At 38.0% G+C, this 144,179-nt stretch overlaps 1 protein-coding gene and 1 long non-coding RNA gene across 8 annotated transcripts in view; both read right to left on the reverse strand.

Annotated features, from left to right (window-relative positions):
* Positions 1-39,761: 39,761 nt before the first annotated feature.
* ephb3b (eph receptor B3b) lies at positions 39,762-106,769 on the reverse strand. Of its 7 annotated transcripts, none has more exons than XM_028027167.1 (16): positions 106,021-106,767; positions 73,953-74,017; positions 66,801-67,473; positions 62,724-62,879; positions 61,477-61,812; positions 59,370-59,494; positions 58,441-58,603; positions 58,234-58,342; positions 56,688-56,740; positions 56,280-56,498; positions 54,320-54,567; positions 52,913-53,128; positions 51,848-52,033; positions 50,138-50,337; positions 46,623-46,778; positions 39,762-43,890 (listed from the first exon to the last, which is right to left on the reverse strand). In XM_028027167.1, exons 1-16 carry the CDS (start codon positions 106,082-106,084, stop codon positions 43,782-43,784), a joined length of 3,078 nt encoding a protein of 1,025 aa, XP_027882968.1. In that variant the 5' UTR covers positions 106,085-106,767; the 3' UTR covers positions 39,762-43,781. The 7 variants fall into 7 exon arrangements, with proteins under 7 accessions (XP_027882968.1, XP_027882970.1, XP_027882969.1 ...); XM_028027169.1 differs by having other exon boundaries at positions 56,364-56,498; positions 106,021-106,766; XM_028027168.1 differs by having other exon boundaries at positions 51,848-51,997; positions 106,021-106,766.
* Positions 106,770-130,435: 23,666 nt separating this feature from the next.
* Positions 130,436-144,179, reverse strand: part of LOC114151304 (uncharacterized) — a 21,191-nt gene continuing 7,447 nt past the window's right edge. The window contains exons 2-4 of the long non-coding RNA XR_003596918.1: positions 140,384-140,388; positions 134,068-134,074; positions 130,436-130,447 (exon numbers count right to left, since the gene is read on the reverse strand). This is a non-coding gene — a long non-coding RNA (uncharacterized LOC114151304). The remainder of the gene's footprint in view (positions 130,448-134,067; positions 134,075-140,383; positions 140,389-144,179) is intronic.

Below are 144,179 nucleotides of genomic sequence, written 5' to 3' on the forward strand. Positions count from 1 at the left end.
TTTTGTGATGCAGTAAATTGTTAGGGTTAGGTAATGCTAAGGTTTTGTCATTTTGTGTTCAGTTACTGTCATCCTGGTGTTTCTTGTGTATTTGGCTAGGAATTCTCCCTCAGTACCTTAGGCTATGCTCTCACTCAGCTGCTCCAAATTATGTTAATTAGTCTCACGCGTTCCTTTAGCAAGTGATGATGTCCTGCTTCTGAACACATAAACTCCATTTTTTTCAGTCTTTCAGAAATGGGACTAAGTTTTTATTTTTTTAAAACTGTTTTACAACCAAGTTTAGAGTCAAGTCTCAAGTAAAGGCATGAAAGTCCCCAGTGGATTCCAAAGTGAAGGCATAAAGTCTAGAATTCATTCGAAGTCTTGAGCTTTTAGTTTCAAGTCTTAAATAAGTAATCTGACTGCAAGTGTAAAGTATCAATCGTTTTGGGATTTTTTTTTAGTTATTTTAAAAGTGTTTTGTGTGCCAAAGCGACTAACAGGAGGAAGTTAACTTCAAAACTGTCAACAATAAACAAGACGTACAGTACAATTAGATGGGAAACATGACCAAGATCATTCACAATAAAGAAATAACAGAATTTTCATAAAACATAAAAACAAATATCATGCTAACCACATTCAACAGTATAAACGTCCTTTTACAATTTTAGATAAATAACATCAAATGTTCTGCTTTGTGCCAGCTTGGATGCACTGACTGTTTATGGTTCAGGCTCAACACTCAAAGATGTTGTGTACACATTGATGTATGTGATTTTCTATGCTCCGTGACTAAATTAGCATGCAAAAAAAAAAAAAAAAAACCTTAAATGATAAGCTTCTCTTTCCAAGAAAAGATTTCTCAAACATGCATAAACGAATCAAAGCAACACTCCAGGTATGTCTTTATATTATAACACGATGGACAGTTCAAAAAAGTAGATTTTACTTGATACTGCCCCTTTTACAATAACTATGGACACTTTTTTTTTCATAAAATCTTAAGAGGAGAGAAAGAGGTAAGGCTCACCCAAATAAATTGAATGGGTTGATCACGGTGTCCACAATAAGGATTTGTAATTTATAGAACTGGAACACCTGCTGAGTTTTATTTTCCAGATGTAAAAAAGCATTTCCACCGTCTTTCAGGATGCTAATTTGTGTGTTCTTAACTGGCAGTGTAAACTCTGAACCCTTTTGAATTGGCAACTTCACCACCTGGTCTGTCCTCATGCTTGTAAATCACTGGGAAAAATGTTTGGAGCTCAAACACTTGCTGTTGTGTCCTGAGAAATATAAAGACAGCTTGTGCAATGCTGCACTTAAGGTTTAAAGAACAAAGCCTTTATCCCACAGTTCCTTATCAGTGGGTCATCTGGTTTTATTACTGAAAGGAGAACCCAGTCTTACAGTACATGCATTATTCTCCTGAAGCTATTTTGTGATTGTTTTCCTTTTTTCCCTATGGTAAAAGCTCCAGGGAGTATTATTGGCTGTGCAACCCATTTTTCTTTATCAGATTTTAGGAAATACTCCCTTTTTTAGTTGCTATGGCAAAAACAAGCTTTTCTTTAAAGAGTGATTATCAGTCACTTTAGGATACATAGTCCAGTTTAGGTAACAACAATGAAACAATACATGTAAATACATCCAGCAGCCAACAATAACATCTAAAAATATATGAATTAAGACATCAAAGCATAATGTGGCATGTAATGTGCAATATAAGTACTCATAAAGTAGTGTAGAGACTCCATACATTTCACCTTGCCATGCATCTTATTTTAAAAAATCTTACAATAAAAATTTGCTTTGTTGTCACAAAATTGCACTGTTGGTAGCACTGCTGTTTTACAACAAAAAGGTTCTTGGTTAAAATCCTGGCCTTGGGTCTTGCAACAGGGAGTTTGTAAGTTCATGTAGTCCAACTTCCAAAAACATGACTGTTAGGTTTATTGGTCTTTCTAAACTGTCACTTGGTGCAAGTGTGTGTGTATGGTTGTCTACTGTGTGTCTGTGTTGCCCTGCCCTATGTTGTGCAAGGTGTGCTCTGGCTTTGCCCACCCAATGACTGCTAGAGATAAGCCCTAGCATCCAAATTTTGTTGCCAGCAATTTAAGTACAAACGATGCTAAATCATCATACATAATGGTTGATGATCCTGTGACCAACCATACAGCCTGTTTCACAGTCATTTAAGAGCATTGACAGATTGCTCATGTTCAGACTGAATAAAATGGGGGACAGGATGCTATATTGTCTCACTCCAAGAGACCAGTGTTTGCCCATTTCATATATATTAACTGATTAGCAGACCAAAAAGCAGGATTCCTCACCATACATTTTGGAAAGCCCCTGTTAAACAACTTTTGAAACAAGGTTTCATGGTTTACATGAAACCTTACATCATCAAAGGCATTTGATGCATAAATAAAACACATAAAAAGGCAATGCTATGTCTGTTGTATAGAAATAAAAATTTCCCTTAAGGCAAAAATGCATGTGCCTGTTCCATGTTCATGTTTAAAACCAAAGCCAAAAAAAGCAGCAGGATGAATGAAACCAAGGTAGTATAGTCTACTTATTGCAATGGGGATTTATTCTTTCACTTAAGCATAACCAGTTTATAGTTAACATTTCTAAATTACATTTCAAACTTCTTTTAGACCTTCTTGAATATGAAACCCTGGAAAACTGAGATGTTTGGTTTGAGACAATAAAACATTTTCTTAAGCAATTTTTATATTTCAAGCTTACAAAGTAAAGCATTGCGATTAACCACAAGTCTAGATTGTGATTAATCTGATGAATACTTTAATGGATTGACAGCTCAATTCTAATAACATGTCTATTTTACATTTTATCATGTTACCCTTCCCTCCGTAAAAGAAAGGGAAGCGATAACAGCGATGGAACAAAGACTTTGTGGTTGAGAAAGATCAAGTGCAAGAGCCTGTTGGACTGTGCATAAATTTCTCTGACCAACGTAATGAAGATTCTTGTTTTTTGATGTGAATGACACATTTCTTCTTCTATTGCCACCTTCCTCCTCTAGCTAGTCACATAAAGACCAAGAGGATTTTTTAAAGTCTTGCATGTTTTTCTTCATACTAAGATGACATATTTGCACCTGTTTTAATATTTGGAGGTATCTGGATGTAGCTAGTCTCCTTAAATCTTCATCACGGCTTCCAGTGCAACGGATGCATGTTTGCTTGAAGTTAGCAAGCCTGCCTTCTGGCAACATGATTCCCTCATCATCTTCTTTGGCTGGCCACCATTCAAGAACATTTAAGCAGATCAAATGACATTCCTCTCACTGGAAATCCTGGTAAGGAGGATCAATGAAACATTAACTTGCTTACTTTTAGCATGCATGTCATCCTTCTTCAGTCTTAATCCTATGTTTTAATTGATGTGTGCATTTAAAGAAAGGTACTTTTTGCAAATATTCTTCATTGAAATATGAACTCAGGTCAAATAAACTGACTTTTTTTTAAACAATATGCTTTTTCTTACCAAAACAGCTCTTTATTCCCCTTCACTTCAACCTTTGAAAAGGATACTGCGGATTTCTTGAAAGATATTCAACCTATATCATCTAACTTTTAACCACATTTAAAATTAATTCATTTTGCATATGTAATTCTGCTATTACAAGTTATGCAACATAGCATTTATGTCCAGTCGATATGTTTTTCAACATGCCTTTTATTCACAAAAGTAAAACTTCACATTTATTAGTCTAATATTTCAAGAATCAGTTAGCGCTACAATAAAGACAAACAAAAAACACCACAACAACCAACCTCATTTCTGTATTCTGGAAGGGTGCTTTTGTCTTTGATTTCTTCATCAGTGATTTGTGATACAGCCATGAGAATGTTCCCTCTCATGTCAATAAGCCATAATTTCAAAAACTACCTGGCCTACTTGTGAAAGTGTTTGTCAGTGTGACCTTTAGAAGTAAGCCCTTCATAGTTCAGTGTGTGAAATTGGATAAAGCCTCTATTCTAGAATGCTTCAGTTCAGCCTTAGATGTCTTATTTTATCTTCACCATCAACACAAGCTGCTGAAATCTCCTCTGATCTAGTCCTACAGCTATGCTGTAGATGCTTATTGACAGTTTTACAACTTTGAAACCTGTCTGGAAATTGCTAAGTGTTGAAAAAGAGATTGCAATTGATAGTTGTTCAACCTTTAGAATTTATGGTTGTTTTAATTAAATATATGTGACACCCTTTTTCATTATTCACTGTGAGAACAAAACAGAAATTGGGAACCCACCTTGTGTGCCGTTACACATGGTATTGATAAATTATGTAAAATTAAATGTTCAACAGCTAAAGGGGACCCTTTATTCAAAATTCACTTGCAACATATTTTTGTACTTTCATTTGGGTCTTAACCGTTTATAGGAACAGTTCAAGCGCTTAAAAAAATACCCAGCCATTTTCTGGCAATGAGTTAATGTTTTTTGGTGTGTGGAAACCAAACTGCTTGAAAACCCTCGTTTATTAAGTCACAGCTGGAGGATTTTGCAAAGTTCAAGGTGACCAACGGCTGTATTGGTCAATGGATAGGGGAAGTCCCCACCACTTGTCCAAATCTTCACCACTTTCTCAGAGGAAGGTTAACCATCAAAAGTACACAAAGATGTATTCAAACACATTGCAATACCAGTCAAAAACAAAACTACAGCAGTGGTGTAGCTGTTTTGTACAAGTCAGCCTTTAACTATTTCTGGAACACAGTTGTGCTGCATAGCCTCAGTCCCCTGAAGAAATCTAATTTACAAGTTAGAGCTTAATCCTTATAGGTTTGGTTCCTTTTAACAAACCAAAATTTTGTCATTAGGAAACACAGTTTAGCAATATTTTATTTCCTCTAAAGTTTGAACAAAACTTAAGAATTAAAGTTGAAAAATTTAAAAACAGCTACTTTTATTTCTTATTTGACTGACTTAGGTCAATTGCTCCTCTCAAGAGACAGAAAACAGGGAATGGTATGCCACAGTAAGAAAGATGTACTGCCTAAAGCAATACATCTCCCTGAAGATGCTTCTGCTGATGACAAGGCATAAAGATAGAAAACGACAAAAAAAGAGAAAGAGAAAGGGCATTGAAAAGGGGAGGCGAACACCTGGTACATGGAAATGAGTCGAATGTGTGCAACTCCTAGATTTCGGAAGACATAAAATCAGTCAAGGAGTCATCATTAGCTGCAGTGAAAATCACCAACATGCCCTTTTGTTCCAAGAAGCCACCCATTGTTTCACTGAACCATTTCCCTTTTAAAGGTTTTCAGTTAATTGAAAATTGAATGGAACATGTTTTCACTTTTGCTGTAAGATTATTTTAGGTGTTTAGATTTTCTTAAGTAATTCTGTGAAATGAATATGATGTTTTTGTTCAACATATAAATCTGGAAAAGTCACTTACTTAGCCAGATGGGCCAGAGAAGACCTATGTCCACTCATCCAAGGAGATTAGCAGTAAGAATATTCTTCTTATAGTTTTTCTAGATTTTTTTAATCAGGTAGTGGCTCTTGGGAAGACAAAACTATGATTAATTTGCTTCAATTCAACTTCAAAGAGAAAAAAATTAACTACTCAAAGGGCATAATGTACATTCCACCTTACAAGTGGAATGTACGTCAAATGCCTGTACCCATTTTATATACATTTGTCTACTTGTTTAATTTACTTTCTAAAGCTTTAAAAAAAAGTTACTAGCTATTAGCAACATGGAGAATGTTGATGAGGTTATTTTTGAAAACATGCCAATCGGCTGTTATTAATTTTGGGGGCCTTTAATTAGTTTGAGCACATCTTGGTGTCATTTAAATTTGCATATATGTATTTTGTAAAATTTCTATCCACTATTGACTACGGGGGACTCACTTAACTGTTTTCTTTATGTTTGTTTATTTTGTTCCAAAAAAGTTGTCTATTTAAAGCTCCCAATGTTGCTTATTTTCAGTGCCTTCTTTTTTTATGCAACAGCTGCTTTTAAACAACTCTTAAACCATTTATATGTATTTAATTCATACCACTTGTTACTTCCGAGCCTGGATAATGAAAACGATTTCAGTTCACAATCTGAGATTATGCAACAGATTTTCTGTGTGAACTCAATTAGCTTTTTGTCATAGTATGGAGATTGGGAATAACTTTTGGAAGCAACATGTTTCAAAACTAATCAACCTATCTTATCTAATTGCCCATTGTGCATCTCTTCAGTTTTTGAAACACCCTTGTGCTTACTTTTAACATCATTATGTGCATGAAAGTGTAGACAGTCTTATGAGACACATCTGTTTTCAGACATGTTGGTATGAACAGACATTTTTTTTTCCCTAGGGGGTTACTAAACTGCTAATGTAAGCAGTGAGGCTATTTCTTTCAGGCTCTAAAATGAAAAAAAAAGAAAAATAATAATGTAGACATGACATCAAAATCTTTTGAATCCCCTTTCTATTTGAAATATGAGCAAATCTACCAAAGTAAAATCCATTTTGTCATAAGACACACATTCCTACAAACTTGTCTTTCACTAAATGATATCTGTTTAATCAAATGTCCAGTGCTCAGAATGTTCCAGCTGTCTATTTTGTCAAACTGGCTTTCAGCTTGTCATCTACATGTCTGAAAACTTGTGTAAAGCTCCACAGTAAGACTTTTGTCTTCAATGTGTCATTATGAGCTTTGAAAGAGCAACAGCATCTGAGGAATGAAAGCAGCTGATTTGGTTTTCTCAGCACGTTGGGATCTGACAATTGCAGATTGACAATGACTGAGTGACTGCACCTCTGGGAGACTACCAAAGGGTGTCAACCAGTGAGTGCCGAAGTGCGCGAGTCTGAGCTTGTGTCTGTAGTGTCTGAGCTTGTGTCTGTAGTGTCTGAGCTTGTGTCTGTAGTGTCTGAGCTTGTGTCTGTAGTGACAAAAGCACAGATGTATGTCAAATTGACAGAGTATTCTTGTCAATCAAAACAGTCGATAATACATCGGCAAAAGTGTGTTAAGAGTTGACACACTCTTTTTGTACCAAATATTTTATTTGAATTTGCATCTGTGGTAAATTTACATGGTCAGACAACTCCCTACTCACTCATTCACTCTCTCTCTCTTTCTCTCTGATTCCCTCAATGATTTTGATCCATATCCACTGAATAGTACATGGAGTTGCTAGGTATTTGTCAGCTGCAGAGCCATGATTCAGTTCTATCAAATCCTAAATGTGCATTTTTCACTTGAAATCTGGAACCTAAAATTCTAATTCCTTTCCAAACATGCCCACAGGGTATGTTTGCCTCTGAATAACACTGACATCTTACAGTAGGAAGAGCAGAAAAAAAAAATTGAGAAAGCTGGTAACTGTAGTTCATAAAAATAATTTGGCATCAGCAAAAACTGGCATCAGTAGGTCAAAGCTCTTACATAAACAGAGATAAAAAAATAAAAAATAAAAATTCTGAAACATCTGAGTGCACCTTTAATGATGTTAGAAGCAATTTGTTTTGATAAATGTGATGGATTAGTTATAAAATTTTTACATGAGTTTGAAGCATGATAAAAAATACTTAGCAGTAGCTTATTTTGTTATGTTAGTGTCTGTTTTATTTAAAGCCAGGCCTGCAGGAGCTAAAGATTAACTTGAAGAGTTTTATTCATAACTACAAAATTTTGTTTTATCAAATGTTTGCTAAATTGATCATTTTTCAAACATTTTTGTAAAAAAAACTAAAAGAAAAATAGTAAAACTTACTTTGTCTCTTTGTGATTATCTTTTGAATAATGCAAGCATACATGCAATGTTTATTTGACTCCATTTTTAGCTCTGTCACAATACATGACTTACCAAACAGGTTAAAAAGTATTGCAGATTGATGAGAGACGCCCTCGGTTTTAATGCGGCTGCACCTTGAAATGTTTTTCCCCACAGGAAGCCGCAGCTGTGATGTTCGGCTTTGTTCTTGAGCCAAAATCACTCAAATAACTGTGCACACACTCATGCACAGACATAAACAAAGTGTAATGTTGCAGACAATGTTACCAAAACTGACACAAGACAAAACCACAACATAGATCAGTTGAGAGCTCCACACAAGCTCAGCAGCTCAGCGAATAAGTTTGATAGTCAAAAACAAGGAAGCAACTGTATCACAGCATGACTGTGCACTCACTGGGATATGTGAAACTGCACTACAATGTTGTCCCACTGCTTCTTATCTACCACAATAATGCACATAGTTGTTTGAAAGGAGCAAAATTTAAGGTTAACCACAGCTAATCAAAGTAGGCAGCTGGTGTCACTGGTTTGTTCTTTTTATGTCCTCTCAATGTAAAGCGCAGGAGCGGATCTAGGGGTGCACGTGTGCGTGTATTTGTGTGTAGTTTGTGCCAATTATACAGTAAACTTAAAATCTTGCTACAGCAAAATGAGGAGGAAGGGATTAAGACCAGAAAAAGCAGTGAGGGCAGCTGTAAAGTGGTGAGTTTGTGCCCAGTGGACCCTTTAAGTTTCTGCTTGCCCCGTTTGTCTGGGCATGTGCTGGCACAGACAAACCTAACTTCCTGTCAGGGAATTTCTTTGTTTCTATTATTGTTAAATATTTATGTGACACATTTATTTGATCATGTTTATTTGGACACTTTTTTCTATTTATTGAGGATTGATTTATAACATCTAAAGTTCTAGGCACTAGTAATCTTGATTGAAAATGGGTCTTTGCCCTGCTGTCTTGAGTTCAAGCAAAGCAATTTCTTAGGGAGCAAACTGCATAACGCCTGCTGCATTTTAAATACGCTCACATGCATGCATGAGGTAACCAGGGCATCACTTTTTCCACCATTCCTAATCACAAACTCTGCACAAGCAAGCACACACAGAGACACAGGCACGCCATCACCTACACAAACATATCTTTTATTTTTCCTTAAAGGCTATACATTGGACAGATGGTTAGTTCCACAGGTATGTTTGTGAACTCTCATGCTCGGTCAAATTAACTGTTTTACAGGGTGATGCAAAGGAGGGATAGATGGAGGCATAACTTGTGATGACGCACATAAAGGTAAAAGATAAGATATATCCACACTAGACTGTGTTGCTAATGTTTGTATTAAGCTTAAAATCTGAATGAGTTTGAGTCACTCTAGAGAAAAGGTCGCCTATCGCAGACAAGTGAGCTAAAATGTTTATTTTCTAAAAGAAATTAACACTTACAAACAAAAAGTAAAAGTTAAATATCAGTTTCTTTTAGTATGTCAATACTTTATATTATAATCATATTTCATTTATAATATTGCATACTATATTTGTATTCGATTTACATTTCAATAAACTGAATACGTTTGTATGTAGCTTTTCTAGTTTTTTCTAGGCCCACATTCACTCTAGTTTAGCATGAATATTTTTAGAAACCTGTTAATACATGTAAATATTTTATTCATGAACTCTGTAATAACCAGACATTGTTTCCATAAAATATCTACAAAAGGACATTACTGAATATGTGCACAAGAAAAAGCACAACTGAGATTCAAATAATTTTATGCAATCCTGTGTGATACCAAAAAACACGGAAGAAAATGTTTTCTTGACATTATTCTAATATTCTACTTTTACTAGAATATCCAAGTATGTACAAAACAAACAAACAAAGCCTTCTCCATAGGTCGAAAAACGTGCACACTATTTTGAGAATCGGATTTCCACAGAGCAGGCTCTCATTTATAAATGAACTGCAGAGGAACTGTTTTTTTTTTGTTTTTGTTTCACCAATCAGCTTTCAAATTTGCCTCACAGAGCCTGTTAGCAGGCTTACAATATTAGAAGTTTTCTTCCCACTGAGATGGATGGTCAGAGCATCCTTATTATAAATTAAGGATGAATATAATTTAGTGAAATAAATTGCCTTTCGATTCTAATTTATTAAATTTTTATGTGTATAAAAGACATTTTATATTTATCTCTACACAGGACGAAATGGCTGACTGATGGATCGGGTCTCGTGTTATTCTACTTTCTGGAGCACAGGTGTCAAACTGCAGTCCTGGAGGGCCAACGCCCTGCAACTTTTAGATGTGCCTCTGCTGCACCACAATTGAATAGAATAATTAGGTCATTGGCAAGGCTCTGGAGAACTTATCTACACAAGAAGGAGGTAATTAAGCCGTTTAATTACAGTGTTTTGCACCCGTGGCACATCTAAAAACTGCAGGACACCGGCCCTTGAGGACTGATGTTTGACACCCCTGTAGGATCAGGTCCTTTCAGAGCTCATCAACCCTCTGATCCGATGGAGCTGCTGCAGGAACACACTGATCCTCTAACGGGGATCCTCAGATCCAGGCATCGATGTCTGGTGTCCTGCAACATTTAGATGTATCCTGGTCCAACACACCTGAATTAAATGGCTGCTTAAGACAGCCAAGTTCTCCAGAGTTGTGCCAATGACCTCTGTGTTAAAGAAGAGACATCTAAAGGTTGGAGGACACTGACCCTTCTGAACTGGAGTTAAAGCCCTGCTGTACAATTTTCACTCAATTGTAATCATATGTACTTGCATACAGTGGAAACTTTACCTGTGTTGAGGTAGATGAGGAGTATTCATATGTCTTTACTTTAAAACCTTTTTGGTTTCCATTTGTTGAAAGTAAATTATAAACATTTAGCCATAGTTTGACCAATGCTTTATGACAGAAAAAAGTATGAAAGTTTGATGTTCCTGCTGGTCCAGGTCTACCTTCAATACTGCTGAAGCAACAAAATACGGTTTCAGTGACAAGCATTCATAACTGCCATAATCTCCTGAAGATGCTTGGCGACTTCGGCATCATAAAACTAGATCAACCTGGGTTAAAGTTAAGAAAAACTATCAAACTGTGCTGAGTGTGACACTAAAAATACACGGACTTAGCTGCGAACAGCTACAGAAACATTAGCTCTCGCTAACAGAAACATATGAGGAGGGCAGAGTATCAAAATACCAGACATATAAAACGTAATCTGAAATTATTTATAATTACTCCATGTCTCATTATAATCGGAGAGCAAAGCCTGCAGATTTAGCTTCTACTTAATTCAGAGGGCAGACCACTGGGAAGCACCATCTTGCTTCTTGGTTTGCCTGCCTATTTTTCCAGCCAGCGAACCATACCGCCACCCAGTGGTCGTTTTTCAGACCACTTAGTCTCCTGTATCGCTCAAAAATGCACAATATGTCTATAAATAATTTTGGGGCATTATAAGGAAGTGCTGAGATATCCCGTTTTCCACCGAACTAACATATTTTCCACTTCGGCACAAGCACAGTGAGAAATGTTTAGAGGATAAAAACACTAGACTCAGAGCAAAATTCAGATGACCCAGCTTTCTACTAGCATGTAAACACATCTACATACAAATCTGCGAGCTCCTGTAGCGTGAAATGAGTCTCAAAAATACTCGTCCACTCGTAACCGGATCTGTGCGTAAATGCAGTTTTGTGTGTGTGTGTGTACCAGGTGACTTGTGCGTACTTTTTCAACATTTGTAGGCGTAAGAGAAGGTTTATTTTATTTTTAAGGTTTACAAATTCAGTATTACACATGCAAATATATTTTTACACACGCACAAGTACTTTTACACATGCAGATATTTTGAGACTATTTTCATTCCATACATTTTAGGGCTTAGCTTAAACTTAAACAACCACAGTTTTTCCAGTGATAATTAAGGCTAAGCTAGAGGCTTATCAACATACTTTTTATAGTTGTCGGCTTCAGAAGTTGTGTTTTTTGGCAAATATAAGTAAAAAAAAGAAAATAAAGCCCTGAGGAGTTCATATATACTGTGTCTCATCATATGCAGGGAAGCAGAAAAAAAGGGAAAGGGTTGTGGGAGTCTGTGATGCAGATCAAAGTCTCGGTGTACCGAGGGAAGGAAAGATGGAAGAAAGGTGGAGAAACTCTCACATACAGACAGTGTTTGCGTGTGATGAGCCACAGCGAGTCCTGTGAAAAGAAAGACCAGTGATCAAAGGAAAGATGAGGTGATGGAGACAAGGGGGAAAGGCAAGAAAGAGTGGGAGGTACAGTCAGTAGCGCAAGACCACTGCATACAGCTGCTTTATTGTTTTCTGTCCATCTTTATAGGAATAATTGTTTCTTGTAATAGTCTTCCCTCTTTTTGCCTGGCAGATGCGTGCACCACCCCACCCACACGCAAACAAACTGTCACCACCTCTCCTTCCAGTTTTACATCTGCCAGGCAGGGGGATCTCCATGGCTATAAAACTAAGCTTCAAAGTTTTCTTTAGTTACAATGACCACAAAAAAAAAAAAAACAACACTGACTGAATGTTTCATACTCCATTCCATCTTTGCCATATTGCGTCTTAAAAGGGCTCACCTAGCTAATGAGTAAGACTTTTGGGGGCAAAGTAGCCTGGTAAAATCAAGCCCCTTGTACTACACTTTGCTTTGTATAAAGGGTCTGGGCTACTCATCTTTACATAAAGAACAGGGATTTCTTTGTTTCAATAGATAGCCTCTCATTGAAATGGACAGAAGTTACATGTGAGGTACCCTAAGGTTTAATCCTATGATCCCTTCAATTCAATATCTATATGCTCCCACTTGTTCAGGTTATAACAGGCTGCTGCTGTTGTATCAACCTTCCAGACCTCTCTGGATACAGGTCTTCTGGTTCTGGTCTGCTCTGAATCCCCAGAATCAGAACCAAACATGGAGAAGCAGACTTAAGCTTTTATGCACCACAAATCTGGAACAGACTTCCAGAAAACTGAACAACAACTGAAATGCCAAGATCCTTTAAATCTAGGCTAAAACCCCATCTGTTTAGAGTTGCTTTTGAGCCATAATAAATGCTCATTGCACAACATTTTGATGTGTAATAATCACACTTGGCAAAATGCAATGTTTGCTGTATTTCTCAATTGTTGACTGCTTGGTGTCTTCTGACTTTGTAGTTTTGTGTTTTTATGATTCAAAGTACTTTCAACTGCCTTGTTGCTGAAATATGTTGTACAAAAAAACTTTAACTTTACCAGCTCTTATTACAGATACTCTGAAGCCACATTCTGTGGTAAAAAGAGTAATTTTAAAAAGACTTTTTTTTACATTACCCTGTAAAAATAGACATGTACTCTAAAAATAGACCAATAAATGATGTGCTTTGTGCAAGATGATCCATCACTTTATAGTAAAATTCACCCCCAAATTACATTTTTTTTGCTGATAAACTGCTTAAGAATTTTTGACCCAAAAGGTCAAAAAGCTATTAAGAAGTTTAATTTTCATACTAGTTGCAGTGGTAGTTTGGTACAACTTTGTCACTTTAGGTATAAAAGCACAGTGTTCCCTCCCTTCTCACACCTTTCTAGTCATGGTCATGACGACTGGCGAGAATTGATTGATAGCGTTATTCAGCTTTATAAATTTGTTATTTATTTGAATGGGTCTGCTCTGCTCTGACTATTGGTGAAGGTATGTGTGGGACTGGCTGCACTGTTGAGGAAAAAGGAGAGGCTAATGACTGACCGCTCTCGCTGCTCGCTCAGGACTGACAGCCCGCCTGCCTGCAGACAACCTGCAGAGCGCTGTTGCCATAAAAGTTTCCAGCAACACAGAAAAAGAGTCACTAGATTTATCACTAGTTGTTTTGAAAAGGGAAGAGTATGAAAACAATGACTATATTGGATAAATTGACAACAGTGCTTCTTGTCCTGATTGCAGCCCTACTCACCCCCTCTGCTCAACCCCACACTTGGCTGTGTCTCTTGGCTCTGCCCACTTTGCGCGAGTTTTTAAAAATTTTTGCTTTCAGAGGGGAGTTAGTTACACTTTAAACTTGAACTGTTATGTCCCACTCCAGACTTATCTCTTGGCAGTCATATGCGCCTCATTCAAATTACACCATCAAACTGCAGCTGAACAAGCTCTTGATTTACATGCATTCAAGATACAATGTTACTCACAAAGGGCACTGAGGGTCCAACTGTGGCCCGGAGGTTAGGCGGCTCCAGAGTTGCTGTGCTTCTCTTTACACTCTGTATGAATGATGCATGAATGATGGCTGGCAAGAGTTTAGCAAGTAAGAGACAGCAGCCACAAAGGCAAATGAGCATTGATCAAGGTCGCTACAATTACACCGACCTCAGCTAGTTCCTTCCAGGAGGTGCCCCAAGGAATGGAGGTAATGCCCTTAGCTGGATGGGATGCAATATCTGTGTTAAAGTGGTATATTTTCAACTATTATAAGTGTTACAAAAGCATAATGTGGCAATACCTAAAATGGAGCTTCCAGAAGAAGAAATTGATAAGGTAGGATAAGGAGAAGATTAGTAACGAAAAGATAGAAGAGTGAGACAAAAGGGGATAATTATACAAAAGGGAGGAGAAGATGTGATATGCTGGGCAAGGGAGTCGACAGATTGATGGATTGCTTCACTGCAAAAAAGCAAAGCACCAACAGAGCTGGAATAACATTTACACATTATATTTCAGATATATCTCAGTGCATTAATGTACACATAAAAGTTGTAAAAGGAGACATGATACAGTTACAGTAGAAGAATACTGGCTAAGCATGTTTTTAAAACATGTTGCCTTAGTAAGTACCAAGATTGCACAATTCATACTTAAATATTCTACCAAGTAGATAAGTCAATAGAATGCTGTAATAATGAGTAACATTACCATGCAGCATAAATAAGGTTGAATAAAAACTCAACATCCGATGATTTTTGTATTATTTGTTTTTGATAGGACTTTGCCAGGGCAGTTCAGCACAAAGTTTCTGCCACCTGTTTTGCAGACAGTTACATGAAGATCAATCAAAATCACTTGATAATAATAACCTTTATTTAACCATGTCTACTTTCTTGATATCAAAAGATCTCTTTTACAAGAGAAATCTGCCCCAGACTGACAGCACACAGTTGAAAACTCTCAGCTATAATTGAAGGTGTGAAGAATTTGTGAAATACCAAATCCTGATGTGTCTTTAAGTAGGCGTGTTGCATTTAATGTACTTCCACAGTACTTCTGCGGAAGTACTGTGAGAAATGGTGTGAAATTTACAGTGTTCTACTACTACAGCATTGGGAATGTCACTTTTGTGTTGGTCATATGAGTATTAGCAGAAGTGATCAGAAAATGGATTGCACTGCCATCTTCTAAACACTTCAGTATTTTGAGGTGAGCTAATTTTTAATGCAGTCAAAGTTTCTGCATAGCATACCATACCAGATTGGAAGGCGTTGAAGGGATATGATGTTTCTCTGGATTCGATGTATGGTTTAGCTCGCCAGTCTGGTCCAGTTGGCTACAGACAATCAGAATCCTGGATCTGGGTCTGGAATGGGATCTGGATCTGAAAACAGGTAACTGGCCTTTGTAAAACAGGCCTGATAATCAAGCCTGAGTTTTGTCAATATCAAAAATCATACATGTACATGTTTTCTTCTTGTCACTATAGTGAATGAGTTTATATTATTACAATAATTGAACTCAGGTGAGTACTCATTCATTTCATTTTAGCATACAATAGAAATAGTGTTTTACTATTCAAAGTATGTTCAATTTAAATGCTTCATCAAGGTAACAAAACATACTAAGATCAGGTTAGTTTACGCTGACCGAGCCCAAACAGTAACCAGGAGGCTAGCGCAAGCATACTAGCTCCGAAACAAACTAACATTCACCAGTTCTCACTTGTCAAACAGGGTGATCAGTTGAAAGTTTTGATCTATAATCATGCATCTAAAAGTTGAGAGGCACATCAGTGAGAGATAGCACTATGAACATTTGCTAGAGGCTTACAAACGCCAGAATCCTACCTGTGGCAGCGACGGACAGCGTGTCCCACCTGGTCTTCTTCTTCTTCTTCTTCTGTTGCGTTTTATGGCAGTTTACAGACTTTGTGCGTTACCGCCATCAACTGGACGGAGATGTAACTTCAGAAATTATATTTTACTATACATCTTCAAATAATAATAAAAATAAATAAATAAATAATTACTAAATTATATTCATACTTATACACTCACACACCCATACATACTAAATCCTCTCAGCTAATTTTGTATCTTTTAAATATTTAATAAGTGCTTGAATTATGTAATGTTCCCACCGAGTCCGGTGAGCAGCAGCCATAAAAGCAACAACTGACGATTAAGACGCTGACGTATGGCTGGTCATGTGATACTAAACCACGCGAGAACAGGTGTTTGGTTATTTTATTTTATTTATTTTTTTTTTGCTTAAAAGAAATTAAGGAAAGGAGGATTTTGTTTTAAAATGAATCTTTAAATAAATAAAAGTGAATAACAGAAATGGAAAAAATTTACACTGGTTAAATTTTGCATAGATGAATGTCTTCATTGTCACAGTATGAGTTGCAATAAGCAGGCTGTGGAAAATATTAGACTCAAATTTCACATTCAAAATATTTGAATGTTTTTTCTAGATTTTCTTGTAAATTGATACACTAACTTGGAAATTTAAATTTGTTTTGGGTGAGTTTAGCTAAGTTCACAACAAAATAAAGAAATATGGAAAGTAAATGTGAGAAACTGAACTTATGTGGTATATTTATGCACAGACATGGATGTATGGTACATTGAACTACATTTAGCTTTCTTCAATTTAGTCTAACTGTGTAAGAAAGCCAAGATTATCTGTGTTTTAGTGCATAAATTTACACCTACATTTTTTCTGTGTACACAACGTACACACACTTTTTAGCTTTACGGCTTTGCCTTCATCATTGCTTTCATCATTTCTACAGCCACTGCACAATCACTTTGTTATACATAAAAATATCAGGGGAACCTAAGGCTACACTCCCTCAAAGTGATAAATAACAGCCCTTTAATTTTCACCTAAATACACAATATAAACGTAATTGCATGTGTGAACAAGCACCCAAGAGGCAGAGCAAACACCAAAAATCTATTACTGGTCAGGAGGAGCAACATAAAACATGTTTTATTCTTCTCTAATGAAGAGTGTAAGCATACATACACAAGTCTCAAGTAGTCATACATTTACAATGACTAATGCAAAACATACACACATAATTATTTAGAAAGCAATACACACCAATGACAGTGTGGATATGAACATTTGGTTTTCATCAAAAGGGCAAATCACTTGAACTCATGTTATTAATAGTGACGTTCTGGAGCTTTGGCAGAGCCTTACAGAACGTTGATGATTGATTTTACCATTAAACCTATTTTTACTATATATGACTGGATGACAGTCAGCAGAAGAAACTACACATGAGCTCCTGATGGTGACACATGACTGAAACTGTGGGTGGCTAATGTAACTTCACCACTCTGTGTAAATTTTTGCAAAGCTCCATTTATTTCCTATGCAAAAGGGACAAAAATATTGAATCCAACACAGCAGAGTCATTGAATACCAAGTAATGTTCACTATTCCATTAGAAATGATGACTTCAAGAGCATGCAGAATGACAAGGTTTAAATCACAAAGCTAAAAAAAAAGAAACACCTTAAGAAAAATCTATGTTTTGGGTTTATTAGTTGCTTCTACTCTTAAGTATAAAATGTCTGCTTCTTTCAGCAAAAGAATCTATGAGCAGTAATTCTGCAGTAATTTAGTTTTCTGTTATTAATCAAACACTATTTGCCACTAATTGGCTATTCTTCCCTTGACATATCACACTGTTAGTCAGAAAATAAATAGGAAAACTGTATTTTTTTTTCCTTTAGATACAATCTTCAGATAATTAAGACTGTTGAAGAGCTGTATAATTGAACAAACACTCAATATTTTTATTTCAACTTTGGACAAATAAGTAACTGGCCACAACAAAGTCAGAAACAAGCCTCCCTCAGGGCTTGTTGTGAGATATTAAAAGATTCTGAAAATGTGGATTCTAAACTTTCTAATTATGTCAAACATGAAAATAAAGAAAATGAAGATATGGACATTTGAATGTTAGTGTTCTGCAAACAAAATCAGTGAGAAAACAGGCCTCAAAGTTTCAGAAAAATTGTCCCCAAACCTTGGATAACACCTGGGAGTGTTAACAATGGCTGCTCATTTACATTACGTTGCTATAACCCCATTCTCCAGCATTGACTGTTAACATGTATGACTGGAAATGTGTGCAGTCAAAGGTGAGCTCTTGTCTAGCTTATATAATTAGAAATATATAGTTTGGGGAGTTTAGAAGTTTTGTCCCATTTTCCAACAAGATTTTGAACTCCTGTCTTATGAGCCTTTGTCATGGAGTCACCTGTGCACCTTAAACAGTAGGAAATAAACAAACCTGAAATACAATATGTTTGACAATCTTTTACTTCAGCCCAAAGTGTGCAAGACTTTGGGCTGAAGTATGCAGTTAGCCTCACCGGCTAACTGCTAGATGCAGTTAGCCGGTGAGGCATGTACAGCTGCTAACCCAAGATGTGTCTGTCACTGTCATAGTATGAATTATTCCAGCAACAATTTGTTCAACAGGAAGGCAGAGACAAAGAACAAATGATGTCATCATAGTCCAACACAGACAGAAATAAGCATTGCACAAGTTTTTTCTTGTTCTATAATATGCAACAGCTGATAGTGGCATGACCTACCTGTAATTTTGGAACCAGTTAAGTCTTATCCCAGTTCATTAAGAAATATAGAAAATAAAATGGGGTAAAAGTATAGTGCAGCAATCTTAGATAATTAAGGTGGAGGCGACATATTGCTTTCTGCAGTAACTCAATGGATTCTGCAAGATTCAAAAATGCAGACTTCAAACTTTATCACCACAGTGAATTAAAATCAATATAAAACCACATGCTAGCTCTAAAGTTCTATAGACTGCTTTTTGTGAAAAGTATATGTACTTGCAAAGAATTTACATTAAACAGGGTGATATTGGAATCTGAACACACCTGTGCATACACACACTTCTTTTTCTGTTTGTTTGATCGATTATCCAGCAAGCCTCTCAACACTTTAATGCCTCCTTATCTATCCTTTTCCCTCACACACACATATATGGACACAAAGCATATATGGGATTGAGGAGGCCCCACTCATGGCATATTAGCCACCTGTGGGCAAGCCAAGCACTTTGTAAATACCCGCAGGGGAGAAGGGATGAGCCTTGGCGCCCTGTCAGGCCTGATATCGGCGGACACCTAATCTCCACAATACCCCACAGAGCCTTCTCCATCACTTCCAGATGGACAGAAACAGTATCTGAAAGGACACCATGAGTGTAGTACTGTAAAGAATTCCAGCATATTGTCTAGCAGAAAAGTAAAGTTATGATTGGTAAGTTGTGTGTGAAATGAGCTGTGTTTTAATACATTTTCCAAGTAGAATTAAAATTAACTTTTAATGTCATGTTTGCATTAGAGAATTATGTAGGCGTTGCACTACATTCAGAAGTTAATAGTATTTCTATGTGTGGGTGTATCAATTCAAATCAAATACATCAGGAGAAACAGAACATTTATATATTTCAGGTAAAACTTATTGCAATTTTCAAAACGTAAAATGTGTTTAATCGCAACATTCACCGTTATCTTCTTAAAGCCTGAAAATCTTAAATGTCTTTCATCTTGTATGTTTTGTCACAAGGAAGTGACCTAGCAATTGTTTCCTGCCACAAGGCAAGTTTTCCCACAATTTCTACCTTTTTAATTGTTTATGCCTGAACTTGTATTTTATGTCCGTAACCTTGAAGCCATTCCAAACATCGATCACCTGCTGCTTTCATGAAAACAGGTGCTATTCTGTCTACAATGACATGAAGTAACTGAAGTAAATATAAAACTGAAAAATGAAATTCTACAGAAATAAACATGCTGTATGTGACTTGTTGCCACATTTTGCATGCTATGTGTTTCATGTTAAAAGAAAGTGTACATTTACAAAAAACAAAGAGACAGGGTAGACATGTCCCTACTTCTCTTGGTTTGAGGTGGAGGAGTGACCTTTGGTAGGAAACTTGGTATGTGTAGTGGAGTCTCACTGTCTCCTTATTGTTCTGTGTGCTGCTTGCCCCAGATTGACTTACATCAGTGAGGCAACAAGCTTCACAAAGATATCTTTTTACTTATTTGCTTTTTATCACTGGTAGTAGTAGTAGTAGTAGTAGTAGTAGTAGTAGTAGTAGTAGTAGTAGTAGTAGTAGTAGTAGTATTGACATTTCATCATGGGGTTTATCTATGTAAAAAAACCACACACACAAAAATCTAAACCAAAACTAACAACCAGCAAATGTGACTTTTAAATATCGATAATTCTTTTAAAATATGCATTTTTCTCACTTGTTTCTGTAATTAATATAAATGATGTATTATTGTTATTTACTTAATTTTTTTATTTTACTCAATGTTTGCTCTCTTCCTCTTGAAGTTGTACTATCATGAAACTTCGGCAAATCCAAAAAAAGTGAAAATATCATTTTTCACTGCTAAAATTGGTGAGATATTAGAGATTTAGTTGGATTTTGTTTGCTGACACAGAGACCTTATTACATTTAGTTCTTCTGAATCCTTGTGGAATCATGCCCTTAAACACTATGAATCAGGTTTAGTGTACAATGACAGATGTTTAATAATTCAGGCGAAGCTTCTGACAGACACCCAAACACCTTCATCTGATTTGAGCATCTGTGTGATTAACAAACCAGACATAATGAGTGGAGGGCTCAGGTTTTTGCTGGAACAAGCACTTTTGAGTGGAACTGCATCGGCACTGAACCTCCACACTAATACAGATACCCGCACCCAAATGTTCCAACTGTACTTCATATAGCTCTTGAAAGGTGAGTGGTATGGTGAGGGGGAAGAAAAAACAACAACCAATTTGCATTTTTCAAGCACTGCTCTGGCAGGTGGAGTACTAATGAACATTTCTATGATCCATTAATCGGGATCTCGTTTGCACATGGCCGCCATACCAAAGTGCCACTTGAGTTTGCGTGACTCCATCAGAAGGGCTAATGGAGACAATGCTGCTAATCAGTTCAAACTAAGCTCTCTAAATTCACAAGCTGCGATTCAGATAGGTAACAACAATAGACTGATGGGGGAGCTTGTTCTAATCTGTCACAGAGTATTATGAGTGGTATATAAATGTTCTTTTCTGCAATTCATATTATGCACAGAGGGACAGGAAGTACATAATTGGCTAAAGAATATATACATATTTCAATCAGACAAGCATAGGATGACATATAATTATTATTATTTTTTTAATAAAGCTTATATGACTGAAAATGTTCATATTCCTTTCACAAACATGTTCCAGATTTGTATTTCTCTGCACAAGCCAATCTGTGGTTGCAAATCTTCTGCAGTGTTTGCATCAATCAGGTATCACCCAATGCAGAAAAGTGACATGCAGACATGATAACCTAACCCTGACCTTGTTGGATAACCGCTCCTTGCGGGCCAGATGGTAATAGGTGACTTGTTATGTCTGACAGAAGAAAGATGTTGATAACACCTTCGTAGCTGGTATGTGGTTAACCAAAAGAAGTTGTCCTGCTTCATCCCTCTGTGCAACCAAGATCATAAAATCCACATCTAGGAAAGAAAGAAATACAGTGGGGGAAAAGTATTGAATATGTTAACATGTTCTCTAAAAATACAATTCTATCAAGACTGTCCTCATAAATTTTATGTCAAATTTCTGTAGCAACCAAAGTCATTCACATACGAAAAACATCCTTACAAATTTGTCTGTACATTATAATAAAGTGTAATAACACAGCAAGAATGGAACCTGTTTAATGCAATTCATTTTGTGCTTAGTAGAAAACTAATTTATTACATTTTCATATCTCCTGCTTGGAGAAACTACTCGAATGCATTGCTAGGGTGTAATGCTTTGTCTAGTCTTTCATGCAAATTCTCCAACTCTTGAAGTTAGAGGGCCTTTTGTACACATTTTGACATTTTTTCTAGAAATATTCTTTTGAATTCAAGTAAGTGCCCATGTTACCATCAAGACTTTTTGTTTTAATGCATAGTATCGCATTAGAAAAGGTTGATGGAAATGGCAAAATTTGAAAAAAAACTTCCTCAGTTTTGCAAATACGTTTTTACACTCACTTGAGGTGCTTTTTGGCTTTTCCAAAAGCAATTTATTTTGCAACAGGGGAGAATGCATTGCTACATTTACATGGAAGTACATTTGCTGAATAAGTTCCTATGTAGCAAACTTTCCCACCCACTGGTGGGTCAATGCATGAAACTTGGAAAAATGTCAAAGTCTAAACCTCCAGCACGGATGGGAGTGAGAAGTTCTCCTTGCTGGGGTGGGAGTGTTACTAACTGAACATTTTCTGTCTTTGTTTTTTTTTTGTTTTGTTTTTTTTATGTGATGGGAAAGTCTGAAGGCCATCCATCATTTTGATGGATTACAATTGACATACCTTACTATTTGGTGCAGATACACATCCAGTGAAGGAGTGCATTCTCTCTCACTTGGAGAGTCTTGCTGACTTCCGATTGCTTCAGTTTGAGAGATATTCCCTGATTTCAAAACATTGGGAGAGGTGCCGCTTGTAATTCCAGTCTCCAGGGTGGCTGCATGTATGTCAACCCCATACAGCCAAAAATATATTAATAGCAGTTCCGTGACATGAAAACGTGACAGAGGATATTGTTTAATGAGTGTGCATGGTGAGCTGTCACCTGTGCAGTCTTTAATAATTTATAGACAATGTGAAGATCCTAATGAGTCAATTCACTGATAAATATGGTTACTTATACAGATTTGAATCCTTTGTCATTTTTGTTGTTCTAATCTGTAACAATTTATACGTACATTGAAAGAAATTAAATTAGATATATTTAAGAAACAGTATGAATAAAAAATGAAAGGTCAATCGTCAAATCGGTCAGAAACTGCATGGTGGAGGGTAGAAAAAAACATTAATCTGTCTTTCCACAGTGGGATCTGATCAAATTTTCCCATTTGGGATTTTAAACGACATGAAGCCCTGTTTTACTATCCCTCTCCTGTGCTCTTTGATACATGCTTGAATATGGTCCCACTGTTGGAGATGTGTCTTTTCCGACTGATGCACAGTGATATGCAAAGTGGCACCAATCCGCTACTGAGGAGGCACAAAGGGAGACAAAGCGAATGTCAAATTCTGTTCCCCTGAACCAAGAGCTGAGGCCCCTGGATGGTAGTGCAAAGATGTGGGGGTGGCTGGGTGTGTGTGTGAGAGTGAGAGATTATGCTGGCAAGGCTTAAGTACAGAGGCAGATGTGCACTAGTCTGTTTATACATGCGTGTGTGCGAATGTTTGCATAAGCAATTAAAAGCTTCATCAGACACTATCTTGTCACTGTTATGTTTCCAATCCCAACACAAACCTCACAAGGCTGAACACTTAAAGCAAGGGGGGAAGGAGAGTGTCTGGCTTTACTGTGGGGCCCTAAGCTGGTTAATGACGCCGGGCACCAGAAGCCCCACAGATGGCTAATCTAACCATTGTCTTCCCTCCACAACCCTGTCAAAAACTCCTATGCCCCTGGACCCCCATGAAGCATGCTACTGTTTACCCCTATTTCAACTAATTCTAATCCTGTTTAGAAACATTCTCAAACGTCTAAAGGGCCTTTCCCTCCTAAACTCTTCTTTCGCCTTTTGTTTTTTCAGATGATAAAAAGGACAGCTGGGTTGAAGAAGGATCACTGTTATCCTCACTTGTGTGAAGGGAAAGATAGGGACACTAAGAAAAAGGGCAGAGATAGGGGGTTGGGCTGAAAGTAGAACAAGAGGGTGGGAAGACCTTGGAATGTTCATGGATTCATTCAAAGCTGGTTCATGCCCCAAGCTAATTAGTGATTATTCCTCATAGATTCTGGATTCACTTATACACAAGGATGATGGATATGGTGCTGACATTCGCAGGCTCTTCGTGGAGCTCCTGGAGACTCCCCCCTCTCTTTCCTCACTTCATCTGTCACTCCACATTGAGTGTGCCAATCCAGGCCCCAGTCTGACCCACTGATACTGCAAGAATGTCTTTCCTTATATCTAGTGAGACAATTTTGTGTGTGAGGTCAGATAACATGTGACCATATGTGAACACATGCATATACAGCATCCAATAACCTGTACTAGAGTTGGAGTGTGGCAAAGTAATATCGAGAGGTTCTGTAGATTGGGACAGTGTATTGACGATGTCCTTTCTTCAAGTCTTTGTTTTCACACGCCAAAGTTTTTTTTCAATTCTCTTGGTCAGCCTGCTAATATGACTCACTGCCGTTTATACTGATTTGAATAAGTGGATAAGGGATACAAAGGCCCACAGAGAATATGGAATGACTTCAAACTCTTTCATCGCCCACAGAAAGGGACATTGTTACCGTCCGACCTCACAGTTGAGCTCCAGAAGCATTTCAGCAGCTCGTAGGGATTACAGGCGACGAAAGAATCCACTTAGCACATTTTGTTTTGTATTTCAAGCTTTTCTTACCCTACTATTTGCTCAGAAGCAAATGAAAAGGAGGGTTTACACCAAAATGGGATTGGTGTCTATCTGTTGCATGTAGGTATTGGCACACTACAACTTCAAAGGCTTCACCGGTGCTTTGAAGTGCAGCATGAAGAGAGACATCTGCTTTTTTCCCCACGTTGTAATAATTGTTTGCCATGCTGATACTTAACACTGTACAAAATGACAAGCTCAGACTCTGTGAACATAACAGTTGTCCTGGGGTCAGAAGTCCCATTCACAGACAGGGGCCTGCAATAGGAAAGATCATAGAAGACACCAAATGATACCTTACTTTGGGGATGTTTAATGGGCTCCCACACCAAGCTGCCTCCAGTCAGATCAGAAACAAACATTTGTATAGCCTCCTGCAGGTTGCAGTGTTTTTTTCTTTAAAAATACATGTACAGGAGCTTCTACATATAGCACAGAAGCTTGATATACCTTGATATACCTTTGAGTTTTTCACATGTTGTCATGTAGTAATAATTAAGTGGAAGAAAATTAGCAAAATGTGATGTGTATTCCCCATTAACTCTAATATCCCTAAATAAAATCCGTTGCAAACAAATACCTTAAGAAGTCACCTAATTAGTGGTATCCTGTAGCCTGGTAAATACTGGCCCCTTCTTTTAAGCTTTGCTTCGAAAAGAGGACCTGGACCCACGATACTTTTGAGAAACAATTTCTTGTTGGAGATGATGACTGTGTTGAAGTTTTAGATTTTACACAGTCGTAAAATTCATGCAGTACAAATCTATGACAATTAAATCTTTGTTTATGTACTTATTCCTTAATGCTAAGCCATATTGTGGTTAAACAACCACAAGCTATGCTCTTACTTTCATAGTGTACGGAATCATTTTGTATAGTTTTGAAACTAGTAATGAATTTGTAATGGAGTTCAATTTGACACATTGCAGTCATTTTGAAAGTTCATGGAACATCACAACAAAGAGTTTTTTATGCTCAGAAAGAATGGCAGACCAATGGCATCAGGATCATTAATCAACAATGTGGTTTCCATGCAGAGCAAGTAGAGGATCCCAGAACAAAGACAAACTCTGTTCCCTCTCTGATGAGGCAGCAAAAACTGCCAGCTCCTCACTGAATCACTTCACCAGTAAATGTCCTTCACCATAAGCTTTTATGCAGCACAGCTCCCTCACGCAGACCTCAGGCACTGTAAACGACAAGCAGGGTCAGAGTAATTGAAATCATTAATCGTGTTTTATTCCACTTTGGGGCAAAGTAAGCTTGCATTTAAAAGAAGTAGGTAATGGCTTTGGATAATATGCCTGCCTTTGAAGGAAGTGGCTGAAACAATATTGCAATGCATGTGATACTGTGTTTCTGGATAAAATGATGCAGATCATGTATTATTATGCCACCATAATAAAACCATTGATATTCATCTATGGAATTAACTTCACACTGAGATGATTTACTGCCATATATTCAAGTCAATTGTAGTACAGTGACTGCAAAGACATGCTACACATTCAGATATATTTTATGTTCTGACCTATTTTACAAAAGGCAATATCTATGTTTTCTGTCCTGAAAGGATGTTTTATTTGTGGTATTCTTTTAGTGTTTGTTTGGTTTTTAGTCTTGATTCTGTTATAGATACATCAGAAAATTAAAATATGTCACATTTTCTTTGACCATTTCATTCTGAATAAAATATTCAGAATGAAATTAGGCAATCAACACAAAATATTGACTTACATTAACTATGGTGTAAAAAATATTTTTATGTGTGGACTTTAAAAGCTTCCCTCTAAAATTCTAATAGACTAGTTGCATAATTACTTTTACGTATCCGAGTAATGGATGCTTTTTTGGTCTATCCTCTGATTCTTAGTGACACACTATTCAAAAATTACCCAGCATATGAGAAGGTGCTGTAAACCAAAAAACTATATTAACCTGAGGTGTCTTTGTTCTGCTAACTTAATCAAACTGATGATGTGTTTACAGTGTGAGAGACTTTCGTTAATGCATAGGCTTGGGTGATATTATATTTTACCTCGGGCTTTACAATTTCAGACCAAGCTTGCTGATTTATTTGGAGCAGATCTGATAAGATCTTCCAGGAAGATGTGATCAGCACTTTTTGCTGCTTATCAGCTCTACTTTCAGCAACCTGGAGTTTAGAATTGGTTGCTGTTTCCTAGCACCAGAGGGATTTTCTGGAACTCAACAAAGTAGAAAGCAATTTGAGTTACTGTTAATCCTTAGTGGGGATGCTGTCTTCTCGCTGTGTCCTGATATGAGTCAGCAAGCTCACATAAAATATCAGTGGTTTTGAGGATTTTGGCATGTATCATGTGTGTTTCCCACTGATTGACAAAATGTCAAATGTTTACTGATACATGTTGATTATATCCTTGCTTTTCTTCTGAGGTTTTTATGACCGTGTCTTATTATCATTCTGAGAATAGAATGTCCTCTCTTTCTCCCCTCTCCAATACTAATTTAATTAAAAATGGTATTTGGCTCCCATTATAGGAGCAGGAATATTTTTTGTTTTGATCATTTAATTTTACAATCATATTACATTCTTGGCCCTATTAGAGAGGTATCAGAAGCAGGAGTCACTTGAAACCAACATTTGTAACATGCATTTGAAAAGATTTCCAGCAGCAAAGTTTGGACTCTGATACATTTGCAAAAATGTTTAATTGACTTATTAATGCCATGTGATGGCAGCGAACATTTCCTGAGCTCCAAAGAAAATGAACAATCTATAACAGAAGTGGTTTGTGTTTCATTTATTCTTTATTTGTTTTTTTCCTAAGTAGTTAATATTTTTAGTACTATTGTATAAGGGGCATCCAGTTTAAAAAACAGACAAAAAAACACCAGTACCATCATTGCAGCTCAAAAATCCATCACCTTCATTGTGACCTGTCCAAACTCAGACTTCATGCACTGCAGAACCATCTTTTATAGTCACTGGCTCCGCCCACAAGAAGATGCACAAAGAAACAAACAAAAAAACTTCTAATTCTAGTAAACTCTTATCAAAGTATACAAAGTAAATAAAATAACCATAACACTGAAAAAAAATTATCTTTAATTGAGTGCTTAGTTTAATTTTAATTTAATAGAAAACACTTAATTAATACGCCTTCATGACGTCATTGCGCATTCACGTGACTCCCTCCCATCCGGAAGTAGCTTTGTTTGAATTTCTTAACCGGGAAAATGTTTGACACTAAAAATCACAAACTAGGAAGGATAAGACAACTGAGGCAGGAACCACGCGTGTGCATCCACGACGAACCGCGCCAGTTTAAGTTGAAACCAAAACGTAAGTTATGTCGGGTGTGCGTGTGTGTGCATGCATGTCGACATGAACTTTACTGTAGGACTACGTCCCAAAATGACTGAAAAATATTAAGACGTGCAATTACCTATTGTATTACTTTAATCATTGTTTTTTAATTAATTAATTTTTTAATAGAAAACATTGTTGGGGAAAAGTGTTTCTTCTTAATTTATTTTGTACTCGTCTACTATTTTGTTTAAGATTTTTAAATACCAAACTTTGCACATTTTATATATTCTGTCTGTCTGAAGATATAATTTTAAAATATCAAATCAGTTACTCACTATTTTTCCTAATCGCTTTTAATATGTTTATGTCGTACTACTTTTACTTGCAAGTACAGATAGTGGATGGTTGGACGGAACTTGACCTGCAGTCTCTCTGAATAGAATAGAATAGAAGTACTTTATTCATCCCAGCAGGGAAATTACTTCGCAGTTACAGCATAGAGACAAGACACACAACAACCACCACCGAGTAGCAATTGTAGACAAAATAAAAAATAAAAATAAAATATAACATGCTGTCAATATAAAAAGCAACTTAAAGCAGTCCTTGCAAAGATTCAAAAAATGCAGATACAGCATGTATATGTAAATATATGTACAGCAAGTGTGCCACAGTGCAGTTGTGCAAAATTGGACTGATTAGTGCAGAACAATGATTTAGCTTTTATTGTACAGTGAGATGGCATGTGGCAGGAAGGATTTCCTGTATCTTTCCCTACGACAGCGGAGCTGGAGCAGCCTATGTGAGAAGGTATGTGAGAATGTTTTGATTGATTTTTTTTATTATTATTTTGCAAAGTTTCTTAAGGTAATGTGTTGTGAATAGGTGCTATGTACATAAACTAATTTGAATTAACAATATTGGGACAAAATATATGTTGCTGCCAGGAAAAGCAGATAGGAGAAAGTGCAGCATCCAAAACATTCCTAGTGAGAAATTTAAGTGCTACTCTGTCTAATGTCCACTGTATAATACTGATGAAATACAGTATTATTTTACTGCATACACAGTGTTGATTGTAATGAACTATTGGGCTGGGGCTCAATGTCCTCAAATGACTATTCATAAATTACTCATATGGAGGATTAAAAAACAAAATCCTGATTTGGATATTGCAACTGCAGATTAGCTTTTATTATTCTGACCAAACCAGTGAAACCAGTGTTGATTTATTTTTTTGTGCTTTACTTTTAGCAAATGATGTGAAAGCATTCATTCGAAAAGGAGGTCATACTGCAGTGATATAGTTGTTTGTCCAATATGCCTTTTGCAAAGGAAAAAAAGTCAGATAAAAGAAATAATCAGACTCAGGTTTATTGGCCAAAATTCTGTGCAGTAACCAGGAATTTGAATACATAAATGAAATGATGCAGAGATTTAGGCTGTGGTCGTGCAAAAATATCCTCACTTTGTTTCATAGCAGAGTAACTGCTATGACTCAGGGTCGAGTATTTTATTATATTACACGTGATACATAGAATTTGGTCATCTGAAGTGAATCTGACTTTATAAACATGACCTCTCTTTGAAACATAGAGCAGGGGGCAGATGGTCATGGGATTAATACCAATGCATCAGATGGGTGGAAAAAAGAGAAGGTAACAAAAGAGAAGAACAAGTTTAAATCTGAAGTTAGCTTTATTCTTGCTTCTTTTACTTTTTTCTCTTGCTATAAAAAAAGAAAGATTTGTTTCTATTCCACTTACATCAGATTGATTCCATTCACTGCTAAGAGAAAAATCGCTGTTATTGCATTTAAGGTGAATCATCTAAACTCTTGTAAGCAAAAGTACGTTTGTGAATGAGTGTTACATGTGGGTGTGTTTAAGAGAGATAGACAAAGCTGTTTGTAAGAATGTTCCCCGGCAGAGGAAATGCAGTCTGGCAATAATCAACAGTCCAGTAAATGGCAGTATGTCCTGAGGAAAAGAAAGTCAGCACAGGCAGTAACTAGGGCCACATTATCTCAACTACACAGCCAGCTAAGAATGAGGAAATTGAGCTTTTTACCATAGTTGGCAGTTGAAACCAGTTTAAAACCAGCTGGAAAATTAAGAAATAGAAAATACATTTTCAGCTTTCTATTTCAATAATCTGCCTAAGACCTAAGAAATTTAATAGCTTACAATATCTGAAGATTTGGAGTTAGCAGCAGAGTCAAAACAAGCCTAGCTCTTCATGGTTTTGAGACCAACTGATTTAATAGTAGTAAAATGTTATGACTAACTTCTGGACAGAGACTGCATGTCTTTTCACAAGCTGTGGCTTGCTTTGCATTAGAACAGCTTGAAAGTTTCAGTCTGCTTTATCATTCATCTAACATGAATAAGCGAGATCTGGAGATATTATTGAACAACTTTTCTAGTTTGGTAAAAGATACACAGCGTTTCTGATTGCAAGGCATACATTTTTTAAAACTCCCATCTCTATATATTATGTGTGATTTTATGATTCTTATTCATAACTAAACTAGCGAGGCGGCCAGTGTGTCAGATAAGATGAATTTTAAAAAACACATCTGAAGCAACCTAAGGCTATATGGAGTATTGGACAGAACCGGATGTAGTGTGGTGGCCCACTTACTCATAAGACCACCAATCAACCAGACACAAAAAAACCCCATTTCAATACAGACAAAGCAGAATCACAAAATAGAGGGTAAGGTTTATTGTTGATTACTCATAGAAACATTGGAAATGTGGCACTTATTTGTTGATATGTATTTGCAAACAGAATATTGTGTGTGAAAGGCAACCTCACAACAAAAACAGCAAAAAAGTTTAACTTTTAAGAAGTTTTTAAAATGTGACTTTAAGCTCAAGAAAGTCAGAAGCAATGTTATGTGTTCTCCTCTTTTGCTTGATAATTACTTACTTGAACACTGTATACAGATGACACAGTAATATTTTCAAAAGCAAAACACACACACAAACCCAGATTTGTATTTCTATCCACATTAAGACATTGTAATCATTTCCATTCATTTTCGTTTGTGAATTTATGCCTAACTCTGACATTTTCCGTAACTCTGACCATTAACAGTATATTCCTAACCTTAACCAAAACCTAAATCACACCTTATCTCTCAACCAAACCCCGAACTGATGTTCTTAATCCAGATAGTGGAACTTCTGAAAGTTATGAGAAAAGCTCTGCAAAGATATCCAAATCCCAAATTTTCTCACAGTTTTACTGTGAGAAAGCGTTGCAGTTAATTCCAAAAGGGGCTCTGATACAAAATATAGCATTTAGAAATATTTAGGCTTTGTTTAATATTTTGTCCTGAGTGACAGTTTGTGATTTTTCTTTTAATGCTTTCACTTAGTCGCACCTATATACAACCTGTGACCTGTGTGTGTGTAAGTGGTTACAGTTCATTTAGTTAGTATTTGCTTTGATGCTTTCACACTTAGTTGAAAGAGTTCAGTGCACTTCTTCAGAGCAGGCAGTTTTGTTGGATTGACATACAAGCGCTCTCCTTCCCTGTTGGGAGCAGAAAAGAGGATTAGTGGTAGGTTTGAAAAGGAAAAAAAAAACAGACATGCTTGACAACAACAATACAAACACGTCTTATACCGCACATTCTGAAATGGCCCCCGTGCGAAGTGACAAAAACTCTCATATGGGCTGAAAGGCATGGCAGGCAATTGTGAAACGTGTTCAGGCACGTCATAATCCAGTAAGTATCACCTCTCTTGGCACGCAACCCTGAACAACACAGAGATGAAAAGAACCTACACCTTACAAATCAGTTATATGAAAATAAATGCAGTCTTATTGTTACATCAACTAACTTTTTTCCATAGCAGAAAATAAGACCTTTTTTTCATTTATTTACTACAACCAGTTGTTTTCTTCCCATTAAAGTAAACATCATTTTTAGAATCAAACTGAATCAAACAAGCACTGGAAAACCACGGCTTGTATTTTCCAAAACAGAAGGTGGCCCATACAAGTACTTGCATTCTCAGACAGAACCTAAGTCTAAAAACATCATAGCAGCTCATCTAAAGATTTTCCTGTTTATTTTTTAATTTAATTTGGTTTTAAGATATATTCAAATTGTTAAATAAGTTAGTTGTAAATCTAGAAGAAATGTATACAAGGTTTTAAGCTTATGGTAACTGTATAATATATATTTTTAAAAAGCAACAGTATTAATCAACACAAACATTTCACCACGACATTCACAAATATTGGTGAAGTCTCATTACATATATTGTTCCTTATTTTTCTAAACTGAATCAAGTTAAATATAATTCTGTTGAACACATTTCTGTGTGTTTTAAAAAGTAAGCTGTGACTCCATTGTCACATCAAAACACAATCCTGTATGTATTTTTCTGCCACAAAAATATATGGATGTAGAACTCTATTTATGGAAAAGAAAAGAACATGCATCCAGTTTCCATCACTGAAATGCAAGCATGATAACCTATTTCTTTGTGTGTGTGTGTGTGTGTGTGTACTTGTTTGGCTATGCTATTTAGGACCATTTCTGGCATATTTACTAACCTTCTGAAGATTGATGGATCTTATGGGCGCCAAATGTCAGTCCTAATACAATGGAGCCCCTTGTGTGAGGTTTGGGTTAAAATTCTTGTGTACTCATCTTGTTGTAGTCACACAAGCATCATTGCGCTAGATAATATTGCTTCATCAAACAACGCTTTCTAATGTAGAGCTGTGTTTATAGACTACTTTTGATGCATGGAAGATACATTTTATTTCACATCTTCCATGTGGCTAATATGATGGCTCTAACGATCTAGAATATAATGGGATGTAATTGCCAAGAATAACTATGCTGGTATCAAAAGCCTTTGTTCTTTATTGGACACCATTTACACCCTCATACTGCACTCGGCTAAATTAGGCCTGATGCAAATCCTTGTTAATGAGCTATAAGTGAGTACTGTGTGTTTAGAATGGTCTCCATACGGCTATTAAACACAGCACTCGTTTTTGTGATGGCAACAGCTATCCTTGATGCCTGATCAGTTTATTTTTATTTAACGTCTGTCTAGTTCAGCAGCGATGGCTTCTCTGTTTACCAGCTGTCCCATTTTTTTTCCTTTGCAGAATTGCTGTTTATTAAAAAAAAGGTGGAACATTTCACCCAAGATGCATAGTAATCTGTCCTTTGTATGACCCTGTCAGCCATGAAGTGAGGGTCTTGTCACGGGTGGGGTAAAAGCTTAACCAATTTTTTTATCAAGTGGGATTCATGTTTTGAGTCTGAGTAGCTGTGACTGGTACCAAGACTTAGCCGTATCTAGGGTAGCATCATGCAATGTAGCTAGTAAATAATGTTAAAATAGCCAGTCTTAAAGAGTGAATTGGACAGTGTCCATCTTCCTACAACTGTTTCTTTTCCTCTCCTTTTGTTTTGTTAAGAATGGGAAAGATCTGCGCTGTTCAAAGGTCAATGGTGGTCCAGAGAGGTGAAGCAGACTTCCTAATGAGTTAACACTTGGTCCCTCAGAAAACCACATCCGTAGCCTTCAAAACTACACAGCTGCAAGAATGTTAGCACATTATCTGACACCCCCTATTGTCACACCTTTGTCTGGCTGCCACCTGATATTAGCTTGCTTCACATTTTCCTTGTTAAAGGTCATTAGCAGGGTCAAGGAGAATGACTGAACACCTGATGGTCATCAAGAATGACCACAGTTTTGCATGAACAAGAAATTAATTTAGCCACTTACTCTAATTTTCTACTTGTTCTCTTTTATGAGCAGATTTGTTACAGTTAAAACATTAGTTTAAAACATATTGTTAGTCAAAGTAAAAGTGAGTGGTGGAAAAATAGCGATATTAAACTGAAACTTTCTTATCAGTCATTAAAAAGGCTTTGACAATCACAACTCTACCATATTCCACCCTGTGTGGCCTCTTTTCTAGATGTCTCACTTTTTGTGCTGTAATTATTCCTACCTCCTGCTGGCCGTGTTAAGCCTTAGGATGTGTATTTAGGTTTTCTTTGAAACTGCAGAAATAGTTGGCTTGCAGAATTCTCATTAAAAAAAAACTGTCCATTCAACAACTTAAGCGAAACTTATGTCACTCAAAGTGATGACAGTAAACAGCATGAAATATAATATGCATGCCTCCATTGCTCTTTTGTTCAAGGCCTGTTCCACCGCTGCTGTGATCAGTGTTTCTAAGCTGCCCTTTATTTTCTCCTACATGATGGGGAAAGAATATATAATTTAATATATATAAATTGTTTGTCTATTAATTGACATCAGCCAAAAGTTTTTTTGTTTGTAGAACCTTTCATCATTTTGTCAAATATTACTATTTGGCTAGAATGTGGTTAATCTTGATTAATTTGTTACAAAGCCTGACTAATTTAATTTAAAAAATAATAATTATGTACCACCACCAGTTAAAAGTAATCTTTTAATTTCACCAGTGTGTTTTTTCTGAATAATGTATATATTTTGGGGTGGCCCAGCTACAGTCCCCAATTAAAATGTTTTGACAATTTGTTGAAGCTAATAAGAGAGATGGCAAATTCCCCTTTCAACCTTAAATTCTTTGAACCCATCATCAAAGAAGCTGGTCTGGTCAGCTAAAACCAGGATACCCAAAATAACACTAGACGCTGGAAGGAGAAACTGTCTTTGAACGACTACATATATATGCGTTCCACAATTTCAATTTACATCCATGCAGTACTTTGTGGTGGATTACAGAAAATATCAATGAAACACTGAGATGTTTGGTTACTAGGGATTGTTAGGTAAAATATTATATTATAGAAATGTACCGTTGGGTAAATATGGTATTTCTCAATCTATTCAAGAAATCTTTTCACTGCCAGCTTTTCAAAAGATACTTTCCTAGACCTTTATTTTTTCAACATAGACAGTTGGCACTTTGTTGAATGCCTGATGAAGCAAGTAGATTATTCCTTATTCCTAGATTTCTTGCTGAAATATTTAATCTTGTGCCGTTTCACCATTCCCAGAGATAAGGCAGAGCATGTGAATGTGCTCTTTTCTTTTCTGTCTGTTTCACACAGCTTTCAAAGTTCCTCAACCGTGCTAGAGTGTTTTTTCCTCAATAAATCAAGGACCGTTGGGAGGACGAGGTGTGATTGCTTTCACACACAGGAAGTAATCACACCGGACCTGTCACAGCTCTGATTAAGACTGATAAATATCGACGAGGAGTTAATGAGATGTCAGGATGGAACAAGGCCCTTCTCTTCATGCCTACCGATGACGAGGGGGAAAAAATGACCTTGACTTGGCAATGTCGTGACCGTCTTTCATAACTACAAAGCAATAGCAATTAATTATTTTTGGCTGGTGTGTGTAATTATCAATGACGCAACGTGATCATTCACATTCAAGAAAAAGAGCCCAGCAGATGCTTGTTGAGCTGTTATTGTTAGTAATTACAGCAGATAAACTGAAAATTATAGTTTTTTAAATTCTTATTTACCAGGTTGATTTTTCATGTAAAATCTTGAGACCAACATATATAAATAGCATCCTGCCCACAAGGAGATAAGCTAAACTTAGTTGAATGTGTCTCTTTACACACTGTGAATTTATTCCCATAATTAAATTTGAAGTGTAATATTTACCATATTAGATTGCAGATCATTAAACTCCCACAAAAGTTCACAAACAAAAGGCTTTTGAGTAGCTGTGAGAAAAGCCTCTCAATACATAACTTCACTAGACACAGAATATGTATGCCGTATGTGTGCTATTTATTTCTACAACTAGCACAAAGCATCATGTTAAGGATGTCTTGTGTTAAGCCGTGTGATTTATTCAACGCAGTACTTTGTGCTGTTTCCAGTAAATTAAGCCGCTATCTTCCTAACTATATAGCTGTGAAAACATGTTATTGTCTATTGCTGACATCTTGCTTTGCATGTTCAGTGGCCTTGCTGCACCTGAAGGCTGCCATATCTTCAAATGTGATAGATCCCCACTGACTGCCCAGCTTTTGACCGTGAACCCAACTCCCTTGGCACAGTCCTGTTAAATATTGTTTCCCTGGCAGACATGCTTAACCTGTCAGACAGAGAGACCATACAGTTGAACCTGAATGTCCAACAATAGGACACTTGTTTTAGTTTAAAAATAAATAAATAAAAATGTGTGGGGTCACCTGTTCTGGGGTTAGGGGCAATGTTGGTTTGTCAGCAAATGTTTTCAGGGATTTAAAAATAGGACTTTTCTTTGTGATGTATTTTTGTAAGAAGCTGATCACTTAAGCATATAAGTAGATTTTGACACCATTTAAAAACATATCTAGAATCATTTGTATGGTTCAAAAATGAGTAAAGTTTATTTTGCACATGCTATGGTTGTTTTAATATTCAAACACTAAACTAATTCTGTGAGGTTCTGCAGTTTTTTTTAAAGGCACATACCTGGTAGTAACATGCTGCTTGCATTCCTGTCAAAAGTTAATAATCAAGAAGTTGATCAAAGTTGGATACACCACCGAAGCTCACATTAAATATCTACAATTTTTATAAGAGAATGTTGTTCAGTTTGGGTTGGTTTTTTCAGTGGAAGAATTTCCATATTTTCTATGAAGCGTTTGTTGTTTGAGATTGCTGACTTCATCGATCACCTCAGCTGGTGATTCCTACAAACTCAAAGTGAAGTGTTATCTATCTACTGGATGTAAAGGACTATTTTCTCAACTTCCAAAGTTCTGTTTACTTAAAACTCTGCATCTATTGTAATAGTTAAAGTATTACAACTATCTATGTAGCTAAAAGCTTCAACTGGAAATAGCACTGGTGTTTAAAAAAAGAACAGTCAAGTTGGTGGGAGAGTATATAAAAAAAGTCTGAACTAGGCTAAACCAACCCAGCAAATCCAATTAGCGGACTGATGGCAGGATAACACTATGGCAACAACACATGTAATTAATACCACCATTTTTAAGGTGTTGACTTTTCATATGTGCTGCTGATTTTTTTTTGTGCATTTCATTTATTTCACAGGCTTGTTATTTCAAGTAAGAAAACGAAAGCACTGACAAACACGCACAGGGAGATACACATATTTCTTTGTCAGAAGTATTTGCCAATTAGCGAGTTGTGGGGCTGAAGTGGTAATTAGGCTTTCCAGTTGGTTGGTGTCTGTGTACAGCTTGCTTGAGACAGGTCTCAAGCTAAACGCCTTGCTATTTGTCCAGCAATTATGTTGGGTCCCCATGTCACCATACAGACGTGACCAATTAGTTGTTTCGAGCCAAAGTAAATGAGAGGGATTATGGCAGAGGAGATGAGAAACGATGAAGGAAAGGATGTGTGGGTGTTAGTGGGGAGCTCATGGGGGGAGGGAACAGACTATCGGGACTAAGACTGAATGAAAGGAGCCTAGCTTTGAAAATCAGGAGTCAGCAAGGACGTTGTAAGAAAGACTTTCTTTTTTTTTTTATGCTGTGTGATCATGTTTTTCATTGATCCTCCTCCTGACCGACATGTGGTTAAGGCATGTGAAGGTAACAATATTTATGCTAATGCTGCCTCACAGACCAACAGGGGATAAGAAATTAATCTTTATTGACTTCTTAATAATTTTCCCTTGCGTTATATGACATATTTTGATGAAATGGGCCTGCAGACAATCAATATTCTCCAGCTTGGAGTAATGTGACACTATGTCAATAGCTTAAGGAAAGTGTACAGTCCTCTTGTTCATCTTGGCATGTGTCCATATTTATCTCAAACTGACAGATTCTACTATGCATTGAGCGCTGAAGTAGTAGTCGCTGTGTGAGTTAGCCAAAATAAATTTGAAACCTATAATATAGTCTCTTTGTTCAGATCGGGATGTTTACAGTTATTTTCTTACATGGGATTTGTAAGTCCTCTCTGCCAAAGCAGTCCCACAATAGGTATATGGAGATTGATTTTGAAAACAAATTACTAGAAAGAGGGGCTGCACAGTGGCGCAGTTGGTAGCACTGTTGCCTTGCAGCAAGAAGGTCCTGGGTTCGATTCCCGGCCGGGGTCTTTCTGCATGGAGTTTGCATGTTCTCCCTGTGCATGCGTGGGTTCTCTCCGGGTACTCCGGCTTCCTCCCACAGTCCAAAAACATGACTGTTAGGTTAATTGGTCTCTCTAAATTCTCCCTAGGGGTGAGTGTATGTGTGAATGGTTGTTTGTCCTGTATGTCTTTGTGTTGCCCTGCGACAGACTGGCGACCTGTCCAGGGTGTACCCCGCCTCTCGCCTGCAACGTAGCTGGAGATGGGCACCAGCAACCCTCCCGACCCCATTAGGGACAAAGGGAGAACAGAAAATGGATGGATGGATGGATTACTAGAAAGAAGAGAGCTGTGTCCATGAAACTGATCTTTCAGTTATCTCTTCCAACAATAGTTTTTTTTTTTAACATGGCTTTATGAAAGTGCTAACATTTATTCTGACAAAAAAGTGAGATTATCTAACCTTTTTTCTGAGTCCCAAGAAGAGATATTTAAAAATATATGTTCTATCCAAAATTAATAATTTATAATAATAATAATAATTTAATAATTTATGATTATCTAATATCTTTAATCTTCAGCCACATGCTGCTTTCTCTTTTACAAGTGACAATTATATTTATGGTATTTTGTCTATTGACTGAGGGCATGGACTCACCTGACTGTCCTGTGTTTCCCCCTCTCTGTTTTCACATAATGGTATTATCCAATACCCTCACATGTGATTGGCCCCAAGGTTCTCATGTGAATCAAAGCAAAGATCTTCTGTGAGTAGAGCAGACTTCATTCAGCTGAGTTGCAGAAAGAGTGAGAGCTGAGCAGTTGAAAGAAAAAAAGTGGGAAGGTGTCTCTCTGTCTTTCTCTCTCCTACGGTGTGTGCACTGTGCTACCAGTGGTACTGGGAAAAACAAATTTAAGTCTGACTCTCAATATTCTACTGATTTCGTCTCACCTTTCTTTATTCTTTATTACCTTTCTTTACCACCTACTTGTGTTAAAAGAACCCCTGGCTCTAGGAACAGAATATTTTTGTATGCCAATAAATCTGTTAATGTAATCTCCTGAGAGTTTCTTGCATGTGGGTCAGAAAATGCCTTAAAAAAGTTACAGTTTGATGGTCTTTAGAGAAAGGCTTATCTTATTTTCAATCAGAAACAATCAAAAACAGTAAAAAAAAAAACAAAAAAAAAACTTTACCTGTACAATATTTAGCAAGTTTCTGGTCAGCTTTTTTCTATGATTGTGGTCTTTTGACTTTTATGAAATTTAGTTTTTTGTATTTTTAAAAGTGAAAGCTAGCCACTTTGACATTTCAAGACAACAGCTGCATTATGATGATGATGAAGCTACTAATTTTTGATTTCAATATGAGCAGCTGCAGCAAAGAACTAAAGATCATATTAGAAGTGATGAACTCTGGATAACTTCTCAAAAGATCAATATTTACTCTTCTGGTGTTTGCAGCTAAAGACATCCCATAAAAAGCACATTTGGAAAATCATTGTTACTCGGAATGACCTCAGGCTTTCCCACTGCAGGGGCAACAATGCAGCTGAAACCCATGTGGAACACAAACATTGAATCTGAAAGCTTTTGATGGAAAATGAGTAGTTCCGTATGAAAAAGTGCAGTTACGTTTTGTGATTTCAGATGCTCTCTGTCAGCCAAATGTTGGCTATATTGAATAAAAAATGAAATTCTAATAAATGCTGCATGACTAGTCCTGGTAATAATCATAAAAGCAAGAGAATGAAAACATATGTGGTGAGATTGAATGTGTTTGTCTTGGGCAATTACTTGACTGTGGAGCATGAGTGTGATTATAAACTGGCACGGTATCTAAAGGACAGAGAACACTTTAAGGACAGAGAACACTTTCCATGTGGAGGAATTATCAGTGCAAAGAAACAACACACAAAGAATCAGATGGGAGATAGGATCACATTTCTTAAATAATTTAATTGCAAAAAAGGGTCTTTTAAAAATATTTCTACAAGAATGCATCTTCTTTTAGTAATTTGTTGTGTATGTCTGCACCATTAAATACATCTCAATGCTTTCCAAAGAGGAAGTAACAATTGCATTTCAGTTTTCCAACCCCACTGTTCCTATTTTACTAATCATGTACAGTACTCTCTGAAAAATGTTGCTTATTATTTGGGAAAAAAAGTAAAAAGTAACATAAAAGTGACCAAAAGACAACAAGTCTGTGGACATGTTAGAGGACATAAAAATGACTGTATATTTATTTAAAACAGACACGTTTTAATGGAAACAAAGCTAGAGAGTGCTCAGTGTGTGTGGAGGGGTGACTGCTGTTCTTAGAAGAGACTTTAATCGGTGATAATCTGCAATATATGTAAAACGGATAAAATAAAGTTGAGGAATGTTTAGATAATTAGATTTCTATTGATGCACTGAATGATAACCATAGCTGACAGTCTATGCTCTGGTAATCAAACAGTTTCTTTATAAAATAGCATTTGTTTTATTCCCACACACATACACACACAAATGTAACAGTCCATCGTAACTTCAGCCACATGCAGCTTGATGGATGAACACAAAAACCAGGAGATATAATTCCTTTCCGTTTTGTGCACAGTAAGCAAATAAAACTTCCATGTTTGTCTGAAAAAAATACCTACAGATTATTTGTTAGTAGTTAAAGTGAATTAATCTTTTAAATATGTGAAATTGCTGCCAGTTGAGCACATCACTCATGGCCAGTTTGACTCTACTGAACACAGCTCCAGACCTCAAAGCACCATGTGCACTTCATCAATAGTTCACGCTTCAGGCTGTCACTTTTTCTTGAGCGTGCCTGTTTGCCATCTGATTGTGTTTAGCCCCTTTATCCTGCCCACTTTTCTGTATTTCAGTGCCCAGCATCTGATTCAGAGCCACAAACGAGTTAGAGCAGCAGCGAAGCTAAAGTGACTGAAAGATGGACGTGCCTGGAGAAGTTGAAAACAATATTGGGAAATTGTGGAAATCTCAGATTCTAATTGCCGTCACTTTACAAACATGTGCTATATCAATCTTTTCCAATAAACTGAGTCCTGGCATGAAAGAGGGCAGAGTATTTATGAGTAACAATAAAAACCTCCCAGTAAAACACTTTTTCAATTAATTCCTGTCATATTGCTATATTTTTTTAATGAATAATATAATTAATCTGAATTTATTAATTTGGGGATGACAAACTGAAAGTTCTTTATGGCACTGTATTAGTACAAAAACAGTCAAACTGCTATTGTGATCCTAAGTTTACACTAAAAGAGTTACAGGATAGGAAGCTCTACAAAGAGTTCAGCTACATTGGTAAAATTATCTGCACATGTAAAAGGGATTGTTACAAAATAGGGAAGGTGTGCTGTTTTGCATATGATTTTTCTTAAAAGATCTGGAAAGAACCACTGCACTGCCAAAAACATTGCAATATTATAAGGATTTGGATTCACGTGTTGCATTGATTAACTTCAATGAAAACAATATGGCGGCTATCTACGAGATCACAGCAGTGATACCGCCCCACTCCCTAATCCACCCGCACCAAACACCCTGTTGTGAGAAGCACAAATAGCATGGCCTCAGAGATGCAGCTGCTGTCAGTTAAGATGAAGCTGGCTCCAGATTTTGGCTGGCCTGTATCCCTCGTACTGTTGATCCAGCTCTGTGCTAATCATGCAGCACCCGGAGCTTGAGACAGGGTGATTGCAGGCCAGACAGCAAATGAATGAGAGATAATGATATGTCTGCCTGCCCTGTGTCTGCAAATGCCTGTGTGCTGCACATTCATATCCCTGCAATGCCTGATTGGCTGCTGCATTAATCGAGCTGACAGAAAAAGACCAATAGGTTTCTCCTGCCAGACAGCTCCGAATTCTCTAATGAGGATCCTGTTGGATGGAGAGGAAACTACAGGTCCTGTAATAGAGCTCCTCCTCCGAGGCCGACCGAAATAACACAAAGGTGAGGCAACTAGTTTGATGCAACACTATCCCTTGGCTTGTTCCCTTACAAACCTCTTGACAAGCTTATGTAAAATGGGTTGGACAACGGTTGAGTGGTTCACGGGAGATGAAAATTATGTGCCTGGAAGACAATTAGTAACAGCCCAGTGCTTCACAAATGCTCTTTATGTTGAAAACAAAAATAGGGCTGGGGTGGCTGAGTATCAGGTTCAAGAGGCACACATACACTCGTATATACCTACATAGTCAACACTGAGATAACAATGTATGCAAAACAAAAAAAAACCAGCATGTTATTCAGCGATTGAACATGCTTGTTTTCTCTCTCCTAACATCCGTTACTTCCTGATGAATTCACTCTGAGACAAACATTTTACAACAACTCTTTCTTTAGTCATTTATCTTACTTTTGTTACAAAACCTGTACAGGCTGTTTAGAACAACAACAAAAATACAAAATCCAATATATAAGCAATTACTTTATTAATTGTTATTTCATCAGGTGAATTCTCTTGGAGCTTCGTCTTCTCTCTGATTGTTTCACGTTCCCAAAACAGCCTAGTCCATCTTTATACTGATGAGGGATCACGGGTTGGTGGGTGAGGTACAAATAAATACACAGGGCAGGATGTCAAGAAACATAGAGACGATTTTTCTGATTATTTCTAAATCCAGATAATAGTAAAAACAAAAGCGTCAGTCATAATTGTGTGTGTGTGTATGTGCGTGTGATCAAAGTCTGTTTTTGGGATCCAATAAAGAAAGGTGAATGTTTAACAGCTGTCCACAGAATATAGCATAATTATTTCAGATATAGTGTCTGCTTATTACAGATCAGTTCATGCGTTAATTCTCCATGGTTTCAAATTATGGAAGCCATATTTTACAGTATATCCGTGTGCAACCTGGTGCACTCTAGCACATCCACTCATTATTCATACATACACACACTCATGCGCACACACACAAGTAGACACTCGCATTGAAAGAAAATGCACACAAAAGGCCAGGAGGTCTTTCAAACATTGTTGCCAGAGTCCTTGTTTTCCCCTTGTCACATACAGTGTCCAGTTGACAGGGTACTGGTTGGACCGGCCACAATTCTCCCAAAAAATGTGTGAGAGAGACAAGAAAACGTCAAAAGGAAACATCACATGTTGTTTTGTGGACATAGATCTCATATGTAAAAAACAAAACAACAACAAACCCCCCCCCAAAAAAACAGTTGATTAGTAGGTGTTCCCGAGAAGAGGAACAATCCTAAGTCACTTCAGGTTAGAGTGAAGAGGTCGCCGGTGACCCAACAGTCGAAGCAGGTGTCCAAAAAATGTGGCTCCCTTTCGTTTGACCTCCGTCAGCCTCTTAACCTTTGACTGCAGCACGATTACATTTTTTCCTTCACCACTCCATGCCTCTCCAAGCATCTGCCCTTTTAGGTAACACACCTTCAATATGAAGATGGAAAATAACACACATGCACAGTAAAACAGCATCTTTCGGGGAAATAATCGTCCTCCACCTCTTGTGGTCTGGCACAGGTATCTTTGATTACTTTCCTGTGAGGGAAGTTCATCCTTTAGCGTGTCTTATTACACTCAGAAGGTCAAGAAACGAGGGTCTTGCATGAGGATCAGAGCACAACTAAGGCCAACTTGACAAAAAAACATGCATGCAAACATCAACCCATTTTAGAGTTGGTGAGGCACACATGGGAATTAGGGGGAAGTCCTCTTCTTTCAAAAACATACTAATTCATTTTGGATGGAAGAAACAATGCAGGCAACAAAGAGTGGGGACAGGAAATGTAAGTGGTATTGAAATAAAGAAAAAAAAAATCTTAGGCACTGCAAGCCAGTTTCATAGTGTCTAGTTGGCAGATAGGTCAGGCAGCTAGGGTTTTCCAGTGGCCTTCTCTGGCACAGTTTCTCCCCTTTTCCTGTCTGGCTGTCCTTTGACTGCATCCGTCTTGTGTGTCCTGCTGCTCACACCTGGACAGGAAGTGTTTGGTTCATCTGTAGTCTCATGTCCTGAATGCTACCAAGAATTTTCTTCTGATGACCAGCCAACGTCACCCCTATCCGCAGCAAGTCCCTGTGGCGAAAACATTGAGAAATGAGAACAGGTGTCTGTCATAAAACAAGAGACTAAACATCGCAGGAGTAGGTTTCACTTTCCATCACAAGTGAACACTCATTGAACCAGGTCGATTAAGGCACCTGGACAGTCATCCATAAAATGGCTTCCAGAGAGGATCTTAGTAAAACTGGGTGGGACAGATTGGCAGTCTGAATTAAACATACCTCTGTTACCCAGAAGATGGGCAAGAGGAAACGTGTCAAAAGGCCATAACCATAGTTAATGATTGAATAACAAACTTAGCTACTGTTTGGCAGGTGGAGATACCGAGATACAGAAAATATACAAATTTCCAACAGTAACTGAATTGTAAACTGGATATCTGGAAATGTTTTAGTAGTTCTTCAGAAAGGTACTACAGGTTTGTTTTGCTTTATGTGTGCAGGAAAGTACCAAAGCTAAAACAGAATTAAATGACTAAACAGTATTTTAGAATCAACATTGAAAACGTCAGATAACAGACTGTGCTGAGGGACATGGAATTTCTGTTGTTTTTTTTTTTTAATATGTAAACTACAGAAATTTCAGATGCTGTTCATGTGCTTCAGATGGTATTGTTAGGCCTGACATTTCTTTTGTCCTCCAGTTGTTCACTTTCCTAATTTTTGGAAGTCTGTTGTGAAGCCTCAGATATTACTGATAAAAACTTACTTCACAAGAAAATAGGACTTTAGCAGACATAGCAAACAAAGAATGTCAGGTCTAATGCTTTTCTACATGGTGCAGATACTTTTAATAAATAGAGTATGTGGTAAAATTAAGCTTTTATCCAAACTGAAAAACATTTCAGAGGACTCCTGCGTTTTATGTCATTATTCAGATGGTGTAATTTAATAATAGCATCCGTTGCACTGTACAGCAACATCAAAGTACCCTCTCTCTTCCTCTCGCTCATTTGATGTCACCAGTCAATAGGTGGGAAGAGGGCAGATCTTGTCTCTTATTCTAATTCTAGATACAGACAGCCAATGACTTTGTGGCTGTGAGTATGAAGATATAAACTTACAGACTGGCAGGGACACATATTCACACTACATTCTCATTCTGTCACATCAAAGTGCATGGAACAAATAAATGGTGTATCTTTTTCCCTTCATATTTTGCCGTCCCCTTCACCACAGCAACAGTGGATGAAATGATAATAAATGGGAACCATTAGAGGAATTACTGGCCATTAAGGGCAACACAGAGCCACAGTACGCCACACCTGTCAACCCAGCCAAATTGAAACAAATTACCCCCACCTCCACTGGCTATTATGCAGTTAATGAGAACAATTTATTTATCATTATATTCCTAATTCACTTATTTGATCATCACCAACCTTTGATTTACATTGTTTCTGTGACATCATTTCCTGTTTGTAAACATGACAGATACTGGGTTAGCCATAAGCTAAAAATTATAATTAAACAGTGGCTACAAAAGCTTAATAAAGAGACATAATGCTCTTGTATATCGCTTACACTTTGTATTAGAGGTGCTTCTTTATAAGGTTCAGGATTATACTAAAACAGTTTGTTTCTATCAAACAGGTGTGGACCAGCAACCAGAATCAGAGAATATCACAGTTTTCAACAGTGACAGTTTATACATTTCTGAAGTTTTTCATCATACCTTTCTTATAGTTCAAATCTTTTTATTGAGATGCCAGTTAGTGACTGTAGAACAACACTGCACATCTCCACCTTTTGTCCTTGCTGACAAAAATTCTGTTGTGTGGATATATTTGTGGTTATGAAAAACAAGGATAGTAAGAATGACTAGTGCTCTGGGAGAGGTAACTCTGCCACACAGAGAACATAAACTAATTTTCCTACTCTCAACAGCAACAGTGGGTGCACACATATCACTTGGGGGTGCCAACTACCCACGGACAACTCATACATGAAAGCAATAGCAGACTTGCTGAGGGTGAAGTTCACAGATAAGTTTCTCTCTTCTAACAGCTGCCCTGGGCAGTTGCCTATGTAGCCCATGTCAAAAATGTATACCAAGCATAACCTTGTAGAAACTAAAGGAGCACCACAGATGACTGTTATAAAAGCACTACTGTTTTAAAGCCACAGTTGGTGAGCTATGAGTGACACACTATTTATCATGTCAAAAATGTATATAATTTTTGACATGCAGGTTGGCTTCCGGAGTAGGTAGCCAAGCTGATTAACCAGCTCTTATTATCTTGACATTCTTGTGTTACAATACACAGACAAAATGGCAAAAAAAGACATACTTTTTTTTTTTTAGAAATAAGCACTTGAAAACTACTATGTTTAGCAGATGTTTGTTTTATATATTTGCAATAATTTTAAAGTTAAGTACAATAATCAGTATGTTATTTTTGACATATTAAGAATAATTATTCATATTCAGTTTAAAACAAAAGAAATCTGATCATGTCATACACTCAATCTTTGTGTTAGAATTGTGAAATAATAGCATCTTTACTCAAATGTGTATTGTCCCTACTTCCAAATCATACAGCAGAAGAAAAAATCAAGCCCATGATTGCATAGGCTTGACATTGTAATTCCTTTGGTTCTTTTGCTGAAGGCCAACTGCTTCCACACCCTTTTTAATTTATCCAAGAGGTTATTTTTACTTCCTCAAGGTCAATTTTTATAACTCTAATTTGACTCTCAAACTCGACACAGTCAATCACTTTAGCCCTGATTAGCTCCACTCACTCTGCCGTCATCTGGGCCACCAGGTCAAAGGATGCAAATCCGGCGTTGACAAAGTTGTCACGGTAGCGGCTCATCTTGATGGCATCCAGCCAGTCCCCCACAGTGGTGAAAGTGGTATAGTCTGGCACACAGCGATCAAGCAAGGGCTGGGATACCCTATATCAGGGGAGGAGCAGGAAAGGAGGAGAGAGAAAGAGAGACAGAGAGAGGGTTAAGGTCACTGCTCTATTGCCTCGACCGGCCAACCTCACCCCCCAAGCGCCACCTCTCCATTTCTCTGCATCTCCTTCTCTTTTCTCCTCCTTTCTTCCCCTCTGCTCCTAACAGAATACAAGGAGTTTTGTGCAATGAGGCTATGTACTTTTATGGCTGTGGAGAGACTGGCTGGAGGCTTGGGTGGTGGATGTTGGCACTGCAGCTGGTGAGGCATGGTCATGTGGTAGTCATTAATGGATTTACTAGTATTTCTGTTAAAGTCATGTAAAATATCCAGAATCCTCAAAGAACCCTGGAAACATCTTTTCCTCCATTCATTGTGTCTTCTGTGACACAATGAAGTCACAGAAGACTTCATTGTCTTCTGACAATGAAGTCAGAAGACAAAGGAGAGTCCTTTTTTTTTTTTCTTTTTTTTTTTTTTGACGCAAGAAAATGTCAATGTGTACTTTTGGCACTGCCAACACAGAAAAAACACCTTAGAAATTTGGTTTCTGTTGTTGGACACATTCACATTCTTAAACCTTCTCACAAACATGATTTGAATCTAATCTGCAAAGAATTGATTTGATGTGGTTTTATTGGTCAGTTGAAATAAAATCTAGACCAGCTGTAAGAACTTGAGCCCAGCTCATATTTTATAAATGTTAGGCCTTTAGACACGCAATCATTGGATTTAAAGTACTTTCTGCAAGGGCTAGCACAAGCAAAGGATGAGTGGAACACAGTCACAAAGAGCTGGACAGACATTTACTTTTTGTAAAGCGAGAACTATCTTTGGAATGTAAACACAGATGTTGTTCACATGTACTTGTTGTAACTTGTGACTGATAAGTGATCCTATGGACCCTAAAAGTAGTTACTTTCAACTTTTTGATTTTCTGCAACACAGCTAACTATAAAAGACACTGTGTACATCGAAACTTCTGAAATTTCTCCTTTGGATTTGAAAATAAGCTTTATAGAGCAGTACTCTGGACATTTTTGCACACCTGTTGACAGCAAAAAGAAGCACTTCCAAAAAAAAAAAAATTAGCTCTGATCAACAATTACGATAAATGAGCCACCATGAGAGTTTAAATAAAATTGATCAACATCTCACAGTGAACGAGAGCCCATGAACAAGAGCTGAGGTGGAGGTGGAGAGGATGACAGGGAGGTGAGGGAAGGTAAATGAGGAGAAACAGTTGAGGGAGCTGGCCCAGAGAAAGAGCACCACTGTCTCTTCTTTTCTCTGCTCTGCTGATCTCTGTCATCCTTTTTGATGGTATTAAATTCATTAACAATTAAAAGAGGAATGGAGAGAGAGAGAAAGAGGGGAAAAAAGGCATAGAGGGGGGTGGAGGTAATAACAGAGATACAGAGGCTCCATTGAGTGGTGCAGATGGAGGGATTTTTAATAAGGCCTGTCCTCCGGAGCCCAAGGGCTAAGGCTGCAGTTAACGCCAGACTCTGGCTTCTCTTAATTGAGTATTGTTAGTCCTGCTTTTCTAAAGTTGGCTTAGGCTGGCCCCAGACTGTAGCTGGTTAAATGTAACCCAAAGATAGTGGCACAGCTGGAAAGGTGGCTAATCCTGTGAACTAGCTGCTAAAGACCAAACCTAAATTCGGAAGGGGCTGCAATGATCCCAACAGAGGTGTATCAGATTTTACAAACGGCTTATTTACTTCTTTATATTTTAATAAGTGTGTGGACTTGATATGTTGAGTTTGTGAAGTTTGAATGAGGCTTGGACTTTTACCAATATAAAGGGTATGGTTTCAAAATCATTAAATTCTTACCTCTTTACCATTCCTTTGGTCTAAAGTTTTTTTAATAAGATGCTAAGAAGCAGTAGTTTTCTAAGGCTCTATGGAGAATAGAGTGATGCAGAGAAAGCAGACAGGCAGTTTGGACCTGCCTGTCTGCTTTCTTAAAGATGTCTGCTACACTTATTCTGAATATTTCGGAATATTCACTGAATAGAAGCTAAAGGAGTTCCATTATCAATTAGAGGGACAGCGTTATAAGACTACAGTACGCAAGCTCTGAGAGACATGTCTGTTAGGCATCCAACTGCATTTTCTAGCAGGGAAGTTGTCCTGAGTAACCAGCTCATATCAGCCAGTTAAACTTGTTGTAAAACAGCAGAAGAAAAAGGGATAAAATTCTGTGCAATCAGCAAGTTTACCTAAAATCAAATAAGAACTTATGAAGCATCATTTCCACTTGTTGGAGATAATCTATAAAAAGAATAACTTTAAGAATAACTATAACTCTCATAATCTAGTGTATAAGAGCATTCATACAAATAAATTTAGGTTTTCTGTTTTGTATAAAAGCAAGTAAACAAAGATACATTTTTATTTAAAAATTTTAAAACTCAGGTAAATAAAACACAAAAGCAAAAGACATTGTGTCAGACAGTGTTTTTGAACCTGCAGTCTACCAGCTCTGCTATTCCACCTCTCACTCACTCCTCCCTTGTTAAGTTTGTCGGCAGGAGGCCACCCCTCCGCTGGCCCGTTTAAAATCTTGTTAGTGGCTAATTAGAAGGCGCTTGCATCTCTTTTTTGCATCGCCCTAATCGAGCTAATTAACCACAAGCCTAATCTTCTAAGAACGTCACTCCGATGGCCAACCGAGACCCTCTTCTCCCTTATGAGCCCAACCAAGGATTGTCTGACGCCTTCCCTCAAGACAGAAAGACCCCGATGCAGGGACAGAAAGGTAGGTCACCCCTTTACTATATCATCCAACTCCGCAGCCTTCTGAGCTGTGAACTATTTCTAAGAAACAGGTTTCAGATATAGATAAATCAGCTAAATGTAGATGCAATGCTATTGATTCAACTCCCAGTTGGTGGATGAACTGCATAAAAGGCAGTATTGAGCAGTGGTAATTTGGATGTGTTTTAAGAATAGCTCTCCATTCGTGAGTGGTAAAGATTTGAATACACACTGTCTATGGCCTTAACACACACCTACAGAGTCAGTTATGCATACTGTATCAAGAATCTTCACAAAACAGTTGCACTCAGGAGCAAATAGCTAGACCAAACCTAACAAGTCAAAAAGAGTTCCATAAGCTAAACTATTAGCAAATCAAATAAAGGTATTTGCTCTTGAAACAAATAACTTGATAAAACTAGAACAAAGTTTCAGCACAATTGGACACCTCAGTGAAACAAAAAGCATGTCCCATACTTTTTTTATTGCCATAGTATCGAAGACACAATGGATGAAGTGTTTACTTTGAAGCCCTTATAGTACTTATATGGTATTAATGAGAAATTAATACTACCCTATATAGGACTTACCCACTGGACTGTGTGCTGTTGGAGACCACTTTGAGACTTGCTGCATTGCGAATAAGTTTATCCAACGTGGCAACAATCTGGGTGAATTTCGGTCGCAGGTTCCTTTCTTTCACCCAACAGTCCAACATAAGCTGGTGTAGGGCTGTGGGGCAATCCATAGGTGGGGGCAGCCGATAGTCCTGCTCTACAGCATTTATCACCTTAGGAAGAACAACAGAAATAGTAGTCTTCTGTTTCTTATTACCAAACTGGAAATGATACAAAATTACAGCATGGCAGAGATGCAGATCTTAAACTTGTCAAAAACTAGTACATTTCATGTGATACATATGACTGTGAAGATAAATGTGTGATTTTATTACTTAATTTCAATTCCAGCAGTGGTTGCAATATTTATTGGCACCCAGATAAATGTACACAGAAAATGTTAAATTAAAATATGCTTTAAACGCTGGGATTTTAAAAGGTTCATAATCAAAGAACTAATATTCCAACATAATACTGAGAAACTCATCCATGTATTTAACTTTAGTCAAATTGATTACTTCAACAGTATCTTCAGAAGTTTGCCTAAAAAGTCAATCAGACCACTGCAGCTGATCCAGAATGATCCTGCTTGCGTTCTCACTAATACTAGGAAGATAGAGCACATCACTCTGGTTCTACAGTCCTTACACTGGCTCCCTGTAACTTAGAGAACAGACTTTACAATACACGTGTATTTACACATTACGGAATACCTTAGCAACAAAATATATCAAAGATTTGTTGCCTTTGTGTCAGCCTTCCAGACGACTCAGGTTGTCTGGTTCAAGTCTATGCTGCAGCCCCTGAATCAAAACTAAACCTGAAGAAGCAACATTCTGTTTGTATGCTCCTCTAATGTGGAAGAAACTTCCAGAAAACGAAATAACTACTGACACACCGAGTTCCTTTCAATCAAAGCTAAAACCAGTTTATTTAGAGTAAGAACTAGAACATAATAAATTGTTCCGTCAGCATTTTCTTAAACTTTGTAATGTAATGTTTTTGCTTGTTTGTCGTTTGTTCTTTTAAATCATGTTACAACAGTTGTGTACGAAAATGCTATGCCTTCCTAGTACCATTAAATATAGCAAGGTCTCCAAGGCCTTTAGAAAAGAAGCAGGCCCACAACATCATTGATCCTCATCTATACTGTACCTGTCACTTAATGTTCTTTCACATATTCATTCAAAGTCCTAAGACACTAGAAAACGTCATGTTTATATTTGTGATGACAGAAAAGAAAAGACTGTCTGTTGGCATGTACAGTTGAGGAAATAATTCACCCTCTTTGGAGATTTAGTTTTGGTTTTCATTCAATTCAGAAGCTTGTACTGGGTTGGAAATAACACACATGTTCCAAAGCATAACAAAGCCATTTTCATAGGGGTATTTCTCAGATGGAAATTGGGTACCTAGCAAGGCTACTGTAAAACAATAACTTCTAGTCTGTGGAAACATGAAGTTCAAAGTAAAACATTACTTTGAAATCTACATCAACCAGGCGTATGGCTGAGTTTGAACTTTACTGTGGATAGCATCTAACAGTTGGTATGAAGATTTGCTGACCATGAGATGTCACTTATTGTTGCAGGTCCCCAACAGTCAGCTTTAGAGACTAGAGCATCTAAATAACACGTAGAATGGCATATCTGAATAAAAAAAACCCTTATCAAGTTAACTTACATCTTGATTGCTCATGTCCCAATATGGCCTCTCACCATACGACATAACTTCCCACATGACTATGCCGTAGCTCCAGACATCACTGGCTGAGGTGAACTTCCTGTAGGCGATGGCTTCAGGCGCCGTCCAACGGATAGGGATTTTCCCTCCCTGTGGATATGCGAATGAGTATGTAAGCATGAAATACTGGAGGGATGGAGCACAGACAGAGAGGCAGAATCACACACACACACAAGAGGGAAAGAGAGAGGGTGAGAAACAAAACTCCAAAGGGAGGTGTTAATGCACAACACATGGGTGCATGCCGTAGAACTCAAACACCCAAAACACACAAGGTTAGTCAACATTTAGACGAAAATGAGTACAAACACATGAAGCTTTGAGGATATTTATTGTGCTGCAAAATCTTTATTTTTTTGCACTATGATTCAAAATCCTTCCATGAAAATTGATGACAAACTGAGTTGTTAGTGTGATGTCTGAGATCTGATACTTGCAGTGTTTCTCAAGGTAAAAAATATGTTTAAAATTTAATAATGCTGCGTCTTGAAAACAGAAGATGTGACATTACTTGTTTGTTTTTTTGCCACATAAAGCTCTAGGTGCACATACAGCTCTATTCCTTTTAGTTTGTTTTGTTTTACCGAACATGATATATATTCTTAAATGGATTTTTCAGTCAAGCTATTTCACAGCTCAATATCACAGGAAGACCAAAGGATTTTTATGTTTTATTATACAGTAAATGTGGAAATCTAAATTAATGTAGTTTGGTTGTGGGATGTCATTGTTACTTATAACTCAATTTTGATTGGAATGAAAAAATGTTTCCTAGAAATCAGGTGGGATGTTTTTTTTCTCTCTGTTACGGTGGATTGTACTGGCAAGAAAAGACAGAACAGTGAAGCAATGTGGGCATCTGTTAATTCATGTGTAAAAGTTGCTGAAATCAAAACAATTAACATACCGTTGTTAAAATTGTTACATGTAACAACTTTAAACATTGATTTCAAACACACATTCACCTTGAAAACACCCAAACACGTAATGTGTACAGTGACTCACCAGGGAACTGGTGTAGGTGGGATCTGTGGGGTCGTCTTCGAGAAATCGCGACAGTCCAAAATCGGACACTTTACACACCAGATTGCTGTTGACCAGAATGTTGCGGGCAGCTAGGTCCCTGTGCACGTAGTTCATGTCCGACAAATATTTCATGCCTGCTGCGATGCCACGCAACATGCCAACCAACTGGATTACTGTGAACTGCCCGTCATTCAGCTGGTGAAGGGAAACAGAATAACAAATTTTTAGTGGGATAGTGGATCAAAGCAATTCTTGGAATATTTCTCTTGTTTAACTTCTTATTTTGCTACATTTTTTTATTTTCAGTTTGTCCTTCTGCCTTCTTTGTTCATCTGCAATCATATCAGATTGTAATTGTTCTTTTTTTTCTGGCAACCTGTCCCTGACTCCCTTTGCTATATCTTTGTGTTTTGCTACTTTTTATCAGGCACTGCCTGATAGAATCATTGAAAAGTTATTTTGAGGCAGAGAATCATTGGGAATTTTTATCTTTGTAAAGGTCAGCAGCAACACTAAAGCCTGATTTTTCAAATATCTAATGGGGACAATGTGGCTGACTTTAAACAGACCTTGCAAGGCCCAAAAGAATGCAACATGACAATAAAATATTACTGAATGGTCTTGTTTGTTTAGGAGGGTTGGCAAGTGTTAAAATAAAACGTTTGTTTTTTAGAAAGGGAATGCGGAGTGAGGCAGTTGGATTACATCCACCAAGCAGCAAAAAGGTTAAGTGATATATCACTGGCTTAAAATCAAAGTAGAAATAAAAGAGTGGAAAGACATAGAATCCATGTTGTTTAAAGTCTACTGTGAAGTTGTCAGAGTCGATAAAGATTTGGGGTTTCCATGTCATCTGCTAGTGATGGTCCAATATGTTTTCTAAAGCTTGTAGTCAATGAAATCATCCAGGAAATTGTAGAACACTTAATACTTCTTGCTACTGACAAGCTGTACAGACACGCTAGTTTCATTTTCCTTCAGGACTTGTGATATGGCCACAATGCTAAAGGTGCCACACTGCCAAGAGTCCCACAATCTGGTAAAATTACCACTGTGCGACTGTGAGTGACTGACCGGCAAACTCACCTGACCTGAAACCAGTAGAGATCTACCGGGTATTGTCAAGAGGAAGATAACAGACAATAGACCAAACAATGCAAATCACGTGAAGACTGCATTCACTGATCATAAACAGGATTTTTTTTTTTTTTGACCAACTGGTCTGGGTTGATCAAGCCAAAGATCTGATTATGGCTGATAGACAAGTTCTCCGCAAATCTCAAAACAAGCCAATGATGTTGTATTTTTCTTGAAAAGAATAGCTACTATTAGAATGAGTTTATGGATGTTAAGCAGTGTGTTGGTTTGTGCTTTTTTTTTTCTTACCCTTAGAAAAGAGTCCAGGGCCCCATTTTCCATGAACTCGGTCACAATCATGACTGGCCGACTCTTGGTAACCACACCCTCCAGTCGGATAATGTTGGGGTGGTCAAACTGGCCCATTATGGATGCTTCAGACAGGAAGTCTCGCCTCTGGCGATCAGTGTAGCCCACTTTTAGAGTCTTGATGGCCACAATGATTTCTCGGCGCCCAGGCAGCTTTAATCGACCTCGGCACACCTCCCCAAACTCTCCTGTGGGAGTCCAGGTGAGCCAGAAAAACAGCAAAAGAGGAAGAGGAGAGATGCAAGAGAGGCATGATGGAAGAGTGGAGGAGAGTGGGGGAAAAGAGGGGAGAGGGAACAGTTAACTGGTTAGAACCAAGGAGCCAGGGAAGGGTAGGAGGAAGATTGAGGCATGGGCAACTGCAAGAGAAGCCAGCACTTAGGGCTAGTCTTTGAGGGATGGTGGTGGAATGGGAAATTTACTACAAATTTTACTGTTAGACTAAATAATAACAAAAACATGGTGAAAGACAGATTTGATGCTCACAAGTGGAAAGTTATAAAACATTAAAAACAAATTTGAAAATAAAATCAAACAGAGTGGATTAAGTTGGTAGGATAAGTAAGGCCAAGGGATGGTGGGAATTGTGGATCAGGAAGGAGGTGCTAAGCTTCAGTAGGGCTGGAAAGGCGGGAGCCGGACAAAGACATGGGTGGAGACAAAAGTTTTGGAGGTTTTGCGGTTGTGGACGATTTATGTTTAGATTCTACACCAAGCGTGTGCAAGAAAAATTAAATGAGAGTAATGTGTCAATGAGTGCAAAGGTGACACAGCAGACGAAGTCAAGGAAGTGACAGCAAGGGGATGGATGGATGGATGGAGGGGTGGATTAAGGGAAGAATAAAGGAGAGGAAGGGGACAGGGAAGACAGGGAATGAGGGTTTGTCACTTTAGAGGCGAATGCTGGAAAGCGATGGGTTTCAAGTAGTAGCCTCAGCAGTAGAAGAACTGTCGTAGTAGTAGTAGTAGCAGCAGTAGTATTGGTAGTAGTAGAAGCAGTAGTAGGGGATTCCCATCTCTGCCATCACAATGTCCTCCATATTTGCTCAGATACATATGTTAAAAAAATCAACCTCACACGGCATAGTCCTGCAGCTTTTAAGCAGAGATATTACTTTTAAATATGTCAAGTTCATAATTAATTCACTGTCTACAACATCAGGTAGGGAGTGAGGGCTTTTAAATTAAAGGAAAGACAACCACATAACGGAAAAGGTGGAAGTGGTAAAAACTAGAATCAAATACAGTGATTTAGTGGAACTTCATTTCTTTAATTAAGAAGTTCTCAATATCATAATAAGTGGAAAAGGATAAAGACAATCCTGGAAAAGAGACAATGCATTATATTGTCCCATGATAAGATTTATCCTTTGTTTTATCCTCTTATGGGAAAGGAAATTATTTTAATAAAACTGAAAATTCTCTTAAGTGTATTTTATGCTAATGTACCAAATAGTTCAAATTCAAATAATCTACCCTCAACTTATGCAACTGGTGTTTGTATCAGGCAAAATTCTTCTCTTCAGTAATCAATCATGTCTGCATGAGGCTTGACATGTCTTGACATTATCCAAAATCTTGTTCCAGAGGTTTCAAAAATATTTCATATTTTTGTTCTCATCATTGCTCTTGTTCCAGGATTGGTTCAATATCAGGAAAAGAGTAAAATGGTTATCCATTTTACAAAAGGTTTTCAGACGTCTATATATTTGCATGGCATGTAAAAGTGCAAGAACTGTGAGTCACACTAACTTAAGTCAGACAGAATTAATAATTACTTCATAGTAAGGGGCTTGGGTGCTGGAGATAATTCTAAGACTGGGAAAGGGATCCTAAAAGGTGACAAGTGTGGCAGGGGTGGGAGGAAGAAGAGGACTAACGATGAGTTGAGTGAAAGTACCGCTTGGTGTGAAGTCCTCTAACGGTATGGCCTGGAGGTGACTAGCAGTCTTCCCCCTGTAGCTCAGGAGCTTTGGTGGGTTACCTGCGCCAATGACCTCCTCGATCTTCACGCAGGACACGTCAATCTCCTTGGCAAACTCTCGCACTGCTTCATTGGGATCCTCATAGGTGAAGGGGTCAATGTAGACCTTCATTCCCGGCGTTACTATTGGGGATTCAGTAGCAAGAACAGGAAAGTGAATCTATGCTGCCAAATAAAGTTTGATCAACAAATATCAAAGTAAGCCAGTTTACTTTATGACAGTGTGAAACAACTAATGTCATGGGATGCTTTTGCAAGTTACGGAAACAGTTAGTCAACAGCAAGATGTACAAAAAGGAAGGGGATCTTAGCAAAGATACTTACTGTACTGCTGAAGTTTCTCTGTATACTCTGATTCTGAGCCATTTCTTTGTTTTCTGCAGAGAAAGATAACAACACAAACTAAGTCACATGCACTGACTGGAATTCAAGTAATGGGAACAAACAAAGGCAACAAGAGATAACAGATCCCGACTAATTTCTGATCTTGATATGAGATGTTGTCATACTATTGCATGCTTTGGTAAAAATGTTCAGATTCTTTGTCTGAGGGAAGGGATTCACCGATAAAGAATGTATCAGTGAAGTAGGAAAATGATTCATGTTTGGACACTCCAATGTAAGTCTGAAGAAAAGGATATCATACAATAAAGAAGGAAGTAAAAGCTATTTACACTGAGTTACACCAAAATGAGCAGCTAACACTAAAAAAACCCAAACAGCAAGCTCAGCTGTTTGCTCTACTCACCCTACAGACATCACACTTTTCCTCCCAATTTAATTTGATTCTACTTGTCTCTACATGGGCTCTTACCCTCTAGGAATTATTCTTTCTTTGTATGTTTTTATTAGTCTGGCATTTTTTTCCACGTATGTATTTTCCAGTTTGTATAACCTCACCTTCCTGCATAGAACCTGTTTGCATTGCAAAAGGGGTGGGAACTACAGATAGGGGAATGAGTTGTTGAAATTACATTTTAATGTGCTTCCTTTGTTGTCTAACCAGTAATCGGGGACAAAAATACCCAATGGTGATTTGCATCTCATTTCAATTTCTAATTTAGTTCTGTTATATGCAAGAGCTACGTGTTCCGTATTATTACTATTTTCTCCTTCTTCTTCTTCAGGGGCAGTCAGAGCTGTGGCTAAGCCAAGACCCTGAGAGAGACACAATGTGGTGGTGTTAAAATAGAAGAGAGCGAAGGCAGAATGAAAGAGGAGGGGAGGGGGGATCAGGGAGATTATTATTCAGTCTAGCATGACCGATGCCCACGCTTGTCAGCCGCTGCCTGAACTGGCTTGCAGAGGGAGCTCAGTGGGCGCCAGTCAGATATGGGTGCCAGTCGTTCACATGTACGCATTCACTCACGCATTGCATTTGCTACTTGACAAAGGAGTGGTGTGTGGGTAAATGAGTGCAGTTAGACCCAGATGATGCAGAATCAGATGTTTTGAAAGGTGTGACTAGCCATTCGCATCTTCCTAGTCAGTTGGGAGCATCTGGGTTTCTTGTGGTTAGGTATTTGCACAGTTGATTTTGAGTGCTGAGCTATGAGTGCAGGCCTATCAAGCTCAACAGCTGCTATCACAAGCAGCATTCAATAGGCACAGCAGCATTTTGGACAAAGCTGTTTACTATTCAGAGATACAGAGAGCTAATCTGGCATTCAGTAGCCTCACAGGTGGCCCAGCAATCCACTGAGACTGCTCTGCGGTTGTTTGGAGGACATGCCAACAAAGTTGACATTTGAAGCTGGTTTTCTTTTCTTACATTTGAAAAAAATGCACAACTGTTATTTTATATTTGAAGAAGTGTTTTATTCCATTATTTATTGATATCCTATTCAAGTTACTCTTTAAAGTAACTTACCTAAGACAGACAATGCCAATGACCACAACTGCAATGATGAAGACTAAGGCTGCTGTGATGGATCCAACGATGAGTGGCAGCTGTTCCTGCCACGACTTTGGTGGGTCGGCTATAGGTGTAAATTGGAACACTGTTAGCCCTCTTGGGTTGAACAGAAAGAAATCTGACACTAACAACAAACAAAAAAGATGTTTCTGTGTTACATACTTTGCAGATTGGTGCTGAAGTCCGCTGGGCTACTATAACGCCCATAACCAGCCACTGTTCTGGCCCGGACTTGAACCACATATGGTGTACCAGCCTTAAGACCCTCAATGCGGGCGTTGCTCCTTTGAGCAGTCATGGTGTGGGCAATGGCTTCACCTTGATCCTGTATAAACAAAGATAAGTGAAGAAAATTATGTACGACATTAAACCTATTCCTTTATTGTCCCCCTGTTGTTAAATAATGTTAATCTGGCAGGTGGGGAAGTAGAAAAGAACAAGGGACTAATATCAGGCAGTAATTTGACATAGTATTACAGGGCAACAAAATGCTCTGTGATAAGAGGATGTCACTAGTCTTTTAACAAATCAAAGCTAGTAAGAAATTTTTTTTTCATATATGATATCGAGCAATGGCCTGACTAATGGCCTGGGGAATGTTTCTGTGTTTAACACCAAAGTATAGCTCCAGCTACTGAAACAATGACCTTTGCTGGTCCAAAGCAAATTCCTTTTCAAGAAAAATCAAACTTAGGGATATTGGATATTGTACCTATGTCATCATTTCATAACTTTGTAGGTCAGTATTTTCAAAACCAACCTTCGCTAGATATGAAAATGGAGGTGTTAAATGTTATATGTTGAGCATCTGTCAGTTTATGTCAAACTTTTGAAAGTTCCATACCTGCTTTGAGAACCAATTATTAAAAGTTTTTTTGTTTGTTTTTTTTTCTGTTACTGTATGTCCTGTATGGGATGAGTTTTGTTTAACTTCATTCATATCAGTCAACTGACCCAAGAAAAGCTCTGAAGTCAAATGCATGGCCATATTCTGTCATTTAAAATTTATGGAAAATACTACACAATTAAATCAAACAAGATATCTCCATAACTAATTAAATTGTTAGAGATTCACTGACACTATTGCTTACCTTCTCGTGGTACTTGATCTCATAATCCAGAATGATCCCATTTGGTTTTTCTGGAGGAAGCCAGGAGAGACTCATTGTGCTTGCTGTGGCCGCCATTAAATGGACTGTGGGGACTGCAGAAGGTGCTACATTGGGGGAAACAGTACAGGGAAACCTGGTTTAATGATCATTTTCTGTTCATTCTTTCAAAATTCCAAGCCTTTTTTTGTCTCTCCATGTAGTCCAAATGCATCTAATGTGAGGTTTGTGAAATACTGCTGACACTAGTTTGCATACGGAACCCATTCCAGCTAAATGCTAAGATTTTATGTCTCACAGTGCTTGACTGATGCCAAAAGAATCAAACAGTAGAAATGTGCATACATTTCTCCAACATATTATAATAATTTTCTTTAATAAATCAGGCAAGGCCAGATTAGAAAAGCCAATCCAAATTCTGTACATATATAGATATTTCCTAATTACAAACACAAGCACGGTTTGATGGGTATATAGTCTGGGATATATGAAGAGAACTCCATAAACTACTTTATAAAACATACACTGGTACTAGTTTTTAAACACAATTCCAGAAAGCACAAAACACAGTGCCACTCCTCCCACTTGAGCTTTTTATACCTTTTCTGGATCTATCTATCAAAATCCAAGCACCATCTGCCTTCTCAGACTTTCTAAGTTCAGTCTTGTTCTGTAGCTCTGACTCACTTTCCTATTGCTACATTTGTCTCTTAGATTCCACTATCAATCTCTAGTGGCACCTTTCCTTCACAAGTAACTTGAGGCCTTTTTTCTTTGAGCACACAATCATTCTCACTATTTTGTTAACACTTCCTTAGATCCATCCAGTTTTCCCTCCCCACCCTCTATATTTTCAGTCCACCCTTGTGTTTTTGACCAAGGGAGTCTTCTGTTTCTCTCACTATCTTTCATCCCCAAAACACTAACGTTGCCTAAGCCCTTTCCTCTCTACCCAACCCAATTTATTTCTTCTCTTTATGTCTCTCTTTCTATAACAGAAGACAATACTTCCTAGGGAGGGCCCCTGGCTACTTTGGTGGAAGGATTAGAGGCCCTCCACTGGGGAAGCATGTTGCAGTAACCATGGAGGTAGCCTCTTAGGCTTATCACCACCCTTGGTATTTATTTTGGTTCTTAAAAGGGGAATCCACATGCCGGGATAGTCGTGGGACATCACAAATGGATAATCTTATCAAAGTTGATGCTCTCTTGCCTTGTTCTACTGCTCTGCACCTTATGCACTATGCAAGGACAGTCAACTCTGTCATCCTACTGCCAGACCTCCATATAAAACAATGAGGTCTCTCACATGGGGGTCTGCGAGACCTTCGGGTTCTACACTCACAAAAGCATTCCAAAAGCATCTTTTAGGGGCATGCACACAAGGTTAGAGGTGAGGAGGACATGGCCATGGATCGAAGAGAAAGGGGCTGAAGCAAAGCATAATCTGTGCTGTTGTCTGAGCCTAGCCAGAGCAAATTTAACATAGGGGCTAAACACATCCAAGCCACAACTTAAGAGCCCTGGGAGAGTCTCAACAAAGAGACTGCTCTTAAGAGCAAAGGTACTGAGTAAACTCAAGATCTCTGAATTTTATTGAGGTCATTTGAGGTACAATAAACCTTGAAAGAATTTTGAAAGAAAAAAAAGTTTATTCTTGATGACTAATAGCTAATATAAAGAACGTGCTGCAAGCTGATGCTGGCTTCTAAATCATCTATATGCAAAATTGCTTAATCTCAGCCAAAATTACTATGGTGGCCTATTTACTGTTGTTGCTGGAAGATGAAGAAGCAGTGGGTTGAAACAAGTGGGCAGTTAAAACACTAAAGGTTTAATACACTGCTGAGCTGCTTCTATTTGAAGCCATTTTAGAAGACGGCATGCTGTGGGTGTGTGAAAAGGGTCCCTTTCAATGCTCATTCAACAACGCCTTCCTTCTCAGCCTTTTTCTTTTTATTTAGCGAATATGTAACATACTCCCACGTGAATACAAGAATGATTTTTCCAGACCTTGAAAGTTCTGACTGCCTGCAAGATCAACATTGATCTCTGCCAGGTAAGAGCAAGGTTGGATATATGTACCCACCAGCCTGATTTGTGGTGATGTTCACTGCAGCAAACTGAGGCGTATAGGGGCTCTTGTTGGACACACCGTTGAGCGCCTGGATCTCAAAGCTGTACTGCGTGTGGGCTTGGAGGTTGCGAACTGTCACACGGCGTTGCGTCAAGCCAAGGTGGCGTGGAGAAATGTCTACATTGTCATCACATCGTGAACACATTCCTCGCTCAGGGAGGCACTTTTTGCAGATGACGCTATAGAAGACGTCCTCGCGGCCACCCATATCCCGAGGTTCACTCCATTCTAGCAGCAGCAATGTTTCGTTAACGCTCGAGATGACACTGCGTGGGGCCGATGGAACAGCTGTGAAAGCGAGGTAAATTCGTGGATGAGATGAGGAAAATTGCTTGGGAATAAGATCGAATTTAATCTCCATGCACAATAGGTGTAAAAAATTGTCTTGGTAACAGTACAGAGAAATCTTGACAATAGACAGTTATATTGTGGTACACAGAATACACATCATTACACATACATACATACACACATACACGTTTATTACTGCCAGCTGCTTTCAGCACAATTCATGACCCAATAATTTCCCTGGTGCTGTGCTATTAGTACATTTTTCATGAATTAACTACAGGATTTTTTTTTTCTTTTCAACTTGCAAGAGACTGTTCCAGCAGTTCTTCAGAAAAAAGGAGGACACAGGTTAAAATCTGAATTGCATGCTTATTTCCACTGTGTCTGAGCGTGTGTGTAAAGTGCTGCAGGGAAAGGGCAAGACAAACTATTGGCAGAGTCTTGGCAATTCTTATCCAATTAACAGAGCGTTATCTCACACTGCACTGTGGGAGAATCAGACCCCCACCCCTCAGCGGCAGGAGAAAAAAAAGAAATTTTCACTCTCCACTATTTGAATTTTCTCCCACATTTGCATGTTTGTGTTTAATGAAGATACAGCTATAGGAAAAAAACGCACCACTTTCTGCAGGTCGAGGGACAATAATACCACTTATTCATAGAGATTACAAGGAGATGGAAGAGGGAGAGCTAAGACGATAAAGGTCTGGTAATGTTGCAAAAGTAAGCAGTCTTGTTTGACATTTGAGGGACATGTTGGGAATGTTTTCTTCAGAGGTTTTATCAGCTACTGAAAACACAATTCAAACAGTGGGTGAACATTTACTATACCCCTGGCCCCCAAAAATATGTCCTATGATCAGAACCTCCCTCAGTATCTGGAACACTTGAAAAAAGGCTTTACTTACTGGTGCACGGGGAGTCTGGAGTATCTGTGTCAGAGCGATAATAACCATTTCGACAGGAACAAATGCTGGCTGCTCCAGAGGTTGCTCGACTGTTGGCTGGGCAGGGAAAACAGGGGCCATCCCCTTGTTTGGACTTGAAGGAGCCAGGGCCGCAAGCTGAAAGGAACAGATGAAAAAAAAATAGATAAGACGAAAAGTGTAAATAACAATGCACAGTATTTAATTCAGTTGCCCTTACGGGAGAAACTGTTTACTGTAAAAATGTATGGCATTTGGGATATATTGCACAGCAAGTGGCTAAGCATATGACAGAGTTGGGACAAAGTTGTTGCTTTGCAAGTCCCAAGTAAGCCTCAAGTCTTTCCACCTAAGTCACAAGTCAAGATCCAAGTAAACACATGAAAGTTCTGAGCCAAGTTGAAGTCTTAAACTTTTATTTTAGAGTATTAAACAAGCAATTTAACCCAAACCTGCAATAATTAGTAATTTTAATATTCCTGAAATGTGTTTGAAATGCGTATTCAAATTGCCCCAGAGCAGCAAGAGGAGCTAAAACTCAAAAACAGCAGAAAATCTATGCGGGTAATTATGACCCATAATTATACTGAAAAACCTCAGCAGATTTTTTTAATACATGAGTGCATGAGTAACATCAGATAATTAAAGTTACTAATCAAACTATATATTTAGTTGTGTAGAAACTACCTTTGACATCAAATTGATTTTTTTTAGACATGATCTTAGGGCTGCTGTCTGCCCACCTGGATGCCCAGAGACTTGCTGTGCACACATTATATTTAGAGAAAATCTTTCAATTGAATAAGGACAATGCAGGTAATGTTACCATGTAATTTCACTACTGCAAGCTTAGCACATTGCATCTGATTAAAAGACAATTTTATCTTTTTTGGGTTTACATTTGATTTAGAACCTTTTAAGCCTCCATAACTAAATTGGTGAGCAAGATCATTGTTAAGACAATTAACAATTAAGACAGCATTAACCATACGTTGGGATCTTTATTTTAAATTTAAATGTTTAAATGAAGTTAGATGTTATTGTCTCTACTGTAGTGTACAACTCGTATATGTTATTTTCACAGATTCATTCATTTTAATTCTAACTTCGTTCTTGTTCTTGAGTTAGTTGTGGGGTTATGAGAAGTTTCTATAAACTGTGAAGTAATTATTACAGCTAATGTCACCTAATTCTGTGACACTATGACATATTTAGAGGATCCTCTGTATTGTCATCGTTTAAGGAAAAAAAAAAACGTTTCCATTATGATTTCAGACTACTTTTGCAGCAAAAGTGGAATTAACACACAGTATGTATCAGGCAGTATGTCATAATTTTATATCTACTCAGTGTACATGGGCATTACCTTACCAGTTAAATGTTTGTGCTGCTTGTAAATAAAATGAAACTACACAATATTTATAACTCCACATTGTGAAAAAGTGCCACTGTCATGTATTAATGTCAACACAATTTTCTCAAAACAAGCATAATGCCTTTTTTATTTTTGGGAAACAACCTTTCACAGAGTTCTGATTGTTGATAAACTAATGTCTCATTAATCTGAAAACATCGTTATCCTTTGGAAAAATCCTATCTCCATTTATAGTGGCTGTTTGGAAGTTTATAACACTGCTGATAAGTAACATATGTGGAGTGTAACCATAACAGCGGCACTGCAATCCAGAATCCTTCGGTGGGCTTCATATCTTTCATAAACTGTCTTCATAAAAGATGAATGAGCTTGCCGCCATGCTTAATAAAAGAAGACAGAAGCAGGTAAGGCAAGAAGAGTTTACTAGGGCCTGTTGATTAGCTGACCCACTGGTGCGGTGGCTTGTCAATGTCAAGGACACACTGCAAAGTTTGTCCTTCTGGATGATGATTAGCATTTAGTTTCTGTGTTGTGAATGTATGTCTCCTGCTGAAAAAAAAGCCAGGGAGTCACTTCAACCCAAGACTAGCAAGGGTAGCAGAACGCTCCTGTTGTTCTTTTGTTTAAAAGCTTCAATATTGGCTAGAAACTGCCAGTTGGCTGCACTGTGTACACTATCACTAAGTGTATTTGTTCTTCTAGCATTAATCAGAGTCATCCACACTGCTGGCTACCAGGAAGTGCTGCTTGATAAACAGATAAGAAATGCCCACCAGTTACACCGGGTTGTAGAACAACCTCTTCGATTCGTATCATGACCTCTGTAAGTACATGTAGGTTCACCTAGCAAAACAGCAAACTACAAGAAATTTCCTAACAGTGGATGAAATATTAGTTCTTGAACACATTGGGTTTGACCAGATGTATTGAGTGAATTTCCATTAAAACAGGCTATTTTTCATTTTCATGAAAAAGGTTAAAAGTGCTGATCAATCACTAAGGGGTCATCCTCTTCCTTTCATCCATTTTTCCCTTAGAGGATCCATTAAAAAGAGAAGCAGAAAGACAGACAAGTAGTAGAGAAAAAGGAGGGGGATGGAGGCATAAAAATGCTAATCCTTTAACCCCCTATACCCCCATATCCTTTCTGCACTCCCCTGTGTCTTATCCTCTCATGCAGAACATAGAGCTTAAGGAACTGATTAGAATGTATGCTGAAATTGGAAAGTGTGAGGCATGAAGAAAGTAAAGAATATTGGGGAGTGAAAAATTTGCCACAAAAAAGGCTCATCGATTAATATTAATGCTGACATCCCGACTGTATCTCTGGTGGCTTATTAATGAGAGCAGCGGCCTTCAGATTAGGAGGGAATGGTTGAAGTAAGTACTTTCACAGGGAAAAGGATTCACCGCCTGTTGGAACAAGGACAGAAAAGCCAAAAAGGGTGTATGCACTGTAAAAATATGACGACAAATGAGCGTGAAGTCACAAAGTGGTAAAGGAGGAAAAATAAAGCACACTTTAGAAAAGGTGACATAAAAAAATTAAAGAGGGGGATGTACCCCTCCTGGTTTTCAGTGATTAAGAAATGCTACATCAGGGCCAGTCACTGGAGTTTAACCTTGAGCTGTCATGTGTAAACAACAATGCTATGTTTTGGATTTTTTTTTCTGCTCTCATTTTCTTGCACAGACACTTTCTCAGCTGAGAATGTAATTTCAGAACCTGTCAACATAAGGTCTTCAAGATTTCCATGCCTCATCATGAGCATGGGTACTGAAGAAATTATCTTCTTGGCCTCATCTGTCTCTTCTGAGAAGGATGAGCCTCTAAAACCAAGGGAGTCCAACCCCCACAAAGCGAACATGCAAAGACATTGTGCAATCAGCCTTAGGTGATCAATAACGCAGCTTGCCCCTGTCCCTCTTCTTCAGTATTTTTCTGCTTTCTCCATTTGACCTACTCACTCTGAGCCCAATTTTACGCCTCATAGCCATCAACACACGCAAACAGTTTCCATTTATCCTTTATTCTTCTCCTGCTGTCACCTGCACTCTGGTTCGGACGAGATCATGCTGTTAAAGTTCACCTCTAGCTCAACCTCTTTTTGAAAGTGTCATGTTTTCCACTCGACCAGAAACCATCAGGATCCGAGCTTCCACAAACAGACAGCATCAGCTGCATTACCATTCTGTCAGCACCCAGCTGCAAAGCAAAACCGAGGTCAGAGAAGTGGAAAGCCTCCAGCTGACAATGCCATAAAGTCTTTTATTCTGCCCAGTAATCGCTGTATTAAGGTGTCCAATATTGAGGCAGTTACCTCACTGACAATTATGTGGCAACTGGAAAATAAGTGATATCATTTAATCTACACTCACTACAATTCAGCCTCAGTCTTTTGAACATTAATTGCCTTGAGAAGTTATGCTTCCAGGAAGTTTATTTTGACCTGCTTAAAGCCAAATTACTTTTCTGTGGCTCCATTACTATCTTTGAAAAAGGTAAAAGCAAGAAAAAAATCACTGGCAGGTCATTATGTAGAGCTTAAACCACAGATTTCCTAATGAGGAATATTTAACCTCCAAATACACATCAAACAAAGAAAAGTTTTTAATCCACTACAATAAACAGTGGGTAACAGAATCCTCAACTGACCTGAGGTATTTGTAGTGAAAACACTCACCTTGACACTGGGTATCCTTCATGGCTGGTTCAAAACCAGCTGCACATGTGCATGCTCCTACAGGAACCATCCACTCTCCATCTCCGTTGCAGTAGAGCTTCAGTGGCACAGAAACCTCTAGGGCATTGGGAACACAAGTTCCTGGAGCAATAACCAATGAGGTTGCCTCAGCTCCCGTTGCTGTTTCTGGGAAAACTGCAAAGTTGGCAATTGTGGTGGAGCACTTTTTGTAAAACACCCTCACTGATATAAGTGACATGCAAGCACCAAGGTCCTGGAAGGCCAAGTAGAACCCAGCTTTGGAAAGTGGCCCAAAACTTCTGACCTTTGTGTTTACCCGTCCAGACTCAAGCATTGAGAAGCTCTCATCTGGGGCAATAGTGTCCACTTTCACATAAGGGTTCTCCATCCAGAAAGGGCTGGTGGCAGTGGCTGAGTCTGAGTCAGACTCGTAGTAGAAAAGGTTGAAGGTCTCTTTGCAGGAACCTGGTATGTTGGGAATGCTGTTACAGTCACGAACTGTGAATTTCATCTCTACGTATACACGCAGTACGTCTTTGCGTGGGATGAAGTCACTACGTAGCCAGTTATTCTGGTTGAGCTCTCGTACATTGCAGACTTGGTATGTCCGGATGGGATTCATGGCATCATCATAGCCACTCACCTCTTCCCACTAAACAAGAGAACAAAAAAAAAACATAAATAATTAACAAAGAGGCTTTACATGTTTCTTGACATGTCGGGCAGCTAATTAATTTAATTTGTGACACTATTTAGAGCTTTCATTCAACTTTGATGAGGTACACTAATGAATATTTTATAGAAGGCAAACAGTAGAAGTAATGTAGTAAAGTACAGAGCTTGTAGCTCGAATGTTTTCGTTCATATTTTAACTTCCACTCACTTCCTCTCAACATAATGTCCCTTTCATCTCTGATTAGTGTGGCAAGAAGCCAGGGACAAGAACTGCAAATTTATCACAATTACAGCAACCTGTCCCCTCCTCACCACAGAACCACCACAGCATGTTTACCTCATATCTGTTTGGAAGTAGCAGCAGCCACATTGCTTCACAACCAATTACGCTTCAATTATGGAGCAATGACTGCAACGTCCTCTAATAACGACTGGAAAAAAGGCATTACTTAACCTTCATGCTTTTTTTGTTTTCACAGACCTCTACAACTTTCAGCGCCACTACATTGCCCTGGAGAGTATTTATGGGAGATAAATTAGAATAAAAATTATAAACTTTGATTATCGGCTTTAATAGATGAATGAAAGCAATTTCTGTGACACTTAATAAGTCTAATGTATGTTTCACTCCTGAATGAAGCCACACACTTAAATCATTTCATTTCAAACAGCAGTTTCTGTGTGTATAATATCTGTGTGTCTACATGTGTGGTTGCTTTGGGCTATGTTACCCTACACTTCTCTATTACACAAAGAGTTGAGCACATTAATTTTCTTAGCTAAGCCTGGTAAGTTTATTTGCATGGCAAATTCAAAATGCAGTCCCACAGTGTTCCACACAACACACAAAAATATATCAAACAATTTGAGGAACAAACTAAAGCTATGTAAAGAGACAACAAAGAAAAAGTTCAGACTGGGCTTAAATTGAATGTAAATTTAATCTCTATTCATTCAAGACCTACACACGTTTACTTGCACAGTAGTGTAGATCTCCAAACATTCCAGATTTGATCATCCATCTGCCCTAAATGTCTTTCTCTGGCTTAACATGCTAAACATGCATTTGCCATAGCTTTAAGTTTAACCTTTTTTCCCACAGGGGCTGTCCACAAATCTCAAAAAAATTAATGTTATATTTGTCAAAGTTTTCTTTTATGTACTGTAAATGCTCCTTGAGGTAGCTTTGTAAGAATAACTTGTAGTATGTGTGTACCTTACGCCTCAGTCATTACAAGTAATGTCTATAAATACAGTTTGTTTATTCTCTCTCAGACAAAAGAATCTAGTAGAGAAAAAGTAAAATATATTTTTCATTGGCTGTCTAATGTGATGTACATCTAATGTTCCTCTGATTGGTTGAACAGATCCTTGAGATGGAAGTTTAACTTCCCAAAAGGAGAAATGAGAAAAACACAATTGAACTTTTCTTAGAACTTGAGGTTTTCTGCAACTCAAAACTTGCAAAAAGGCACCACTTTGTTGCCTAGAGCCTGATGTTTCACTTTGAACGGTGAGTATCTTAATTAGGGCTGTGATATGGATGTGGTGGAGACAAGGCTATTCATCCAGGACCCTGGTGGCCATGAGGCAGTGAGAGGGAGAATGGGTGTAGTTGGGTAGTGGCATTAAAACGATGGCTCAAGACGGAAGAAGCGACCAGAGGGAATCAATAATCACCACCTGGGTCAATGGGATGGCTAAAAGCATGAAGTGTCAATGGGTATTTAGTTCGGAGTAATAAATCACCCTTGCAAAAAACCAATGCAGCCAAGTGTTTGTGGGCGTGTGTATAAATTTGGCTGCATTTGTTTAAGGGGTTAGTGCGAGCCTGTCTCCCTGTTCTGTGTGGATGCTTGATTGTATACAAAGCTAGATGTGCACATTTAGATAGAGCGATCCCCTTCCCTAAGACATGCACCAGTGGACAAATGCTCTAAGTGCCTGCTTACCAAGCATGAATAAATTAGGCAGGTTCTGTGAAAAGGCCCAAGATTCTTGGCATTGACTCTCGTCAAGATGAATTGTGCAAAATTGGCAATCCACTGTATAGGTTTGTGTCCTTTCCAATCAAGGCTTTGAGTTTTACTTTCAGATGACACTGAACAACACGTAAGTAAAGTAGAATGCCAATTCTTGAAGCCATAATGGAGCTGGGGAATTATATTTTGGAATGTTTTGCAAAGACAAGCTGTTGATATGAATAGAATAGTGTTATGCATATACCTGTAAATACTCATGAAGATTTATTTTGTATTACTCAAAGGTGAGGATAGCAATATGTCTGGCGTGTTTCTAGTATGCTACAGCTTGCACGATGAAGGGACTAACTCTGTGTCATGAAAGGAAACCACTTCTGTTATGAGTTTTGTTTATCAAAAATATGCCGAAAGTCACTTACACAGCCCAATAAGCACGTCCGTGCAAAGGTAATTGAATTAATTGTAACTGCTACTTTTTTAAATAACCACTAGCTATGAAGTAGCAGTATTATGCACATCTCTTTTAAGATTCACAATATTAAATCCTTGAAACTCTACGGGAATGTAAAACCTTTTTTCTAATTGAAAACTATTCTAATTTTGCTTGTTTTATATTAACTCTCCTGGCTGAAAATTGTCACAATGATATAGTTGCTTTGACAACACCTGGCAACAACTGTTTTTTTATTACTGGAAAAAATCTGAAAGTATTAATAGTGAGCAAGATTGGACTGATCTGCAAAGAGGTGAGAAAGATGAGATTAGTGCTGTGACTGATTATGCAAAGAAATTGTAGTGTGGTGTTTTGTGTTAATGCAGTACGTACTTTAAAAATTGTCTGGTTCATTAATGAGTTTAGAACTCGACTGTATCTTTGTGATTGAGTTTTTTGAATGTTTTTCCTTTTTGATCCCATGATTATGCAAATTTTTTTTCTATGATGTTAATTCTATAAAAGTTGTTTTCATGGGATTTATGTACATTACCACAAAAAGCCTCAAGACACTCTCAATGTGCTTTGTGAAAAAAGCATTTACACATTCATAATTGATAATCAGTTATTACAAGCAGTGAGGAGCGAAGGGATTTATGGTTGTTTTGGACATAAGAGCTTAGTGTGACTCACAGATAATGACAATGTTCTGCAAGAGCGCACAGTTTAATGCACTTTGGATTTTATTGACTAAAGATTCTCTTTTACATGTTGACTGTTCCAGTAATATTTACTTAAATGGCTCCCCTTTTTTCTTTTATTAGATATTATAAATAATTTCACCTTTTCTCCAGCAACTGTAGAAGAAAGGAGCATTCTTCTTTTTCAGCTTAGTTACTATCTCTTCAAATGTAAAATGCACTCTAAAAGATTTTATGAAAGCTTTATAGCATGTTTTCATTAGGCATTGACCATTTTATAATATCAAGTTACACCAACATTTTGAGAAACTACAATTTTAAAAACGGCTAAAATTCTTTTTCATAAAGAAGGGGTATCTAAAGTGAGGGTAGTGGGCCTTTTCCAGCCCTTGGAAATGTTTCTGTGGCCCCCGAGTAAAGTTAAAATAAAAAAATAAAATAAAAATTTCTTCCATTTCAGTTTAATTTTAGTAAGACCACAATACTCCAAAAAGACTTAAGTTCACTTAATTATTAAACTAAACTAAATACAGTAATTATTTTCAGAGGAGTGATCCATAAGATGGTAAAATGGCTTTTTGGAAATAGTTCCAGTCACAAGAAAAACTATCAGTTGTGTTGTGGAGAGTAATCACAATCACTCTTATTGAAGTAATGGTGTTTTAAAGCAACATTTCCCAAGATTTAAGTTGCCCCTCTATGTAGCAACTGACAGCTGGGTTTTTCAAAGCAACCTAAGCAATCAGTAATAATTATAATATTATGCAAATTAAGGACTTGAAAACTATCACTTGATTTAAAAAGCATTCATTTGTTTATTTATTTATTTTTTACTTAATTTAATTGGTCAAAATCAAAATAATTGTAATTAATTGGCTGTCACAACATAATTTTAACTTCATACGGAGTGTAATTTGCTGCACTCCGTATGAATTGGATAATGTTAAAAATTACATGTTTGTCTCAAACTTTTGTTTTGCGAAAATATGATAATTTTCATTAATACCATATAGTGACAATCTCATACCTGCCTAAACAACCTTTGAGGGTCAGTTTATAGAGATGGTATAAAACCAACTCATCTGGCTAATATAGTAGCTATTGTAATTAACTGAAAGCCTCATGTTTACTGAAACTGATTTTGAGGATGTTGGATAAACTTTAAAATGTGCTCTTTGCATGCAGCCTCTTTGTGCAGTTTCTACCTTAAGAATAGTCATTACAATAAATTCACAAGCCCACTTGGAATGTTGGTTGCGAAAAAGCCCTGTGGATACTGCTTCAAATCTGACAACCTTGCGAAAATGGAAATCCCCCTTTATCTTCCATCTAGCTTTTGGACAAGCCTACACACAATAAAAGATGGCTGCAATGAATTGAAATTAACTAAGAAAATACACAAAGACAAAGAAGGGTCATGAAGAAGCAAACATTCTAAACAAAAGTGTATCACACACTATCACACAGCGGCAAAGCAGGGCAGATGGTGTGGCTGGAAAATACTAACTCTGAAGACAGGGACAGAAATGAAACAATTTGATAAGAATCATGCACAGTCTGTTCCTAGAAATGAGATATGTGAAGATGAGTAAAGCATGCTTCTTCTGTGGTTGTATTTTTTTGGCTTTATTTCTATGTTGTTTCCTGTCACTTGACGTAACACAGAGATGTTCTCCTTTAGTTTTCTTTTCTTTCTATCTTTTAAGTTTGATTTACTCCTCTCTGCCAATGTATTACTTTCTCTTACATGCTTGTCCCCCATCAGAAAGGTCATGTCTTTTGCATTGGAAATATTCAAAACGAAAATAAACAACAAAATACATGCAATCCATTGTACATTATTACAGATGGTTGGAAGGACAATTGAACTGATGCTTGATTTTTTTTTTTTAAATAGCAAACTAAAGAAAAGCAGAAAAAATAGACAGATAGTAGTAGTTCTGTCAGTTTCATGATCCTCCTCATGATCCCCCTCAATTGTCAAAGAAAACGTCAAAGGAGAATATTTCTTCTATCTTTTGGCTGAAGATTTGTGGTATAGGGGATACAAAATATGTCACTGAGTGCTTATCTGTTGAAAAGAATGAACTGTTGAAATTATATTGAAATAGAGGATTTATATCATGCCTGTCCTGTAGTGGTGGAACGATCTCTGCAGCATTTTAGCTTAAGGAGTAGAAGGATGTGGAAAGATGGAAGTAGGAGAAGTAGAAAAAAGGGGAAGTAGAAAGGTCATGACAGGTCGAGACAGGTCGGGATTTGGCCCCTGATTGCTTACAGCTGAGTTGGCTAATGTGTCTGCCTTCGTCAGCTGCTAGGTAGCAGAAAGACAAAAGGAGTGTGGACTGCTAAGAACAGCTAAGGAAGGCTCTCAGTGCCAGTATTGTTGGGGAGACAATAAAATAGATATTGGGTCCACCTTCAAAAACCCAAGCTGCAGAGGACTGCATAAAAGTAAGAGGAGGAGCACTGGCAACCTTTGAAGGATAGCTGAGGAGAGGTCAAGATTTTATGCTCCTATTTGGCTCTTTATGAACACCACATGGGAACGCAAGAATAGGCTGTCACTGGCATTTTGTGTGTGAGGTAAATGTTGAAGTGGGGATGTGCATCGGTTAAAACTAAACCTATTTCAGCATTCAAAGAATTACCTAACGGCCAACTTTTTAGGTGCCTTCAGAGAAATGATTGAGAAAAAAGAAACGTGAGACTGGGCAGCTAACATAAATTAGATTGAAGCAAATACTTTCCTAATCACTAAAAGCATATCCCAATGAAGATTATTAAGACAACGTTATGAGTCATTTTAAGTTGGTGTACAGCTGACCTAAGCATTTTCCAACTCATGGGCCCATTCGTTTCTTGGATGTCCTCTTGATTGCATAAAAATTTGATATCAAATGGGTTTTGAAATTAAGCTAAAAGTTTCCAATGAAAAACATCTTTTATTTTAAAAGTCATATATTTTCTTATGTCAGAAGCTACAAAATAGCCATTTACACTAAGCTCATGCTTAAAAAAACTGAAATAGTATTACAGCCTGACTATTTATTTTACTTTATTGTACTTTTACACAAAGGTTATACTTTGTTCTCATGAATTAGTACTTGATTTAAAAAAAAAAACATACAATTATAAACAAGACTTCTATAATAATTTATGTTAAGTACCTATAACATTTATCCTTAAAGACAATTAAAATTATATCTATATTTTATTTTTAAATACATACTTGTAAAAACATTGTGTTTGCCCAAGATTTGGCCCTTAACAATTGTCACTATCATGCCCACACCAGCCCCTGGTCCCGGGAATGAAGAGACTGATTATCCAAACTTACCCCGGTCTCAGGGTGTGCAGTCCACGCTAACTCTGTCGTGGCCCACTTTGTGTCCATCAGTGTCTCTGTAAATTGGAGGAAGAAAGAAGGGATTTAGGTCAGACAAAGAAGAAGAGAGTAGGTCTATTGAACTTTCAATGGTTTTACAACAACGTCATAAAAATTGTAAAAGAGTTTCAAGCAATAGATAAGAGGCTTTGACTGGCGCCGTTCACAGATAACTGCAAGAATAACTGAACAGTTGGATACATTTTCAGCACATTCAGTCCAATTAAACTAAACCAGCATATTGTGTGCTTGCGTGTACGTAACAGGAACGAAGATAAAGACCGAAATAGAAGTGTCTGATCAGCGAGGTATTGTGTAAAATGTTATTGTAGATTCTCATATGGATAATTAGTCTCAATTAGATGGTTGTTTTAAACTAGGCGGCAAAACTCAAAGAGAAGTTGTTTTTGTTTCCCACAGGGCGCTTAGATACACACACACACACACACACACACACACACACACACACACACACACACACGCACCCCTACAGTAAGCAGCATGTTGTAAAACTCCTGCAAGATATACAACCCAACAGAAGGCTTGAATGGAGCGAGAGGTAATAAAGTTTAGAGCCACAAAGAAGGAGATTGTGGGGGATACAGAGGTCAGAAAGCGTCAATCACATATCACTTTGTGTCAGTAACTGGGTGTGGACACACTTCAGGTTAAGCTCACTTTTTAACATCTATCTCTTAGCAAACTCAAATACACATACAAAGGAATAAACAAAATGGTGGACCTCTGAGGCAAATCCCTTCTTTTACTGCTGACTTTCCACTCTCTAATTTCTACCAGCAACGAGCTACCAGCTTTGTTAGAAAAAGGAAGGAAGGCTATAAATGTCGGTTCTTTTACTACCTGACGCTCTAGGCACAGTGTGCAGCCACAGTTATTATCTCAACCGCCACGCTGTTCTACATGATGGTAAAAGATGATGAAACAGAATGCAGAAAAAGTGCGATTGTGCTGTATCTGTTCATTAAAAAAATGTAAGGTTCATTTCACTAATGAGGTTTCAAGGAATAGACCTGAAGAAAGTTCTTTTAGCTGCTATCTTTCTCTTGATCTGGTTTTTCCTAATATTTTTACTTCACTTGGTGAGGTGATAGGAAATGAAACTCATGTTCAAAATCCAATTTCATGACTTTAAATGCTATGGTGACCAGAAAAGAATGACTTTACACTTGGCTGACTTGGATCAGTAATTGACCAGACAGAAACAAAACAAAAAAACTATCATTTTCCCCTGTGTGTCAATCTGAAAGGAACTACTCTTTAGTGTGTAAGTTATTACTGAGTGATGAAGACAGAGCTACTTTTAGTCTTATTGAAGTTTTCAAAAAAGTCAAACAATGCATAAAAATTGTGAGAGGCTGCCACAAAAGGAGAGATGAGCAAACTGAGTTGGTATAATATGAATGTCCCATTTAAGGTTTGCTTGCATTTACTCTTTTAGGAAAATATACACAGAAATTATTGTTTGTAGTTTGTAAAGGTACTTGTGTTAATTGCAGTACTTATGGTAAATGAGAAAATAAAATTCTAAAGACAGTTTAAACTGTGAACAATGTTGTTACTTTGTCATTATCTTAATGTAGTCTAAATAAAAATTGATCGATTCACAGACAGTCTGCTCGAGGCTCTTTCATAGTCTCAATAAATAAATTACTTTTTTTGTTCCAGTATTAAAGTAAGTTGGACACGTTATTTATTGTTAAATGGTCTTATGAACTCACTACAGAAAAGTCAAAGTGAATAATAGTCTCTCTTAAGTGAGATAAAAAAGGTAAGTCAGATAAACTGCAATTAATTTGAGATTGATTTTATTTATAGATGCTTTTGCTTCACAATGTGCAGTATGTCAGTGTCTTTGTAGATTGTAAGTCCTTCAGGGTAAACTCTGTAATCTTTGAATGTTTTTAAGAAAGCATTGGTTTGTTTTCTGGAAAACCTTTATTATTAAAACATGTATCAGCATGTCAAAGTTATGCAAATTTGGTAATCAGAAATTGGATTCAAAATCTATAACTGATGCATTTCTGATTATAACCCAAGTTTCTCCCATTTCACCATATATTTGCTATCACAATCGATGCACTTAGGAAGACTGGCTATGACAAATGCCGAGCTCCTGATGAATTATGGCTAACTCTTAAAATGGCATGTTCCTTAAGGGAAAGAATTCCTGTGCTTTTACCCCAGCACACTGAGTGACACTGTGTCTGACATGCACATTACACTGATAGAATATATCATCCTCATGTTCAAGATTGTTCTAGAGAAAGTAAAACATATTTGGTTGCAATCTCTTGTGATACTGACTTGTTCCCCTTGAGGAACATTGGTTGAGCGCTTGATTCTAAACCAGTTCAGGCTATTAGAGTTGGCAGTCAAAGAAATGCTTGAAGAACTGAACATTTCTTTTGATACTTTAAAATTGTAAGTGGACTAAATTTATAAAGCACCTCACACTGCTTTTGTGAGTGCCAAATGCACTCACAAAAGCAGACACATTCATACGCCCATATACAGATTGGTAGGTAACTTTGGGTTAAGGGCCTTGCCCAAGGGCGCATCGACAAGGCAGGAGGAAGCTGAGATCAAAACCACAACTTACAAGGTAACTAGTCTATCCACTGAAGCATGGTTGCCCAATTAAAATACGTAATGAAACTAATCTGCTGTTGCCTCCTCACCTAAATTACAGTTTACTAGTGTCTGTTTCTCAGAGACTGTCAGCAAATATTATGGCAAAACTTCCCCTGACTCATATTGTGACACTCTGTGATTTGAGGCTTATTACTGACAGATAAACAGGTATGCAAGCTGGTGTGGTGAAACTGATATACCTTCTCTGCCTGGTCTTTATTATTACAACTAGGTCGCATGTATGCAAGTCTGGATGTTACTCGAGCTGACCTTGCAGAAAAAAATGACAACACAGTGAAACCCAATGACTGACAGAGTTGCAACACTGGTGATGAGAATGAAAAAACAAGAACCGTGTGGCAGAAAGGCAGATTTGCAAAGCAAACAGATCTACTGCCCAGGCCTGTGGTCTGGGCAGTAGATCATTCTGGAGTGCAGGTGTTTTCTATAACCCCTCCTTTTTTGGTGCGTGTGCATTGTTTCACCAAAATGAGATTGAGTCTATGTGTGTGTGCCTGGCTGGCTTTCTGTGTGTCTGTGTCAGGAGGCAATTATGTGTGTGTCTATTGGGAGCAAAGCCCCACATTGTGGTCAAAGTGGAGCATCAATCCTGAGTCAATGGGCCACAGTAAAAGCACAGAATGACCCCAATCTAACCTGTCGACCCACACACCCCACACACACTCACACACCCTCACCCTCTGTCTATGCACATCTGCATTTCTCATTTACTTAGCTGAAGCTTGTTAGTTGGTTAGAAAATATCGGGCAACACATGTGTACTGCTATTATAAAAAGCATTGGCAAAAGGAACACACAACATACCAAAAACAAAAAAAATGCATTAAGCTCATGAACAAAGGAAGGGTTTTCAGCACCAAACTGACAGATTTATTCAATATAGAAGATGAAGCACAAGGATTCAGACTAAGAAAGATTAAAGAGGGAAAGGTGTCTTTCAAAGTAAACAATCTTTGAAAACCTCTAAGAACACGCTGGAAGGTTGCCCAATGGGCCTGGATGAGGAGAAGAGAAATAGACGGTAAAGAAAACCAGAAGGGCAAGTTGGAGAAGAGAAAAAAAAGCCTTGTGAAACTAAAGAGAATAAGAGACTCTTCGATATAAAGACATTTTTTTCTCTGTGTTTTATCTCTCTGTTTGAACTCTATTCTTCACAAGTATAAAACATGAGAAGGAGTGATTGTAGCTCAGGTTGTGGGTAATGGGGCAAAGAGAGTAAATCAAGTGAATGAACATGTAAACTTATCATGATAAATTACACACAGAAAAAAGAGTAAAACATGAGTGTCTTTAAAAAAGAATTTAGACCCTTTTTTACTGTATTTTCTGAAATATTGCACTGGGGTCTTGCAGTCAAACCAGAACTGGTAGATTAAAGTGAAAAAAAGCAAAGAGGCACAATGTATGTAATTTTTTACAATTAATATTAAAATTAGACTTCAATCCTGGTTAGTTCTTTCAGTAGCAGTGATACTAGGAAACTGAGCTAAAGTGGTAAGGTCTCACACCCCACCTTTCTTTTTGTCCTTTATTATGTCTAAAACTAATTTTATGTGTGGAACTTTTAATGGACCCCGCTGATTTTACCTCCATACCTCCTTAGCTATGCCAGCTGGAGTTTTGGAAGCTCACATGTGTGAGGTGTACTCCAAGATTAATTTGTGATTTATGAACGCCAGAGGCAGCTCAGAGAGGAGCCTGTCTTTGCAGGTTTATGACAGGATGGTTTTATGAAAGAGCCTATGAGGGTATTGAGGGGAGTACGTATGCCTTACACAAGACTGTTAAATATATTTAAGCCATATTCCCTTTTTGTCATCATTCCATGTAAAATATCAATCTAATTCATCGTTCTTTCATTCTTTCCTTCCATAATAATAATCTCATACTTCTACTTGGACCAAATTCATACCTTCCAGTCTGCTCAAGGATTGCCTTGACCATGAGGCCCGAGTGGCATAAATTTCACTATTTGGAGGTGCCTGTTTTTAGGAGACTCAGCAGACTTTGGGATGCAGGCCAGACTTTCATGACCAGGACTGTACATATTTATCCTCTCATTCAGGGGGTGGGGGACAGAAGGGAGCAAATATACAATCAAAACATGAGCAGAAGAAGAAAAACAATAATTATGCTCTCTTTTAAGAAATACAATCAAGGAGGCTGAGCAGTGGAGCATTTGGTAGAACTGACATTCAGCAAGAATGTCCTGAATTCAAAACCTCTGTTGGGTTCTTTCTTTCTTTCTTTCTTTTTATACATGTTTCTTCTGGTCTGCATGGTTTCTCTCTGAGTGCTCTAGCTTCCTCCTACAGTTAAAAAACATCACTGTTAAATTAATCTGTCGCTAAATTGTCCTGAGGTATAAGTGTGTATTTGTGTGTATCCAATTTTTGGATAATTTTACTCAGAAACAGACACAAAACTGCTTTAACATGCTGGGGAGAAATTACTTTATTCTTGGTTTCTAGTTCTTTCGTCGTCTTGTCAGTAGACAGTTTACAAGCCAGCCTATTATCACCTTCCATAATTACAGCAAGCAGATGTGTTTCAGCAATCCCTGACTGGTGTGTTTTTGTGGACACTAAGAAGTAAGTGGAGACCTGAGCTCAAATTTCTTGGCTTTATGCAACTTCTCCTCAATTCCCCTCTCTTTTTCTTGCAATCCTCTGTGTCATTGCTCATGTTTTTTTCACAACACATTGATGGATGTGACACACAGTGTATGGGGGACTGTTTTTTCAACCACCCATTGCTTACCAAGTCTTTTCAATTAGCAACTTACTGTTTGTGCAACCTGAGAACTGCTTTAGTAAAGTGTTATTTATAATAGAGGTCAAATGCACCTGGGATTACCTTAACAACTGGGGGGAAAATGGCAGAGACATTTGTTTTCTCAGCATGCTATGACTGTGTGAGAAAAATTGTAGTAGTACAAACAGGCTCGGGGAGATCATACACAAGCAAACAACTGCTTTCACGCACACACACACAAACATACACACACAAGCATGCAAAAACACAAACCCCTACAGACTAATCCCATAATGACAGGCCAGGCCTAATAACAGAGGAGGGCACTGAAGCATTCGTCCCTACGGCCGCATCCAACACACATACACACACCCACGTGAATGTGTGCGTGCGTGTACACACCCCCGCACACATCGCACAGAGTTACAAGCGCCTTAAAATATTTCTTTGTTCCAACAAGCAGGCTTTTTAAAAGGAAGAAAAAAAAGAGGGGCCAAAGGAGGAAAGGGGAAGAAAGGCTATTATTGAGAGACAGGCATGCATAGACTTTTTACAAGACCTCTGGTCTCAAGGAGCAGACAGGTGAGGGGTTAAGCTTAGATCTCACCATGACTGTTTGTGCTTTTTAGCATGCCAATTTTTGTTAGCGTGCTTCTGTCAGGTGACAGTTTAACGAAACCTTATGTTTCGACAACCAAAAGGCATGCGTCAAATGCTTTTGTAAACACGAAAATATTGCCTAAATACTTCAATACTATAAAGATCTGGGTGCAAAATAAATACAAAGCAAAAGCAGTATTTTGTGTGGAGCATTAAACTTCCTTCGAAAAATATAACTTGCAGAGTGCTAATGATTCCCTCCTTGAATCTCTTCCCCTGATGCTTTCCCCCAGTTAATTATAGTCTCTCCACCTTTTCCCGAACTTGCTATTGTTGTGTTCCTCTACAGTCAAACAAACCAAGCACATGGCAACCTGGCATGGGGTAGCCACTCCATTAAAATACTGTGCTGTCTAGTTTCCAAACACTCCAGCCTCTGTTTAGTCAGAGAAACAGTGAAATGTGTCAACACTGGGAGCGAGGACCCCACGCTCAACTTATTAGCACTATTAGCCTGATTGCTTTGTGGGCCATCTTTGTTGGCTCCACTTTTGTTACCCAAACTGAAGTGAAGCTCAGGCGGTGAAAAGAGGAAGACAGACACAGAAGAAAAGAGGGCAGGAGGAGAGATGCTATTCAAATTCAAATTGTCCAAGCAGTCTTTTTGCCTTTGTCCGAGACCAGAGGGCGATGATTAGGAGAAGTCCCTTCCATTTTAAGGAAAGGCCTCTACTTCAACCCCCACCAAACATACACACACATGCTTGCGCACGCGCACACGATAATTGGTGACTGCAACATGGACAAGCCAAGGAGTTGATTCCTCTGTGGAATTCCTGGGCAGACTTGCCTCCCATGACAATCCCTTCCTATGAGCACACACATATGTTGACACACACTTCCTCAAGCTACCACTCACTGTCAGTCATCTCACAATGGCTGTCACACAAGACGTTTATCCTCCATGTGTGTCTGTGTGCCAACAGTGTAACACCACAGATAATGGGTAAATAAGCTCCCATTCCATCTCTTCTTTTCTCCCACTTCCCCTTGATGAACCAGTGATGAAGTTTAATGAAATCAAGTTTTTGCCCTCTTCTATTTGTCACTGAGGGACATTACCGCTCTGGGTTTGCTTTTCCTCACTGCCAAAAGGTACATAAAGCTGAGTACTTTGCATGGATTTCAGACTGCATGGCTTTTTTGTGTTCCTGTTTAGCCCATCATGTCTCAAGAGGCAATTTCTGACAAACAGTTCTTACCCAGTGACTCTGCGACTTTGTGATAAATACACCAAACAAGTTTTTTTGTTTGTTTTTCTACAGATTATTAAGCTGAGCTAGACAGAACAGAGCAAAACTGTTTCAATACAAGGAGAAAGGGCATTGTTTACAGCACGAAGGAAATAAGCTATGAAACACGTTTCCATGCTTGTGTGCGCGTGTACATGTGTGTTTAGCTTCTGCATCTTTCAAAGGCAGATAATTTCTCTTTTAATTCCTGCTGTTGGAATGGGTCACTTAGTTTTTTTTTTTATTGTTTTTAACATTCCTTTCTTCTTCTTTCTGCCTGATTCTCTTTCTCTCATCTCTTTCTTTCTCTTTTCCCCTATCCTCCCATCCCTTCCACCCTCCTAATTACAACCCACAGAGGATCTGACAAACAGGTAGCCCTGAGGGCAGCTGTCTAAAGAACCAGGTGTGCGTCTGTGTGAGGGAGCCTAAGTGCGTCAGCATGTTTGTGCCTGAATTTGTCCATTCATCAGTAAATGTATCTTTTGTTTTAAATTTGATTCGTTCTCATCTGTATGATGTTAGAGATAAGCTAAGGTATAATTGAACATTAAAAAGAAAATCTGCATGTAAACTTAAAACAGTGTTTTGCCATTGCTTGTTAATATTCAATACTCCTAATGGGAGGTGTAAAAATTTTTTTTTTGGAAAAAATTCTGACTCTGTCTCTAGAGAATAGTTTTTGATAAGTTTTTTCTTAAGTCTGTCCTGGACTCACATTGAATACCAATAGATTTTGTTGTTTTTTAAATAGATATTTCTATCTTTGTTTTGAAAATAAATCATCTTTACTTTCTGAGACTGCAAAAAAAAATTGCTGTGAAACTTTAGCTACATTAAAATTCAAAAGAAGATAATCCTGAGCATGGATAAAGCAGTGCTAAGGTTCTTTTAAAAAATCGTCTGTCATTCACTTCTTCATCTTACATTAAGAAATGGGTTTATTAAAAACAGAGTAAAAACAGTGGTCTAGATGAAGGAATAAAATATAAAATTGTTTATAATGATGATCTTTTTAATTCAGAATGAACCTCAAGGTTTTCAATTTTGGAAATGTCTGGATATCCAGTCCACAAGTACACACCACAAATAAGAGTTTTTTTCAAATCAGCCAAATCCAACAACTTTAAAAAAAAAAAATCTTTTTTTACCAGAAACTCTGATTGTGTTTGGATGAGAAGTGCAAACAAAGAAAAACAATAGATCAAAATATGCAACATAATGTGGACCAGAGCCTCATCATTCAGGCGCAGAACCACCACAGCAGTTGCCACAGTGGAAAATAAGCATCAGTCTGTTTTCAACAATTGGTTCCTTGAAGAAAAATCCAGAGGTAGTAGTTTCCTCATCTAAAACTCAAATTACACATGTAAGTGTAAGTTCTAGGCATTTTTCAAGTTTATGTCCCACCTTGCAAAAATAAAATAAAATTAAAAAATACCACTATTGGTTAAATTCAGTCTTATTCATATGTTTACAAAGGCAGGCATGTGTCCAGACATGCTTTGGGAATGTGCAGAAAAATACAAACATGGGGATGCGCACAGACGACTGCAATCAACAAACACTCCTTTCTGAAAGGGCCTGCACAATGTTTACTTGTCAGCCAGATACCATTTTCTTTACAATTGTTCACCTGTAAGATAAAGACTTCACTTCTTCTCCTCAGCTAAAGATTTTTAAATGTTGCAACAGAAAGAGCCCTTTTCTTTTCAGTGCTGTGAAAGCTGCTCTTCACATGCAGTGCGAAGGGCCATCGATTTGTCTTTCCTATGATGTGTTTCACAACTGGGTGACAAGGACAGTCCACCTCTCTTCCCTCTTTCATTCATTTATCAATTTACCTTTTGTCAGACATGTCCCAGCGTGTGATTTACTGGGTTTTTAGTAATTCAAAAGTTCTGAGAAAAAAACCTGAGGATTAATGACTGTGAAATATTGTCAGTTTGCTCTTGTATGTAATTAGAACTATTTTCACGTAAGGTTTAACAAAGTTCGCCCTGAAAGAAAACTTTTTGATGGTTTTGATTGTTTTAAGCTGGCTGCAAAATAATTCTCAGATTTATAGACAAACGATACATCCAGCAAATGAAAAGGGATGAATATTACACAATGCTGGGTCCATGACAGGTTTTAAGTTTCAGCAATAATTATCAATTAACAAGAATCAAATTGCATTACTTGGTGTATTTTATTATCTAATTCTAATTTGGTCCTGCTATTAAAACCATTGCACAATTTTCTTTTTATGTTTTTGTAAATTTAAACATTTAAACTGTGTTTTAAAGAATATCTGTTCACAGTGCATTTGACCAATCACCTTTTTCACATTTTGTAACTAGAGATGCTCAAAGACAGTCCTTTAAAAATCAGTGAAAGTTTACAGGAGACAGGAAGCTTCAAAGCGGATGCCGATTATATTGCCTCTGGCGTGTAACAGTTAACCAATAACAACATTCTCACAGAGCTCATATGTTATTCATATGTCTGTCACTGTTTTTTTTTCTCTACCTAGAATACCCAATCCCGCCCGATAAAAAAAACCCAAAAAGTGGTGTAAGCAAACTGTTAATACAATAGAGCAACAACCCAACAATGTCTTCTTCATTTTTTTCTTCTAAATAAGAGTCTAAATAGTTTTGTCTCATAAGAGTCTAATAAAGTGAGTAAGTGGATGGATGGATGGATGGATGGATGGATGGATGGATGGCCAACAATAATAGCATACATGTATTTTTCCAGACATTGTCAGATGTGACAGTAATTAGAATTGCTTTGCGACGCAGACTTCGTTATTGCAAGAAACATTTAGGAATCATAATATTACAACACCCTTGTTGCATCAAAATTACAAAGTTCTCTGTTGAAATATCAAATGAATTTGCAATCTACAAAGTACTGGTTGTTTTGTATCTTCGGTTTGCAGACTTTCATAGCGGAAAGACATGGTCCTCATTTTGAAATGATTACTTTAAGGACATAAAGTCTGCCTGTGTTTAACCACCCCAGGAAATGGGCACCACACCAGATTTCTGTAGAAACATGGAATGTTTATATCACCCAACATGGAAAGTATTGCCTCAAACTTTTCCATAAATGAAACATTTTTAAGCACATTCATCCAGGAAAGCTTTTGCTCATTTCCCCTCAAAGTTTTACAACATTTTATAATTAAGTCCGAGTTTTCTCTTTTTCCAATAAAACAAAAACCTCAAATGCCAACAGAAAACATGATTTAAAGGAAATACAAGCTTATAAATTCAAAGCATACAAGCATGCACTATAGTCCGTGTCTGTGCACACCTTTGCGTGAGACGCTTAGATAGAATCGCCCAATTTCCTGACTGATGACTCAACTAGCCACGACTGAAAAATGCAAACAAGCAAGTGAGTAGCACCTTTGGTTTTACCTGAAAGACGTGCATATGGAAATACCGACCCCGTTTTCAAACTTTGTGTGTGTTTTATGAGTTTGAAGCAATTTGTCTGTTTCTATTTGTGTGTGGTAGAGCATTATGGAGGGGTTGCTTTCACCCTAGTAGTTGATTTGTCTCATCTATCCCTCTTTGAATCAGCATTACTACATGGACTATAGTAATGCTGTTGATGTTTAACTATGATGTTTACAACACACCATAGTTAAGACTTCACACCATAGTTAAGACTTCAACCACAGCAATTTCTGACCAATTTATAGCTGTGCCACACAGATGAAAGGAAATCAAATGCACCCACACTGATACATATCAATACACATGCAGCAGGTAATGATTTTAAGCTTTCAAAACCAGAGCTTTGGACACAAATAAAAGTAGCAAGCAGGCGAGAAAACTTTTGGGTTCCCTCTTCCCTTTTTAACATGCATTTTCAAAAAGTGTGTTACTTACGAACATGTTTCATCAAAGCATTCCTTTGTTTTTAGTAGTAAAAATAGGTTTGCTCAAAGGCAGTTTAGCAAAGGGCAAACAGAAAGAAAAAAGTGCAGCTTTGAATGGATGGATGGATGGATGACATATACTTAATAATCTATTTTCTTTTTCCATAAACATCCAGATGTACTCCAGATGTAGAAATAATTAAAATGCTTTTAAACAACCCAGTTAATAGAAAAAAAACATAATATCCACTGAATACCCAGACATTAGCACTAAACAGTGAATTAATGAACAAGCAGCTACTTATGCTACATAAATTTAAAAAAAAACAACACATATCTCTCCTGAATAAATATTTATTTATTCAAAGCTTGTTACTGGTGTTCGTCTGTGCCTCATTATATGTTCATCCATAAAAGAAACATAAAAGGGGCAACAGAGCCATTTACTCAGATAAAACAGTGTTGATATTCTTTGATATGCGGCCTGCTTCAATGGCTCCTCTGTGGAAAGCGTTAATGAACAAATGACACTCCAGAGCTCCCAATCTGATAAGAATAACGTAAGGCGGTACAGAGAAACCAAGCGCCTCAGAGGTCACAAAAAGAGAGAAAGATAGACTATTATTTAATTACTCTTGAAATAAGCATTTTACTTACATAACAGTCTTATTTAAAATAAAATTTAAAATCCTATGAAATTTCAATTAACTAGAGTTACTGCATGACATGCAAATATGAAAGGTCTAGGTAACACTTTATTTGACGTGAATAAGACTGTAATGACACCGTCATAAACATGACATAACACCTGTCATGAACATGAGTAAGTCTTCATGAATATTTATAACTGTTGTCATAAAGTGTCATTCGGCAAGTCATGACACTTTTTATACAAAGTTGACATTATTCAAAATCTCCTCGCTATGATAACTTGACATTAATCAAGACATCATGATCTGACATAAATTTGTTATAAAAGTATTACTGATTAAACTTTAGCTTTAACAACATAAAGCTACATAATTTTTAAAGTTTTTAAAAATAAAATAAAGTGTTACCAAGGTCTATTTATACAGTGCCTGTGTAGGTCTGCCTCCACACAAAAATTCACCTAACACCTCAGTTTAGTTTAGGTATTAGTGGTGCACCTAAAACTGACAGGTGAGTGTCATGACTTCTTCATAACACCTTCCAAGTCAAATTTAGAATATCATGTCAGTCGACGGTGGTTTTGTCAGGCCTCAATTTACCCTGACATCTCGGCTTAATCTCCTCCTACTCACACTGGTGCAGAATCCATGCCTGACTCTGAATGAAAACATTTCATTATCCTGATCGTCTAACCAATGATACTCCTACAAGGAGACCAAGAATAAAAAAATAAAACAGTGTTTTCTTAGTGATGACAAGTGATTCTGTGTCTGACACAAAAAGGATATGAAGAAAGAATGACTCATGCAAAAAAATACAGCATGGTTTTGTTTTATGGGCGTGTCATGATGCATCAAGATCAGGTGAGGAGATGTTAAGCAACATTTTTTGTGAAAAACTAAGTCCCCAATCCTGCTACCACAAATATTTCTTCAACTCATATATTTTTCCTCTGCATCTGAAAAGCTCTGTAATCTTAGCGTGAGTGATTCCAATGAAATATGCTGAAAAAGCTCCGCTTCGCTTGCAGGTGGCAGTAATATTGACATTAGCTGGATCTAATTTTACAGAGGATCCTGATCACAGATAAAGCAGTGCTAGACTAAGAATTTACACAAGAGTTATAGCTCGTGTTTTCTTTAGCAATGTTTATCCTTTCCTCTCAGGCATGATTTTGTTTTAAAATTTACATTTGAAGTTACATGGTAAGAACTAAGAGAGGCATACAGAATGTGGGATAACCATTCATATATCTATACTTTGGGACACTGGGTGGGTAAGTTAGTGGAGCAGGCACACCTTCTTCAGAGGCTGTAGTCCTCCATCCAGTTGGCCTAGGTAAATTTCTAGTCTCCCTCTTTTCTCTCCACACGGTTTCCTGTCAAATTATTGTTTAATAGGGGCCACTGGTGCCAAAAAAGGGAATTTTTTCCACTTTTGTTCTGGATTCTATCACAGAATGCCAGAGTGGGAGTGTACAAAATGAACCTCCATCTAACATGTTTTATATTATCTCCACATAAATAGGCCACAGAGTTTCCAAAAAAAAAAAAAGTATTCAAAAGGCTTTTAGGAAAAAAAAAATTCATTTCTGGACCCAGAAATGGTGGCTTCAGCTGTTTTTACAAGGCGGCCACAGGTTAAAACCAACTGAATAGTGCAATGAGATACAAACAAAAAACTATGGATTATCAATATTATGTAAATACAGGCCCAGCATTTCATTCTATCCCCAATGCTTTCAGCAAGACCCTCTCATTTCAACAAAGGAAATAACCTAATATTCTTGTTTTTCAAGATGCATAGGAAGTGGCATGAAAACAAGGGATAAACAAGAGATAAAACCAATTATTTCATTATTCTGAGCTTTGGGTGTGGCTACCACAGCTTTCTCAAAAACAACTGAAAAGAAACGCAAAGAAAAAAAGTGGAGGAGAAAAAGTAAAACAAAAATAAGAGACAAGTTAGAAATCGACTGTAAGATGGGACAAAAACCACTAAAAGAGAGCAGTGGAACAATTGACAGGTGAGTGAGGTAACAAAGGAGGGAGAAAAAAGGAGGAGAGAACACAGAGGAAAGAATAGGAGGATGGAGAGCCTATACACAGTGTCTTGTATTCCCACTTTTCCTGCACTCCTTTCCGTGCCACCGTGTTTCTGGCATCCTCACATGCATTAGACCTTCAGAGACATCCACAGTGTCCTCTGTGTGTTTATGTGTTTGCCTGCGGTGCGTGGACTCCACGTGAAGCCTGTTGGGAAGTGTTTTTGCTCATTGCTTTACTGCAGTCCAGGGAGCCATTGTCTACATCACCACTGTCCTTTCCTCAGTTCTTCCCAGCCATTCTCTCCTTTCCTCGCTTTTCTCTTTTTCCATCCTCTCCGGCGTTACCTTGCTCCACTGCATCCATTCATAACAGCTCAATTGCTTTGGTAAAAGACTATCTGGAAGAAAGAAGCACAGACTCCCGGGCCAAACTCGTACATGAGGCTGATAGCAGCAACCGTCCTAGGGGACTTCCGTATGAATTGCAGCGGAATCGTTTTATTGATGCTGAAAGCGGCGTTTGCATGTGTACGCGCAGATTCACCTGTGTGAATGAATATTTGCTTGTATGGTTGGAAGCTGCCGATTAGTGGGTCTCAAAAGTAAAAGGAAATATAAACATCCACTAAAATACACAGTAATGCACAGTTTTTGTTTGAGAAGCTCTGCGGTGTTGCCTGGGCAGCTGCATTGTGCGTGAACTGCTACAACTGCTTTAATAGCAGGTTTCAGACTATTTTGTCAGCAGTGGCTGACTCAACAATCAAAGCTTAAGCAAGCCTTTACAATATACTTACATAATGCAAAGGCACACACATTATACTTAATAGGTACAAATAAAAAGAAGACATGTTATTAATACACATACATATGCACGCACAGACACACACAAACATGCAAATCCTACTAGTTCACAGGGGGTATAGCCTAGAAAGAGCTAGAGAAATCCATTGAACAAAAGCTGTGGGTTTTTCAATGCCTGAGCACCACAAGAAAAGGGGCTTAGCACACAGCTTTGCCACTTTGTTTTCACAGACAGAGAGTCTCTCACAAACACATGGCTTTTAAATTTCTTTGACTCTCATGGTGTATTTGTGCCTCTGCATTCTCTGCTAACACAGCCATCTGCCAACGTATCAGCTCACCTTGCAATGCACTTCCAGGACAGTGTGTAATGATTGTGTTTAATCTAATAAAAGATGGTAACTTCCTGTTCAGCCCGGAACAGCTGCCCCTGTGACTGCAGCAAGGGGCAAAGCCCCAATGCGGTCCACATTTTCCACATGCCAGTGGCTTCCAATTACTTTAAAATAGTTTACAAAAAACACTGTGGCGGTAGAAACCAACAGTCTTTGAGGTTTGCTTGTTTAATTTCTCTTTCTCCTTGGAAACTTGAACAGACATTATAAACAAAATATCACATGTGGGAGAACGGGACTAGCGATTAGCATAGATTGCAACTAAATACACTAAAAGCTATCTTTTGGCTCATTGAGCAAGAACTAATGATTTATGAAGACACTGCAGGTTAATTATCAAGGAAGTTATCATCACCAGTTATTTTACTTTTCTGGTAAGCAGACTTTTGCCTGTGTGAAAAAAAACAATCTTTAAGAAATTTAAGTGGATGAGCTCCACCCTGTGATCAAATAAATATTATCACAGCCTCACTCTTTTGTGCTTTTTTTTTTTCTAAAGAGGGAATAAGAGAAGTAGATGACGGGCAAACCCCGGCTGGCTGGTGCCTCTTACATCAGCTTTTTATGCATACACAGGTATTGTCAGTCTTTACCTGCTTTCCGTGCCATTGGCTTTTCAGAAACCAAAAACAAAAGGGACTGTGGGACAGTTAAAGTAAAGAATGCAACCAGCCAGGTCAGTGTTAGTGAAGGTACACACCCTTACTGGAACTATGTCAGAGTGCCTTCTTTTTTGTCTTTACATGTGAAAAAATTGTGTTTCTAAGTAGAATAACAGAACAGGACCTGTTTTTAAGAAAGGAAGCAGTACATGCAAATGGAATGCAACAGGAAATGAGTTAATTATATTATTCTATTTTTCTCTGTTGTATTTGTTGCTTCCTCTTGGCCCTGACTCCCTTTAATCTCCCTTGAGATTTTTATGCTGGTAAAATAAAGGTTAAATAAAAACAAAAAAAATTACCAAGATGCACTTAAGCATTTCATTCTTTCAAGACCAAACATCTCCAAAGGTGGACTATGCATCATTGTTCACATGGTTCTATTCTTTCTTTTTCCCAAATTATTCCTTTCTTTCTCTTCGGTCTCTTTGTTCCTACATTTATGACCGGCTCTCCCTTTTATACATATGGCTACTGCTCCCATTTATCTTCATCCCTTCCTTCTTCCTTGATGTGGGTTTCTTAGCTTTAAATATCTAGCCACCCTTTAAACTTTTAACTGGAGTACTTAATGTTTCTGCCCTGCAAAAGCACCATACCGGAGCTTCTTTTTGCACACGTTGGCAGCACAACCTTTTTTTTTTCTTTACATGAGCAACATTTTATAGCCTATGATGATAAACAGCTGTATACTAAGATTTTACAAAAAATGTTGAGTTTTTTTGGTGTCTGACTTTACAACTCAGGTTAGTGGTGTGAAATTAGTGTTTATTTATTATTTGGAAACATTAATTTAAAGTAAAAGGTGAGAGAGAGACATGATAATTACTTTGAGTTCTTTTTTTAACACTACCTAACTGCTAATGGCTTGATGATATTAATCACACTGATCTGTTTTAGGTGGATGCTGTGTATCATGCTTTTTTTACCTTTCCTCTTCTCCTTGTTGGGCGTCTATCCTTAATCACTGTTGAGTTAATTAATCTTACACTTGGCTGCTGTAATGGCTTGTTAGATGTCCTCTGTGCAAATTGACTTTGTTTCTTTGGTAGATAAAATCACCTGTGAAGAACCAGTATGTAGAAAAGGATAGTAGAGAATGTAGCGAGAGAGTTCTATGTAGTATTAAAAAAATCAACAATTAGCGTATGTTTGTATTTTATATGTTTTCTGTAACATCTTCTCATAAGTGTAGTACTGGTTTGTTATGGAATACAACTTGGAATAAGGATGCAGAAATACTAAAACGCTAATAGCAATGGTACAACTGCAGGCAGCATTAATTTCAATGTTAACAACATAAAAGTTGTTAATATTGTCTTTAAACAAAGTCAGTGTTCTCAAGGTAGAAATTGTATTGCAAGTGTCTAAAACAAATAATGTTTTATTGTGACTTCTTTTTGGCCAAAGGTTGATGAGGTTTAAAAAAAAATCAAGTCAACAAAAACAACAGAAAAATAATAATAAAGAATGTCAACTTTGCTTTTCTTCTGCTCATTCCAAACCTAGATAAAGAGTTGCAACTGTAACATAAAAAAGAAGAATGGAGACAAGGACATTCATTTGTAGTTCCAAACAATTAAATACACATGTCCAAATATTTGGTTTAAATGGCATTGCCATCTAGAGACTTGTTGCAACTTTCAGGACAACCAAAAGGTGTTTACTAAGGAGCTGGAAACAATGGGCATTAGTAAAGCAATGCTAAGGCAACATTGACACAACTTTATCTTGTACTGTTCTGTTACACTGTTAACTTGTTCCTCTCAATCATATAACACAGCAAGCCAAACGGGGGGGGGGGGGGGGGGGGGGAGCATAAGACCAACCTATTGTTGCGGTTACTTGCACAGAAACTGGCAGTGGGTATGCACAAAAAAGTTAAATATGTACATTTTCATATACTGAAGTTTTAAAAAATATACCTGTTGTAAAGCATTTTCAAATGGATCTTTTTTTCTTACCAAAATTTCTGTTTGGGGACAAGAAGTGCTAATGCAAAATAAAGTCATAGTTTTTCCAAATAACATGGCTGTGGGATTAGTTATTGAGCAATTTGGGAGTTGAAAGGATAGGCAATTATTTTTTTTCATCTATTCAGTAAACATTTACCATGTCCATTTTACTAAATCCCCCAGATGATAACAGGCTTTTTGAATATTTCAACTTTAGAGAAACTCTTGTGCTTTATCTAGGCTTGGAATGAACAGAAATAAATATGAGATATTATTTTATCCAATTCATGTTTACATTAAAAAATTGCAAATAAATAACCAAACTGTTAAATTAAAAAGGAATGTAAATCACTATTAGCATACATTGACAGAAATTAGGGAATGACGACCAGACTATAACAGCCCTGACATCCTACAGTGTTTTTAGCTCAGCTCAGCATTATCTGGTCAATCTCATGGTCAGGGATTCGTCGGGTCCCAAACCTTATTACATATTAATGTATTTAACCTATGGAGAACCCCCTCAATAGATAGCCACAGCACAGAATCCTGGCTCTGGGCAATTAAAAGTAATTGACGGATGGACAGACAGAGATCCAAGGCTGCTGGGGTCCATATGGCAGGGGGCTTTCAGAGGCCCACTGCAATTACATAAAGACCTCTGTGCATTGGCATGACACACAGAGAGTCCCCGACAGCAACACAGGAGAGAGAAGGAATAAATCAGGCTGCAGTTAGTCTTTCTTGCAAAGACTGATAAGGACACACATAGCATATACACACTTACACATGTACAAGTGGCAGGGAGCTAAGTCCCAGAATGCAGAAAATTCACACACTGTGCATAAAATGGAACAGAGAGAGGACTTTTTTTTCCCTCTAACTGTAAAAACAAGAAACGGAAACACATGTCACCTATAATTGTCAACGATCCTCACGACAAGGAAGTCCAACAATCCCAAGGCCAAAAGATTATTCATTTCCTCCTCTGTCATCTAAATGTATCTTGATACACCGGTGTAGATCTCAAAGGAAGACACTGGCTTTGTCAAAACAAAGAAGACAATGACTAAAGTCTAAAATGAGTAAAGCTAAAACTTAATTGTTTGGGTGAGTAATCAATGATAATTTAGAGAAAAGATAGGTTTTTTTTTCAGTTTACAATTTTTCTATCTTTTCATTCTTTTCATTCATTACTTTGAGGTATGAAGGAGAGATGTAGGCTTCCACAGTTAATGTATTATTCACTCTTTATTGATGTGTAACTAAAACTAATAGTTTAAAGGGAGTGGGGTGTCACCAATTATCCAACACCACCACCACCTTCACTTTCACGTACAGTAGCTCTAGCCACAGGGCAGCCAGACATGCATTGATTAGCATGCTGACAGAAAATGCACATTTATGCATGCAGATGTTTCCCTGTATCTAAGCCATAAACGTCTGTCATACAGGTATCACTGAGTGTATTGAGAGACCTAAATTAGGCATGTTCATTAAAATGTTAGAATAATACTCCACTACAATGACACCAAACATCAAAAGTATGTCTATGCCCAATGGTTCTGTATAAAAGTGGGTGGGTAGGTGAAAATCTTTGTTAGAAAAACATAAAAGAAAATAGTACAGAATGAGCTAATATTTGTTTTCTTCTGTAAGAGGAGACTGGAAACAAGAAGCACCAAAAATAATATTTGGCTGTCTCTTAATGATAAGTATGTAGACTTGCAGAACCACTTGTTGGTTGAAGTGAAAGAGGCAGGGTAAGTAAAGCTCCTTTCACAGGGTGTGGATCGCCTTGACCCAATTAGTCACTTGAACCAGCCAGGAATACAACTGAATCCTTAGAGATTTTAGTCTGTGTATCTGACTCTGGACCACTGTTTATGGGCTTCCAAAACCACAACACACAAGGCCACACTGAATAAGGACAGTAGCCCAAAATGATGACTTTATCAGTAAATGAAACAAAAAAAATGCTTTTGAAGTATCTAGATTTGAGGTTGGCACAAGATACAGAATTATGCTACTGAAAAAGCTTTGCTTAATGTAAGTGAATCAATAAATACAATGATGACTATGTTTAAAAAGTCCCTTCTCACTCCCATGACAAATAAGTTGTCTTTCTTTAAATATGCTTTAGTATTCCATGGCTGTCATGGCTCAACACATCCAGGCTGCTCTGGTCTTAGCCTAATGAACAGGTGAAGAATTCCTGACAGATGGCAATGGATATAGATTTTTTTTTAAGTGTGGCCTCATTATCCCATGTGGGGGCACTTTATCCAGTACCACAGAAACACAACACCAGACAGCGTGAGTTGTGTAACGTCAAGGTCAAATTGGGTGTTACACTTTGGTGGTGCACATTGACAAAATAGGGTCTAAAAATTGTCTGGAAGCAGAGCCATTAGTGAGAGACTAATTGGGGGTGGGGGCAAGTGGTAGGGGTCGAAGCCAAGATTCATAAATAAGTAAGTGCAGGGGCAGCTTGGTCGCTTAATTAACAAAGCGTGAAAAAAGGGTGTGAATCCCATGAGACACCAGCCCAATCTGGTTTAAGGATGGGCGATAGGCAGCAATCCTGTCTGTCTTTGTGGGATTGATTGATAGCATGCTAAATTGAATTTCTAATCATCACCACCCTTTTAGTTTCCGGACCCTTGAGGATTTACAAAGGCCAGAAGTGTCAAAGGAGGCAATGCTTTTGTATACCTGTTTCTAACACTGTTGCCATAAACACTGCACAAAACACCCACACACATACACACACACCAAATCAACCTATGTTCGCCTGAGCATTCCCATCTGCCCAGGGGTTATTTGACCTCCGTGTGTGTTCTCGCTTGCACTTTCATGTGTTTGTCGATTGTGTTCACACTCTAAGTCATTTGCCTCACTATTTTAAACCAAGACATCCCCTTGCAACTCACACTTAGACACCCTCTTCCACCTAGAGCAACATCTTAAGTTACAGGCAACTGCGAAGCATCTGCTTATTTTTCTTTCTTTTCAGCCACTTCTTCAAAGCTAATCTTTCACATTGTCCAAGCTGACAGCTGGGGAATAATTTATTTTTTATTTTTTTCTAAAAGCCTAGGGCAACAATGACGTGTTAAAAGCGCACACCAAACCTGTCATGTAAGTGTTGGTCTTTGAACTTCGCTTTCTTTTGTTTTCCTTTCCTGTATATTAAGTGCCATTTGGCTTTTGTGAGATGAAGAATACAATTGCAGCCAGTAGAATGTGCGGAACTGATATGTATCCCATAGCTTTGAGCTGCTACCTTACCTCTCCAGACAAATAACAAGGAGAGGTATAATGACACTGAAGATCTAATTAAGTACTAGACAGTAACAATACCACCTGTCTCCTACCTGCTTACTGTCAGGGTTGGGATTTTAGCATAGATAAAGGTTGTGTAGATGAATCCAAACTGACAGACTGTAAAGCCATACTTTCAGAAAATGCTTATAAGATATCTCTTTAGTTTAACTAAATTACCCCAGATGTACCCCGGTGTTAAGTCCAAGAAAATCTATTACCAGTTGAGTAAAAAGTAAACTGACATCTTATACGAGCAAAGTTATGGTAACCAGTCATTCTAATGTCCAACAATGCTCAAACCTTCACAAACATTTAACAAAAGCTAAGGTAGTATTGAACTATGTGGCAAAAAGGAGGGCTTGCTTTCTTGCTCTTTTCACTTGTTCAATTCATATTTTTGCCTCATCTTCCTATCCCTTCTTATAGCTCACAGTCTATAACTATGATAGACTGGTGACCTGTGACAGCCACAGCCTCGTGCAACTCTGCAATGATTAAAGGGAAATAGAAAATGGATGGATGGCTGTAAAAGCCACCAATTGGTTCAGTTTATATTGAAACAAAGCCTGCATCTAGGATTTGTGAGCAGAAAGGTCATGCAAGTTAAAGACTGTGGGTAGGCATTAGTAAAAGGCATTGGTAAAGAACAGTAGGTCTTACATTTCAGGTCCAATTGTGAGGAAGGAAACTATGTTTTCCAAGCCAAGAGTTGGGTCTGTGTGTTGATAATATGCTGCACTGCAATTTCTTTCCTGAAACGGATCTCACAATAACAGCCTTCAAAATTATTTTTGACTTTATTTTTTTCTAGACCATCTACCAGCCCTTCATTCTTTCACCCATAAACTCAGTGGAAGGATGGAGTACTATAGGCATCATAGCAAAGATAAAACATAGATGAAACTTTGCATCTTGTGATCAGATATTGATGTAATCTACAAAGTTATGAAACATGTGACTTTAGCTATAGAGTTAGGAAAGCTTTAGAAGATGTATTTTCTGATCTTTTCTGTTTGCACCATTTCATGCATACTGTCACATAACTTCAAAATGCCACATTTCTGTGGCAGTCAGAAAATAAGGGGGTCTTTGGACTGCCTAGATGTTTCAAGCCCCTTCCCCTTCTCTCAATCCTCGAGCTTCCCTGCTGCTCTGGCAAGACAGGGAGGAAGATCGATTGGGTCTGACAGAAATAAAAAGAACAGAGCCAGCTGATTGATTCATTAGCTGAGCTGTGAATGACTGGTGATTTCGCTCTGACCCTAACAAGAGGTTGCAAGGGTGAAGATTTTTTGAGGGTCTGAATAAATGTGTAATGTTTGGAGGTAATTTGTGCATACATTTGTGTGGTTGAGCAATTAAGCAACTGTCATTATTCGTTTGAGTTAGACTTGTGTTCGAGATGGAAATGAGAGGTCAGGAGGGACTCCCATCGAGTGTGAAAGGGGAAAGAGAAGCTGTTTATAGTCTGACTTGGCACAAAGGGTGGGGGTAAATCAATATAGCCCAGCACTTTCATCTAGCTCAATGTGGTTCACATTATCTGAATAAAAAAGGAGCTAACAAGGACCATGTTCAACAAATATAGTAATACCCTGAGAAAACAAAGAATTATGAGTGGTTTTCATAATTGCAAATGAAAAATTGTGGCATGCATTTGTATACTGTACTCCTGAGTTAATACTTTAGAACCACCTTTTCCTGCAATTACAGCTTCCTGTCTTATGATGTATCTCTCTATCTACTTTGCACACTGACTGCATTTTTCCTCATTCTTCTTCACAATGTGCAAAGGTTATATCTCAGTTAGTTACTCTGAAGGGCATATTTGTACATTGGCTTTCAAGTCTTAGGTTGGATATGATTTTGACTAGGTCATTCTAACTTATATGTATATATACATTTCCCTAAATCATTCCATTGTAGCTCTGGTTGTATGGTTGGGCTGTAATCTTGCAAAAAGGTGAACCTCCACTCCAGTCTCCAGTCTCTTGCAGATCATAACAGGCATTCTTTAGAAACTGCTCTGTGCTTAGTTTGATTTATTTTTCTATCAACTCTAACCAGTTTCCTTGTTTCACTGTTTTGCGTGACCAAATTTGATCAATTTCAAGGGGTAGAAATGCTGCCATGCAACTCAATGGAAATCTTCTTAATCAGTAGCTGATAGACAATATTTTAACAGTTCTGATTCTATAAAACTAATGCATCAATCTGACCTCTAATTGCAACTAAAAACAGGGGGTTATCTCTTTCACACACACACACACACACACGCCTATATATCTGCATATACAGTATATATATATATATATATATATATATATATATATATATATATATATATATATATATATATATATATATATATGTGTGTGTGTGTGTGTGTGTGTGTTCTTGGACATTCTTTATGTTGTTCTCTAAGAACACATATTTAAGCCTTTAAAGTTACAATGTCACTTAGACTTCACATCAACCCTGGCTGAGGTTAAATAAATGTTCTTCGCAGCGGGCAGCTTCTGAGGAAGGTTGTGGTGGAACCATGGGGATTATGTAAATATCTTCACAAAGGTTGCATGTGATTGGTCCTGCTGCCACTGAAATGTGTTGGATTTGCCTGGGGTGAGCTGAACAGAGGAGTGTGTTTAGGAAGTTTGGGGGAATCTGCTGAACTGTTGATAATGGAACATGGGTCTGGTTAAACCTGTTGCTGTTACTCAGAAAATCCAGAAGAAAAATTATAAAAAATTTTACTGAAGAGGAAAGAGTTCCTCTTCCCTGAAGGTCTTTTGAAGTGCACATGAAGCGCAACTGGAAAGTGTTTTTGACACAGAGAATAAGAAGCATGGCAAGTGTACCAGCCTCCTTCTGCAAAAGCCAAACTCAATATGAACAGGACCGCTTTCACACAGTTCACCTTACAAAGAACAATATTGACCATTTGAGCACCTTTTCTCTCAAACAGAAATTGCTGTTAATTTTCCCAAACATTTAAGCCCATCATATCAGTTGATACCAAAGCTCTTTATTTAAAAAACTAACAACCTTCACACACAAGCTGACTCAGGATCTCCATTTAAAATGCACAAAGGTTACTTCTTTTTTCTTAAAAGGAATTAGGCCTGCAGCTAAGCTGGTTTCCTCAAAATATTGAGTTATTAACCACCCAGTTATGGTTCAATTCAACAAAAAAGTCTACCTGTTCTGCATTCTATTTCCTTCATTCCTCTTTTCTTACATTTAACAAGACCAGTAGAGGCTGAAACCAGGTAATTCCCCTCAAGCCTCAGTGTTTTACAGCTGTGTCCACTCTCCACACAGATGTAATGGGCCCTTTTTAAATAAAAATATCAAAGATCTCTTTCTGCTCTGTTGGCAGAAATTTGTTACAAGAGTCCGAGGCTCGTAAAGAAACAGTAGGAGGAACTGAGCTTGAAAAGCTGCTGGAAGGAGATATCTACTCTTTTGAGCTCCACCCTTTGAGTCTGTGTCACACAGCCTAATAGTTGTCATGTGTCCATTCTCGGTAGTGCGGGTCCAACATGCAAAACCTTTATCTGCAGACTGGCAGTGGAGATAAAGAGAAGTCCAGCATACATCCCTAACAAAGCTTATGTGCTGCGGTTATGCTTTGAACATTCTCCACTTGTGAGTTTCAACAGTATTCAGTATCTAGAAAGAGAATCCATACCCCTCAACATTTTGTCATATTACAACCACAAACCCGTGCTATACACTAACCCAAAGTAGAACACAATTGTCAAGTAGAAGCAAAGGGAAACATGGTATTCATTCAAAAAGGCGTATTTTGAAAAATATTCAGCCCCTTAAATGTGATACCTATTAACACAAACTACTGCAACCAGTTTTCTTTAGAAGTCACCAAATTAGTAAATAGATTCTACCTATGTGTACTTCAGCTTTAACATTAAAGCAGGGGTTTGCTAGCAGACATTTCTGAACAAGTGGCATCAGGAAACCAATGAATGCAATAGACATTTAAGACACTGCAGAAATGATAAATTTCAATCAGGGCTAGGTTGAGAAACAATTTCGAAAGCACATCACCTCAACATACAATCTACATGATGAAACATGGTGAAAGCAACATCATGGTGTGGTGAGGCTTGTCTCCAATGGGGCCAGAGAAGCTAGTCAATAAATCAAAATGAAAAAGGAAAACAGGAAACAATTTGAAAACTCCAATACAAATAGGATGGAAAAGTTATCTTTTCTTGTATCTGCTAATAAGCAAAGGTAAGCTGCACAATCTTTTTTTTTTTTTTTTTTACAAAATACGCACCACTTTTCAATGGTATTTTTATGCACTGCTGAAATTAGAAGGACCCCAGGAGATTGATTGTTTTATGACTATTGTTAAAGACCAAGACTTGCCGAGGGATGTGAGGTCCGCCTAAAAATATTCCATGAGGGGATCAGTTCTTGGCCTGTGGGTGGAGGTCATGGGGCGTGGGTTTGCCGTGGGTGGAAATCTCAGCAGGTACTAACTCAGTAATAATCTGGACAGTTTGACACATGGTAATCTCAGCTGCGCTTTATGGGCATCCGGTGCAGACAGGGGCTATAAAACATCAACTCTGATGGCCATTAATATTACGCTGAACATTTCACCAGCATTTTGAAAGTCGTTTATATATTTCATTGAGAACCTCAGAGAATGCCCTATAGTAGCTTCCTTTCATCTGTACTTGTACAAGAACCTTCAATATAAGTTGATTTTTCAACTAAAACCATAAACAGCTAAAGTGTACAATAAGTCAACTAACTTAATTCTTTTCCCACACACTAGATTGTAAACCCAAATGAGGGAATGTAAGTCTAAAAGTGTTTGTTTTCTCTAACCAATTGTGTGTGGATTATCTACAGTTGCAAAGAAAACAAAAGTCACTCTGGTATTATCCAACCTTCTTTTTCATTTATAAATGCTAAAATAGTATATCCATCCCGCTATGCAGTTATCATGTTGCATCTTTTTTTAATCCTCCTCACTTGACACCCAGACACACTGCACCCCCAGCAATGCACACACATAAAAACACTCCCCTATCTACGTATCCCAACCAATAAACACACTCCTTCTGTTTAGATGTACCACCCATCTTGCACTCCCTGCAAGCGCAAAATCTCTCCCTGGCTCTCTTTCACTCCCTCCGTCTGTGTCTCTTCCTTTCTGTCTCTGTCGTTCTGCTTGGCCGCCTGCAGACAGCAGCAGTGTTTGCGTGTGTGCCGGTGTGTGTGTGTGCAGGGGTGTGTATGTGTGAGAGAGTCAGAGACTGTGTGTGTGCATGCATGGTGGGCAGGCTCAGAGACATTTCCCCTCCCATGCTTGCTCTCAACAGTGGGTGTCAAAGACCTGCCATCCCACAAGGCCCCTCTGTTGAATGCCAGGATAGACTTCCCAAACAAATGTCACACAAATGATTCGTCCATAAAAACTGTATACATACTCTGAAATTTTGAGTGCTTCAAATGCAAATTCTGTTTGAGAAGACCCTCATGCCACTTTAAACTACTAAGAATAGTTTGTAAATTAATACTGATATACAGTGACAAAGGTGACAAAATCTGGAAACGCTGGTCACATTCATTTGACTTCTTTCTCAAACCTACATCTAGTTAAGTAAGGTTGATGGCACAGTAACTTGTCACCGTCATGTGGATGAAATATGCCTGCCTCATAAATGACAAGGTCATATAATTAATGGAAATACATGCACAATATTTAAATATGCTGCAATCAGATGTATTATTGGGAGTAAGATGAATCAGATCATTACCTAAATAGATCTACTGTGTACTTTTAAGAACCTAAACTGTAATAAGCAGCTGCTTTATGACAGCCATGAGGTTTTATGAGATTCTGACAGGATGATTACTCTGAGTAACAATGCCAATTTCACAGTTTTATGCATAGATTTAAAAGATAAATGTAAGATATTTACTGTATTTTATCTTACACGGACAAGCAATAAGTCAGGCTATTGCTAAAATAAAATCACATTACAATGACAATTTTAACAATGTCATCTTAAGAATGTATTTATGTTTTTTTATTATTATTTTAATAGACAAACTTGAGTAAAAAAAAAACAATCATATAAATCAAGAAGTGTACATAGTGTGTAATATTACTTTTTTCAGTTCTGCACCTTATAAGGAAACACAATTGTAACAAGATGATATTAAGTGATAAGTTTGTTGGGCTACATAAAGTGGTGTGTAACTTGTCTGTCACTGCTAAAGAGACCTAGTGTCCTTGAAGAAGTGTTACTATAATATGAGTGACAGCCTGTGACTTTCACAGTCTGATATCTTCCCCAAAACACTATTTTTTTCACATTTTTAAGTAAACAAAGAGCAGCTGAGCCTTCTTTCAGCCAGTTACTGGGCAGTGTGTGTCAAAACCATCATGCTACACGACATTGGAGAAAACTGGTCAGTGGGATCTTCTTAAAAGGAATATTTAAAACATTTTTTTTTTAAAGTTTGATACTTAAACAAAATTTACTGATGCAGTCTTAAAGTTCTAAAATAGTACTTAATTTTCTTTCTCACTGTCCTACTCTCACTAGTTTTCCTATACCATCCTTTCCCAGGTGAACCGACACCCCAGCAGGCCGAATACGGCAGCAGATTAACTGCATATGAAATTCCAGTGTGGCGACGTCGCCATTTAATTCATGAACCATCGGTAGGTGAGCATGAGCGCTTGTTACATGCCTGCTCGATCTGAAAAGACTGTCAACTCTGCTGCAGATCTCTGGGCCTATGACCCAAATCCGCCCCTCAAATCCAGCCACCATCACCAGTGCGCTTCTCCCACAGCAACCCGCCCCAGCTCCTCAAAATGTCGTCATCCACTCCTCCATTTTCCCCCCAGAACGCCCCATACACCAATCTGAATCTAAGTCAAAGTACATCTGTTCAACATGGCGTCAGTCTATAGCATATGACCCGATGACTGGCTTGAATCCCCTGCCGAGTTCAGTATAAAGGGACACTGACGAGGGTGACAGACTGGCACAGTTGTTGTATCTCATCTCTTTTTGTAATTTCTATAAATCGTACTGTTACAAACAGCATGGACGATAATCAGAAAAATATTTTAAGATACAGTAAGTGATGACACATTTTTAAAACTTTTATAGATAGATAGATAGATAGATAGATAGATAGATAGATAGATAGATAGATAGATAGATAGATAGATAGATAGATAGATCAGTTTAAGTGGCTGAATGACTTTGCTTTTATTTTGCAAATTCACTTTCACGCCTCTTTAGCCCAATTCCACTCAGCCTTGAATAGCCTGTGTAATAGCCACCACAGTCACTAATACTTCCCTTTGTTACTCCAACGGAGACCCTAAATACATTTGTTCAGTAATTTGCCTCTGAATGTCATGTAGAGGAGATCCCAGAGAAAAGTTTGACACAGCAGCTTCCCGTGTGAGCCCCGCTGAGGGCCCACACAGCCTGATCCTGCGTCTATAAGCATGGAGGCCTTATGGCACAGCGAGCACGCCGGACAAATGGCCCCCACTTACTCTCTTTATTGCGAAGGTTAATTGTTCTTAGCGAGCAGCGAGACGCCTCAGATGATCTATTGGAACTAAATTGTATCTTTTATTTCTTATTGTAGAAGCGACTAAGTTTTACTAAGTATCTTTTAGGTCTGCTTTATAGATGAGTAACAAAATGTATACCTTTAAAATATTGCTTTAATTAAGTTGCATCCAGTTTATGTATTTTATATTGTTAATTTTAATGTTAAACTCAGTATTTTTTTCTTTTTTTTTTTTTTTTTTTTACATCGGAACGATGACGACGGTCAGGTCAGGGCGGGTATCCCTTGTCAGAGCGAGGGGGAGAGAGAGGAGAGAAATAAATCATGTGAGAACTGTTCGATGAGAAATGTGCCAATTGAAAACAGGCACAAGAAAACTCCTGTGGAGGTGTGATCTCACCCTCATAAAAACATGAACGTGCGCCACAAAGGCCTGCTTGTGCGTAATCATGCCACGAAATAAACAGCCATAAATAGAAGGGAAAAAAGGCACAGAGCGGGGAAATCCTGAGCGGTGACTGTAAGGTCCGTTTGTCTTTGTTTAGACATAAAATGTTGAAAGCCGAGTTTAAAATTCGCATTAGACTACGGTCACACGCATATTACTTAAGAATAAAACGCCTAACTTAGAGTAAGTTTTTTCAATCTTAAATATTAACATAAGCGCAAAACTCCCCATTATCCAAGCATTTCCTCGCGAGTGTTGCTTTAATATAAAGCAGCGGGGTATTAAGTGGAACAGTACCAAAGCGTCCTGGGTATTATTAAGTTCTGGTTAATACATTTTGTTTTTACTTTCTTCCTCCTCCCATCACAGGTAATTTACACCGAATGGTAAGCAAACTGCCTCTGCAACCACATTGGACTGTCATCGAAGCAATTTGTCTCCTCAGCTTTCCAGCAGCTGAAGGTTCAACAAGCCAAGGCCTCATGCATGCAGCTATTCCCCACCGAGGAATACGGTGACCCTAATGGGCACCGCAACAAGCCACGTCGCACTTTGATCAAAGCAAGAACGGCATGGATTTGCAATCTAATTAAAACCAGCAAAAATAAATAAATAGAAAAAGAGAGAGAGGGAAAAAAACGAGACAGGAACCAGAGCAGTAAAAAGTACCATAAAAGATGATTCCTTAATTTGAAAATGAATCAGCTTGACGTCACATCATTCAGCACAATGTGTAGACAAATTGAAAGAGAAATAGCACATTAAAAGCAAAGCACCTATTATTTGGATGTTTTATTTAGATTATCATCCCCCCCCCCCCCCCCCCCACACCCCTCCTAAGCAATCACATTTACCGAAACCTCTCCGTGTAATTGTGTGATAATTGCATTAGAGACAGTAAACTACATCTGCAGGATGAAAGAGCCCAGCTTTCATTGTTGCATTTCATTTAACTGGTTATACCCAAGAAACGACACGGAAAGGAAAACATTAATTATGTCCTCGCGAGTGTCGCCCAGGGTGCCCCGATGACCCGGAGGAGACGCGCTTCGCTCCCTGGTAAACGCTCCCCGGTCGATTCCTCCTGTTTCCCTCGACCTTGTTGTGTTCATGATGCACCAGAAACAAGTTCCAGCAGAGGCCCATAAATCATCAGCTTGTATTAAAAAATCTTAACAACATCCTCAACCTGGTCAGTCGGGTGCAATTTATGGCATAGGTCACGCAGGGAATAGACTGCTATAACGAAATAGTTCAAATACACCAAGCAGCGCGAACCGAGATCACTTTCTTTCTGTTATTTCCTATAATGCCCGTCTGTATCTACCTTTCTAACTCCCCAAGAATTCATTCGTTCAAGCCATGTGTTTTAAGTCAGCGGTTCCCAACTGGGGTCCGGTGACCCGCAAGGGTCAGAGAGAAGGAGCCAGGGGGTCGCAAAGAAAATAATCGCCAACATTTTGCCCAGAGGAACCAATAAAATACATTTGGGTAGGTTCTTTCTCTTGGCAAGCCGTTTAAGAAATCAACACTTTTTTTCATGATATTTTTTTTCCCAGACAGGGGTGTTTCATTGTTTTTCCTGTGTATTTTTGTTTGCCAGGTTCGGGCAAATTAAGAAAATGCAAGAGTAAAAATTAGTCACAAGACTTATGTTCACAAAAGTAGCCCGAGAAGTTTTCTTCGGACGTTTTGAACAACATCCCGAGTCTGAATACAGCTACAGTAAAGCCATCGCTTAATTCACAAAACGCTTTTCAGAATGCACTTCAATCCTGTCTCAAATGAAGTACAGTAAAATACATAACTATTTCAATGAAAGCGCAATTCACTTGCGCTTACACGATAAAACTTTTCAGGTGGGTTGTGGAGTCAGATCGAGAAACAAACAGAATGATGAAAAAAGAAGAGCTCACTGAACCAGTGGCCCACTGTCCTACTTTCCTACTGGCATCGGAAACTAATGTGCGCCTTGCCCGAAACGCAAGCATCCAGAGTTCAAGCTCCAGGCCCCTTTCTCTCAGCCTTCTTTCTATCATATCTCACAAGTAACATAGAGAGATGCACCAAGCGGTACTAAGCAATAGAGAAAGAGAGTAAATTGCTTAAAGAAACGACAGATTGAGTTTCCCATTGATTTTACGCAGTGAAAACATCAGGACTCAGCTAAAACAGATGGTCCCCGTGTCGAAGCAAATTACTGTAAATAACCAATCAATATTGTTTATATATATATATATATATATATATATATATATATATATATATATATATATATATATATACATAGTCTTTGTAAAACTTTTCAGTCATTCTGATTTTCAGTCTAAAGTTTGGCATTTTGAAAATTCGCAAGAACTAAACTTTTTATGCTGTATTTTCACTTTTTTCTTTCCTTTCTCCTCTTTTTTAAGACCACTTAAACTGATACGGAGTCCAGATGTCAAAAGACCACACATGCAAACAAGCCTAAAATACACGGAGCCGACCTGAAGGGAAAGTGGCAGTGGGGGGCGGACTGGTGGTGGAGAGGCCGCCGCCACTCCCCGATGAGACCTGCTGTGTGTAGCTAATTTCCCTTGAAGTGAAGAAAAAAAGCTAGCAAATTGCTATCTGATCTTTACAAAAATAATAATAATAATAAAGACAGTCTATCTATAATGTATAATTGGAAGGCGTGAGCTTTAATTGCAGAACAATTGCATATTGAATGAAGCCTGCCTTCACCGGTGCGCAAACTCCTCAAAAACAGTTACTTGAAAAATAAATAAATAAATAAATACTTTAGTTTTAATGTTTGAATTGAAACAAATAAAAATTGAGAATGTGGCTCAAGATTAGCTTTCGGGGTCTTACTAGTTTGGAGTGGTGAAAAAAAAAATACGCTCAGAGGCGAGCCTGCGACGCACCACAACACCAACAGAACAGAAAAAAAAAAAAGATCTTACCTTCAACGGCGGAGACCACGGACACCGAGAGGCTGCATAAGAGCAGAAAGTAATCCATTGTCATAAAGTGCTCAACTTGGACATGAACACAGAGCCGCGGCTGAGAAGAGTGTGGAGGTACAAAACAATCCCGGGGTGACCCAACGCTCCACGCACCCCCAGTTCCGTCCTAGTCCCAGTTGCTGCGTCAACGCTCCAGGCTCAGAGTTATCCTCATTCAACAAAACACTCAGAGGCGAGAGTTCGCAGGAGAATAGCTCTGACCTCGGAGTAAAAATGTGTAAAAACAGAAGCCCTTCTCGCTTTTTGTGTTATTTTCACTGATCCCCAAAGCACCCTATTAAACCAGAGAGCACGCAGGCAGCGGGTGCAAGTCTCCCAGTCCCTTTCCTGCGCACTGAGTAAACAGACGGAGAGCAGGTAGTCCAGTCCGCGGTCACCATCCAGACAGCATTCCCGTTTGGAGATTCTGCTACAAAACAACAACCTGCTCCGGGAGATTCCACAATACTTTTTCTTTTCTGCTGGTCAGAACAGAGGTATCAGAGCCATGCCGAGTGGTCCCATATGAGCATGTGGGTGCTCACGTGCGTCCGCAACCCAGTGGTATTCCCGTAAAGAAAACAGCCGCGCAGTTCACAGATATTTATTCCCTGAGCGAATCTTTCCTCTTCTGGCTGCTCCGTTAAGCCGTCTGTCTCGCTCGGATCGTGCACAGGAATGAAGCTCCAGAGAGAGGAGGAATAAAGAGTGTGAGGAGAGACAGGGAGAGAGAGAGAGAGAGAGAGAGAGAGCGAGATAGAGAGGGAGACACACACACAGGGAGAGAGGAGGGGTTACAGTGTGAGCAGCTGCGCTCAAAAAATGCCAACCTAAAAAATCACTTAGTTTCAATCTTAAAGTAAAAAGTATTTTTCGTTTAAAAATCTAAATCTATGTATATTCACTAATTTTGTTTGACTGTTTTTTTTAATTATATCTCTCACTCATTTCCCACAGCACAGAAATCAATACTCTTCTCTCTTTTCCAAATATTTATGGTATTAAAATATATATGTTTTAATATATAGGAAATGCTTTCTTTAAATCATTAGATTTTGCAAATTTTGCCAACCATAAGTTTGCTCTTTTTTTTAAATTGTTTTAATCTATTTGTACCGGGCCACTCTGGCTGTTTCTCCTCTAAAGCAATGGACACACAGCGCCCCCCTGCGGATGCCTTTTATTTTAATAAAGAGGAGCTTTCATTTCCTTCAGCCACAGCGCTTTTATTCTCAGTTTACAAGATCATCGAGATTTAAAGGATGAAACTGAAACCGTCAGTCGAAATCCGCTTATAATTTTAACTCATAATCAAGTTCCTATAAAAGTTTGCCTGTGGGCTAAAATAGCGCATATCAAAGTCGATCTTTACTGTATGCAATCTGGTTGGACATTCACCTCAATCGTTGGGGATGTATGTTTATTTTTCCCGGTCATTGAGTGACTTGAAGAAAAGGGGGCGCCTATCACGACTCATCACCAGACTCTTTTTTTACAACCTCTCCCCTTTGAATTGTGTTTCCTTTGGCTTTAAACACTTGTGGTGTTATCGAGTCAGAAACAGCAGTCACCAAAGTGAGAAAAAAAAAAAAAACATCTTCAATCGTGCTCGCTCCTTTCGATGTACTTTGTTGCGGCATTGCTTTAATTGATTTGGTTTCCAGCAAATTCAAAGTAGCGGTTCCAAAATTTCCCAAATGTTGTATTAAAATCAACGCCTTTCCAGTTTCCCCGATCTTTTAGTTTAGTTAATATGTATTTAATTAACTTGAAGCCCATATTGCTATATAAAAAGAAGGTATACAGGACAAAAGGTGGGACTTAAAGTCAACCTTCATTACTGAGTTGCCTTGCAAGTTTGACTATCAATTATGAATGCTTAAGCGTTCAGTCCTTTCGAAACTGTAACTTCATCTACGGTGGTAAAACATTTACAGTGAAGGACGATTAAACAGGTTTATTATGTTTTCAGTACAACTGAACGGTGGACGTTATGCTTTGAAAAACGTGACGATGTTAAGAAGATATAGGCTACAGTTAGCGAATATAAAATTATGTTATTGTGAGAAATGGAGTTTCAAGTAGACAGATGTAACCATATCTGTTGTATCTCACTGTTGTGTTGTTTGGGCTTACTGGTACAGAAAAACACGTTTTTTCCTCACTTGTTCTTCTAAATGTAATGTAAAGTTGTTGATTTTTTTCCCCCCTCTAAATGAAATCGTATTTCTTGAAGAAAATGACAACTTGCAGTTTTAGATGTGGCCAAAAAATAATACTGTCGTTAAAAATTTCACTTATATTTGAAAACTTTAAATGAACACCTATAGGAAAACAGATTTCATTAAACTACGGATATCATTATTCTGAGTGATGTGAGTGAAATGCATCTTTATTTCAAAGATATATTTTTTAAAAACTTGTAAAATAATTTTATGTTTTATTTATTTTGGTACATGTGTTTGGTGAAGTGGCAAAACAGCTGCAATGACCCAAGCAAGGACGGGGAGATTCCATCATTATAAGTAAATAAACTAATTACAGAATTGTACTAAATGTTCATCTTGAAACAGGAATTGTCCTAGTTCCAAGTTATCGATGCACATTGTTAGCAATAAATAAATAAATAAAAAGTACATATTCAAAATCAAAATAAATAAATAAATTAAGACTTGTCAGTTTTGTTCAAGACAATTATTTTGCAAAGTTTTTTCAAGTATTTATAATTTCTTAATGGGAATTCTCAAATTGTGATCAATAATTATTCAGAGAAATACATTTCTCTGAAAAAATATTTTCTTTAAATTTTAAAGATTTTTTTCTTTCAATGAAAGTGTCATTTATTTATGGTAAGTAGCTGGGTCGTATTAGGGGCATCTTTGTTGCTCCTAAAATGTGTTGTTTTCTCATTGGCAGAACATTTGTAGAATCAAGTATCACCAGTGTGTAGAAGCACACTGGTGATACTTGTCCCAGTATCACCAGTGTGCCTGAAAGGGAAATCATCCAGTCTGGCAAAGTGACTTGGGTAAGAGGAAATGTGGCGACTTCAAAAAGGATAATTTTTATTTGTTGCCAAAACCACTAAAGCCCAGACTCCCCTGCCAGATTGCTGTTAAAGGTTGACCAGGCGTGCTCTAAGTCATGGCAGCCACCTTCTTAACTTCAGTGTGTTTCCTGTTTTACATAAAGGGAAAGAAGAGCAGCTTTGTGGTAGAAAGCACAATCTTTGTTTTATTTATCTACTTTTTTTTCACAAAACCAGGGAGTGAAAATGAAGGTGTCAGCTCTTTTTTCATAAACATGAAAAATATATATATTTAATTCTAAATACAAGCTTGGTAAAAGCCAGTAAGTTAAGTAAGTTTTTTTTTCTTTTTTTCCCCCCAGAACCTAGAAGATCAACATAATTTTATCAAACTGTTGTTTTAGAGCAGTGATATGGTTCTTGCTAAACCTAAGCAGAGTTATTTATCTACATATTACAGAATATGCTTTTCCTACTGAGAGTCCTCCTACCAAAGGTAACAGGAAAACTATACCATAGGCCTGTTTTTGTGTAATGACTGAATTTTACAGCTCTGCGCCATCTGTGCGGTCCGTACACACAGATGGCTTATTTTTGGGAATATTGCATTGACGTTTTCTGCCTGGACACCCACCCTAGCCATTACCCTTTTCCAGACCATGCTTTTATTTTGAAGATTTACCTCACCTTTACTCTGTAATTCAGGCCCCATGAGGAAACGGGATATTTTAGCCGCCTTTGGACACAACCTCTGTGAAACCAAATTGTGGACATTGATTTTGTCCCAGTGCAGCGTTTGATCTGGTTTGAAGTCCGTAATTTGTTTCAAATGCGGGTAAAACAAATGCATATAAACACATACTGCGCACAGACACAAGGAAATGGTCCGCTAAGTGCTCCTGAGAGCGTCCCAGCAGCACCTGGCACACATTAGAAACCCAATAAGCAAAGTGGCAGACATTTTACTGCCATATGGAAATTTCTCAAGCTTGCACCTACTGAGCTCTCGCCAGACCCTTGCTAACCTCATCCATCCTTCCTCCCACTCATCTTGTGCCAGGATATCAGTGTCTCTACTTTCTCTCACACAAAAACACAAGACCTTGTCTGATGCACACTGAACTTCCCTTTCAATTCCTCCCCCTCGAATCACATGCCTGGATGCATGCACAAACACACACATGGAATCAGCCTATTCAATGTATATAAAACTCCTCCAGACTTCACCACACCAACACACACATACTGTGGCTCTCATGTCTGCGTCTGCTCTAATAGCAGCACTAATGTGATGTGAGTGTGAGGGGATCGCTTTACGGTGGCAATATTAACCGAACAGCAAGATATTGGTTCTGTTTTGAGTGTCTTTTGATGTGTGTGTGCGCGTACGAGTGAAGAGGCAAAGTGTATTGGTAGTACTGGTGGAGGAGGAGGAGTTGGTGGTGGGTGGCTCTGGAGAATCTCACAAAAAGCTCAAAGCTGGAATCCAGGAAGAGAGTGTGTTTGCGTGCAGGGCGGGTGCGCATGTGTGTGTGTGTGCGTGTGCGAGGGACAAAGAGGGGGGCTGTTTGGGAGAGTTTTAGGACTGGGATCTAATCCTCCAAGCCTTCACCGCTGACCGACCACTTAACACAGGATCCCCAAATTCAGTCCATACTAAACCCCTCCCACATCACCATCACCCACCCTGTTTTACACAAACATCCACTTGGCTTCACGGCCACTGCCGCGACTTCAACAGCAGCCCTGTTGTTAAATCCCACCTCCCCTGTAACCTCAACAACTTTCACATCTCTTTGTCATCGTCTTAACTTAACCCCAATGTCTGTAATGTCTGTCTCTAGTGACATTTTTTTTTTACATTTCACCATTTCTCCTCAAAACCATGAACACATATACATCATTATCTCAACTCACAGAAGATTTATGACTCAAACTGCAGTCACCATGACCCTGCAGTTTTTAGCCAGACAAATAGTCAGAAAGCCATTTAGGCCGACAGACAGTCACAGATAGTCAGTCAAACGCATGCATGAGGATGACGATATCTTGCAGGCACACGCATGCACAGCTGACACAGAGCCTGAGCCTGTAAATTATACACTGTACAGACAACACGTGAGAGAAATAACCTTTCAGCACCGTAACAGGATTACGTAGAGAACACTCAGATGTTTGACAGGGCACGTTAAAAGCTGAGGATGAAAAAGTGAGTAAGTCATTGAAGCTGCTTTTCTTGCAAAATGAGGTTTGGTTCTCAGCTTTACATGGAAGCTTATGAATATTTATTTTAGGAGTGTTGGACAGTGATGTTTCTCAAAAGAAGCAGACAAGAAAACAAAGCATTGACTTGATACTTGTAAATTCATGTTTTTGCATAGGATCTGTGAAGTGAGATCAGAGGTTTTTTGAAAAATACGAGTAAGTGCAAAGATGTCATTAATTTTTTTATTTAATATATTTGCCCTTATTTATTTGAAATAACAGGCACTTGCTCTATTGAGACTGAAAATTATTTAGTTCAAATAATTTCAAATCAGTTTCAATTATATGAGGCCAAAAAATGCCAATACACAAAGCAAGCAATATGGCTACAAAATCAAATCAAAGAATCTCCTTCCAAGATACACACCTTGTCTACCATAGAATATTGCAGGGAATTATTAGGGAAGTCATGTAAACATTCACAGACAACCAACATTTCACACTGTACATGTTTGGTGGAGCAATAATTTCCCATATATATACATTGTTCAATATAATCTCTAATTGTGCTTTTACACATTTGATTTCAGGTGCATAAGGTCTCTCAGGCATCTCTCACTGTACTGTTTCTGAATGGTAGTTTCCATTTAATTTCTTTGTCAACTTTTACACAAGTATTCACCTTGAAAATTGTAAATTTTTCAAAAAAAATAAAAAAGAAAAATTTGAATTGCCACAGCTTTGAACTGTTTATACCTTTAGCTATTGAGTATATTAGTGTACATTTAAAATACAGTGCTGATATATTTTATTGAGATTTTATTAGACATAGAACAAGTGTGGTGTCTATTTTTATTTAGTCCCCTTTATTGTGAAAACCCCAAATAAAGTCCAGAGCAACAAATTGAATAATCATGCTGGTACATGCTTACAGTAAGATCCTGGTGGATACCTCTATCCACACAAACCTATCATGTATCCTTTTATTTTTCAGTTGAACCCAAACTCTCTCCCTACTCTTTTGACACCAGACCTCTGTTCCCTGTGTCAGTGTGTTTTATGTGACCTCTTTGGCAAAGTAGGTGGAAAGAGGTCAGCTTTACAGTACGCTTCAAAGCATTTCCCATTAACACAACAGAAAAAATCCCGGTCAGTGCTTTTTGAAGCTATCACAGAGAAATGTACTGCAACGCATATTTTTTCCTAATGTGCGACCTACTCCATCTCTGCTGCTGAGGTATGTCCTGCCTGCACACTCCAGATTTACAATACCTTCATGCGTCAATGGCTGAGACTAAAATATCTTAAGTGGAACTTGTGCCAACACAATTTTTTTAGATTCATAAATTATTCTGGATCGCTCCTTCGTTGCTGTGGATTATCATCATGCTGGAGAGAGAAAGAAAAAATCACTCAATTTATTTTTAATAAGTAAACATTCTGAAGATATATAGCTTTGACAATTTTCCATGGAGGGAGACCAGACATTAGGAATGCAAAGAGGTACATGAGGCAGCCATTTGACATCGGCAGATTTCAAAGGCCCTGGATGAATAATCACTGGTGCTGGTTCAATAGTGAAATGATTGATTGGCCCAAAGCTTCTTACTGTCTGAGATAACATTCTTCAAAGTGTCCGAGCACAATGTCAACACACTGTCTCCCCTGTGAGCTTTATTCTTCTTTTCCAGTGTCCCCTCACTTGACCCTTGACATGTCAGCATATTCAGCTGCAGAAATGCAATTTTCTATGCAGCCACTGGCCCAAAGGCTGGGCGCCAGAGGCAGCGGTGCTCTTGACAGTGGGTTACAGAAGGTCAACACCAGTGTTCCACAGAAACAGGTCTGGAAATGAACTTGTTAAAGCAGCTCAGAGATATTTTCAGCCATTTGAAATCACATCAAAATTTGTGATTGGGTAGTTACTGCTGCCTGCCCGTCTCACATGGAGGTCAGAAGCTTCATGTGTCAACTTTTTATGAGCATTAAATCATAACAAATCACTCCCTTTCTAGTTACTGTCATTCAACAGAAAAAAAGGATTTTCTTCCCCTTTAGTGTCCAGATCTATGTCCGCTCTCCCAGAAGTAGTTAGTCATGACAAAGTTTCAAACCACAGGAGCACATGGTTTTAGTTTAGCTCTTGCTACTATTCAACATGGCTTCCATCCGCTTCTACTCACTCTCTCTGTCTTTCTTTCTCTTTTTCTCCTTCTTTCCCCCTCACTCTTTCTGCACTACTTGTATATGACAAACCATGACCAAAAAGATGCATAACAAGAAACAGAACGCCTTCACTGCTGCCAAGTCTGGGCATTCAATAGGAAATGTCACCCACATCCGTGAATAAATACTTTCATACTTAATACATGGTACGTACTAATAGCTTTGCCTGTACGGGTAAAACAGTTCTGCAGAACTGTTAAATGGGAATTTTTTTTTTTCTGAAAAGGTGGCTGTGGTTTTTGGAGTCAGCTGGTCAATTTGTTTGGTCTGATGTTTGCTAAGTCTCCACAGTGCATGTGCATGTGGTGAGAAAACACCTGGCAAGCTGGTGTAAGACTTTTCTAATTCATTGTGAATGTCTGTGTGCATGTCACTGAAGGAGCAGAGCCCTTATTACCTCAGTGTGGGTGAGGTGGTCCATTTATATGTGTGCGTGCTAAGTTCCTATTAACCTAGCATATGCGTAACATAACCAAAGCCTTATTACTGTGGCAGAACACAGTGTGTAAGTCTGTGCTCAGATTAGCTTCTACCTTCATAATGAATGACACACCCATCAGGAACATTAAGAATAAGTAAAACTGGAAAGTTCCATATAAACAGACAAAAAGAAAATGTTTGAAGAGTGTATTAAATGCACAATTCAGTGTAGTTTTAAGTGATTCTGAATGTGCCATCGTTGTTTGTGACAAATAGGTTGGTCTGAGAATTTCAGAAAGTGCTAATTTGCAGGGATTTTTACATTTAACCATCTCATAGGTTTACAAAGAATAGTCAAACAAAAAGGTAAAATTGTTAGTCTTTCGGCATTAGCTACATAAAAATATGAATCTATCCTGCCTTAAATCAAAAGATCAGATTGTTGTTGGTGGCATGATAATGTGGTGGATGCCTTTTGGTACATTTTGGGCTCCTTTGCACGGAGCCTCTTTTTAAATGCCACATCCAACCCGAATATTGTTGCTCACCATGCTCATCACTTCATGAACAGAGTGGAGCCATCATTTTATATGATCTTACATCAGAATAATGCAACATGTCACAAAACGCAAATCAGCTCAAATGGGTTTCTTAACATGACAATCAGGTGAGTGTGTGCTACAGTCATCAGATCTTAATCCAGCTTAACACTTTGGGAAGTGGTGAAACAAGATATTTGCTTCATGGTTATGCAGTAAGAGCAAGCATTTCACTATGGAACCAAAATCTCTCAGGAATGTTTCCAACACCTTGTTGAAAGAAATTAAGTTTGTCTGGGAAGCAAAAGGTGATACCTAATAAAGAGACTGGAAAGTATATGCCATAGAGAATATTCTTGCTTAAAAAGAGAAACTTTTACATTTAGAATAATGTTCAGACATATTTGAAATATGCAGAACTGATGGTGTATCTTACTTGAAAATATACTTAGTAATTGGACCTGACAATACATCAGAATACATTTTAGTAGGCATTAAAAAAAATTGTATTTTAAGTTGAAATATAGTACACATTTTTCCAGAATTAAGTATAATATTTAGTATTCAGAATTATGTTTTTTTTTTTTACATTTTCCTAATTGAAAATAATTAATATATCAGAGCACTTCAGTCTGAACCTTACAATGTGTATTTGCAAACTCTGCTTCTAAAGTCGAAAAGGTCCTTCCCCTGCTTCACAGAAACAATTATGACACCCCACTCTTCAGAAATGTAAGACTGAAGGCTAAGAATGAGCAGAAAAATATGAAATAAAATTCTAACTTTTTCTCTTTTATTTTGGCTGAAGAATTTCACAATGGAATATACAACAGATAATCTAGAATTGTTCATATTTTGTCTCTTGCATGTAATTCACATCATCAGCTTTACTGTTAGTGATGCTCTGTTGCTTAGAAGAAAGTTTAAACTTAGTGAGGCTGAAATATTGGCAAGCTGGGTTGGGGCAGTTAAAACTGTATATACAGTACAGACCAAAAGTTTGGACACACCTTCTCATTCAATGAGGTGTGTCCAAACTTTTGGTCTCAACTGAGTACAGACCAAAAGTTTGGACACACAGTTGTGTCCAAACTTTTGATTTGTACTGTATATGAGCATAACTTTGAACTTTTTAAAAAGTCTCTTTTTAGCATGTAATCTTGCAGTTTCTTTCCTCCAAACACATAAAATACACCCATCTATCACTCTTAGTAAAATAAGTGGTTCTTTTTATTGATGCTGACTCAAATAAACACTTACAATTCTGTATGAAAAGGTAAAGTCTAGGTATGCTGTAAAACACACTGAACCCAGCTGCCAACAGTTTTACCAGTTTAAATTCCATCCTTTATGGAAGTAAAGTCAAGTGTTCTCTGGCTTTCATGTAAATATTGCTGCAATGAATTCCTTGACGATTTAATGCCTAGCCGCAAATGAAACAAGTACTCAATCCCAGAGTTTCGCAGTTGTCTCGGCGTCGGCTCAGAAAACAAATCACACTGCATTACTGTTTGCCTCAAGGCTCCGACATGTCTATGCAGTTACACATGATTACATCATCAATATTTAGAGCAACAAGTGAAACTAGTGCTGTTATGCCAGCACTCATAAAATCCATCCTAACTATGAGTCACGGCAAGGAGGCTGCTTAGGAGCCAGGTGACCGGTTCTGTAAGACGACAAACGTATCTTGTCTGGTATCGGAGTGAGCTTGCTTTATGACCTGTATTTATAGACTGACTGCATATGGCTTGCAGCAAACTATCCATCCATAAATTTTACGGATGAGCTTGTCCCTAATCTGGGGGGTATGGAATGTGGGAGTCTATCCCACCAATTAAAAGACGACAGGTAGGTTACACCCTAGATGGATTACCCCTCCATTGTTGGGCTAACCGAAACAAAGCTCTCATAGTAACACCTGAGTTAATCTAACATGATCACATCAGCTTTGAGTTTTGTATTGTCTGAAATGTTATGTTTTGATTCACTATGGTGTTTTGTTATTCTGCTATTTATCAGTAATCTATACATGTGTTTAGTTGTAGTTCCCTGTGGTTTTATTACCTTCTCAGACCCTCCCCTTAAGCTTCCATTACTATCCCTGTTATTTGTTGCATTCTATGTGTTTCCTATCGGTTTGCTCCCAGTGTTGTCCTCGTAATTTTCCTTCAGTTGTTTCATGTTGCCCTGTTTCATAAATGACCTTAAAAATCCTGTATTTCTAGATGTGAGACATTACCAATCACAAGAACGGATATGAGGATTGGAGAAACTTGGGACCCTTTTTTTTACACTTAGTTGTTTTAAATTTGGAAAGTAGACATTTGAGTGAAAGAATATTTATTTATTTCTAATGAAGCCCAAGAAAAAAGTTTGAGAATACGTTCATGGTCGTTTCTTTTCATGTGCACCGTACTGTTAGTGTTCTTTACAAAAACAGAAGGAAGAATTTGTAAAAATAAGCTTCATCCAACTCTAATGTCCTGCAGATAATGTTTTCAACAATGTTAGAAAAAATGCATAATATCTCTCTTTATTTAAAATTAAAATATTTTTCTTCATATTTCACCCATGGCCATGCACTTTTAATGGTTTTATTTCTGATGACCAAAAAAAAGAAATCTTTCAAAGAGAAAATTACTCACTAAAATGGTTATGTAATTTAAGAACATTCTACCACTTACAGAAAGGCCTGTGCGGTATGGCAGAAGGAATGAATGAAAGCAGTTATGCTGGCAAATACACAACTGCGCCAGGGAAGAATTTGACAGACAGCAACATACAGAAGGTGGCCGAGTTCAACCCCTTTCCTGTCTTCAGTGGCATTTACATGACAAACAGGTTGACATTAACACAAACAAGCCAGTGATTTTCACAATGTGATAGCGGGACTATCTATGAAAACATTAAAGTCACACTGAAGAATATATTGATGCTTATATTCGTGTTTAGTTGGCACACTCACAAACAAAATCATTTTTCCAAAAGCAAAACACTTCATTTGAATTGTAGTTCCAATTTAAAATTGTGCAAATGGAGGAGAAATGCATGTACCGTGAATTTTCTTTTCTTTTGAAATGCACATCTATGTGAGTAAACATACACAAACACTCACAATTGCTTCACTAGTAGTTATCCACACACACACACATCCCTAACCTCCATTAATCTGCTTTATGGTCATCATTGATACAAACGGACAACACAAAATGCTCTGCCAAGAAGTAATCAGTCTCAAAGAGCGCTGTGGTGATTTGTTATGAGCAGGTGTAGTGGAGAAAATTGACAGGCAATGTTTTCTGAAGACAGAGTGATTTTAAAGCCAAAAAATTGATAGCAGACATAATGAAACAATAAAAGTGTCTGCCAGGGCAAGGTACTCTTGAAGCTACATGTACTCAAGTTTTGCATGTGCATTTGGTGTGTGGGCATGTGTGTGTGTGTTTTAGCATTTCTCACCTTATGAAGTCCATTTTTCCAACAAATATTATGTTGTGAAGACCCTTGTTCCTCTTGGGTCCCCTTAAAAATAAGTTTTGTTTTTGGGTTAGAGGTTGAGTTTCGGACTAAGGCATGAATTGAGTTTAGGTGAGGTTTAGGACTAGGCATGTACTGGAAAAGGTTAGGTTTAGGTTAAGGGTAAAGGCAGTGGCAGTTCTTGATATGGGCTGTATGGACAATTGCCCAGGGCAGCATTAGAAAGGAGCGAAGCACCCAAGAATTAGAAATAAATATTTAGACCTTATCTGTTTGTTGTGGCTTGAACATGTTTGCAGTGAAGTTTGTTTCCCATGTTTGCTGGTAAGTACTGGGAGACTAAGTTGCCTGTTTTCTGCAGAAAAAAAAAAAAAAGCTAATTACTTGGATTTTAATTGGTTGGAGGAAGGCAGAAGAAGGTGCTTGCTGCACAATTCCGGCAAGAACCACCACTGGGTCAGAATTCGGCTATATGAATGTCTGAAAAATGAATGTAAGTCAGTGCAAAGTCCCTGTGAACATAGACAGACATACTACTGTATGTTTCTCTGTGTGTGCGTGTGTGTGGCGTGCGCGTGTGTATGTGCTTGAAGAGATGCAGGGGGAGATGTCCATTACTTTGCCATTCACCTATCCCCCATTACCTTCTTTCTCTTTTATAACCCACTGTTTTCTTAACTGATAAGGAAATACTTGAGCAGTTTGCAAACAGAGAGGACAATAGAGCTATTCAGCAGCTATACAGAATGAGAACAGGTCAATTAGAAGAAAAGAGAAACAGTGAGGATGGCATGTGTGTGTGCGAGTAGCACAGCAAAGTCCACACACAGATTGCTCACATCACCGTAACAGACCAGTTAGTTTATGCGCCTGTGTATGTGTGTGTATGTGGAAATAGAGTACAGTGCCATATAAAAGTACAGGTACACCTTGAGCTTTTTAACACTTTGTCACAGCCACATGCTTTTGTGTATTTTATTGGGACAATGTGTGATGGAACAACAAAAAGCGCTGAACCCCTGCAGACTGAAATCTTTTGTCAGTTGTCTTTGCAAAATTACCCGGCTTAAGAGCGTGAACTTTTTTCAGAATGGATGGAGGAGAAATGTCAACATTAGATTACAAGTCTTATCAGATTCTCACCTGGATTTACGACTGGACTTTTACTGGCCTATTCAAACACATCTGATTGTTTGTTTTTGGTCTTTGTCCTTCTGATGCCTCAAGCGTATGTCTTCATTTACCTGTAACAGTAATGCCACCAACTCTGACAGGCTTTCCTGTCTGTAATGAAAACACCATACACATAATGTTGCCACCACTACATTTCACCATGGCGATGGTGAAAATTTCTTTGGCATAGTTTCTTCTTGAAGTCTTCTTCTGCTGTTCCTCCAGTGCTGCCATTAGCCTCTTGGGTGCTTCTATGCTAAATGCTGTCTTGGCTTGTCAGCTTGAGGGTGTCATGTTGGTTTTAGAGATGTAGTAGGGCCTTTCTGTTTTTGAATGATGGATTGAACAGTGCTCCCTGAGATGTTCAGAGTTTGGGATATTGTTTTGATATTTAACCCATTTTTTCCTACAAATTTCTGCTTGTCATGACTGCTGTGCTTTGTGGTTTTCTTGTTGATTCTCTTTGTGTGCTAATATTTTAGCAGATAACCCAATACTCATTCAAGCCTTTACAAAATTCACAGATTTCAATTTACATAAAATTGCGCTGATGCAAAATTACTAATTGCAAAATTGAATGCTTTTGATTTTGCTTTGGGGGTATTGGTGTAAAAGAAATGCACACCACATTTTTTTATTTGTGAAAGACTTTGAAATGTGTCATTTTTCTACCACTTCACAATTATGCACAACTTTGTGTTGAACTGCCACATAATATTCTAATAAGAAATTTGTGGTTCTAACAGAACAAAGTGTGAAAAAGCTAAAGACATGTGAATGCTTTCGCAAGACCCTGTATGTGTGTGGTTTGTGGGGTCACAGAATGGATGCTGTTCAAACAAACAAACTTTGCAAGAGTGGCTAATTGTGAGCATTGTTGCAATATTTCATTTTTTCCTACTGCAAGTCATCACAGTATGTTTAATTTCTCTGCACTGCTCTCTCTGTATTCCATACCTCTCCCATGACAGCAACAAACACACACATATACACACGCAGGTCAGGCACCAATGGTGATGTGAGCCATCTCTGTATGGACGCTGCTGTGCTGCTCAAGGGGGCATCTGGTCTTTTTCCCCTCTCAGTCGCTGAAATGTAAACACCCCAGTTGCCTGGATTTGCCAAATGAGCACCTGGTATTTCAAAGTGGCCTCCTTGCTGTGACTTTTTTTTCTTTGACTTGGGGTGGGAGGCAAGGCTGTTCTGCATTATGTAGACTTACACACCAGCAGGCTTGCACACCCCCACACGCATACACACACTTCCCGTTGTTCAGCACAGGCGTAGAGTGTTATAGTGGAAGCACAGGGTGAGACAGGCCAGCAGGCCCCACACAGACACACACACACACATTGATATGGCTCCTTTCACACACACAAAAAAATGCATGTTCATATACACCAACACTATGACCTTACACACACACACACACACACACGCAGCACTCTGTCATTCTCTCACCTGGCCTTGTGTTTAGTCTGTATGTGGTGTAATGGTATACGCTGGGATTACTGCGACCCTCCGAGGTGCTGCAGTACACCGGTGTGGTGTGTGTCACGACTGTCTGTCGTGTCCCTGTGGACTGCAGGGACCTGTCATCAGAACAGTTAGTCACACAGAGCTGAGCCAGGCTTCACACATCACACTTTAAAGCTGAAAAAAACATGTAGTAATCACACAAAATATCAGCTGGGAAAGATATATATATATATATATATATATATATATATATATATATATATATATGTGCATGGGGGGGGGGGGGGGGGGTGTTGGAATTACAACAAAATGCAGCTCAAAAAAAGTCAAATGCTGGCTGAAATTTCATTGAAATAAATTCACTGTGGTGAAAAATGGAAACCCTCAAAAACATGTTAATCCAGGAATTACAAAACATCTAATCACAGTTGTCAGTTGTAGGAATACTTCAAACTAGGCATCACAATTATTCTTGTGGCATTTGAAAAGTAGAAATAGATTGAAATAGATTGGAAGGACCAGGGGCAAGAGTTGATTTGAGATTGGGCTGAAATATGCAACGTGTAATGATCCAATTCAATACATGGGGACAGTAGATTTAGGGATAAGTAGAAATCCATGTTGTTGTTTTATCTTTTTGAATGAGGCCACGCTTCTCTTTGTGTTTGGGTCTCTGACTTATTCAGCACAACTTTGGCACACTGCATAATGAACATTTGGATATATTTATCAAACTATCCACTATTTAGTTGATAGGATTATATATGTAGTCTGACTTCAATTTACATCATGAGCTCATCAGATAAGTTTCTTCTTTTAGGTCTATGGCTGTTTTTGACTATGCCTAAATTTGTGCTTACATTAGTGGAAATAACAAGGCATGTGCTGTCAATTTAAGTTGATCTGATCTTTACAAACTACAGGTGTCCCTGTTTCAAATGGTGTTCCTCAGATTAAGAAATGTTTTATGCTTAGCATTTTTCATGCAGCTTTTTATTTGAGGTGGATGATAGTTGAAGACAGATCTGATGGAATGATAGGGTGCAAAAGTGTTATTGTTAGTGTGCTCTTAGAGTCCTCTAGGAACATTTCCCAAGCAAGAAAATAATTTGAACCAAATGGTGTGTCTGTAAAAGAAAGAAAGAAAAAAAACAAGCAGGCAAAGGCACTGCGAGTGTGCAAAAATAAATGTTTTATGCAGTCACAAAATCTCAAAAACATAGTAATGTTTTATGATGAAACAGCAGTTTGGCAAAAACAGACAGCATCCCTTTCTGGCACTGCAGGCTATTTACTCATCCCCGCAAAACTCTTCCTAAAATGGAAAATGACTTGCTGCTAAAGCTGCCGTGATTTGCAGTCTGTTGCTTTTGAGGCTGGTTCACGTTCATGTGATAACAGATTATGTCACATCAGTGCGTGCCTCAGCATTGACAGCGTTGAACCAACATCGGGTATCTGTCATTGGTTACCACTAACATATCCTGGCCTACACCCATGCAGACCTGAATGAGGCATCCTGGGTAGACCATGAGGTGTCTCTTTTTTTAAGCCACACAAACACATTTCATGGCACTGAATCACCAATGGTGAGCCTCTGTATGGATGGCTCACATCCAGGAGCATCCATTCAGGAAATAAAAATGTAGCTAGTGTGTATTATATATGTGTGTATACACGGAAAACTACAGTAGCATATGTTTATTCAACAGAGTAAGTGAGTAGAAAATAAAGGGTGGGTGAGTGAGAAGGCAGTTTTGTGGGTGTTTTATTGTACAGATCAAAGTAGTTTTTAAAGTCCTTGTGGGTCCGTGTATGAGTGTCTGTATGTGAACATTCTCACGTGTCTCAGTGAACAAATCAAATATTTCTCCTCTCCTACTTTCGAGAAACTTCTCCCCAGGGACAGTGATAGCCTCTTTTACTGACTCCACCACAAAATGATGTTTTGTCTTTGTAGCCAATCCATGTTTTCTAATTTGACTACATACACTGGGGAAAATAAAGCACATTCTGCAGCAAAGCATAAAACAGACCCAGACAAAACAGAAAACTAACAGCATTCACCGATTCAGAAAGTATAGGAACTTTGAGTGTAGGAGTTTTGTTTTTTCCCTCACTTTTTTGCATTTGTGTGTGAACACAGAAATTCCCAAAGGTGCTGTTGGGAAAAGTTCCCAATAACATTTGATTTAGACTCTCCAAGGTTTTGCAGAACTGACTCTTTTCTTTCCTCTCCTCTTCCTTTGTCCTTTCCTTTTCCTGTTTTTCATACTAACCTTTTCTAATCTGTGCTGGGGGCAAAGGTGTTCTAGATTAAAAGGAGCTTTGAAAATTAAATTCACACCTGATGAAACAAACAGATTTGCATGTGCCTACCCACCTGAGACAGTTTGGCCAGCTCCAGGCAAAGAACTGTATCACCTTTGAATAGCGTAATGCACTAAACTAATTAATTGTCTCTTATTGGGAAAATATGTCACGAAGCTCGAGGTGAGAGCATGTGGAGAGGTGTGACCTGAGAACAAAAAAAAAGGTTAAGGTCTTTGATAATAGTCTAGAACCAGGTAATTTCCAAATCCATTTAGTTTCATTCTTTTTGACACGTTATGTCAGTCCGTTGACCTTATTCAAAAACCAGAAAAAAAGAAACTCAGTTCTTTGGTGTACAGATCCAAACAGGCATAATTTCTTAGGGATTTTGATGCATAATAGCAAAATAGCATCACACAACTGCCATAAATTTAACTTGATAACCCTGTACTGGTTCAATTTATTTAAAACTAAGAAAATATTACATATGTTTTTGGACACCTGTCCAGAGTGTACCTTGCCCCTCGCCTAATGACTGCAGGAGAAAGGCACCAGGACCCAACCACCCCACCACCACTGTCCTGCAAAGATAAGACAATGGATGAATGGATAAATATACTGTAGGTATTTAGCTAGCTACTTTATTTTAAATGAGGCATAAATGGGATAACTCCCTACCACTAGATGGCAACAAAGGGTTCTTTACATGATCTGTGGTGTGTGTGAAATTCTGATCAACATACATCAGCTGGATAAATACGCCAGGTCACCTGTGTTGGGTTTAGTTTGTTGAAGTAGTTTACAAGAAAGGCAAAACAGAGGAGCTACACTAAAAGATAAAATTATTACACAAATTAGCACTGATTGAAAACTTTGCACTGGACTTCAAGCAATTTGAATTCTCTACCTCTACACTCTTTCTGTAAAATCACAGACCTTGCTTGCCAAAGGAAATGCTAAATTTTCTTTTGTCTGAAAAGTGAACGTTGCCCCACTTATTTAAGGTAAAGCACTTCTGATGTTATCTTTGGAAAAGGAGGAGTTTGACACAAGAAATGTGTCAGTTGTGTCTGATGTCCTGAATTTGTCTCTGAGTCTGGTGCTCTTAAAATATCTGAATCCAGCTGCTGTTTATTCATTTGGGGGAAAAAAGTGCATAAATGCACTTTGTTTCAAACTCCTATTAAGGTCATAGTTCATCCAGCAATGTTTAAAAAGTACTCTGTCGCTCTTGTATAACAATAGTATATAAATTGTTCAAGATGCTTTAAAGCTATGTTGTAGTGGCAGAACTGTATTTGGATTGAAAGCAAAATGTCTACTTTTGTTTTTAAGAAGATGAGATTGAGTATTTTATGTCAACATGCTATGCTTTGCTGTGTTCACAGCGTGATGATCTTTGATTCCAAATTATTTTTCTTCATCATAGCTTTTTCTGTAATGCTTCAAGTCACATAAAACAACAGCAGCATTTCCTCACTGCTTCGTTGCTCTTTATGACAGCCTCCCTGCTGGTTGCCAACAGAGGTCGTGGGGAGACCGGTTGGGCATCAGCGACTACAGATAGCCAGTCCACTGTCCAGAGGTATGTCAGAAAGACTCAAGAGGACTAGTGAGGGCAGACAGGCTGACGCGTTTCCGCCTCTTCAGTGTCTCTTCAGCCATTTGCCAGACAAAGATCCCGTCTAAGCAGGAATTTCACACCCTATTGACAACGTGGCTGCTGTCAGCTGCCGCTCCAGCAGCTATTAACAGAGGCTCATCCTTCCGTTTTACTCTTGTTGCCCTGTATGTCTCTTCCTGCCTTCTTCTAATCCTTCAAGGGGGTTCTGCCCTCTCTGGTGTGAAAAGAAAAGTCAGGAACCTGACTAAAATCAAGCAGTGATGATTGGTAGAAGATGTGTGTTCAGGGCGTGGCTTTGCTTTTAATGTCCTGGATTTGTTTAGTTGGGGGCTGGGAGACTTGAAAACCGAAGTGCTAAAAACCAACAGAATGATAAGTGGCATTTGGATAGTGGACGTGTGACCATGCTGGGAAACATTTGAACAGCTGCTGGCACTAACTAAGCAGGTCAATTTGTAGCTTCCACCCATCCAAAGCTGTTATTCTCATGAAGGTGTTAACCTCACAGTTTGGCCAACTCCTTGCAGAATTTCCTGGAATGAACTAACAAAGTGTTGCTATTTAGGAGGGGAGGTTAAGTACAGTTTGCTATGGAGATAAAGCAGTCATTTATAATGTAAAGAGAATTCGGTGGACAAGAGGGAACAAGTAACTGGCATTGATAACCCAATATTTACCCTACAGGTAAGGAGTTAACAAGACTTTTCATGAAAAAGATTCAGGAAATACCAATTTTTAGGCTTTCAATGGGAAAACAACAAGCAATGTCTCCAAAACTTAAGTGCACTACAAACATATATGTGAGTTAAACTGTAAAATGTGGCCTTTCAGTGTTACTTGAAAGGCACATGTAAAGAACTCATTACTGTTCAAACAATAAAATGTTTGTGCGCCACACAAAATTTAAGAATACTATGTTTGATCGGTTGAATGCTTTGCTTTGATAATACATTTTGCTAGCATAAAACATCAGTAACAAAAACAAGAAGGACATTGAGAAAAACAAATGAAGCTATGTCACATATCCCAATTTCAACCCCAAATTTTCTGTTTCATGGTTTAAATCTGGTTGAGTTAACTCTGAGTGTTTTACAAATTCACATTTTCAAGTTACTGAACTAACCAGAAAACACATGTGCCTTGTAAAATCAAAGAGTGAGTCTGTGACACTACTACCAAGGCATCTTAGGTATTTTCACCATAACCTAACATGATGTGAAGTAAATCTAACACCCAGGACAAGTCAGCAAATGAGTATATATACTCATTTATATATTGGACCAATATATATTTGGTCCAATGTTCCCTCCAGGTTCTAATATGTAGGGTTTTCACCACCTACTTTACATCAGAAATATTTTTGGACCGTAAATCTAAATTTTCACTTAAGAAAGCATGCTGTAACTATTTTTCATTCAGATCTGTATTTTTTAGATGTATTGAGATCACCGGTACAAAGTAAAACCGTAGTAAACTAAAATAAATGTATAGATTGTTTAAAATTTATTTTGTCGTGAATTACAACCTGAATTGTTGTATGCATTTGTATTTATCCCCCTTTGTTTCCATGACCTATATATGACATTAACATTTTCGCAAAAATGTATAACCATTTGGCTTTGTCCTCATTGAAAGTTCATATAACATACTACTGATTGGTATTGTTGGTACTGTTATAGTGTTGCCACTTTAGTGTTTAAAAAATGCTCTACTTTATGTTGGTCTCACAAAATAACATCTGAATGAAATACATTAAAGTGTATAGTTGTAATGTGACAACATTTGGAGAAGTTAAAGGGTGATAAATACATTTGCAACATGCTCTGCTTTCAGGCAACATTATTTTTGAACTTTGGCTAAAATCAAAGTTTTGATGCAAATATTTGCAGTTTATAAGATGTTACAGCATCCTATATTGACTAAGTGGATGTAAGGTCTTTGGCAGATACACAGACATTTAAAGGCTGATGACAACCAATAATGTCTACCAGGACTTCAGGTCACCTCTTTTCCAATAACTTTTTATTAGCTAGAGATAAAGCTATCTCTAGCTATCTTTAGGAGTTAGCATAACTCCTAGAGACCTAGAGTTGCCTCTATGAGCATTAACTAAATATAAATATACTACATCTGTCTGAGTTGCCATATGTGAAAAAAAAAATCATATATGACCATAGCATATAAATGGGAGATAAAATTCATTCCCTTTACTCAAAGTGTTTAAAGATCTTGCTGATAACATGGAAGTTCTTTTGTGAAAGGGAAAGGTCACATCCTCAGTTGTAATGATGTATGTGCTTGGAAACAACAACAGGGTATTGCTTTTTTTTGCTCTGTGTGTTTATGTGTTGCTCTAAACACAGAGAACCGAACTTAACAGTGGCTAAAGTGTGTTTATTTGAAATTTCACCGAGCAATCCATGGTACGCCCTGTGATTGATAGACATGTCAAAGTAAGCTTAGTTCAAGGTGTAGTGTTTTGACTTTGCGATGGAAATGTTGTGTGCTGCAAAGCAAAAGTAAAGAAATAATATGGCATGAGTGGAATACATGGAGGAAACTTTACACCAGCATTCATACCAACAAAACATTGGACTCATAAAATTATTTTTGTTTTGTAATAGACAGCTGAACACAGTGTTTGTGTACAAATTCTATAGTTATATGGTTCATTCCACACATAGAATAAACACTGAGACATAAATAAATGTATTGCAGTTATACCGATATATTGTCATGTTCCGTGTTTTTCTGTGTATTTATTTTGAGTTTCTGTGTCTCAGTCTCCGTGTTGTCCTGTCTCCCCTTGATTGTTTCCCAGGTGTGTCTCGTTTCCATGATTACCCTCTGTGTATTTAACCCCACCTGTGTCCTTTGTTCCTCGTCTGGTCCTTGTCGTATGCACCAGTCTGTTTTGCTGGCCCTTTATTTAGCCTGTTTGCTACCGATGTTGAGCCCTGTCTTCCGCTCAGTCGTGCTGCCTGGTTTTGTGGACTTTGTTTTTGGACTGTGTTACTTTCTGGATTGTCACCATTAAACCATCATCTTCTCATTTCAACCTGGGTCTCAAGCGTCTGCCTCACCACCTCATCCACCATTTCATGACATATATATTTGTAATGTTTCGTGTCTTCTTTTCAGCTGTAGCTGGTGATGATTTCTTTTTGGTATTGTTTTCACTGCCAATATTTTTAGTGACTTGATTTATTACATCTTGATGTCCCACATAGCAATAAAATTGCACATAGTCAGATTACTGGATGAGTTAAAGGCTAATAAAAATATTATTATTATTTTTCTATTTTAAGAAAAAATAGAATCTTGTATGAAAACACTGAGCAGCATGCTGGTTTTCTCGGCTTAGAAATGGTCAAACTTAAAACACTCATATGGTATGCCACTTGAAGCTTGACTAAGTCCATATTGCCATGGAAACAGAATATTTTTGGTCTCAGAATATTTGCTGTAGTTTTCTTTTTTTTTGGCGATGCAGTTACTTTTGAAGCCAAGCCACCCCACCCCCATAGTCACACATTGTTCACATGAGACCTGAGAGCAGAGGGCTTTGGTACAGGGTTATTGTGTTAACCTTAAACATTATTAAAGAACTGACGTAACAAAATGAAATGGAATGAAATTCAGAGAAGGGAAAAGGCTTAATTAGTTTAATAAGAGTGGGGAGAGTGGGAGCGGTCGGATGTGAGGAGGTGGGGGTAGAGCGGATGTTTCAGAAGTGGTGTCTGTGCCATTGGGTGTCTCTTGGAACATGCCAGGGGTACAACAGGGGCATTAATCCAGCAAATTGAAAGGTGTTTGCAGAGAGGGGAGTGTTCACCAGAGAGGAACTCCCTCTCAAATCCCTGGAATAAAATATTTCAATCATCAGAACCATCTCCACTTAAGTTCTCTCTGATTTGCTTGACTGAATTTGTGAGCACTTGTTTTATCAAATTTCTTCTGTAAAAAAAAGAGATGGACGTTAAGGAAAAATACAATGAAACATCTGTGAGATGACTTTATATTAGGGGTGTCTGAATCTAGTTTTTATATCCAGTTATATTTATTTTTTTATATAATTTATATTCCCCCATTACTTGATCCTTAGCAAAAAAATTCTGCAGGTCATTCTGTAACACTTTCTTGGTTTATTGCTGGCCCTGAAAGACTTACTGGTTCAGAGTTCACTGGTTAGTTTGTTTCTTCATCTTACTAGCTTTCAGTGTCCATTAGGTGAACTTGTGTAACTTATTCAACACATTGAAATAGTCAGACTGTTCAATTTGAAGTTGTACTCAATTAAAATAGAAGAGAAATATATTTTATTGTTCCCACAGTGGGTCAATTCAGATGTAACAACAGCAAAGAGACAGAACACCGAGACACTTCACTTTATTTAATTGTTTGGTTTTCAAAGAATTCCACAGAACAAAGACAATATTCTAGTTGGCATGTTTCATCCTAATGTTTTATGATTGCTAACATTATTTACAGTTTATGGATTTTCCACTCTGACATAATACCTTATGAGCAGGGCAACATCAGGTATCTTTCAGTGTAGATACTTGATCTTTGAGTAAATTCAAAGGCATTTGATTTCTTCATATGAAGATCCATAGTTTTAATAGGAATTTAGTTAAGTCCTAATCTGTCATGAACTGTGGGATTATGTTGCTTACAGAACTCCATAAATCATTCACTTCTTTGTTCCTTTTTTTTGTTTTCTGGTCTTTGATTTGATTTAAAATCTTTGATCTTTAAATTTTGTTATAATAAAACTCTGCTAATAATGAAGAGACTTTCGCAATATACAGCTTCCAGACATTCAACATGCCACACTTATTTGCTCAAACAGTAACTAAATGTTTGAGGAAATAAACTGGAAAGTACATACATTCCAGAATGTACTTTAGACATTCTGGAATGTTCAGCAATCATACCGTATACTATAGCTCAAAAATGAGCAAATTCCCATTCAAAAAGTGTGTATCATCTTAAATATTCTTAAATATTGAGATTTTAGTCTGCTCAGTTCTGCCTCTTTTGAGCTCCTTCAGAACGAGCTGTTTTGGGGTCTCTTGCCACTTTAAATGCTGGCCACGCCCCCAACTCAACATTTACTATGGTTTGGGAAAATGGCAGCAAACAAATGCACAATTATACAACCGTACGACTTTGGAAAGCAGAAGTAAAGCGCCTGGCACAACTATCAAGAATGCAGCAAGTGGTTTCTGGATGACAAGTCAACAACAAAACACTTGCCTTTTCCACCAGCAGCTTATTGCCAAAAAATGGCTGGGAGTTTTTTTAAGTGCTCGGGCTGTTTTTAGAAGCAACGGAGACCCAAATGGAAGTACAAAGTGTGAATTTTGCATAGAATTTTAAGACAGTTAAAACAAATGTATAAGCTCTAGCATGAACACAAAATGAAGGCCAGATTGACCCTTTCATTAAACAGTTTTTTTTATTTTTTTTTTTTATAAAATCCATCTTTATACCAGAGAGGCATTTTCTCTGCTAAATCTAACAATTTAGGAAGTGGGGGCTGTCTGCTCTTTGCCTGTGGCCACCGTCAAATCAGTTACAATCATCGACTTGATGTCAGTTGTGGACATCCTCTGTTCTTAGACTCACAGGCAATAATTGTGGTTGGAGTAAATGACAAAGTGAATTTAGAGGCTTAATCGTAGGAAGCTTGATGGATGATATTCCAGTCAAACAGACCAAACATGAAAAGGGAGATTAAAAATGGTCTTCCTTTCCGTTATCCTCACAGACAATCCCATTTTTAATCTTGTCTATGTAATACCAAGATTTCCTGTGTCAGATCCTGGTTTAAGTGTCTTTGGTTTTTCTCTTGTGAACTTTGTTTTCTCTAAATATGTGGTGCACATGTCTTGTCTATAGATTTTTAAAAGTCATAGCTTTCATCTACACTTAAAAAATGACAAAACAATTCAAAAAGGTTATTGGGATAGTAACTGTTTCATCACCATTTGTGATTGACTATTTGTGATTTTTGCTATTCCAGTATAACATTATCTGCATGATTCAGTTCAGAGATTGTCAGAATTTTTAAACAGAAACAGTGGTGATCACTGGAATCACCCTGAGCCCACGGTGATTCCAGTTATAGACAGGGGTTTTACAGCATTCAATTGTCACTTATACAGTGAAAGCTGTACAGCTTCATACTGAACATAACATCATGTCTGACTTACAAGACTTACAAACTTTGTTTATTTATGATTTACAGTAAGTGTTAGAGTGGCATGTTTTGGTGCATTAGCTTTCTCAGGCACTTTTTTAGTTGTTGGAGAAACTCAGGATTCACCTGGGAGCAATTTATGAATTGAGGACAGATGAAGGGGAAGAAAAGTCTAAGACAAGCATGAAAACCACCATATTTAAAGAGTTCAACCTTTGGAAACATTTATTCTGTTTATGAAAGAATGTGTTTTTGGTTTTCTCATAAGTATTGCTAAAATTGCATCTCATTTCATTTTTGTGAACCCAGTATAATATATTTTCTTAGCTGATTCTATCATCGCATGCCTGCTGTTGTATATATATTTTTTTAAATTTAATATATACCATTATCATTTTGGGAACTAAATGTTGACTATAGCAGAAAGCATAAGAAAAAAAAACTGTACATCTAAATTTCAATCTACTGATGGTCCCTGTCTTTTATCTTTGGGATAATTTGAAAAACATAAATATTGCACCCAATATTGTGGGTTGTTCTGAACATGCCCGTTTTATAGTTATACTACCTTAAGGGAAAAAAAATGCAATTACAGAAATGAAAATGTCTAATATTCTGGCAATATTAAATGCCAGAAAGGATTTTAAGTTATAGGAAGTAAGATCAAGTAAAGTAAAATATTAGTAAATTAGAGTAAAATATTACTGATAAACTTTAACAATCCTTTTTCAGGTCACATCGAACTCACAGAATGTGGTTGAATTCTAACTGGATTAATACTTAATGTTCCTTTCAACAAATTACTATGTGTGAATGCCAGAGGCATCCTCACAAACACAGAGAGAAGGCCAAATGCCAAAACCTTACAGTCACCCATTTCTCCAGTAACTTATTTCCTGTTTCAAACTTGTTCTCTGTGCCCACAATTCATCTGTCTGCTTCTCATTCTTTCCACTCATATCTTCCTGTTGCCCTAGAAAACAGCAACTAAATAATGCACCTTATGATTAAATCACAGTATTAATTTTAAATGTTCTGATGTGAATGCAGAAGGAGCAAAAAGGGCTCATACTGTTAGAAGAAGAAAACAAAGAAACTTGTTCTATGGAAAATCTGACCTGACTCTTCAAAAAATCTCATTTAGTTAGCTTCCTGTCACAACATGTTGATTGCGACTTTGTAATTAAAAAGCAGCATCTCACTGAAGACAGATTCTTATCATATTTCCATTACTTATTAAAGGGGGGTTATTATGCAGTAAGATCATGTGACCACCCAAAAACCAGGATGAAGCTCAGAGGAGATCGGGGCTTTTTTTTGACACCTAAACTTTGGAACAACATGCCCTCTGATGTTAGACAGGCATCATCTCTTGCATTTTGTTAATCTCCTTTAAAAAACACCTCTGTTTTCACTGGCTCTTAATACATCTTAAGTTGTTGTTTTTCTAATACTTTTACTCAACTTGTTTGCTGTTTGCTATCTCTGACCTAGTTTGATTTTTTTTTTAAATTGTTTTAATCTTTGTTTAACCATGATGATGGTTGGTGTAAATTGTGAAGTGCTTTGGTCAACTGCTGTTTGAAATGTGCTATACAAATAAATTTGACATTGATAACAATCCTTTAGCCCCCCACACCAAAGAATCACAACCTTTACATGGAGGAAGGTTTTGAGCACCCCATAATCCTTGGAGGTATGTTGCCTGAGGCTCTGGCTCCTGTTAGTGTGTCTTTACAAGGGACACGCAGAGGAAGGGGGCTAGAAGCGAGGCTAAGCATGGCCGAACACATCTCTTAGGCTTGGAAGAGCAGGAGAAAAGGAGGACCCTCCTAGGTTGTGGGTTGTGCCCTGTGCTCCATTCTTGGCTCCTTGGTTTTAGCTCAGAATATAGTGAAAAGTTAGACGGAACATCAAGATTGGATGCTTTGTGAGCTGGGTGGTATTTGAAGGTAGGGATCTGGGCGTGCTGATCCCTACCTGGTAGAAGAGAAAGATAAAGATACAGATAAAGGATAAAGATTGAACAGATTAAGATTGAACAGTTCTTCCGTAATTCAAATGCTGGTCTGGACTGCTGTGATGAGGAAGGAGCCAAAACAAATTCCCAAAACTCTTGATTTTTAAGGTAGTTTATGCTGCATGACCAAATACGGTGATGAGATTATCGATCATCACTGACAGAACAAGGTCCTGTATGCAATTAAAAACATCAGCAGGGTCTTGAACAAATTTTACACAAGGACTATCACTGAATTGAATATTGCTGTTGTCCAAATAGTGATTTGGGAGTAACATTTATTGTTTGAATTACATTTTATCTAGTTTATGTTGACATATATCCTTGTTTACAAAATCTGCTGTCACTTTAAGCCGAGAGTGACATATATTTTTTGTGTTTACAGTTGTCTTTATGTTCAGAAAATATAACAATTTTAAGGTGCCAACATTCAATGTTTAATGTTGGCACCTTAAAATGTTGGCTGTGAGTGTGACAGAATGTGTGCATGTGAAAATATATTATTTCTGGTTCTTTTTTTAGATCTCCTTTTCACATCTTTTGTGATAATGTTATGTAGTGCAATAAAAGGTTTATCATATGCTGGTATAATGATAAAGAAAAGAAATATTGGAATAGACTCAGCCTTATAAATAGGTTGAAAAGTTTAAGCTTTCATCCTTGGTGAGCTCAGACGAGAGTTGCTCTTATACACATAATAAACGCCTGCTGAGGTGATTTGGGCATCTTTTCAGGATGGAGGCAGCGCACACCCAGAAGCTGCTGAAGGAACTGAAATTTCCCACTTGCCTGAGAACACATTGGGAGAATGTTCTGGTGAGAACTGGTTAATTTCCTTCACGAGTCTTTACCCCAGCAACTTTATGTAGAATAATTAGAAGATGGAGTGTTGGGGGCGGGGGGGTTCTGAAATGAAAATTCTCCAATTGAAATTCCAACTTTGGATTTAAATGTCTGAGTGGAGGCTCAGTGTGGATTTGTCATTGAAATGCAAACCGCTTCCCATGCAGTGCTGTACACTGAGGCATGAAAATTTACATAAATTTTGATTTTCAACACATAAAAACCAGCACCTTTTCAGCCAACATGTGAGGATTTGGAAATGCATTTATTCAGCATGCAGTCATTCATTATTCATGTTTATATGCAGGCGCCTCATGATTGCTTTGTTCAGAGTTGGGTCTTGTGTCAGCGTGGAGTCTTTTGACGGCTTACAGCTTAACTCCTTGAAATGTAGCTGCTTCAGATGTAATGAGTGTCTGCAGACACTCTGGCTCAGTCTGCCAGGTCCACCAGCTGTCTGCACACAGCTTGGCCACTGTCACTTTGAAAGTGAGTTACACAGGACGTCCTGGTGGCCAAGTGGCTCAAACTTCCTCCCTCATCTGTCACCTCAGGTTTTATAGCCCATTCTCTATTATGGCAGTTTGCTTCAAAGCACGAATTTGTCTGGTATTATAAACCACTAACCCCTGACCATTTGTGCCTTTTTGTCCCTCTCAGACCAGACATTTTTAGTCAGATTTTAACAAATGCTCTCTTCTGCTGAGTTTACATTCTTCCTTTAAGCACAATGTAATAAGTGACCTGGTTAACAGGTAATTAAAGATGGAAATTGGCTTAGGCTTAAGCCGACTTGGGGATTATTTTTTCCAATCTACTGTGACTGTTATTAATGTTTTTACTGGGTGACTAAATTACTTTAATTTGATTAATGGGATTGCAACAGTCCAGTAATTTTATTTCTCAGCAGCAACCATTATTCTGTTACTTAGGAAAGTAAGAGTGGACATGAAATTTTTTAACCAAAATCACTTCAAAGGCTCCCCGTAGCTATTTTGATTTAAAAAAAAATACCACACTGAGTTGATACACTGCAATGAATGTAGTCTAAAAAATAATCAGACCGGTACTCAGTAGTATAAAAAGAACAAAATACAAATCAGTTATTACCTCCCATTTACTTTGCATTTCAAAGGAAAGGACCTTCCCAACTTGTCACACCCTGGTTAACAGTTTAATCCTGACACGGATGAACCACACAGCAGCCCCTTTGTGTGCAAACTCCTGAGTGTCTTTTAGTTGAATGGTGGGGAAGTGATGAAATCAACAGGAACGGATGGGGAAGGAGGGAAATAGAGGAGATGATCCGAGGCTGCTCCGACAGAAGTCACAACAAGTGATTGTCATCAGTGAGTCGAAGAGATTAGCCAGGGGGTGTTGAGTGCGCGAATGGAAGAAATAAAGTGTCCGAGCGAGCTGAGAGCCAAAAAGGTGAACAGATATTAGAGCTTTTATTTTTCTTTTGTTCACAAGAATTCCCCAATAAAGTAGTAAATGTAGTGTTTAAAATGTGGCTTGTGCTTAAATATGAACAATGCTTTACCAAAGTGTTCAGACTGCTTCACATTTTGTCATGCTACAAACTGCAATGTACTTTACAAGGACATTATGTCAAGAACTACACAGCATCTGAGATAGTTGCTCAGGGAAAGGCCATTCACACATGGTTTTTAAGTTTGTTTTTTTTCCAAAGGGAAAATCTGAAAAGTGTGTTGTGTATTTTTCTTTTTAGCTTATTAAGTCAATAGCTTTTTGAGTTACTGCAATTCCAGTCACATGTCTATTGTGTGTACCAGCTTTAAAAATGAAGTGCCTGACTTTTTTGTCTAGTAATTTTGTATGAAGAGTGTGAATATTAGTTTTAAAGTCTTGCAAAGGTTTCTCCATAGGATTTCACTCTGATTGGGACATTTAAAAAATTTCAGCAAACATTTGAATGTGAACATTTCCATTGTGGCTACAATATGGCTGTATGTTTAGATAGAGGATTCTACTATATTTAGATCTATCCACCTTCCCATCAACTTCCAACGTCCTGCTGAACATAAATGTCTGCACAGCATGATGCTGCTACCACCATCGTAGCAGTAGTAGGGATGGTGTGTTCAGGGTGTTGCACAGTTCTAGTTTTCATGGCATTTTGTCCCTTGATTAATGATCTTCTTACACAATGTCCAAGCAAGTTGTGTCATACTTTTTTTTTCTTCTTTTAATGTGTCCTTTTTGATATTGCGTTACTCAGAACTGCTTGATAGAATAATAACTTTGTTGTGATTATGTGCTTAAAGCGGAGCGTAAAGGAGCTTCTTCAAGATACAGAGCCCTAATTTTAAGGTAATTTTCAATTGCAAAATCAAATTTCCTTGTAGTCATGCTTGGTATATACATTTTTATAGCAACTGAAGGTAACACAGTCACTTGATAATGATATTAAATGGTACTATGTGCCTGGAATACATACATAATGTTTCCCCTTTTCAACATGTTTTCAATTATATTGCACAAAGGCAGCTACTGTCCAATTATATCATTACAAAAATGTATATTAAAAAGCCTCTCCTTCCATTCCACACCCCTCACTCCTCACCCCCCAAATATAAAATAAAATAAAGATTGTTATATTGTCAAAAAAATTAGAAAGTTTAAGAGATGACCTCATGACTCAGGAAACTGACCCATCTGGCACACACAGTATGAATAAAGGTGGTAGAAGACTGTGTGCACGTTTGCACAGGTAAAAGTTTGAAATGGAGCCAAAAACAATTTAAAGATAACAACAGAAAACAGCAGAAGTAGATCAAAGAAATACAAACAAAAAGTTTTTATACATTTATTGACACAATATCAAAGGGACTTTTCCACACATATGCCAATTATTGCCTTTGTAGTCAGAAGAAAGGAAATTTAGATTTCTCTCTGTTTTCTTCCACAAGTCTAAACAGATCCATATTTAACTGCAAGTCTTCTGTTGTGGACATAGATGAAAAGAAAGTCATTGTAATTTTTAGTATGTTCCAAGTTGAACTGAGAAACGTAAAAAAAAAAAAAAAAAACCCTCCTGCTCATTGTTAGAGAAGCCTCATAACTGCCTGCTTTTTACAGCCATAATGTTGTGACTGAGTTTGAAATTCTGCCCTGTGCCTCCTGTGGAAGTGGACTTGATCGCTTAACCTCCACCCTGTGACCTCTCCTGGTCACATGGTTGGCTAAGCAGTGACCTGACTTGACCTCATTGCTGAAAGGGTACACCGCTGTGTTGGAGAGGTCACTTAGAGGTACTGCTAATAACACTCTGCACACTTTTGACTCTTGGATCTGTAGGCTAACGTGGCTAAATGATTTTTGATGTAGAGATATTTCAAAGCAGACTGTGAAAAACATATAGAAAAAAATGGAGATCCTGATAATAATGACAGGCAATTCTAGTAGAATTCTGGCCCTCCATGACACCAACATTTTCAATGAAGATTATTTTTTCCATTCCCTTATTGACTAGCTGCATATTTGCTGATTTCCATATTTTGTTATGGAAATCAATACAGCTAAACAGAGACATGGAGTGTGAAGCTTCTATAAGACAATGTTGTTAATTGTTATTTTTCTTCATTAAGTTATAATGTGACTAAAAGCATTTTTGTCAATAATAGCTGCATGCTCATAGCAATTTAGCTTCAGCTGCGCACACCAGTGTTGTAGTCAAGACCACCTAACCCGAGACCGAGACAAGACCAAAATTGATAATCAAATTGATCTGAAAGATTCACATTCCCATAAAAATACCTAGATATTAAATACTTAGAGCTGAAATAAATTTAACCAATATTAAAAGCAGAACAAACTCTTTGTTCTGCTTATCTAAAAAGATAATGCCCTGGGCATTTGCCCATATCATTTATGTCAGAAATCATCACTGTCTGCACTATTAAACGTAGCAATTGAGGCAATTCCCCGATGGTAAACATCGCTCAACTATGAACACTGACCAAACAGCAACAAGCAAGAAGTAACCAAGCACAAGGCGTTCATCATGACTGTTCTCACTGTTTCCCCCACTGCATGAAGCCAGGCAATACAATGCACTTTGAACAAAAACAATCAAAGAGCAATGCACATGCTCTTTCGTTCTTGTGTTTTATTTATTTGCTAATAAATATCAATGTATATAATTAAATAAAATAATGATAGCTACTGAAGTACGCAGAGGATTACAAGAACAAAGAACCGCTCTCAGTGAGGCTCCAGTCCCATCTTCTTAGTAAAGAGAAGTTAAGGAGACTCGGATTGTTCGTGAATGTCACATCACTGTATTGCAGACTTTTGGACACAGTATTGCCCTATATATGAGACACGTTAGTCAACACCTCCACACAATAATTCAGCGCAATGAGTGACTTTTTTTCATCTTAAATGCTTATGTATCTCTGTACAACTAGCTGTGCTAACATCACGTCAACGGAGCTTATCTTTCTTTGAGCTTCTTTTCTAAGTGACGAAAAACGTTAGGTGTAGTCCCCACCGTCTGTGAAAGTGTAGCGCTGCTGAATTAGCTGTCGCCATCGGATTTCTTATGATGTATGCAGCACAATTATATTACTGACGATTAGACAGGCATCTTCTGCCGCTCAAAGAAAACCATTGTGCATGTCTCAGAGCGCTGCGTGCGAGTGAAAGGTGGGGAGAGGGTGGGGGACATAACGTAAACACGTAATTGGTAAGTCATGTTATTGCTTGGATTTTAATCCATGCGTTTTGCATCCATTGGAAACAAACATGTTAACAAATAAACTGGACAGAATCCTGTAAGTTTAGTGATATTTTCACAGTTGCAGTCTTGACTGGTCTTGAAATAAAATCCCGAGTCCTCAGCGCCCGAGACCGAGACAAGACCGAGACCATCAAAAATGTTCTAGAGACCGGTCTCGAGTACTAAAACACTGACGCACACATAGCTAGACTATATAAATTTTGTTCTCCAGGTGTGGCAGCTTTTGATCCAAAGCAGGAAGTGTTTCAAGACGTGACATTAATAAATCAAAGTGAAATTAAAAATACTGGAATTGGAGCCAACCCTCTGTAGGCTTCTCTTGGATTTTAACTGCTAGTCAGCTACATCCTGTCTCTCAGATGTCTCTCCACAGCCACTAACACACAAACACACACCCACGCAAACTAACCTTCTGCCTCACAGTGTGTTACTCTATACAATCGCATACTGCCAAAGTTACTAGATAGCACAGGAAACGTATTTATACAGAACACTTAATGATCAACTTTTTTTGCATTCCACCAAAATCCCCAATAGGGGTGGTGGAAGATTCTTTTAGTATTATTTTTTAATTTGATCTATTTATATAAAAAGTTTGTTTGAGAATTCAATTGGAGTTGTTTCACCAGTTTTTAACCATAGGGCAAGTCTGAGTGCAAAGTGCCATTTGGTTCTGTTCATTAGTTTTACTTGGCAAAACTTAGAAATATTTTTGCAAAGCAGACGAGCAATAGCAGTACAAAATCAGCACCAGGGTCCTGGTTTCTGTCAGGAGAATGAATATGGTGTGATATTGGGGTTGGTGCCACTTGCCTTCCATTTCAATGCTATAATCAGAAAAACATGACTGTTTTCATTTCTCCTTGTACATTTTCTGAGCTATGTAATTACCCCTGTCATCTGTACTGCAGTGCCACGTCATCTGAGCCAACACAAATGTACAACAGCAAATTGGAACTGGGTTAAAAAATTAAATATCTTGGCTCATAAAATTCTGCTAGGAGGGGGTTTCAGTCTGTTTTTCTTTGTTCAAAGTGTTCTACAGAAACCACAGACTGCCCCAAGAGCTTAATTCACTTTCTGTGCCGTCAGTGGAAGAAAGGGGTGGGTGGCCTGGGGAATGCCGCACAAATAACATGTTTGTTTACGCTGCTTGGATGCAAATGATAGACCGAGGTCACAAACTTGGAAAAATGTGTGGAACAAAAGGCGTCTTACATGGAGCCACACTCTGTGGATGGGATTGGAGGTTCATCATTACTCCCTGAGGGGTATGTTTGATCTGGCCTGTCTTCGCCTTGGACTGTTGTGCATGGCTCTGTTAAGGCCGCATCTTCTATGCTTTACTGAGGATCGTTACAAATTCTGATTCAAAAAGTTCAAACAAGCAGTCCCTGAGGAGAACTGCTGATTCCAATGCAGAAAAAGAGAGTCAGGGCACCCCGCCAAGACTTACTCCCGCTTTTCAGAAAACTGGAGAAGATGAGGGTGGAAAGGGGGTCTATAGGGAAAGAGGAATGTTTGAGTGGTTGATTATCCTCCCATCTTCTCAACAGCTGTGCAGAAGGATAGGCCATAGTCCACAGCCTTCAAATGTATACATGTGTGTCACTGATCCAATGTTAGACACATGGAGACTAAAGGGGGAAGAATGTGGAGTGATCTCAGATTGAGAAGAGTTAGCAAGCAAAGATGATTATTGCGCATTTTTCTAAGCCTGTGTGCAACATAAAATAATGAACAAAAAACAAATTTTAAGTGTGCAGGAACAAAAATTATGCACATGAAGTAACTACTGCTTCTGCAAAAAGAAAATAAGAAATGGTGTTTCAAAAAGTGAAGTCCAACATAGCACAAAAAGCTTTCAACCTTGATCTTAACCCATCTTACCCTGACCCGTTATTTGCATTTCAAATAAAATAAAAAGAAGGAAAGTAATTTAGCAGATTAACCCAATTATGCTCCTAAATTGGTCTCAAAAAATTGCAATGGCAAACTAACTATGGCTTGTTTTTGGTAGTTTCAGCTGCCAAGTTGCAAGAAATATCCTGTTTGTTGTCTGGGATTTTATTATTCTTAACTGTCATCACTTTGGTACCCTTTAACATAATGACTGCTTACTTGCTTGTTAGCTCAGTAAACCTCAATGAAAGACTGACTAGATGTTTTACAGTTTTTCCAGGCACTTTGATGCAGTTCTCTGATCACAGGAACAATTGTCATAACTGTTTGCTCAAACTCAACAGCAATTAGTCATTACTGCACATCAAAGAAGCATTTTCTCAATCATTCTGTGAAATTGAGAATGTTTTTGGCATCCATCAATTCCTTACACACATTTCACAGCTTTACCCAAAGGGATTTTAAAGAGAGTCTGTTCCTCCCTCCGTGGAAAGATCCATTCATAATTTTGTGCTTAACCTGGGGTCGAGTCCTGAAGATAGCTGCCTAAATAGAGAAACCCAGACTTTCTTTTCCCCAGGCACATGGAAGAGCTACACTGGGGGAATCCTACAGTTCTCCCACGCCAGCTGAAGAACATAGATCGCCCAGTGTGTCCTGGTCTTTCTTCTTAGTCTCCTTTAACTGACTCCCCTTGATGTGGAGGAGCAACAACCGTACTCTGAGATCATCCGGGATGCCCAAACTTCTCATCCGATCTCTAAAGAAAATATTTTCAGCCACTTGTATCTGTAATCTCATTCTTTTGGCCACATGCCCAGAGCACATCCAGTGTAAAGTATTCAGTGTCTTGTTTTCATTTACCTTACTATAGTTTTTCTTGATTGCTTTAAAGAACCTAGAATCCACTCAGTTTTCATCATAACTAGCTCAGCAGAACAGAAGGCAGTTCTTGCACAAATGTGTATGATTTCTCTTGGGTTTGGCACATTTTCCTCGCTCTTTTGGGAAATTGTAAACACAAATGCAATTCAGACAGTCCAAACTCCATTGTTCTAACTATGATAGCCAAATAGATAGTAAATACTAAATTAATATAATACATGTTTCTGTTAGCCATTTTAGGTTAACTTCAATGCTAAGGTGCCTCAATTTATCATCCCTCATTAGCAAACAGCTTTTACATTTCACAAAAAAATAAAAGCATTTTCTTTTGTTATTGCTGATTTATGCTCCTGCAATATTTCTGAATTGCTTAAACTCATATTAAATGTTTAAATATGTATGTAAAAAAAAAAAAGTAAATCCACCTGCGGTTGTAGAGTGCTTATGTTCTGTGTCAGCCTGGGTGATATAAACTAAAAATGGAAGATAATGAGTGCATTTTTACTAGACTGTATTCAAAGCACTTCTGCTGTCTCTTGAGAAAACTGCATGTACAAACAATGTCTCTGTACACTAAGACTGAAATAGATTAATTTGTGTTTGACATTTAAAGTCATTTTGTTACCACGTCTTTTGTTTGGAAGGTGCACACACTTTTTGGGGGGTAAGTGAGGAAGATGAGAGTGGAGATGGAGGGAAAAGAGAAAAGAAATGGATAAATTAGTGTTAAATTGGGAGCTTGGTGAGGGGGATGCTGGATCCCCTGGAGAGCCTGGCCATGCATTAATCTTCTCCCTTTGACAGCTCACTGAAAGTTTCTCAAGAAGGGCCATTTCCTTGAGCTATTATAATGCTTCACTCAAGCACAACTCCTTTGCTGAGAGTTTGGTAAAAAGAAGACCTGATAGATGAGGAAAAGACTGTGGCAAAACCTTTGAGACCTTGGGAAAGAATATAAAGGATCATTTAATGTATAAGCAGTGAACTGTCACACAGGAAAGAAGGAAGGAAAAATAGCTCATAAGGGATACAATGATGAGGATGCTCATCATGGAATGATCTCATTTCCCAAAGAAAATGAACCATTCTAAACAAATAGTAACTAGAAAAAAAATCAAATATTGAAGAGGAATTTGACATTTCTCTGTCTTCTCTGGTCTATGAGAATGTTTTTACATCAATCCCTGGAATATTGCACGTCTTTTGCAACTTGTTTTTCTGTATTTCATACCACGCCAGGTACAGAAAACGTATTTGTGCTGGTCAATACCAATTCAGTGCTTATGAACAATGTCAGCAGATTTTTTTACACAAAGGAGTGTGGACTAGCAACATGATGAGCACTGCCGACAGGAAAGGCTGGCACAGATCATCTCCCAGGAAAAAACAGCCATGCTACTGTTACCCAACTCTGACGTCTGTAATTATAATTCACCACAGCTTGCACAAGGTCAGGGCCACTGGCTGGGCCAGGTAGCTTCCAAATCAGTCAGCAAATTAGTTTCTTGTCCTAGGTCCAAGTTCAAGGACAGCAGCCTCCCCTGAGGGCCTATGGATGTTATGGTGGAGAGAAGATTGGGTGAAAAAGAACTGAATTGTGGAGGAAAGTTTTGCACCTGGTGAAATTGGAGAAGCACAAAATATAATTTATAATGTGATACAGATCACCTTAATGAGGAAGAAGAGGCATTTCAGAAATATATTGGTTGAAAATAAACAGAACATTATTTCATGTGTGAGTTTTTCTTAGAGTTTACGTTTACCAGAGACCAAAACACAACAGACAGGACATATTGTATGATTAAACAAGGTCATATACAATGAGGGCGGGAAGAGGTGAAATTTAGACGCTCTAGATTATATAGACAGCAACTACGTTTTACATTCAAATTCAAAAATATTTTACTAATTCCAAAAGGAAATTAAATAACTCAAATAAATCTGAAAGAGCTTTTTTGTTTTACAACATGCTTTTTTCACTTTTAGCATCACCGTAAAATCAGGTTGAAAATTAAAGTCTTAAGACATTCATTCAATAGTTATTTCATAAATGACCATTTCTGATAACATATATGTAATATAACAAAATTCCCACAGTTGTCAATAAGTTAAATGCTTTTTATTATGAAGCAAATAAATGTGGCTTGCAAAAATTGCTTCATAATCTGAAAAGTACACCAAGCGATCATCAAAATCCCATGGTGGGTTAAGTGGTTAGCAGTATTACCTTACAGCTTCCACATTGCCAGTTCCAAAAACTTGGCACAGCTTTTCAGTGTGGACTTTGCATGTTCTCCCAGTGCATACATTTTGTCTTTTTTTTAAGATCTCATGAATCTAGGTTTAGTAATGAAAAAAGAGCAATTTTCACTAGCATTCTCCAGGCACCTGGGTATTGAAACTAAAAGGTGAAGGTTTGGGTAAAAATACGGCACATCGTGTGAATAGGTGTTAAGGGAGCCCCGAATGGCTGCTGTGAGAGATGCAAGGATTTCTCAAACATGTATATGAATGAGTCTAACCAACACTCCAGGTATTGAGTAAACTCCACCTGTTGCTTTTTATAGTGTAGGGTTAATATTTATCAGCACTGATGGAGCTTTTGCAAATAGTTACATGAGATAAAGCATTACTTGGTCATTGCTATGACATTTCAGTAGATTTTGCATACATGCTGTAGCAGTCGGATACATGTGTATAATGAAGAACTTGCACTGCTTTGCAACCAAACTATCTCACAGAAGGTAAATACAGCATTGACAATGACACTTCCAAATCTTTGTGTTTAAGGTGGACATCAAGTAAGTACATCGAGAGCTCTAAAGCTGAAAATTCTTCTTGCTTTGACTGTGATCTGACACAAGAGATAGATAACCTGTATAACGATGTGTGACCGTCAAGGAAATTGATACTTAATAAATCGAGATTCACTCTTCATTATCCAAACCATCATTCAGCTTATGGAAGAAGCCGGACCTACTTCAGTTTTAAGATCAAAAAGTTTTTTTCG

Source organism: Xiphophorus couchianus, chromosome 9 (assembly GCF_001444195.1).
Source record: "Xiphophorus couchianus chromosome 9, X_couchianus-1.0, whole genome shotgun sequence".
Lineage (NCBI taxonomy): Eukaryota > Metazoa > Chordata > Actinopteri > Cyprinodontiformes > Poeciliidae > Xiphophorus > Xiphophorus couchianus.

What these genes read in the sequence shown, in the direction of transcription:
- ephb3b (XM_028027167.1), bottom strand. Translation starts at nt 106,084, where the DNA reads ATGACAATGGATTACTTTCTGCTCTTATGCAGCCTCTCGGTGTCCGTG. An exon ending in AGAGAAACTTCAGCAGTACA is followed by an intron (nt 56,499 to 56,687) that starts GTAAGTATCTTT and finishes TTCTTGCTACTG; the next exon opens with AATCCCCAATAGTAACGCCG. An exon ending in GGGACATGAGCAATCAAGAT is followed by an intron (nt 50,338 to 51,847) that starts GTAAGTTAACTT and finishes GTTCTTCCTAAG; the next exon opens with GTGATAAATGCTGTAGAGCA.